We start from the raw sequence: 143,426 nt of genomic DNA on the forward strand, positions 1-143,426 counted from the left end.
CTCTCTATATATATATATATATATATATATATATATATATATATATATATAATATAGAGAGAGAGAGAGAGAGAACGGTTTCTACACACATGTGTAGATAAGTTATCTACACACTAGCTTAAAATACAGTGGAGGCCCACATTGTTTGGGTGATCCAAACCATTCATTTGATTGGCCCTCACATAGATAGGGTGTCCACAGAAAATCAGCTCCATAGGATCATCCTAACTCTTCGAACCGTTGGAGGCAAAAAATGGACAGATTTGTGAAGGTTTATACACGTCCATTTTACCTCCACAAATTGTAGCTTATATGAGCTTGAGGGCCCAAACACATGGGTCCCACATTTTTTGTGGTGATCCAAACCATTCATTTGCAAGGCCCCATCATAGATAGGGTGTGTACCAAAAATAAGCTCCATTGGATCATCTTAACCCCTCCAAAAGCAGAGGGCAAAAATGGGCAGATTTGTGGCAAACAGTGTCTGTCCATTTTGCCCTCCACTTTTGGGTGGGTTAGGATGATTCTATTGAGCTGATTTTTTGTACACACCCTATCTATGTAAGGGCCTTTCAAATGAATGCTTTTGATCATCCTAACAATGTGGGCCCACATGTGTTTGGGCCCTCAAGCTCACATAAGCTATATAAGCTTCAAGCTCACAATCATTTTCCTCATATATATATATATATATATATATATATATATATATATATATATATATATATATAGTAGAAAAGAAAATGAGAGAATTTTGTCCATTTAACACGTCAATGTGGATGATTTTTACCGTTTTTTGCTCTCCCCACATATCTGTACATACTATCTATGTGAGGGTAAAAAAGGCATGAAGGTTCGGAATTATTATCTTGATTTGCTAGCCACCTTCTCCAAACGCTATGTCTCCCCTATCCTTTGCAATTGTATGTATTCAGCGATTTGTCTTATTAGATGTGATGAAAAACTGAATGGAAATACTATTTCTTGAAAGGTTGCTAGCAATAATACGTAAAGAAAGAAGCTAGCAATAATAATCATTAAGTAGTAAAGTTTGCAAGGGAAATTACGGATAATGGGTAGATAGATATGACAATTACGGAAAAACTCCAAAGAAGAGGTATCAAAATATGACAATTACGCAAAAACTACTTTTCCTTATTATTTTTTTGAGGATATTACGAATTCTGCACACTTGTAAAAATATTTACAAATTCCGGACACCTTCAGACAAACAACAGATTATGGAAACCTCTATAGATTGGAGGGCTAGGATCAGCCTGTGGAAATGATTTTACGGGCACAACCTATGGATGTTGTGTTCCATCACATGGACGGTTTGGATCAACCTATGATGTGGTCCGTACAGTTCTTTGTCTGCCCGTGCATCGCACGGTATATATATATATATATAGGAAAAGGATTGTACGCTACGCTCGAGTGCCAAATCACATGGGTCCCACATTTTTTGTGGTCATCTAAACCATTCATTTCCAAGGCCCCATCATAGATATGGTGAGTACCAAAAATCAGCTCCATAGGATCATCCTAACCCATCCATTTGTGGAGGTCAAAATGGACAGACACTGTTTGTCCACAAATCTGCCCATTTTGCCCTCCAGTTTTGGAGGGGTTAGGATGATTCAATGGAGCTGATTTTTGGTACACACCCTATCTATGATGGGGCCTTGCAAATGAATGGTTTAGATGACCACAAAAAATGTGAGACCCATGTGATTTGGCACTCGAGTGTACCTAAGGTTAGGTACACTCGAGCGTACAATCCTTTTCCTCTGTGTGTGTGTGTATATATATATATATATATATATATATATATATGAGAAATTATATGATGCCCGACCGTCAAAATAAAAGGCGGAGAGAGACAAAACCCCTCCCCCTTGATTTTTAATCCAAGGGAAAGCACTGTTTTTTACTTTTCCTTGGTTCAAAAACCAAGGCAGCATGTTTTGTCTCCTTCCGCCCTTTACATTTTGACGGTCGGGCATCATATAATTTTTCTCTCTCTCTCTCTCTCTCTCTCTATATATATATATATATATATATATATATATTCACCCCCTTTCTCTTACTTGGGACAGCCCATCCAGTGTATTTATGACCAAGGTTTTAAATTTCGGCCGAAATTCGGTAAAGGCGCTCGAGATGTTGTTTTTTTGGGCCGAACTTACTGAAAAATTTCAGTAATTTTGGCTGAAGCTCTCTAAAGGAATAAAATTCGCTGAAATTTGGTAAATCTCAGCAATTTCAGTTTCATTCCTCACCGAAATCCGAAATTTAAAACCTTGTTTATGACTACTCTCTCTTTTACGCTAGAGTGAGCTGTCACAAAAAGAATTAGGAGCAGCCTACGGGTTACCGCTTTACAGGTTTTCGCAACCAGTTCTTATATTAGCATTGGTCGAAGGTAGGTCTCAATCTCATGGATTCAATTTAGAAGTCATTTAGGGCACGTTTGGCTACAACGATTTTTTTTTTCATGATAATTTGGTGTCTCCAAGTGGAGATGAGGGTGAAGTGGCTAAAATTAAGAAACCAAGTGATAAGAAGTGGCTAAAAATCAGGAAACAAAAAACTCTACTAAAAAAAGGATCGACTTTTTCCTTATTTTTAGCCAGTTCCTTCTCAAATCTCTCTCCTTCTCCTACTGCCCTACCCTTCACTCACCATTTTGAGACACCAATTTATCATGAAAAAAAGTCCTGCCTACCATGACCTAATAAAATCCAGTTACTTCTAGAAAAGAAAAGGTTAATATTCATATCCTAATAGGTAAAGGAAAATTTTAGGGGAATGATACCCCCCTGACGGATAAAATCCCCCCTCTAATGTTATTCGTTAAGTTTTAAAGTAAAAGAAAAATGTTATAGTGGGTGAATTTATCCTCAAGCAGTAAACCATTCTCACAGAAACCGTTAAAGGGGGGGATTTTATCCGTTTAAGGACGGGAAAATATCATTCCCCAAAATTTATCCTTTAATGGCCAGCTTGAGGCTTTTCAATGGCCGGTCATATTATCCCATTACATATATAGATATCGAAGATCCTGATCCATTTAAGTAAAAGGACTTAACCTCATATCAAGACAACTCCAGAAGAGAGCAAAAGGAGCATGTCAAAAACATACAATATTGTTTTAGACATAGAAAGGAAGGGAGTTTGAAATAATAGTAAAAAAAAAGATGAAACAGTTTGATATTTGAATGACTGCATGCCATGGGATTCAGTTTTGTAGCAAGCTGCTTCTCCTTTACTGCCACTACCCTTTTACCGAGCAATCGATTCTAAAAAATAGCAGGAAGACTGTTAGCCTTCTCCTAGGCCCCGTTTGTTTGAGATTATGACCACGGATTGTGAGCCCCAACCGATTATTGTAGTCAAAATTACATTAATTTTGAGTCCAACCATCGGCTGGGGGGCTTACAATTGGTTGTTACAATCTCAAACGAACAGGGTCCAAGAATAGAGAACCAGTTATTAATTCCCTGCAGTTGAAAAGCTCTCCGAAGACAATGCAGGCGGGCTTCCATTGGAACAACTTAAGCAGCTTTCAGTAGGAGGCTTCTCTTGCACGGTTTCATTGGCAAGCACTTCCTTTGCATGTTCCAACAGACGATTCAGGTACCATGTTTGTGCAGCAATGATTTCCTCCACATTCTTCTTAATCTGTCCAATCATCAACCAGTGAAACTTGACTTGTAACTAAAAACATAATAAAAATAGATTAGCAGATCAATGAGGCGAATAAAATCAAGAAAAAATAAGATTGCGAACAATTATATACAGGAAACATGGAATTTTTATTTATTTTTTGATATGTAAGCTGGGGTTTGGCGGGGACCCTGCTCGTTTATTAGATAAAGAGAGAGATATTACATTCATGGGCACAAGATGCCTTCCCTAACTCGAACACATGAGAGAAGAAGATCCAAAAGTCAGGATAGAACATTGGACCTAAGAGATCGAACTTCTCAATACTCGTGAGTGACATAATCGGCTAGTTTGATGGGAGTATGTTGGGATCTTTGGGAGAGTCATAGGCGATATTTCATTGAAACCTTCTGTCATGATTCATTTGAGTCCTGCAGATTTGGGCCCTCTTCCTCACTGTCCTCTTGCTCAATTGGGGTCAATTTGACAGGATGACGCTCATCTAACCATCTAACCATGATACTTCCTTTTTTCGTGCTTCTTGACTAGGCTCTTAAAAACATGGAACTTCTTTTTATATATTATATATCAGGTTTACATATTTTACTTCCATGGGACCTTGATATCATAATTTTTTGAAGAGCAACAATTCAGAATGGGAATATATCCAGAATGTGCAATTCACTATACAAAATTTTCAAAACTCCCAAACCCAAACAAAGAAACTTAGGTAGTTCATAATCTCAGCAGAGTACACCTGAAGAATATGGCAAGACATGCAGTCCAAGCAAGGTTAATCGCCACCCTCTGCACTGAATTGATGTTGCTTTTCCTTTATTAACCAAATTCAAATGGCTCCCCCCCCCCCCCCCCCAGCCAAATCAATTTTCAAATGCTCACGATTCAAGTCCACTTTACAATGAAATTAGATTTCCAAAAACCTTACTATCACGACTAAATGGAGAAACATGAATGCGGAAACAAAAGAGGACAAAAATAAATCAGATGAATAACATCAACAAGAAACAAGACACAATCACATATTACAAGAAAAACATTGAGCTTTGAAGTCCTGCATTAGCAATCATAGGAATCTAAACATCATGTTAGAAACTCACAGCAAGAGAAAAATTTTTATGAATCACAATGGTTCATATGTGAAAAGGCAAATGAATTTTTTATATCAAGTTAGAATTAGGATTTGACATATATCAAGTTAGAACTGTTTATATGGTATAAATGAATTTTTTTATTGCAATTAAAGAAGATTACTAAGCTGTCAGAATTGTTATAAATCCTAATAAAAATAAATAGTTGTGGGAGATCAGATCGAATATTTTTTTCTATAAATATAGATTGCTATAACTAAGAACAAGGGGCCTTACTTCGAGTTTTTTGTGCAGTTTCATCCGTCCTTCCATTTGCGCTCTTGATGCCTCTTTGATCTCACAGCCACTGAATATATAGCATCTCATGTCAGGTTAATAATAATTTTTGGCTTATACTTAAAAAGCTTCTATACAATAGAAATGTAGGCCTTTGTGCATTCAATTTATTAGTTTACAGACATGAAAATGGCTTGTTGGATGATATATCTTACTTGTTCCTATCAGGGGTCAACACCCATGCAGGTGAAGAAGTATTGTTTCCTTGGCCATCAGAAAGGTAGCAAGCTGCAGTCCAAAATTCCAATGCACATGCAAGCAAAGTCATTGTCTAGCATCTTGATCTCCATGGAAGTATGGAATAATCCAGCAAGAAAAAGTAGGAAAACATGCATACTAGGAACAAGCAAAAAATATGGGAAAAACCTACCATCTTTGAATTTTTCTGGTAGGTCTTTGCCTGATTTTTTTGCCAATCTGTATTTCTGGTAAGCAATAAGGAACATTATTACTAAAATTAAAAAAATTCACTTCTATAGTTCCACCATAGCATCTGATTAATTGTAGGACAAATATAGGTAACATAAGCTCATACGCCGGATGCTGATGAAATTTAAACTTAGAGAATCTTGTTAAGAAAATGAAAATCGAATAAGAGAACATTTTTTTGAATGGCAATATATAAATAACTCAACCAGCATATATACCTGAAGGTGACTTTTCAAGTGAAAAAGTGTAACTCCCTTCACACCCATAGTCCTCATGATACTCTTTGGCGTCGCTACTGCAATTAAAATCAAAACCATAATATGAACTGTGGAAATGCAGCAAGTGCATGCATAAGTTACGATAAAAAGGTAAAATCTATTGCCAATAGCAACATAAGATTAAATCAATCAACTGAAAATATCATTAATAATAATAATTTCAAGGTAAAAATTATGTTGTTGTAGTATATAGAATATGAAATTTTATAAACATTGATATAAGCCACGAAGAAATTCTATCCTGTTAGCATTTTTCATTGTCTTCCACTTGGTTACAACTTATAGGGAAGGTACTACATATAAGTAGTGTCATAAATTCATTTTAACATCCATGGGTACTAAACTACTACAGAGAAATACAATTTAAATAACAGAAAAGAGCTCTCAAAAGATTGAAAAATCCAATTCTTCAATAGTCGGATAAAGATATTAAGCGATGATCAAATGGACACTTAAAAATAGAAGGAAGAAAATAATGGAGAAAATATATTTATCATGTGAAGTTTTTTACAACACAATCAATGGTCACAGGAATAGACAAAAAATTGTGGGATGATCGAGATCACCACTTGCAAGTTGCAAAAGCAGCTCCTCTGTGAGTAAACAATTGTAAAATTGTCTCAAATGTACAGAGAAGAGAAAAAAGATAAAACCAAACAAGTCAGAATACCATATAGCAACCTAACCTACTTACACAAACACAAATAGTAGATAGCTAACCAAACCTATTTACACAAACACACATAGCTAACCTAACCCCAGCTTACCAATCAAAAAAAAGAAAGAAAGTATGTATGCCTTTACGTACGTAGAGCATAATAACTCCCGCCAATTATATCCAATCATACAGTGAAACTACGAAAGAGAAAAATACAATAAAGGCTATCTAAATAAGAAAAATAGAACAATGCGTTCTTCCAGAATTACGAGTCGAAATAAAAACGAGAAAAAGGAGTAGAAAAAACCTTCGTTCCTTGTAAACTACCATGAAATCTGAAATACCCCAAAATATCCTCCAGCGAAATTTGCCCCTCTTAAGTAGGGAAGGATGTTTTTGTCCTTTGAATTAAGAAGTGATTAGGGTTTCCTTAGAATTATTTCTATAGATGGTTCTGGTTATCTTTATTCAGTCTTGTATACTTGTAGAGATTTCTTTGCCGGTATAGGGCATTGTCATGTCCTAGGCCGTGTATATGGTCTGCACCACAAAATCTGTCATGCAACTTCTTATTTTGATTTCTTTGCTTTCTCATTGATTAAGCCACTCTTCAACACATTGTGTTAGAATTTTTAAACAAAATAATAAAAAGATTTGAAAAGTCAAAGATGTTTTTTCTTTTTGTTTAAAAAATTTGGAGGGAAGATTCAAATTATGTTTCCCTCTCTTGTTTTAAAGCAAAAGACTTTTGCATATGTGGGGACTTGAACCCAAGACCTTGGTGAGTGTGCTTGTGGTGTGTTTTCAAAACCAAAACCGTTTTTGTCTTTTAATGGTAATTAAGAGAGAAACGTTTATGTCTTTTAATGGTAATTAAGAGAGAAACGTTTTTGTCTTTTAATGGTGATTAAGAGAGAAACGTTTTTTGTCTTTTAATGGTGATTAAAAGAGAAACGTTTTTGTCTTTTAATGGTAATTAAGAGAGAAACATTTTTGTCTTTTAATGGTGATTAAAAGAGAAACGTTTTTTGTCTTTTAATGGTGATTAATTATCCTCCAACAGTCATATTCACATCTATAAAAAGAAGAGAACAACACCATTGGAGGATATAGTTTTTTACAGAAAAAAACATCAAAGTTTCTGCTTGTCTTCTTCCTTTCCTCCGTTCTGATCTGAGCACAGTTCTACGGTGATTCTGGGTGGACCAGTCAGCGAATGCACGTGGACTGGAGCCAACTTTGGCTGTTTTATCTTGGAGCATCGGTTCGCGGATCCCGGTTTGCACCGGTAGGGGGCGGATATGATTCTTAAGGAGAGTGACCAGTGGCACGACTCAGCCTTCTTCTTCTCGATCTGTTTTACAGAAACGTTTTCTACAAAAGCTAAGTACTGATTTATTTACATTTCTAATTTCTGGATTCAATCAAGCCATATATCAGACCCTACTGGACAACATCTAATTTGTCCAACACATTGTTACAGACTTACTACAGGCTTCTTTCTTTGTCTACTATAACAATTATTTTCCATACAAGTAACTCTTGATACCTATAAATAGAACTAAAGAATCCCATATATTACTAAGAAAATCCTAAAAAATCATATAAGATACCAAGGGCATATTACATATGCATGAACCTCCAACAAAAGCTATAAAATATAGACTAAAAGAAATAGCAAAATAACCCAAAGAAATTTCAACAGCTAATCAACAAACTCGGAGAGAGAGAGAGAGAGAGAGAGAGAGAGAGAGAGAGAGAGAGAGAGAGAGAGAGAGAGAGAGAGAGAGAGATCATGCTCATATTATTTTAAATCACGGTACACTTAAAATTTCTGAAGAAATTACATTAAGAAATAATCAAAATCGATGCAGGCTGCCAAAACACCATTAATAGATTCAAGAAAATAATTTTTTCTCCGAAGTAACAGTGAATCAGAAATATTGAAAAACAGGATAACAAAATATGATGCCAGCCAGTTGACTCACACCTACATAAAAGACTACCAAACTAGCCCAGACCAACCGAACAACAATATCATTTGAACATAACCCTAAAATAACCATCGAACAAATACTAGAACATAAGCACAGTGGGGAAAAAGAAAAACATTAAGATCACCATAATACCATGAAAATCCAAGACAAAGAAAAAAAAATACACAGTGAAGAAGCTAATGTCAGAGGAACAAAGTTAAAAAACGAATAGGAAACAACATATTATTAATAATACCATCAAAGTCTTGGTCTGAAATGCTAGAATATGTAGCTATAGAAATGCAAGAATGTTGCTTACTCATGGAGTAGGATCGAATATCCTTAAAAAATAGATTAGAGACTGTAGTTAGAACATGAGAACTCACCGCTGGGTCCTCCGAGCTGAGTCACGGCTCTAACGAATCGCTCGTGAAGGTCTGTTGTCCATCGAAGGCGAGGTTTTGAATCCACTATGAGAACATGAAATGGAAGATTTGATCTCTGGCTCTCTTCCCGTCTAATCATCGCTTCGTGGGGTTTACTAAAACGAGAGGACATTTTCTCACAAACAAAGAAAGAAAACTCAGAAGAAGGTGAAAATTGAAAAAGCACAACAAAACTCCACTTCAGTTAAAGATGAATGATTATTTTCAGTGAATTCAAAAACATGAAAAAAGCACCATGAATACACACTAAGAAGGTGGTTGGCCTTGCTGCAAGAACAATGGCTTTGTCCTCATATTCCTTCAGAGATTAATTAGGAGTCGAAATTAAATGGGTGCCTAAAGGGGAAAATAATGAGATTTTGTCTGACAATTTTCAAGGCTAGATGAACTGGTCCACGCTGGAACCTCTCTGCATATTTAGAAATATTGCAGTGGATACTGCCGCGCAATTAACATTCTGAGGCAAGGGCAATGCTAGAATAGTAAAGCAGGGCCCCACCTCATGAGTGCAAGTGTCAGGCCAATACATCTGGTTAAGACGGGATTTGCAAGGCAATTTAGTGGGAACAAAACTTGGCTAATAGCAAAGGGTGGGTGTGGGGGTGTGGAAATATCAATTCCATGCTCTTTTTATTTTTTAGAAGTAATTGATATTTCCACACCCCTTGCTATTAGACTCAACTCCCCCACGGGCCACAGGCTCACTTTTCAGCGTTTTTTTTTTATTTTTTTTAATAATTCATAGAGGTGGTTGTTCTCCCGTGCAAAAATCCGCCCCAGAATGGCTTTCCTACAAATTGCCTAGCAAATCCCGGTTAAGAGAGACAACTAATATTAATATTTTTCTCCGTTCCGACGTAAAACGGGGGCGTAAAACAAATTTTAGGGCCTTTGCAAATCAAGGCTCTGTTCCTTTCTACGTAGAAAAATTTTACGCCAAATTTCATTAAAGTAGGAGAGTAATTTTTGCAGCCGAAACATAGCGTTATATTTTACGGGCTCTTCTCTCTCTCCTCGCGACTCGCGACTCTCCACTCTCCACTCTCCACTCTTGCTCTTTCCAAAAGACCAAACCCTAACCCCATTATTTCTCTCTATCTCTCCCTTTGAAGCTATCTCTGTGATCGTTTCCCTCTCTTGATGGAGTTCTAGGGCAAAGAACGAAGGTAAGGTTTTTTTTTTTTCGTTTTTTAATAGATTTCCTTTGATTTTTTTTATTGATGAAGTTCTAGGGCTTTGATCTGTCTTCCCCTTGAATTGAATTTTGATTTTGCCTTTTGTTGCTCAATGGATTAGATTGTGACCAAACCCTAAAATTTTCTAGGGCTTTGATCTAGTTATTTCTATCAGGTGAATTCTGATTTCTATTCTCATGATTCTCTTCTTCTTTTTTTTCTTGATTTAATGTGAAACGGAATTAAGATTTGTGTTCTTCATGTTCAGTTTTTGTTAATTTTCTGCCATTTGAGAAAGAAATTGGAATTCTGGCTTTACTTCTTCATGTTCAGTTTTTATTCTTATGGGTGCATTTGGACCGCAGGAATCGGTATTGGTATCAAATTCTATTCCCACTCTAATTCTCTCCTTAAAGGTTCATTTGGATCGCCGAAATTGGAAATTGGTATCGGATTACTATATAGGTGATTCCGGCGTTTGGATTCATTTGCAAAATGGATTCAGAATCAGTATTTAACTCCCGTGGGGAATAAGGGAATATTGGGTGCGTATTGTTACCCGGGTGCGTTTGGATTGCCGGAATCAAGAATCGGTATGGACATCCCATTCCAATCCTATTCCAATTCCCCCTTCAAAGGGAATCTCAATTCCAATTCTAGTGTTTGGTTGAGCATAGGAAGTTAAGGACACTGAACACCATCATCTCTGTCACAAGGAACAATCCCTAATTCTCATGGATGTAAAAACTAAAATCAAATAAATCTTGTAGAAACAATATTATGCAAGATTTACCCCAAATGAAACAAATCTAATTGCTCCTAAAAATCAAAAGAATTTATTAATATTAGAAGAAATATTCACACCCAAATCAACTCACCCAGAAGAATAAAAGACTGAATTCCAAACACACATGATCAAACCCCTGATCAAACCCCTTTTTCCTCTTCCCAAACCAATGCTTCGGGGTTTCAACTTTGGGTAGGGTTTGAACTTCAATTGGGTTTCTCCTTCCATTGGGAGAGAAACTTTTGCTGAGAAAAAGTGAAAAAAAGGGTTTGAAGGTATGGAGTGCGACCCCGCTGCCGTTTGAAGGTATTTGAAGGTATGCATTATCTCTCTCTCTCTCTCTCTCTCTCTCTCTCTCTCTCTCTCTCTCTCTCTCCCCGTGTGTGTGTGTTTTTGGGCAGGAACCGATCTGCCCAGATTAGTTTCCCTCTTTCTCTCTCTGTTTTATTGTGTGTTCGGTCTCTCTCTCTCACTCTCCCTTCCTCTCTACAGATAACCAAAACCATGAATTTACAAATACCCTGTTTTTTGTATTGGCATATAAGGCTATAAGCATGAAATTTTTGATGGATAATCTTTGCTTTTTAATCGTTTTTTGGAGCAATTTTATGCCTAGATTTTTGGCATGATTTCAATGCTTGAAATATAAATTAATTGAATTTTGTTTTCAATGCTTTTAATCAATATACATTTAACATCCGCTTTAAAAAACTTGCTCTGTATTTGCTATGAGCTGCTTGCTTGTTTACGAATAAATATGCTTTGACATTCAGAAACATTAATTCTATAAATATCATATAAATTTTGGTGATTCTGCTTTTATAAATTAATTTCATTATCAGAACTAAGGATTCTTATGTTTGAATACTATTATATTATTGGAAGTAGTTGCTCTCAGTTTGTTTGTGTATGCTACATACGGCTTTGGAATTGACTGAGATTGAATACTTGATCGCTATCTAAAGTCACCAACACTTCTACTTGTTAAGTGTTTGATGAAAGTTGTGACTTAGCAATATCTTATGGAGCTCAACCACCTTCTATTCAAAGCTTGTGCTTGGAATTAGTAATTCAGAAGTCATGCTATTCCATTTTATCTTTGGTGTTGAATGTGAAAGTGCCTGCCAAAACAAGACGGACTTTAATTGTTGCTTATCAACAAGAAAAATGATATGGAGATCGAGAGTACCACCTGGTAGGGGACCTGCATGAGAAAATGCCATGTTCTTAAATAAAATTTTACTTTTTATGATTCCCTAAACTTAATTTAAATCTCACGTCACTTGTGATGATGTGGCGTCAATCAATTTGGTCGGTCCCCTTTTAGATCCTACTCTCGGTTTCTCTAGCATTACTCTATTAACAATTCTAGTAGACATTGTTTTTTCATTCATGGTAGACGTTTGGATACAAGGATTTTATAATCCAGGAATCGTAAAATCTATGCTTAAACTTGGATTTTTACGAGCTAAAACATGGACTGTACATTTCCAGGATTGTAAAATCCAGGTTTTAGCTTATAAAATCCAGGTCTTAGCTTGTAAATCCCAGGTTTTAGCTTGTAAAATTCATAAGCATCCCAAAATAAAGGGCATGTTTGGATCTAGTCATTTCGTTTTCTCAGAAAAAACTTTCCCCGAGAAACTAGTTTTCTTTGGTTTGGTTAATCCGAAATAATGTGGATTCCTCTTTTTTGGAAATAAACTTTCTTCAAAAACAAAGGATTTTAAAAAAACAAGGTAAGAGGTGTTATTTCTCTTTCCAAGGAAAGTAAAGCAAACACGATTAGACCTGGCAAACGGGCGGGTTGGGTTGGGTTACCCGCGGGTCATGCGGCTGCGGGTCAAACGGGTTGGGTAAAAAATGACCCGCATCCCTACGGGTCAGCATTTAGGTGACCCGCACCCACTGCGTGTGGGTTGGGTCAACCTGCGAGTAACTCGCAATTTTTTGCCAATGAGTATTTTTTTTTGGGTGGTGATAAATTCACCCCCTTCTATGTTTGAATTCACCTCCTAATTTTTAAAATGGAGAGTACAACCCATACCATAGGATGATCCTCCAAACCGTCCATTTGATGGGCCACAACGTAAATAAAAGTTTCCACAATGTGAGTCCCGCTTTAGATCGGAGGTTAGAATCATCCTCTGAAAATGTTTTTTGGGGCACAACCTATTTACATTGTGGCCCATCAAATGGACGGTTTGGATTATCCTATGGTTTGGGCTGTATCGTCCATTTTGAAAAATAGTGGGTGTATTCAATTTAATTCCACTATTCCAACCACTCAAAAAAGAAAGAAAGAAAGAAATAACGAATTGTACCAGCGGGTACACCCGATACAACCCTATTTTGGCTGGTTGGGTGACCTGCGGTTCAATTTTGACAGGTCACTCAAATGTCAACCAGTAATTTGCGGGTGAGTTGGGTCGACCTGCGGGCACGGGTCGATTTTGCCAGGTCTAGACACTATTTGCGTCGGCGTTATTTCGCTTCCAAGAGGGCCTTTGTTACTAACCTAAATCGGCTCGCAAAGGATTTGATCTTCTTGGAGGGAAGATCAACCTCTTGATCCACTTCTAGGGAAGGATCAATCCTCCTTTGTGCACATGACACACCTTTTGAAACTATTTCCTTCATTTCTCTAAGGAGGCTGCTTACAAGTTATTTAAAGAAAAAGCCATAATCTAAATAATCCTTATCTTTAAGACACCTAACCAAACTAAACAACCATAAAGCAAATCTAAAAATAAGAAATTTCTAAACTGATTTATTTCAGCTAAGTGGGGCCGGATAAGCACATAACAACCTTTCTTAATCAAAACTTAAAACGTCGGGAAACAAGTGTAGATCTCTCTCTCTCTCTCTCTTCCTCTCTCTTCCATGGCGACTGTGTTCTTTTTCAACACTAGCACCGAGATTTCTGATAGTGATCTGGGTTTTAGGATTTGGGCTTCGTCTCTGATGGGGGTTTTGTGTTAGGGCATCGAAGAAGACTGGTTGAATTTTAGGGTTTTGCTGTTGTATTTTGGGGGTTGAGAATAGATTGGTTTTAGAGATGCAGAGGTTTTTGATCTAGAGAAGGAAGATGAGACGTTTTAGATCTAATATTTTCTAACAAGGCATTTGAAGAAATCTGGAACTGATTTGAGTGCACCAACTGCTGCAACTACGCTAGAAAGAGAGCAGAAAAAAAGGTTTTGGTAGGGGTTCTTCATCTTATTCCTTATTCCTTATTTCTTCTTACGCTTCACTACCGCACCCACTATATTTTTTTTGTCGTCAAGTCAATGTCAATCTATATTGTTTTCATGTCCATGGAGCCCAACTCCATCTTCTTCAAGCAGCACATTGATTCCAGTTTAGTACTGTCCGAGCATGTTGGGTTGGACCGAACTGCCCCTTCTTCAAGCTCAGCATCTACTATCTTGCTCTGTTTTAAAGAAACGGGATGGGTGTAGGGCTGCAAATGAACTGACCCGGATCATTGGGGTCAGCTCATTTAAAGCTCGGCTCGGGCTCGTTCGTTTACTAAACGAGCCGAACCCGAGCCCAAAAATTAGGCTCATCAAATAAACGAGCTGAACTCAAGCTTTGTATAGTTCGGCTTGGACAAGCTCGTGAACTTTTTAGTCTCGGTTCATAAAGCCGAGCCGAGCCGAGCTTTAAAGCACAGATTATGTTAATAAAGTCGAGCCGAGCTTTAAAGCTATAATATGTTCGTTATAGCTTTAAAGCTCGGCTCGGCTTTATGAACATAATCCGAGCTCGGCTCGGCTTTATGAACCGAGACTAAAAAGTTCACGAGCTTGTCCAAGCCGAAGTATACAAAGCTTGAGTTCGGCTCGTTTATTTGACAAGCCTAATTTTTGGGCTCGGGTTCAGCTCGTTTAGTAAACAAACGAGCCCGAGCCGAGCTTTAAATGAGCTGAACCCAATGATCCGGCTCCGTTCATTTGCAGCCCTACACCCATCTCGTTTCTTTAAAACAAAGCAAGATAGTAGATGCTGAGCTTGAAGAAGGGCAGTTCGGTCCAACCCAACATGCTCGGACAATACCAAACTGGAATCAATGTGCTGCTTGAAGAAGATGGAGTTGGGCTCCATGGAGATGAAAACAATATAGATTGACATTGACTTAAAGACAAAAAAAAAGTGGGTGCGGTAGTGAGCGTAAGAAGAAATAAGGAATAAGATGAAGAACCCCTACCCAAACCTTTTTTTCTGCTCTCTTTCTAGTGTAGTTGCAGCAATTGGTGCACTCAAATCGGTTCCAGACTTCTTCAGACGCCTTGTTAGGAAATATTAGATCTAAAACATCTCATCTTCCTTCTTTAGATCAGAAATCTCTGCATCTCTAAAACCAATCTATTCTCAACCCCCAAAATACAACAGCAAAACCCTAAAATTCAATCAGTCTTCTTCGATGCCCTAACACAAAACCTCCATCAGAGACGAAACCCAAATCCTAAAACCTAGATCACTATCTGAAATCTCGGTGCTGGTGTTGAAAAAGAACACAGTCGCCATGGAAGAGAGAGGGAGAGATAGAGATCTACACTTGTTTCCCGATGTTTTCTAGGGTTTCTAAGTTTTGATTAAGAAAGGTTGTTACGTGCTTATCTGGCCCCACTTGGCTGAAATAAATCAGTTTAGATATTTCTTATTTTTAGATTTGCTTTATGGTTGTTTAGTTTGGTTAGGAGTCTTAGAGATAAGGATTATTTAGACTAGGGCTTTTTCTTTAAATAACTTGTACGTAGCCTCCTTAGAGAAATGAAGGAAATAGTTTCAGAAGGTGTGTCATGCACAGAGGAGGATTGATCCTTCCCTCGATGTGGATCAAGAGGTTGATCTTCCGTCCAAGAAGATCAAATCCTTTGCGAGCCGATTTGGGTTCGTAACAAAGGCCCTCTTGGAAGCGAAATAACATGACGCAAATCGTGTCTAGACCTGGCAAAATCGACCCGTGCTCACAGGTCGACCCAACCCACCCGCAAATATGGGTTGACATTTGAGCAACTTGTCAAAATTGACCCGCAGGTCACCCAACCCGCCAAAACAGGGGTTGTATTGGGTGTACCCGCTGGTACAATTCGTTATTATTATTTTTTGAGTGGCTGGAATAGTGGAATTAAATTGAATACACCCACTATTTTTCAAAATGGATGATACAGCCCACACCATAGGATAATCCAAACCGTCCATTTGACGGGCCACAATGTAAATATGTTGTGCCCCAAAAATCATTTTCATAGGATGATTCTAACCTCCGATCTAAAGCGGGACTCACATTATGGAAACTTTTATTTACGTTGTGGCCCATCAAATGGACGGTTTGGAGGATCATCCTATGGTATGGGTTGTACTCTCCATTTTAAAAATTAGGAGGTGAATTCAAACATAGAAGGGGGTGAATTTATCACCACCCAAAAAAAAATACTCATTGGCAAAAAATTGCGAGTTACTCGCAGGTTGACCCAACCCACACGCAGTGGGTGCGGGTCACCTAAATGCTGACCCGTAGGGATGCGGGTCATTTTTTACCCAACCCGTTTGACCCGCAGCCGCATGACCCGCGGGTAACCCAACCCAACCCGCCCGTTTGCCAGGTCTAATCGTGTTTGTTTTACTTTCCTTGGAAAGAGAAATAACACCTCTTACCTGGTTTTTTAAAGTCCTTGTTTTTTGAAGAAAGTTTATTTCCAGAAAAGAGGAATCCACATTATTTGGGATTAACCAAACCAAAGAAAACTAGTTTTTCGGGGAAAGTTTTTTTTTGAGAAAACGAAATGACTAGATCCAAACATGCCCTTTATTTTGGGATGCTCATGAATTTTACAAGCTAAAACCTGGGATTTACAAGCTAAGACCTGGATTTTATAAGCTAAAACCTGGATTTCACAATCCTGGAAATGTACAGTCCAGGTTTTAGCTCGTAAAAATCCAAGTTTAAGCTTGTAAAATCTAGGATTTTACGATTCCTGGATTATAAAATCCTTGTATCCAAACGTCTACCATGAATTAAAAAACAATGTTTACTAGAATTGTTAATAGAGTGATGCTAGAGAAACCGAGAGTAGGATCTAAAAGGGGACCGAACAAATTGATTGACGCCACATCATCACAATTCCCATATATATATATATATATATATATATATATATATATATATATATATATACGGGAATTGTTAGTGTCCAATTCAAAAGGGTTTTTGCGGCTGGTCTGTCACACATCAGACCAGCCACCTCGTTAATGAAGACAACAACTTTTGTCTCCATTCACGAGGTGGCTGGTCTGACGTGCAACAGACAGCCGCAAAAAGCCTTTCGCGATGGAGCTTAGCAAATCCCTATATGTGTGTGTGTGTGTATATATATATATATATATGAGGAAAGTGTTTCTAGTCCGGCCGACTAGAGATCATTCTCTAGTCCGCCACCCAAAAACACATGGGTCCCACATATTTGGGTGATGCAAAGCATTCATTTGATGGGCCCTGACATAGAGACGGTGTCCACAAGAAATTAGCTTCATAGGATCATCCCAACCCTATGATTTGTGGAGCTTAAAATGGACGGCTATAAACCGCCACAAATCTGTCCATTTTTTAACTCCACAAATCGAAGGGTTAAGAAGATCCTATGAAGCTGAATTTTTGTGGACATCCTATCTATGATGAGGCCTATCAAATGAATGCTTTAGATCACCCAAATATGTGGGACCCATGTGTTTTTGGGTGGCGGACTAGAGAATGATCTCTAGTCGGCCGGACTAGAAACACTTTTCTCTCTTTCTCTCTCTCTCTCTCTCTCTCTCTCTATATATATATATATATATATATATAAGAGAAAACGGTTTCTACACACGTGTAGACAAGTTATCTACACACTAGCTTAAAATACAGTGGAGGGCATATTGTTTGGGTGATCCAAACCATTCATTTGATTGGCCCTCAAATAGATAGGGTGTCCATAAAAAATCAGCTCCATAGGATCATCCCAACCCTACGATTTGTGGAGGTAAAATGGACGTGTATAAACCTTCACAAATTTGTCCATTTTTTGCCTCCACGGTTCGAAGGGTTAGGATGATCCTATGGAGCTGATTTTTTTGTGGACACCCTATCTATGTGAGGGCCAATCAAATGAATGGTTTGGATCACCCAAACAATGTGGGCCTCCACTGTATTTTAAGCTAGTGTGTAGATAACTTATCTACACATGTGTGTAGAAACCGTTCTCTCTCTCTCTCTCTCTCTCTCTCTCTCTCTATATATATATATATATATATATATATAAAGTAAACTGTTTGTGCGCTTAAGCGCATGAAAAATATGGTGCGCTGAAGGTTTGGTTTAAAGTGGGTACCACTAGCTAACGCAAGAAGAAAAACCCAAATCGCAGACGCGCTCGTTTTGTAAAAAGCAAGAAGAAAAACCCAAATCGCAGACTCTCGTGTTCATGCGCTCGTTTTGTTAAGAAATCCCAACCCTCTTACATTCCAAGATAGAATCTTCATCTGATTATTCATAGGTGACTACCCCCTCACGGGCCGAGGTTCTTCCTACCCCGCCCTTGCCTCTTGATTTATTGGTCGATGTCCTTTCATAGTTTACTGACGACTGAAATCGCACCATCTCCCTTGTCATTCTCTTTGAGGCCTCTAATCTCTACCCATCTGTGTATTTATCAAGAAAACTTGTGAAAACATATTTATCAAGTGTTCAACATAATTTTCGAGTTCAGTGTCAAAATATCACATCTAATACGGCTAAATATAGGAAACTAAAATTGGGTACATGAGGTATGTGCATGTTTTGTGATTACCGGGTCTCACTAAGGACATATGCATGGTAATCAAAGCATGTACATACGAAACAAAGAAGCAAGTAATCAAAGCAACCCATTGTTGATGAAACAAACAGAAATTTCAGCAACTAAGCAGAAATTCAGCTCCACGCACACAGAAAAAAAAACCGAAATTTAGCAAGCATTATGCTAGTATTCGACCATAAATCCATTCCCAATGAAACAAGCAGAGATTTCAACAAACAAGCAGAACTCACCAAACACATGAAAAAGGAGCAGAAATTCAACAAACAAAGAAAATAAAAGCAAAAATTTAGCAAACATTGTGATAGCCCAATAAGTAGGAATATTTTAATATCCGACGATTTCCAAACCCAAGCAAACTTAATATAATGGTTGGTATAGGAACAACATAGTTCCAAACAACATAAAACAACATAAAACTAAGTAAAACTATTTTCTCTCATACACAGAATCAGTAAACCTCTGATTTTTCCACAAAAAAACAGTAACCTCATATTATTTTTTACACACAAAACCCATACTTTTCCCTACATAGAAATCAGTAAACCCCTATATTTTCCCTCTTCTTCTAGGCATTTCATCAAACGGATTGTGGGCATTCCACAAATAAATTTCCTGAAACAAGAAAAAAACACAAAAAAACACAGTCAAGGAAGAAAATGAAACAAGACAGAAAACCGTGATTTTATCCCTCTTCTTCTAGGCATTTTATGAAACAGATTGTGGGCATTTCACAAATCATGATTGAGCTATTTTTTTCACACATTGAAAATCCCATTTTTTTCACAAATCAGAAAACCCCAATTTTTTCACAAAGAAAAGCCCAATTTTTTCACACAGGAAAACACCATAAACAATTAAACTGCCCACATAATAAACCAGAAACTATATTTAGAAGCCCTTATCTAGGGGTTTTCTGTGGGTAACGAACCCCAAAACAGTAAACCTCTGATTTTCCCACACAAAACAGAAACCTCCTATTTTTCAAACACACAAAACCCCTATTTTTTTCCCCTACAAAGAAATCAGCAAACCCCTAGTTTTTTCAAAACGAAACTTGGGTTTTTCTTCTTGCTGTGATTGCTAGAGAATAAAAAAAAAAAAAAAACTCACCTCGATCGATGCTCCGTAGCCGTGGGGGAGAAGAGAAGAGAAGAGAGGCGATTTGGGTTTTTTAGAAATCGGAGATTTCAAACCCGGAGATTACAAATCGGAGATGGTCCGTAGCCGCGTCGGAGATTTCTGTGGAAAACTCAAATTGATTTGGGTTTTCAAACCCTAGAAAGCAGAGAAGAGCTACTTAGAGAGAGAGAGAGAGATACTTAGAGAGTCTGCGATTTGGGTTTTTTACAGAACGAGCGCATGAACACGAGAGGCATCGATTTGGGTTTTTCTTCTTGCAAAATTGATCGTGTTTGCACTTCGGATATCAAAATTGATTTGGGTTTTCAAACCCTAGAAAGCAGAGAAGAGATACTTAGAGAGAGAGAGACAGAGAGTCTGCGATTTGGGTTTCTCTGTGCGATTTGGGTTTCTTACAAAACGAGCGCATGAGCACGAGAGGCATCGACCCTACAAAGCAGAGAAGAGATACATAGAGAGAGAGAGAGAGAGAGAGAGAGAGAGAGAGAGAGAGAGAGAGAGAGAGAGAGAGAGAGAGTCTGCGATTTGGGTTTCTTAACAAAACGAGCGCATGAACACGAGAGTCTGCGATTTGGGTTTTTCTTCTTGCTTTTTACAAAACGAGCGCGTCTGCGATTTGGGTTTTTCTTCTTGCGTTAGCTAGTGGGACCCACTTGAAACCAAACCTTCAGCGCACCATATTTTTCATGCGCTTAAGCGCACAAACAGTTTACTCACACACACACATATATATATATATATATATATATATATATATATTACTTAATGGTATTTATTTGATGTGTTTACTAAACGAGTTGAACCCGAACCCAACCAAGCTCTAGCCTGGCTCGGCTCGGCTCGTTAATAGCTTGGCTTGGGTTGTTCGTTTACTAAACGAGCCGAGCTCGAGCTTTATTGAATTTTGGCGAGCCGAACACGAGCCCGTAGTATAAAGCTCGTCACGAACACGAGCCGATGCTCAAACTAAGCGAGCCGAGCCTAAACACACCAATGTTCGGCTCGGCTTGGCTCATTTGCAGCCCTAGATGGGTGCTTATATAAGTTATATTTATGGGAAAGAAAGGGAAGGGGATCAAATGCTTTTTACTTTAGGTTATATATGATCAGACATGTTTAATTATCTTAAATAAATAAAATGCAGGATAGGACCTTGCTTCTATGGAAAATCAGTGAGTATTTGTGAGCAGAATCTCGAGCTCCTGTACTTGATCGGAAAATTAGCATTAATGGGAGATATAACCTTGCATGTGTGTGCTGTTTTTTAGTGTTCAGATCATGCAAGATGTTTTTGAGCCATTTTTTATTCCTATACCAACCATTATATTAAGTTTGCTTGGGTTTGGAAATCGTCGGATATTAAAATATTCCTACTTATTGGGCTATCACAATGTTTGCTAAATTTTTGCTTTTATTTTCTTTGTTTGTTGAATTTCTGCTCCTTTTTCATGTGTTTGGTGAGTTCTGCTTGTTTGTTGAAATCTCTGCTTGTTTCATTGGGAATGGATTTATGGTCGAATACTAGCATAATGCTTGCTAAATTTCGGTTTTTTTTTCTGTGTGCGTGGAGCTGAATTTCTGCTTGGTTGCTGAAATTTCTCTTTGTTTCATCAACAATGGGCTGCTTTGATTACTTGCTTCTTTGTTTCGTATGTACATGCTTTGATTACCATGCATATGTCCTTAGTGAGACCCGGTAATCACAAAACATGCACATACCTCATGTACCCAATTTTAGTTTCCTATATTTAGCCGTATTAGATGTGATATTTTGACATTGAACTCGAAAATTATGTTGAACACTTGATAAATATGTTTTCACAAGTTTTCTTGATAAATACACAGATGGGTAGAGATTGGAGGCCTCAAAGAGAATGACAAGGGAGATGGTGCGATTTCAGTCGTCAGTAAACTATGAAAGGACATCGACCAATAAATCAAGAGGCAAGGGCGGGGTAGGAAGAACCTCGGCCCGTGAGGGGGTAGTCACCTATGAATAATCAGATGAAGATTCTATCTTGGAATGTAAGAGGGTTGGGATTTCTTGAGAAAAAGGCACAAGTAAAGCAGCTCATGTTAAAACATAAACCGGATGTCCTATGTATTCAGGAAATGAAGATGGAGGGCAATGATAAAAGGGTGTGGGTGGGTATGGGTGTTGTGGTGTGTGTGTGGTGGGGGGGGGAGGGATTCGAGTTGGGAGTTTCTAACTATTGATGCAATAGGAGTGTCTGGAGGTGTTCTTGTCACTTGGGATTCGACGGCCTTTGAGATGATAGAAAATTTTAGCGGGAGGTTCACATTGTCCGTTATAGTCAAGAAGGTACCTGATCATTCTCTTTGGACTTTCATAGGTGTATATGTGCAATTTCTGAGCGCGGATCGTAGGTTTCTATGGGAATGAGTCAGTCGAAGTTAGAAGGAAGTGGTCTAACCCGTAGTGCATTGGAGGGGACTTGAATGAGATTAGATTGGTCGAGGAAAGAGGGTTGCAGTGGAATTTCTTGGTATATGCGGGCCTTCTCCAATTTCATTAGTAGCAATGAGCTCATTTAGCTTCCTTTATGAGTGGGTCTTGCATGGAACTCTAGCTGTAGTAGGATTAATTGATTCCTGTCATCGGTGGCTGGATCTCCTCCCCAATTTTCATCAATCAGCTTTGCCCCACTCGGTGTCTGATCACTGTCTGATTCTACTTGATCCCAGACTTGAGTCATGGGGTCATATCCCATTCTGGTTCAAATTGGCATGGTTGGAGGAACCCAAGATGGAGGAGAGGCTAGGTGGATGATGGAACGAATATTCATACTCGGGTCCAACAGATGTGGTGAGTAGGCATAAACTCTGATTCGTCAAGAAAACGCTGAAGGAGTGTAATCAAGAAAAGCATAGAAAGAGGGGGCGTGGGTGTGGGGGGGGGGGGGGGGGGGTGTTCAAAAGAAAGGGATGTTTGCTTGATAGAATCAAGGAAATCTTCGGGCAGACTAGGATGGCCTAGCCAACTTGGAGGAGGTAGAAGAAATAGGGTCCCTAGAGGAGAAGCAAAAGCGATTGGCATTACAAGAAGCGATGGTCTAGAGGCGAACTTGCATGGGATAGCTAGTGCGAGAAGGCGTGGGAATCACATAAGTGTTCTATAGGTCAACGGCGCTCTATCAGAGGATAAAGAAGAGATTGCGTCATTCCATAAGGACCTATATTCTTCTGAAAGGGTGATGCATCCCAAACTGGATGGCGTGTTGTTTAATTTGTTGGAGGAAAGGGAGAGTATATCCTTGGAAAAAAAACATTCGAGGAAGAAGAGGTAATGTAGGGGCTCTTTGCATTGGGTAGAGATTGAGCTCTAGGGTCGGATGGTTTATGTCTAACAGTTTTGCAAAGTTGTTGGGGCTACGTTAAAGAGGATGTCTACAACTTCTTCAAAGAGTTCTGTGCAGGAATGGTGCAATTTCCTATGCAGGAATGGAACTTGATTAGGGAACTGAGGCAACCTTCATAGTTTTGATTCCAAACGTGAAAGGAGCGCATAGTAGAGTTACCAAGGTCTTGGCAGAACGTTTGAAGGGGGTTCTTATGATTCTCTCAAGCAACCAGTCCACTTTTATTGGGGAGAGACAAATCCTTGTCCGTGTCTTGATAGCCACCGAGGTAGTTGATTATTATTTAAAGTTTGCAAGTTAGATATGGAAAGCGTATATGATTGGCGTGGAGGGATTCAAAGATGTGTATCCTCAGCTTGGTTCTCATACCTGGTGAACGTCTCTCCAAAAGGATTCTTCAAATCTTCTAGAGGCTCTAGGGAGGGAGACCTCTCACCATTCTTATTTGTGATTGTGGTGGGGACGATGAGTAAAATGATTGGCAAAGGAAGATCGTTGGCGGGCTAAATGAAGGTTTTAGTATTGGAAATCTAAGGTTGGAGTTTTCCCGTATGTAGTTTGTCGATGATACGTTGGTATTTAGCGTACCCAAGATAGAAAATGTGTTAGAGCTAAAGGCAATCCTCCGTTGCTACGAGGATTGCCTTTAACTAAAGGTCAAAGATCTAATACCCTGGGTATTAGAATCTTGGGTATTAAGGATTGCCTTTAAGAATCCTGGGTATTAATACCCCTAATGAAGAGTTTGAAGGGTTGGCAGGGATTTTGGGATGTAGCGTGGACAAGTTACCAACCTCATATCTGGTTTTGCCACTGGTCGTGGGAAGGCCGTAAAAGAGAGTGGAATCGTATGGTAGAGAGGGTGGAGAAGAGATTGGACACTTGGAAGAGAAATTTGGTTTCTCTGGGAGGAAGAATCACTCTTATTAAGGTGGTGGGAGGAAGAATCACTCTTATTAAGGTGGTGCTCGCCAACAATCCAATCTATCAAATCTTTGTTTTAGAAGGAATTTCTTTGATAGAGAGTTGGATAGGGTGCCGGTACAGATTCAAAAAAAAAGTGCCAAAAAGGAAAAAAGCATTGACTCCCCTCCCATATCTTGCATCTATAGTCTTTTTGCCCTGGTGGATCTCTCTCTCATTTAATAAAAGTCGGGAACCTTGGGTTACTCATTGGTGGAATACCAGGCAATCCAAAACTTTTTTGAATGATATTCAAGGAAGCAGGTGCAAAAGATCAACTGTATGGAGTTTCTACAATTGTTATTGTATGCATTACCATACCGGGAATCAATCAAAAATGAGTGGACGGTTAGGAACATCAAGGTACACAAAGGATTCGTCATGGAAATAATGTAAGGTATAAAAAACCAAAGGGATATTTTTGCATAAAAGGAATCATAATGAGCTGGAGTCCTCATGGGTCTTTAGCGTCAAGTCTTTCTATCATCAGATTGTATCTAGTCGTAATCTAGCCCTGCCCCTCATATCATCAGATCATTCCTCCACGACCTCGGGTATGTAGGGGTGCAACTTGGGTCGGGCTCAACCCGAACCCGACGTATTTGTTAGATATGGAGATTAGGATAATAGAGGAAGAAGAAGAGGAATGGAGAGGATGGAGAGTCTCCACTAGAGAGCTCCCATGTAATATGATGTATATGTAGGCCCAACTAGGGCAACATGATACAAAGACCATAATACCCCACACATACAGGTAATGACCAAACTACCCTACAACACTCCTCAACACTCCCCTCAAGCTGGAGTGTATATACTATAGAACTCCAGCTTGTTACGGAGAAAAATACAACAACAACAACCATAGAACTCCAGCTTGTTACAAAGAGGGTTGTGACAATTTTGCCTTGTTTATTTATTTATTTATTTATTTTTTGTCTGTTGCGGTTCTGCCTCGTTTAAGAAAGCCTTGTTTAAGAAAGAATTTCCTGTATACAGTTGTTTCAATTTCTGCCGCCTATTTATTTCCTGTATACAGTTGTTTCAATTTCTCCCTTCTGTATCCATGTAATGATATCTCTGAGATTTTTTTTAAGGAAAAGAGAAGGGGATTTCGAGTAGAAATGGAGATCACCCAATACATCTCCCAAGAATCAGACCTCCATGTCTCCTGCCCTAGAGGTGGACCCATTTACGATCCCGATCTGGTCGGTTTACTCACCAGCATTCGCGAATTTCGGCCCTCTGTAGTCAAGGAACTGCAGGTGTTTTTCTCTTAAATTCATTTTGCCCTCTTTTCATTTCTTTTGTCCTTAATCGCAATGATCATTCCTTCTATTCAACGAACATTACAGATTTCTAGTTTTACCTTATTATGCTTTGGAACATCTAATTCGATGATATGCTTATGGTTTTACTCTTTTCTTTTATTTTTCCCCTTGTTTTGACTCAGAGTTTGGAAGCAGAATTGTGTGTCAACTCAACGATAGCATTCGAAGGTGATATTTTGTAAGTTATTTATTTCCACTAATTTGTTATCTTCGTCTTGTTTTGTGTGTTTTGTTTTGATATTTTGATCTTTAATCATCGCTTGATAATGTTTGAATTAACTTTACTTTTTTATTTTTTCTCATAATTACTGTGGGGGTGAATAAATTTATGGTGGTCTTTACATTCTTTGTTTGGAATCTGCTTGTGTATGTTTGCAACTGAATTTTGACTTGTTCATAGGGTAGACGAGCTTAAAGTTTTTACCGAAGAGGAACTGGTAGACAAAGCTCTTAAAGAAGCATTTGAGGTATCATTATTTACACTTGCTATACGAAGATCGACTAGAGCTATATTTTGTTTCTGAGCATCTTTCATGACTGACTGCAGGATGCCGTGCCCATGGAAAGTTCATCACAGCTTTCAGAACATCACTGTAACGAAATGTGGGTAAATTGTGAAGATGTCATTATTATTATTTTTACCATGTATAATTATTGTATTCTCTGTCTGATGTTCGTTTATGTCGTAAATTTATCTTGTGTTTATTTATTGAGGAAATCTTAAGTTCCATTACAGGTTTGTCACAATATTCTATTCCGTTTCTTTTCAGTCCGATCGTCACATAGAAGTTAAAAAAACAAAAGGAACCGGTGTACACACAACCAGATAGCTATTGACCCTCATATATGTAGATACATTACTCGTTACTAGCCGTTCCTGATCCAAATTGGCTACTTATTCCACTCTATTAAATGAAAATTTCTGTATTTAATAATTTTTAAAGACTGGTTAGGGGTAAAACTCCATATGGGCTATCTAATCGGGAGAACTACTCACAGTCATCACCTCTCTGTTTAACTAATATTCAGTTCAGAATATGATCTGCAATGACTGTCAGTTGCAGTCAGTTTAGTTCTAAACTGACCTGTAACCGAGAATTGCAGTTAGATTTGTTCTAGCTCGAATAGGTTTTGAAACTAACTTTATTGATCTGGATTGAATAGAGACCAGTGACTTTCGTTAGTACATAGCTCAAACAGACAGCTGAAAAGTTCGATCAGTTCTGAGCCAATTTGGAACAGAATTATGACATAGCGACAGTCCTAATCCATTTTAAAAACTACTTGTTAAATCTTGTTTCTGATGTTTATTCCTGGAAATTCAGTTTTGATTGCAGTAAGTCAGAGAGTCTTGTTTCAAGTCAAGTATTATTAACGGTAATTTTCAGATTTGACTTCCAAGCTTTTGTTGTGAACTGGTTGGAATTCCTAGTTTTACAAATTGATGTTCATTACTGAAAATTAGCTCCTTTTTAGATCATATTTCTTTGAACCACGAGCTACCTACGTGTTTCTTGACCTCTATCTTGGCTTCTGAGGTACTTCTCGAGCATCCAATACCTCAAAACACCAGAGACATGACATAGAAGAGATCCATCTATGTTAGGAAACTAATAGGGTCCGGGGGTAAGAGAATATAAGGTAGAATGAGAAAGGTTCAAGGGGTAGAGAATATATGGTAGACACCTGAAAGTAAAGGAAATGAGATCCACATTTGGGGACTAACCTGGCAGGCTTAGTGCCTTGATCGTGCGCTACAAGTAACGGCAGAGAGATAAAAGAGAGAAAGCTAGAGTGAGGGAAAGAAGGGTTGATCTCAGCCAAGAAAATGAGAGATGAATGAATAAATGATCAAGATAAAGAAAAGATAAGATCAAGAAAAGAAAAGGATATTAAGATCTAAGAAAGATCATGATCAAGAAAAAAGTGAAAGAAGATCAAAGGAGGGAAAGAAAAGGTAGATAAGAGGCATGATTTATAAACCCAACTGGGAATGGTGAAGTGGAAAGGGGAGAAGAATGAATGATGTAAGGGAGGAAAATGGGGAGAAGTTGTAATAGAGGGGAGGTGAAAGGGAGAGAAGAGAAGGGATAAGAAGTCAACCTAAGGAAAGGTTGATTGGAGAGGGAGGGAGGGAGCAGAGAAGAGAAAGTAGGGAAGAGATGAGATGTAGTTTCTTTTTGTTTTCCAAAGTTAGCCAACTTTTAGGTGGCTGTTCAGGGTATTTTTATGAATGCATTGAGTTATATCAAGAAAGATCAAGATCAGGTGGAGAAAGGAAGATTATGATTAAGAAAAATAAAATTCAATAAAGATCAAGAAAAGAAAGGATATCTCCAAGAAAGATCTAGATCAAGATAAGGGGGAAAGGGGATCAATGGTGATAAAGAAAATGAGGAAAATTGGCATGGTTTATAAACTCAATCGGGAAGGGTGAAGTGGAATGGGGAGAAAAATGAATGTAGGATGTAAGAAGGGAGAAAAGGGTGAGGAGTAATAGAGGAGGGAGGTGAAAGGGAGAGAAGAGAAGGGGGGAGAAGTCGACCTAAGGGAAGATCAATTGGAGAGAGGGAGAGAAAAGAAAGGACGGAAGAAATGAGATGGAATTTCTTTACGTTTTCTGAAGTTAGCCCTTTTTAGGTGGGTGTTTAGGGTATTTATATGGAGGGATTGAGTTATTTAAGTGGTGGGACCCTATATTTGACCAACAGGTTAAAAGAAAAGGCATTAAAAGGTCTAAAATTATGTAAAAGATGAGTTTAAAAGGATAAGTGGGCCATGGAAAAAGGGGTTAGGTGGGTCATAGGCTGACATACTATTAAAAAAAGGCTAAGATGATGACTGGACGGGATCACATCCCAAAGTCGCAAGTTTTGGAGGAGTTTCACTCTTAGTTGGAAATTCTTAACCTTCCTTGTCATAGGAAGATTTTATTTTAATAATTACGAAGTCCTCAATCTAGTATTCCTTTTCCAAGTGTCGAGAGTTAGGCTAGTTTTTATTTTTTGATAGTCTAAATAAACTCCCAAAAGCACTAGACAACACCTAGTCGTTGGGATAAGATTGTATCCCTAATTAATAGGAAAAATCCCACAGAAGGTGAGTAGCCTCAATGTTTATGGAATTCTATATATTTATAGGCCTATGGCCTTATTTGGATGGTATGTTGAAATGGAAAAAAAGACTCTTGCTTGCTATTTGTAGTCATGTATCTGATGTCTATTGGTCTTAGTGTGATGCTGTGATCCCCTTTGGTGTGACGCTATTGGTAGCCTTATTTGCGATGCCTTTGGCGAGTTAGTAGTGTGATGCCCTAACATATTCGATTCTTGTTAATTGTTCAATCTTTCTTCCTCATCCTTCGCTTTCCCTGCACTTTGATCATTGTTTCTGCTTCTTAGTTTTAGTTCCTACGGCTTTTATTCTCGTGTGCAATTATATTGCGACCAATCCCATTCAAGAAATCCTAGTTGTTGATCTAACAGACAGATTTTGTTCAGACTTAGGGTTTTCCTCTGCTCCCTAATTGGCATCTCATACTGAAGTTTTGATGCAACCTAGCTCTGATACCAATTTGGTGCAAACCTCGTGATTGCATGTTGGCCTATTATTGCCTACAATTAGCTTTAAACCCTCAAGAAATCCTTATCAATTGGTTGTTCTACAACGGCTTCATATCAGAGGTACATATCCAAACCCTTCTATAGATCTGTCCTACACTAGAAATTATTTTACAAATTAAGGTTATATCATGCCAATTTTTTCTTAGGTTTGATCTTCCACTACATTAAATGCATATGCTAGTTGCCGTTATTACGTTTTATCAATATTTAAAGGTTTTTTTGCCTTATTTCTCCATGTTAACGACCTTTTCACTTATATTTTTTATGTTTCATTATTATGTTTTTTATAAAACATTTTGGGTTCATATTCAAGCTGATTATAAGAGGGCGAGCCTTGGCGCAATGGTAAGGTTGCTTCATTGTTGGTTGTCATGGGTTCGAGTAACGGAAACATCCTCTCTACAAAGCAGGGGTAAGGCTGTGTACATCTAGCCCTCCCTAGACCCCGCAATGGCAGGAGCCTCGTGCACTGGGCCGCCCCTTTTTTTATTCAAGCTGATTATACTATCTTAGACTTAATATTTTCATAGAAGAATTTTTCATACACGTATCTAGTGATTATATCCTAATATTCATTTGACTCTAAGTACCACTAATATTTCATGAGCAACTTGGCCTGAAATTAACTTATTGTATTGGATTTGTGTCATGATTTCTTTGCAGGAGGACGGATATTCGTAGAATCTCAAACAATGAGATTGCTTGTTTCGAAAGTTCAGGAAAAGAAACCAGCACTTTTGAGTCATGTGAATCCTCAAGCCCCTCTGTTGTTGAAGCGTGTAATGAAGACTGTTCGAGGAAAATGGGTAAGCGTGGTTCAAAAACGGGAAAGAAAAGGGGGAGAGTCTTTGACAGAGATATTCGTGCCACAGAACTTGAAGTATGCGTTTTTGTTGTTTTTTTTATTTGTCCCATTCCCTTTTTACCAATGCTGAAAATTCATATCAAAAGAGTAATAGGTTCATTAGTTGTTGTTGATCTCACTTTTTTTTAATAGGGATTTGCTAGCGTCCATTGCAGAAGGCATTTTGCGGATGGGTTGTTGCATGTGGAAGCAGCCACAAAGGCTCACTTTTCAACAGAATTTGTGTTTATGCATGATGTGGCTGCTCTCACATGCAAAGGCCCATCCTCGAAATGCCTTCTGCGATGGACACTAGCAAATCTCTTTTTAATAAGTTAAAGGCTATTACAACATTTAATTCACAGGCAATTTCTACTTTACTATGAGCTCATTCTATTGTTGTAGAATCTTTATGTTGATATTAGTTATTCTAATTTTAATGTAGAAATTGTCTGCTCACCTTTTTTATGGATAGTGGTACTCTACGCTTTATTGAAGTTGAGGATCTTTGGGAATTGTAACGAACATCATTGTTAAAACAAATTTAGATGTGAAAAAAATGTGGATTTTTTCCTCATCATTCTTAAATTACAAACATTTTTTGAATAGAACACGCTTACTTCATTTATTCATTAAAAGGCCATTTAAGAAAAATCTAAACACAAAGACCCCCTATAACCTGTTCATGCTCTCTAAAATTTCCATTTCACTTCCCCTCTTTAGTCGCTCTAGTTCCCCCTCTACCCCGAGCCTTACTAGCGGTCATCACTACTTGCCATCGTGGCCAAGCCATTGTAGAAGATGACAAGCCACTTGTCACGGGAAAACAGTTCAGGACACAACCGGTATTAAAATCCAAACTTACCTCGTCTCGTTGCGTCTTTAGAAGTCGTCATTTACAGCACCTTTGGTTGCCACTGGTGGTTGAGGGGGTTGGTTGGCCAAACTCTATAGGGAGAGTTGGCCCTGTGACCTGTTGACTCCTCCCCCGATAGGCCCAGCAGGTGTGGGCAGGAGCCTTGGCGGTTTGCTCATGGGTTGTAAGAGGACTTGCTTGTGCATCTGACGCACACAGCAGGAAATCATACTTCAACTCGTAGGCGTGCCCTAAGGGAGCTTTGGGTGCGGACTGCGAGCTATCCACAGGGATGCTCCAGTTTCTTTGGTCGAGGATGGAGGCCAAAGACAGTGCATGTTGGGTTGGGTTCCCACATGCATTGCGCGCACGGACCGGTGCAAGGGACTAGCTATACTGTTTGCCTCCTGCACCGCAGTACGTCTTGTGGGCAGGCCAATCTCTGGGCCTTCCATGAGTTCGTGCCGGGGCGACTTTGGTGGCCCTCACGAGGTGTACACTTTGCGGATTAGTCCACGGGGCATCTTGCTCCTTAGATGACCAAGCCCCAGCGCTTGGCAGATTGGTGCGTGGCATCGTCATGCCTTGTACTCGATGGACCGGGCCCCAAGGCCTTATGTTCGATGTGCTCGTGATGCAGGCTGATCATGAGTGTGGATATCTAGAAGCGCATGTCAAGATCTGAGCCAAGTAGCCTGTTGAACAACTTAGAGTTTGTGTGCACATTCGAAGCATCAAGGGGTGTTGGCGTGTATGGCCTTTAAAGCCTTGCACGATTGAAGGCTTGCCCTAGCATTTGTGCATGTTGGGGCGCCGCACGGGTTATTCCGCTGCTCAAACATTTGGCCCGTGACACACTGCTTGATGGGTCTCTTACTCTCTCATGTCTTTTCACTTGCCCTTGTCCCTCGGTTTCTCCAGATCAAAACCTTGTTGATATCCATCATTTGAGAATCATGGCTTACTTCAGAGTTGGTGGCAACGTTTAGCATATCGCTCAATGGGTCTATCCTTTCTTTTCCCTTTCCTGTCTTCCTCTGTACCTTTTTTCCTCCCTACCTTTGCCTCGTAGCCTTGTCGGCGTCCTCCCGGGTTTGCACCACTAAGGATGGGGCATTAAGAGTTGCTGACAAATGCATTCCCTATTCTCCTCTTGTACTTATGTTTTTTGTTTCTTTGCTATTTCTCCTATTGTACAATTTACCATTACCATGATGTAGAAACTTACTTTTATTCGTGTGTGTGTGTGTGTGTGTGTGTGTGTGTGTGTGTGTGTGTGTGTGTCTATTGGTAATTTGTGTATTGTTCGTTTCTTCAGAATCTCTACTTTTTCCTGCTATATATGCACAAGTGGATATATTGTGGATTGTTCATTTATTCAGAGTCTTTGAGATTTTCCTGCCATATCTGCTCAAGTGTAAGTGCATATATGAATGTGATATCATTGTATTCAGAATCATAATTCTTGGTTTACTAGGCCTTGTGCTTGAAGTAGTAGGATTTGAAGTAGTAGGATTTTTTATTTTTGTTTCTGTGTTTTAATATTTGTGCCGTGTACCCATGGTCAGAGTAGTTATATTACAAAAGTGAAAGAGCTTGCAGAAGTCAAGAAAAAACAAGACGAAGACAAAGCAGCTGCCAGATTACATTCATTCAAGTACGTAGTTTGACATCTTTATGCAAATCAGGCATGCCATATTCCTGTTGTTGTTCTTTTGTACATTGATGTGTCTCATTTTGATGCAGTGGTAGTGCCATGATCATTGAGCACCCAATTTCAGCCTCTGATAAAATTGAAAGGTTGAAATCCCTAAGGTTCATAACTTCTGCAATGAAGGTCTGTATGGCAACTTGCAGTTTCAAAATATTGTTTATACTATTATTTTCAAAATATGGCAACTTGATCATTGAGCACCCAATTTCAGCCTCTGATAAAATTGAAAGGTTGAAATCCCTAAGGTTCATAACTTCTGCAATGAAGGTCTCTATGGCAAGTTGCTGTTTCAAAATATTGTTTATACTATCATTTTCTCAAAATATATCATGTAATTCTGGTGCATGTTGTCCCTGATTTGGCTAATTTCTGTTAGCAATGGTCAGTTCGTTTTTTATTTCAGCTTATGGTGATTCCTATATCTTTTATTTTTTGATAGGTATGATTCCTATATTCAATGGGCCTATGATAATCTTAGTTTGATGTTACGTATTCATTCTGTGTTTTAGCTTTTTATTTCTAGTCAATGTGTTTTGATTTTGACACCATCCTCACTGTTAGAATTCATGAAGCTAATTCAATTGTATGCTGATGATAGATTGCCTCATATGATTGTGAGACCCTACTTTTGCCATCTGTTGTTCATATTGATTGGCTTTCATAGATAGGAGATAACTTTATTATGTTCTCTAAAGTTCGAAGAACAATTTTGTATGGGGTTCCTGATTGTGAACATACAAAATCACTTCCACAGATTCTGCATTTCCTGGAATGGTCTCGGAAACAGCATCACGTTTGCGAACTCATATATTTGAAGTTCTTCACATCTTTAAAGAATTTTTTTTGAATGGTAGCAAACTTTCATTCAAGAGAAAGGGAGGACCGAGATGGTCAACCCCAAGAAAATACAATAGCATTGTAAGTACAAATAAAGCAAATGACAGCAGAAACAATAAAAAAGATAGAGATCAAGGAGGGAGGAAGTCAAACATCTCAAGCCCTTATCAATCCCCGCTCTAGCTAGGCTATCCGCCGCGCTATTGGCTGATCTTCTAACATGATTGAAAACAATCGAAGACCCGACCACACGATCTTGGTTTTCATCGAAAAACTGCGCGAATCTCTAAGGAGGTACACATGAACCTCTAAGCCATCGGATGACATTGATGGAGTCTCCCTCCACTACCACCCTGTCCGTGCTCTCCTTGTCCAAGCAAACCTCCGCCTCGCTTGCATCTGCAAACTCCAATAGGCCCTACAAAAGCCCATAAGACTACTTCCCCATCATCTCTAAGAACTCCATCGATACCCGCATGACCCGGGTTTCCCATGCTAGACCCATCAGCGTTGAGCTTTAATAAGCCTTGGGAGGTGGGTTTCCCAATTTTGCACTATCACATGTCGCTGCGCCAAACTGAAGCAGATCTCCCTCCCTCCATTCCATAGGTCTAAGGCCGAAAAAAAACTTGAAAGAGTGGAGAGTTTTCACCCAAGCAACTGTGAGGGCAATAACTTTCACAAATAAGAAGGAAGATGATTTTGCAACACCTTCAAAGATTCTGTCATTACGTTCTTTCCAAAGCATCCACAAAGTGGCTAAGAGACAAACATTTCATAGAATCTTGCCTTTTTTCTTCCAAGGACCTAACGAGCAACCTTCTAAAAGACTAGGAATCATAGAGGGGAACACCCAACACATTTCAAATCTGCATAGCATGCTACTCCATACCTCCTCGGCATATCTGCAATGTAAAAAGATATTGTCGACCGATTCCCCGCCGTGATACATAGAGCAGAATGATCTACTATCAAGATCTCCTGCTTTTGCAGGAAGCCAATCGTTTGAATCCGTCTGAGCATCACGGCCATATCAAAGGTACAAACTCTGGGTGGCGCCTGGACCGTCCAAACTCTAGCTGCTTTGGAGAGCACATGACAAGGCACAAGTTGATTGTAAAAGGATTTGACAGTGAAGACCCCTGTAGAATCCCAGATCCAAACCCTTTTATCCGCTCCTGACTGCTTGATGTGAAATCGATCTAGCACCTATGGAGCTGATTTTTTGGGCACACCTATCTATATGAGGGCCTACCAAATGAATGCTGTGGATCATCCAAACAATGTGGCCCCCCCTCTGTTTGTGAGCTCTGCTCAGATAAGCTTATCTGAGCAGCTGCTCACAAACCATTTCCTCCATATATATATAACTGATAAGATATAACTTATTAAATATCATCGGAGTGATTACATAGATGAAGTAGTCGCTGGTCTCTGTAGCTAAGTCAGTAAGACATGTATTGATTCAGGACATCAGATTATGGGAAATCATGAAAATTAAGATGCTCTGTGCTGCGCATTTACTTTTAGTTTCCATCTAGACTAAGTGCAATTTAAAATTTTGAACTAAATATGTTATAAAAAAGATGTAAAAAAAAAAAAAAAAGTGCAATTTATTTTTGAATGCAATAATAGATGCAGCTGTTTTAAAGGTTGAAATTCCTACCTGCTGATGTTTTTATGGTCTACTTTTATGCCTTGCACAGGTGAAGTCATCAAGTACAAGTGAATATGTGCCAGTTAGTTATCCTGAAGTTGTTCTCACCATTGAGATTTACCATAACATAAAAGTCCATAAAAAGGTATGGATATATTTCCTGGAATTACATTTTTTTTAGTCAATAAAGATTTACATATTCTAAGTAACACAATCAATTCGTTCTGGTTGTTGCTTATCCATGTTACAAATAAAGATAAATTCTAAAGTGGTAGTTAATGATTTAGGCGTGCTACTATTTTTTTAGGTAGCCTAAATAGGCCCTTTAAGTTAACTATTTTTGTTATGAATGTTTGGTTTGATTTATCTATTCATCAGATTATTAGCAGTCCCCTATCTTAGCTCTGTTTATCTTTTTTTGTTCCCACTGATGGTTTATGCGATTGCTTGTAGACCCAAGAATTCCTAGTCTTAGGAAGGCAGCTCCTCACTGATTTGAGGGATAATATTTATTGCTTGACCGATCATCTGATGCAAAAAGCAGAGCAGCATGATCCTTCTGGATATTTCCTCATTGAAGTAAAGCCATTACTTATCTACTTATTCTTTATTTTTATATTGTTTTGACATCTATTCACAGAGCTAATAAAATGCATGTATACTTTTCGGCAGGATGTGTTCTACAATGATTTGAGGGATCCCTCTGCTATAGATTATAGTGAACCTATATTCGACTGGCTTAGAAATCACAAGGACGAGGCGCTTGACAGATGGGAGTGTGTTATATCTGGCGAATTACAAAAGATGCGAAAATCCTTATTAGGGGGCGAATCAATCTCCCACCTGCCTGACTTCAAAGCCATTGACATGCATAAAACTCGCTTCTGCGACTTGCGGTTTCGACTGGGTTCTGGGTACCTCTACTGTCACCAGGTACATGGTTTCTTGCAAGGACCAATTTTAATGTTCCGGGTCATCTCATACTTTTCATTTAGTATGCTACATGTTCACTTGTGTCGGTGCCGGCATGGTTGGTGCAAACTTCACTTCTTAAATTCAGTATCACTCAGCTCTCTTGCTGTGAACTCCAGAGCATGAATTTCTCTCCCGGGTTATCACTTTTTCCCCTCTGTTATCATGCTTGCCCATATTATTCTGAATTATGATGACCATGATAAGGTGGTGTCCCAACCTGCACTCACCTGAGATGCCAAAATTATCTTGATCGGTCGGTCAGTGGAGCTTGTTTTTGCCTCCACCCCGAAATTATTCTGATGGTAACTCCATCAATCTTTATCAAATCGTACTGCCAGACAGTAACAAAGATTCTAGTGCTAGTAATGTATCACTGGTTCACACCCTGTAATTCCTTTCATCTTGATCACATCCTGCTTGTCAGTACACAGCAACAAAGATTCATAGCCCATTGTTGAATATTATATACTAGTAAATTTCTCAGTTTCCTTGACCAGGCAATGGACCCATATTTCTTAGTTTCTCCTGAATTTTTGTATTGTTCTTACCTATCATGGGTTGACTGTGGTGCAGGGAGACTGCAAGCATATTATCGTGATACGGGACATGAGGTTGATTCACCCTGACGATGTACAGAACGGGGCGGCCTACCCTATCCGCACGTTTCAGCGTCGACCTCATTGTTGGAAATGTTCAATCTGCAAGATCTATAGAGCAACCAAGGTGACGGTCAATGATAAGTGGGCACAGGAGAATCCTTCATATTTCTGTGATAATTGCTACTTCCTTCTTCACTATGCAGAAGACGGCTCCCTGCTTTATAATGAATTCACGGTGTATGATTATCATCTTGACTAATATCCGGCGTTACCCCTTCCATTACATGGTATAAGAGAGAATGAAGATGAGAAATGGTATTCCGACCACCATTTCATAGGGAGAACACACTATTATTTTCCTTCAGTAAAGAGTGGTTTACACTGTTTCAAGGCAGTGAGACAGTAGAGAATAAACATACACAGAAGGGAGACCGAGGGATATATCTCAGGTGTAGCTGTGTTTACTTTTCCTTTGAGAAGAATTTCTGTCATGGAGATGAAGCATGTCCACCGATGACTTGCAACTGGTGAATGGTGACGAGAGACGGATGGATTTAGTCTTTGTTGATTTGATTCATTTATTTGATTTTTTTTTTGTTAGATGTTTCATATCAAAATACCGATGAAGGGTATTTTCATGCTATGGTAAAATATACTCAAGTATTGAACTATTTTGACAGATATTGGATTCCATTCAATTAATTAATGGCTGTCTGCCCCACTCAGTTCAAGCAAGCAAGCTCTCAAATGAGACACTACAATGAACTTGCACCATCTTCACATCATCACTCTATATTTCATCCATTTATATTCGGGTTGAAAGGATTTTGTCGGGCATTCTAGGTCTGTTGACAGGCCTATTTATGGGCGGCGAAAAAAATGCCTAACAAATAATCCTACGAAAGATTGTAACATATTAAGGGCAATCATTCTCCCCAGGGCTTTCTCATTTTTTGCCTCCAATGAGGAAGGATGAAAACTCTGGGAGATCCGTTCCACTTCCACAGGTAGACCTGTTTCTGCGCATTTTGAGTTTTGGGCTTGAATTCTTTAACGCTATGTGGCTTTTGATTCCAGTGATTCTAATTTTCTCGTTTGTACTGCTTTTATCCTGAGCACGCCCTTGTGGTTCATGGGAAGTCTTTGGACCTATGGAAAAGAAAATTATGGATGGTAAGGGCGTGTTCGGCAACTATTCTTTTACAGGATTTTACCCTTTTTTAGAGGTGGAGAATGACGAAACCCAAAAAAATCTCAAAAATATTGTTCGGCTGCGTGACCCGCTACTTTTTCAACTAAAAAATAGGATTCCTTGAAGCAATAAATAACTGATTCTAAAGTTTCTCATCACTTCGTTTCTGCCCGATTCTTTAGGCGACAATGAGAAGTGTTGCCGAACATGCCCTAAGGGTGCGTTCTTTAACCATTTTTCGGAACTAATTTTCGATTTTTTCGCTCCAGGGGAAGGGTATTTTTCTAGAACGATGTTCTTTACGCTTTAATAGCAAATCCAAAAGAACAATCCTGAGAGCTACCTTTTCTCGCTCCAAAAGATACGGATCGATTCATCGGGACACGTCTTCACGTCTCCCCAAACTATTCATGTTTTCCCTTCTTTGCCATCATCGTCGCCATCACCACTTGCCCGGAGAAGCAGCACAATCGGTTCTGTTTTGCCTCTGGTTCGCAGGCCTCGCACCATCAATTTAGCAGTTCTAGTTCACCGGCTCCAACCCTCTTTTCCCGCCTCCAACCCTCTTTTGAACTTTTACTCAGAATAAAAAAAAAGGAAAAATTACCAATGGGAGACAAAAATATGATGTAATTATCCACATGACCCATGCTTTTCTCAAATTATCAACGAGGGACAAAAAATGTCTTGTCAGTAAAAGCTGGATGAAAATGCCCTTTTCTTAAGCAACAAGTTTTTATTTTCCACTTTTCCCTCTTCTCTCTTCTTTCCCTCTTTTTTTTTACATTTCCATTTTCAACTTTGTTTTTTTACCCTACAGCCATTTTCCTCATCGTTCAGCCACCATTGTCACTCGGAAGTCTCGAAAACTTGAACATGAGTTCATTCCCTTCTATCTCTCTATATCTAGGTTTTGTTTTTCATTTGTTTTAGGGTTTTGCATTTCTCCTTCTCCTTTTCAATGGCGGATGAGGAAGATGAATCTTCGGGTAAAAAGAAAAAGACAGTGAAAATGAAAGAGTGAAAAAAATAGGATGTAAAAACGTGTTCGTAAGGGACTTGATAAGCCCATTCGGAAATTGGTAACCCCATTTTGATACTAGATAACCCCAATCCTAAAGGCTTGAAAACCCCCTTCCAAAACTCCAATATCCTTGTCCAATTTTTAGGGACTTGATAAGCCCATTCGTAAATTGGTAACCCTATTTTTATACTAGATAACCCCAATCCCAGATACTTGAAAACCCCCTTCCATAACTCCAGTACCCTCGACCAATTTTCAGGGACTTGATAAGCCCGTTCAAAAATTGATAACCCCATTTTTTATACTAGATAACCCTAATCCCATCGACTTGAAAACCCCCTTCCAAAACTCTAGTACCCTCAGCCAATATTCAGGGACTTGATAAGCCCATTTGGAAATTGGTAACCCTACTTTTGAGAGTTGCTAACTCCCTTCCAGAGAGTTGATAAACCCCTTCTGCTACAAAACCCCTGCTTATAGCAACTATTCTAGTTACATCAAAATTTTCGTATACAACCACTGGTCTTCCAAAAAGTGAGTGAAGTCATCCATGCATTATCTCCGGAACACACCCTAAAATAGAAACCCCTTAAACCTTACACAAGATAAATAAAAAACAGAGGCAGATGACTAGTAGGGTAAAAAAAAACTCAACTTTCAAGTTTTCGAGATGCAGAGAGATAGATGGTAAGAACTCAACTTTCAAGACTTGCCAGCAACAATGGAGGCTGAATGAGGAAGATGACTAGTAGGGTAAAAACTCAAAAAGGAGAAAATAGAGAAGTAAAAGAAGAGGGAAGAAGGAAAAACAAGGTGAAAACGTGTTCTAAATGCCAAATGGCATTTTCGTCCAGCTTTTACTGAGAAGACATCTTTTGTCCCTCGTTAATAATTTCAGAAAAGCATGGGGCATATTGATAATTACGTCATTTTTGCATTCCCCCATTGGTAATCGTTCCATAAAAAATACAGGTTTGCAGGCACGAGATCTTAGTATGAAAAAAAAAAAAAAAAAAAAGGCAAATTTTGCTGGAGAGAGAGTGAGACTGTGAGAGGTACTTGACTTTTATGGAAGGTGGTACGGTTGGGTAAAAAAGATGAAAGAGGAGAGAGTATACGGTGATGTTTTGTATGTTTTGTTTGGGAATTGATAAATTCCCAGCATTTTTTCCCCAGGACAACCCCCTTCATAGAGTTAAAAAATAGTCATATATACACTAGAAGGGGGTGGACATGGGAAGAAAAGAAGACGAATATATGCCTTCGTTTTCTTCAGTACATGAGAGAGTTAGACAATTCATGCTTTGACAAATAAAACCCAACTAAAATTTGAAAAATAACACCCCATATCTGCACCCAGGTTTAAAGGAGGGGATTTGCTAGAGTCCATCACAGAAGGCATTTCGCAGTTGGTCTGTCGCATGTCAGACCGGCCACTTCGTGAATGAGGACAACAACTTTTGTCTCCATTCACTAGGTGGGTGGTCTAAAATGCGACAGACCAACCATGAAATGCCTTTTGTGATGGACACTAGCAATTTCCTTAAGGGCCCATTTGGATGCCGAGAAGATTTTGATTTGGATTTCTCACATTTGCAGCCCTTTTTGCATTATAATTTGAATCGGATCAAATTCTTAGATTTCTAATTCAGCAGCTGACAGTGAAAAGATTCAAATTTCTAAATTTGCTGTGGACATAAGAAATTGGACATCCATAAATGTGACAGTTTCCTTCACCATCTTTGCTCTTCAATCTCTCCCCTTCACTAGGAAGTACCCCCGCTCCCTCTCTGTCTCCCTCGACATGAGGTGGTAGATCTATTAATTTTGTACTCAAAACTCAATTCCAAATCCAAATACAAAATCTGAGATATCCGAACGGGCCCTAAAGGAGAACACAAATTTATTCAAAAACATAAAAAAAGAAATAATTCTTTGAAATGAGATAAGAAACACCATTCTAATTTTGGAATTATTCCAAAGAATAAAAATGATTCTGATTTCTAAAGGGAAATGATATATGCACCAAGGTGTTTCGATAAACAAGCGCAGATATCATTTCCCTTTCTAAAATGAGAATCACGAGAATAGCTTAGTCGTTGAGTACTAATTGTGCGCATTTTAAAAATAATCGTTAGTGGCAAGTTTCGGTAAACTTAAACTCACGTCGTTTACGTAAAACACTCAACCCTAAAGTTCGCCGTAAACAGGTGAAATTTTAAATCCACCCTATCTCGACTTTTTCACTCATCCCATCCCGTAAGAAAGAGCATGGAGCCCTAATCTCGTATCCCTCTAGTCTGGTTTGTTTACTTCCCCACCATTACAAGGAGTTTCTGGTTTGTTTCCCTCCTCACCATCACAAGAAGGTTCCGATTTGTTTCCCTTCACTCCACACAAAAAATCTCCCCACCAAACCCACAAGAAAAGGTATTTTATGTACCCATTCTCCTATTTCCACTCCCTTTCAGAACCCCCCCTCCCCCCCCATCCCTTGCTCAAAACCGGATTGGGTTTATTGTGTTCTCTGTTGAGTTTATACTTTTTTCTTTTATGTTTTTGAAGTGGTTTAGGGTTTAAATTACACAGATTACAAGCTGATGTGGTATTGGATTTAGCCAAATGGTTTAAAGTTTAAATTTTTAGGGTTTAAAAAATATATGGCTTTATCAATCCAAAGCTACTGATATGAAAGGCTCTATTCATTTTCACACCAGTACTGTTAATTTATCAAGGCTCTGTTTATTTTGAAACTGGGTTTAATTTATGAAGTGTTCTATTAAACTTATATGAAAGGCCCTTCAAAAAATTTCTCATATAGCTCACGTTTAGAGCTTTGGATTGCTAAGGTCCAGTTCTTTTAGATTTTGACAGCGAATTGTGAGTCCAAAACGGATTGCTAAGGCCCTGTTCCATCTTAGATTTTGACAACCTGGGCATTAACCTGGTGTGAAGATCCTTGGATGCTAACCACTCAAAGGAGATAGAAATCATACCCTGTAATGCCTTGATACAAATATAACTTGTAGAATAGAACAATTGCCTGTATTTCTAATGCTCTTGCACATAACAGACAAAAGATTACCCTCAAGGTGAATGTCACATACAAGCCCCAAGGAAGTTACAATGGAAGGGGATTGTTTTGGATGTGTGGATAGTACATTGATCCATGGGATTATATAAAAAATTACATGACTAATTTTCAAATTCATGTATTAGTCATCAACAAATACATGAATTTGAACTCCTATAGTTCTAATAATCCCGAATCTGTGTGACTCTAAAAAGTTCCCGCCGGAGTACTAGAGTCCCAAGTGTCCACACATTAAAGTTAAGCCCCTAGAGAGTGGGTGACTAACCCCCCCCCCCCCCCCCCCCCTAAAGAACGCACCCTAATGTTTTCCTGAAAAGTTTTCCATTTTTGACTACGAATGAAAAAAATATGTAATTTGAACCACCACAGCTAGACGCTTTATTTGCTGGGACCTTCAATTTATAATGTTATCTCCCTAAATTTAGGGCAATGATAAATTCGCATCCCTGGAACGTGAATCTACTACAATATAGCGGGAGGAAAAAAATTTCTTTTCTTTTTATCTGAGATTTACACCTCAGCATTACTCTTTTACCATTAACGCCCTTTGCTGCTATCTAACATCTATATCTATGAGAAATTATTTGAGGGTAAAATCGTCAATATATTCCTGATATTTTACGTCTCTATTAGATGTCTATACTTTTCTCACAATTTCTTTGCCTTATTCATACGAAAAGTACCGACACGGGTACCTGTCTATGACAATTACAGAAAAAACTACCAAAATGAGGTTTAGACATATGACAATGACGACAAAACTACTTGATATTTCGCATTTTGGACAACTTGCAAAATATTGACAGATTCCGAGCACCTGAAGAGGAACAACAATTATGGAAACCTCTATCGATTGGAGGGCTAGGATCAGCCTATGGAAATGATTTTACGGGCACAACCGATTGATGTTGTGTTCCATCACATGGACGGTTTGGATCAACCTATAACCCTCTATAGATCGGAGGGTTATGATCAACCTATGAAAATTCTTTTTGGGGCACAACCTATTTAGGCAGTAGCCCATCTAATGGACGGTTTGGATCATCCTATGGTAAGGGCCATCCCGTACATTTTAATAAAGTGAGGAGTGCGATCATAAAAATACGGTGAGTAGTGCCATTATAAAATATAGTAGTGAGAACATTAGCACTATATATAATTTGAAACCATCGCTGTTACTTGGATGTTCCCACACTATTCAAAAAATACAAAATGATTTATGCCTTTGTTTGGATTGCCACAGTCAAGCAATGGACCAATGAAATTTTGAAATTTCGACTGAAATTTCAAAATTTTGGTTGAAATCTGGTACCATAATGAAAAGAATATTTTATTCGATAAAAATTTCGGCCAAAACTTTTTTTGACTTTTTTTAACAAAGGCGCCTATTCAACCTACATATTTTCAATCCTACCTCCTCCTTTAAGCTTTTTAACAAAGGCACCCATTAAAGTCACATAATTTCAATCCTACCCCCCTTCCTTTATGCTTTTTTAATTATGAAAACTCTAAATGATTTTACGGGCACAACATATTGATGTTGTGTTCCATCACATGGACGGTTTTGATCAACCTATGATGTGGTCCGTACAGTTCTTTGTTGGTTATGCACGTACCCTCATTTAAAGGGGTGTAATTATCCTACAGGGGGTGGGAATTTATCATAACCCTTTTCAGTTCAGCATGAATCTCATGCCAACATTATGTCCTTGGGTCCATCAGATCAACGGTTTAGATCATCCAAATTATGTACGGTTGTCCAAAAAATATCACGCGGCAGAGTTACAAGTTCTTTTCTCTTCTTCCATCTCAGCGACAGCCGAGGCTTCCCCCGCCGAACGAATTTCTCAGCACACCATCATCTTCACGCCTTCGAATCATCACCGTCCAATTTTATTTTCCGTTGATAGTTGAAGCTATTGATGAAATAAAGAATCAGACGCTTATCCGTCTTCAATCATATCCATGCTTCAGCTTTCGCCGGCGGTATCTCTGGTCTCATTGAATCTCTCTCAAAGAAGTAGGGTTTCTTCTCCCTCTTTCTCTACTTTTTTTTTTCCTGTAAGTTTTCCGAATATTCCTTTATTTTCTCTTTTGTAGATGATTGATGGGAACCCTAACATTTTTCAGGTTATTGCTTTGGTCCTCCAGAGTGTAAGAAGCCTCAAATAGCTGCTTTCACTCCCAGCATTCTTTCATCCAAGGTTTATCCCCTCTTTTCTTCTCTCACTGTCCACTGCATGTGTTATGCAGGATCTATGAAGTCGGTATTGCTACAATTTTTATTTTCTGTTTATAGAATGCTAAAAGAAGAGGGAAAAAAGAAAAGAAAAAAGAAAACAGAACTGTGATTGGGTTTTCTATCTAAACTGAAGAGAGAAAAGGAAAGGCTGAATAATTCGTACTAGTCTGAATTTCTACTTAAATCATTCTTAGTATTGACTTGGGTCTTTGGAGGTCTACTAACTCCGTCAACGAAATCAGAAATTGGGTCTTTGGAGGTCTACTAACTCAACCGGTTTCATAACTCGTTGGAATTTCATCATTCTTTGCATACTACTAATGACTTGGCTGATGGATAGTATGACCAGGAGGGATGTTTTTAGTGACCCTTTGTATGTGGGGCAATATCTGCCCCCATTTTAACCCTTGTTTTCATTTGTATTTTCAATGAAAGCTATCCTACTAAAAAAAGATTATATGAACTGGGAAGCATTGTTTTGAGCAACTGTTGTAGTGTTGTTGGCATCCTAGAATGTATCTAGTGTTGGTCACTGGTTTTAGTATTCTCTCATGGATAAAAATTAGAGGCATCATGTACACTTCTTTTTTGGCTGCGCAAAACAGCATATGCTGCATTCTTTGTGAGTACTGGCATATGTTTGTTCCCAGCACCCACTGACATGAACTTAAACCATCAAATGTCTTGAATAAAAAATTTGCTTCTATGCCACAATTTTCTTAAAATCGAACCGAATTGGGTAATTGTAACAGGATCAGATCAAATTGGATTATAATTTTAATTTAGAATCTCCTTTTTTAATGGTAGTAACTTCTATTAAATGAAAAAAAGGAGTACATGCTCACTGACTTAGCTGGTTACATGCATCAGATACAGGCCAACTGGGCCTATGAAACTTAATAACATCTATTACATGCGTAAATTTGTGGGAAAAAAATGTGCAAAAGCGAATCATTTTGACACAGTCCGACACTTAACTACATAGGACGTTCAAACACCAATCAAACACTTGTCTGTACTCTGTATGTTATTTGTGATTTCACTTCATCTCCCTTCAGACTAAGTTAATGTAACCTAAAAATTATTAACAACTAAGGTTTAAGATATAAATCCTAAACCTTAGTTGCTTCAATAAATTAGTTTTCTACTAGATTACGAGTCTCTTTTATCAGCATCAACGATTACAAGACGGAGAACATGGATTTATGTGACTAAGGCTATGCTATTGTTGGTATTGACAATCGAACAATAAGCTTAGGGTTAAGCCATTATCAGTCACTCTGAATTGGATATATAATCATAGAGGCACAAGCCTAGTTGATACAAATGCATTAGGAAGAGACATGCGTCTTTTTTCGAAAAGAAAAATAAGTAGCCGTTAATTTATTTTGTTATCCTTGTCTAGTTATGGTTTGTTGTCATATCTTCTTTATCTTGTGGTTTGGAATGTCACACCAGGATCTTATCTTCTAATAAGTTTTGTCACCAGTTGCCCCAGCCTGATGGAGCAACATCATCCATGACCGTCCTTTGTGCTGCTAGGGAGTCCAGTCGAGATCCAGCAGTTAGGAGACAGGAAAAAAATTTCCAAAACATGGATCTCCCACCCATACTCCCAAAGAACAAGAAGAAGCCTTATCCAATCCCAATAAAAAAGATACAAAGTGCTGCAAGGGCTGACAAAAAACTGGCAGAAATGGGAATAGAGAAGCCTCTTGAGCCTCCGAAGAATGGATTACTTGTTCCTGATCTCGTTCCTGTCGCATATGAGGTACTGGAAGCATGGAAAGTTCTGATTAAGGGTGTTGCACAACTCTTGCATGTTGTCCCCGTTTATGGTTGCAGGTAATTGTGTTGGAATGTTTTTTAAGATTTTCCTGATGCAACAACGATGTCCCCTGATTTGTAGCCGATGAGAATGCCTGCATTCTAGACTTCTTGAAAGTAGCTGACATGCGTATAATTGATGAACATGATGAAACCATCCATTTTATGGAGAATGTAAAGAGCCCACTCTAATCCTTTGCAGATGGTGCCCACATGGATCTCTATGCTTCCTGTATGCGCGATTGATGGGACCTTTGACATACGAATGGGGTGGCCCATTTCATGCCACAGAGGTCCCATCATTCCTACCAAGGATTTGGATAGAGGACCGATCATTTTGCAAAGCCCCCAACCCCACTTCCAGCCATTTAAAAAAAGGAAGCTGTATTCTTTGTAAAGTTTTGCAGAAGGCATGAATTGTGGTGTCTCATATTCAAATAAAAGTGTCTATCTTTGACTAATGTTTTGAAACGGCGATTGATATTGGCACTGCCATGTTTTGATAAAATTGCATTAAACTCATCTTGTCATTCATTATTTAAACACCTGTAAAAGGTTATTACACTTCCGAACAAGATCTCACGAGCCAATGAAAAAAGAAATGACAAAGGTGAGTTTGTGCAATTATTATAGCATGGTAGTGCCAAAATCAGTTGCACCTTTGTTCAATTATTAGAACATGTTGGTGCCAATATCAGTTACACCTTTGTTCAATTATTAGACCATGATGGTGCCAATATCAGTTACCTTTGAAAATATCTACTTAATTTCATTTTGATGTTTTTTACTGGAACAGTTTCCTTACTTTGGTTCAATTGCCTGGAACTTCTTGGTATTTTGATCAGTTCGTGGATTTTGATGTCTGATTTGCTTGCTACTTATAAATTGCACTTGAATCCTGTTGTTCTATTAGTCATGTAGTTACTTTTGCATACAAACCCTCAAACAAGTGCTAATAATTCTTTTGCAGCCACTGCCCGGAAGTCCATGTGGGTCAGACCGGTCATCAGATCCAGGATTGTCATGGCCCAGGCAATGCTGATCGCCGAGGCTTCCACTCATGGATCAAGGGTTGCATTAACGATGTCCTCATTCCTATTGAATCATATCACCTCTTTGACCCGTTTGGTCGACGTATCAAACACGTCACTAGGTTCAACTATGACAGAATTCCGGCCGTTGTTGAACTATGCATCCAAGCAGGCGTGGATTTACCAGAATATCCTTCACGCAGGAGGGCTGCCCCTGTTCGAATGCTTGGGAGAAAGGTGATCGACCGAGGTGGATATGTCGAGGAGCCCAAACCATATCGTTCTGGAGACCTGTTCTCTCTGCTTGCAGAGCTTGATACGTATGGGGTCCGCATTGGGCAGTCTCCTCCCCCAGCATCCAGTGTACGGCAGCTTGCAGAGGACACACTTGAAACATATGAAGCTGTTATGCGGGGTGTGAGGAAGTTGATGAAAAAGTACACTGTGAAGGCATGTGGGTATTGCTCAGAAGTTCATGTGGGGCCATGGGGGCACAATGCGAAGTTGTGTGGGGAGTTCAAGCATCAGTGGAGGGATGGGAAACATGGATGGCAGGATGCAACGGTGGAGGAGGTATTCCCACCCAACTATGTATGGCACGTGAGGGACCCAGGTGGGCTGCCTATGAAGGGCACACTCAAGAGATTCTATGGTAAGGCGCCGGCTGTTGTAGAGTTGTGTGTGCAAGCTGGTGCAGAGATCCCGGATAAGTACAAGCCCATGATGAGGCTTGACATTGTAATTCCTGATTGTGAGGAAGCCCGCTTAGTAGCATGATATCTAGTTAAGAATAGATTTAGTTAAGCATCTACTCTCTACTCATAAAATTGCACCCAATCTATTAGACAGCCTTACACGTGCAACAAAGGTATGTGTATTTTTCCATCCAAATTTTTAAATGAAAATGCATTATATTTAACTTGTAAAGCCATTGCCAATTAATTATTAACCTCATTGTTGTGGAACTTTCTTCTTGGCAGTCGGATTTAGTTCCTCCTGTAAGAGGGACAGCTTATTTCTTTCTGGCTGAGAATAATGAATCTAATAACTTTTAAAAAACAATGAATCTAGTAAACATCTTAAACCTACTACCTATGGACCATGTTACACCGATTCTTCTGAATGAGAGTACCCGTGTCGTATGTGTTTAGTTTTATCCATCCTACTATTAAGCTTTGTATATGATAATAAAATATAACCATTAAAAAAAATGAAAATAAAAAATATATTTGGTTGACTTGTTAAAAAAATTTACTATATTATTTATTAATACCACAGTATTATGTATAAAATTAAAATTTGAGAATTGATTAAAATTAGTTTTATCCATCTTATGGATAATAGCTCTGTTTTGAACCATAGATTTAAATGCTGGTTTAACCTGCACACCAGGTATTTCATTTAGCATCTGTGGCATATTGATAGGTGATATTGTCTTCCTTCTTTTTACTCTCCTTGTATACACTGCTTTACTACCTCCCTTTTAGACTGGCTTTCTTATCCTTTGAATGGTCATATACAATTTCTGATTTTTTTCCATTTATTCTACAGGTCCCCAAGCCAGCAGATTTTAAATTTGGATCTCTTGTTTTCTGACATGACCAACCAATGTATGTCTTTTGCATATGATACTTCATCCATAGTCATGCCTCTTGGATTTTGCTACCCAATTTATTTTCCACTTTCAAGAGAGCTTTTTATTTAGTTATTACTATTATTATTTGACGATACTTACTGACCATAAAGTTCCAGCTCTACTCTAAGCCCCACAAACTACTAACTGATTACGAACCTCTGGGCTGCCTTGTTGGTAAAATTCCTTGTTAGCACTACTGGAATTTAGCGAATCTTGAACATTCGAACAAATTATTGCTGAACCTGGTCGTTTGATCTAAACAAACATCACTTCTTCCTTAAGTCTCCAACCCAACTCGGCCATAGATACATCATTTTTATGCTTGATTGATGTGACCTGGGCATCTATGCCTTTTCAGAGGCAGACCTCTTCAATTTCACTAATTAAAGGGTTTCTTTTCTAATTTTCCTCTATCCTTCTTCAAATGAAAACCTTTTTTGAGCCTTTTTTGCGTTTAGTTTCTTTTTCACCCATGAATCAGTTTACTCAGGTTTCCAAGAAGTTAAAAGGCTGCTCAAATATTTATCGCGTACTTAGGTTGCCATATACCCTCGGAATCTTATCAGATGTTTTATACACCTAACTGGGTTTCCTCTTCCCTTTTCTTGTTTTGTTTTTTCAGTAGGTAATCTGGGATTGAACCCATGGCCTCAAAGTTGTGGCTAAGAGTGACTTGCAGTTGAACCAGGGGCACAACCCGAAAGGGGCTCTGTGTTTAACACTGGGCTTCAATATGCTCAGCTTTATTTGGCGTGGACATTTCTGAGGATATTGATTATGAAGTTGTTTACTAAGTCATTTTGCGTGCAGTTAAAGAACCAGCTGGTCTTTCCATTCAATGAAAATGATGAAAGTAGGGCTCTAGACTCTCTGCATTACAGAACTTTTATCTTCGGATTTGGATTCAGTCATGTTGATCTATAACCACCTACATAACACAACCCTGTCTTAGATTCTGCCAATCAGAGAATTGATGCAGACATTCCACTCGAAGAATCCACAGGATCTAGAACCTGTAATCTGAGTACTCCTCCATGATTGGGGTTAGTAATTTTCTTTGCGTAGTGTTTTTTTTTTTTTCTTTGAAAGTTGACTTTTTTTAGTAGCAAAACTCACAACCGGGTGGGGACAAGATGTCCCCATAAAAAAGAAAAATTACACAGATCTCACAAGAGGGCATCAACACCCGATTCGTCTAGGAGTACGAATCAGGTTTCAGGTAGATTGGCCCCATCTTTCGCCAGAGCGTCCGCTGCGGAATTTGCCGTTATCTGACGATGCTTCAAAGAGGGGTGGATTATCCGCACTAAATCCTGAATTTCATCAAGGATTTGATGAATATGCCATGGACCACACCCCAAGTTCTTTGCCCACCCGATTGCGTTAGACGAATCCCCTAAAATGATCAGCGGTTCCAAGTTATGACTCGCATACCACTGCAATCCAGCTAAGAGAGCCTTCGCCTCGGCCTCGTTAGCATCACAGATCCCAGCCGGACCCGAGAATGTCATGATAGATTGGCCCTCTGAATTTCGAATGATTCCGCTTATATCTGCCTTGCCGGGAGTCCCGAGGGCGCTGCCATCAAAGTTTAACTTGAACCAGCCCTCCGGCGGTGGTTTCCATGTTGGTGAAATTTGAGAGGGTTTTTTCTTCTCCATTACCACAGTTTGCCATTGTCTGAGAATCGCACCAACCGGGTGAGGGATTCCACCTGATCGGCGAGCCCAAGCTAATAATTGCTAGCTTTATGTCCAGTAGGATGTACCTCCAAGATTTTCCTTTCCATTAAATATCCGGCAGTTGCGTTCATTCCAAATATGCCACAAGATAGCGTATGGGATAGCCGACCACATAAGATTTCCAAGGCATCCGTTGAACATGCCACGCCACCCCAGTGGGAGATAACCAATGATATGCGATTGAACATTACCCATGATACGCCAAAAGCACGGAAAGTAGCCATTCATGGCCGGAAAGCATATGGGCAGGTAATGAATAAATGATCGAGCAATTCTTCCTCCTGTCGACGCAATGCACCAATTCACATATTGAAATCCGCGGTGTTTTAGGCGGTCGATTGTGTTGATGCATTCATGCGCAACAGTCCACGCAAATGCTGAGATGCGTGGGGGAGCTACATTCCGCCAAACACAAGCCCGAACTGAGTCAGGGTCGGTCCCTTCGTTCAATTTACGGAAGAAGGATCGAACCGAATACACTCCCTGAGAATCAGGGCACCAAAGCCTTTCATCTTCCACGTTCGGAGATAGGTAGTGATTGGATAGGAGCTGCATGAGGGACCAAAAGCTACGAATCTTCATATCCTTCATATTTCTTCTAAATTTGATATACCGGAATGCACGCTCGTAGGCACCCCCGCATTTCAAGACATCCGCAATTCACACCTCTTTGTCGGTCGTTATTTGGAATAGATCCGGAAAACGATGCTGCAACTTTTGATCTCCAATCCAAAGGTCATTCCATAATCGAATGATCGTACCTTTACCTGCTTTGAATCGTAGGTGCGGTAGAAATGATGATTGGGCCGAGCTTATAGACTTCGATGCACACAACCCCTTTGCGTAGTGTTATTGCAACTTTTTTTCATATGAAAATTATAGTTTTTCTTTACCTAAAAGGGGGGAAAACCATGATTGGGATACCAAGAGCAAAATAACACCTTTCAAAAAAAACCAAGAGCGAAAACATGTGCAGTGGTTCACATTCAGAAGGCAAACACGTTGCTTTCTATATGGCTAGTCATCCAACCCTTCTTGTTTTTTGGCTAGGTCTCTATCACCATACACGTGCCACATTCAAGGTGGAGAGGGCGACCCTTGGTTTTACGTAAAATGTCAAGATGCATGACAGAGGAAAAAATGCATAAAAGGAGAGATGGTTGGTCGAGCTCCTCCCACCTTCCAGTCAATGTGTAATACAAAGAGCGTACCAAACGTTCTCGGCAGCACAAAAAACCAACTTATAAACGTCCAGTTTCAGACCCCACAGCATAAATAAAACCTCTGTTGGTTCATAAACCATTGATTCCACCCCCCAATAGAAGAACGAAACAAAGAAATAATTTCATTAATTCATTCTCTCTTTCTTTCTTTCTCGGAATTCTTCTTTCTCGGAATTGCCTCCGTGAATTAAAACAGCAATGAGAGAAGGAGAAGATCAACAGACGCCATTGCTCGGAGGTTCCCCACCATCGTCTAGTGTAGCAGATGGGTACAACAAAAGATCTGGTGAATTAAATTGTTTAATTCATCTGTTAATTTTATCTCCTTTGATTCATAGATTAGGAATTAGTGGCTTTTGGGTATGCGATATTTTTATTATTTCCTGATATAATTTTGATTTCTTTGCTTTAATTTCCTTTAATTTGTGGACCTTTATTGCGCAGATGATTACAGTAGAACCCAACTGTATAGTTTTATTGATTTAAATTTATCTTGTTTGATTAATTTTTCAATTAAAACGTTTTGAGTGGGCAATTAATTGCCTGCTCTTTCCTCATTTATTTTCTTGGTTTAGAGGCAGGGAATTCTCCCTCATACTCAACAAATAAGAACAGGAGGAAAAGAAAAGTACACCCAATTTCTTATGAATTCCATTGCTTTATTAAAGAGGGAGCTTTAACATTTTTTTTTTTAAAAAATTTTCTGAAGGGACTTTTTGGACTTCAATTGCCCATATAATTACAGCAGTTATAGGGTCTGGTGTTCTATCACTTGCATGGTGTGTAGCTCAGATGGGTTGGATTGGAGGACCTTTAGCAATGCTGATGTTTGCAGGAATCACTGTAATTTCTTCAAATTTGCTTTGTGACTGCTACAGATCCCCTGATTCTGAAACTGGCCTCATCAGGAATGCTACATACATGGATGCTGTCAGGTTGAATTTAGGTAAGAAATTTGGGCACCTTTTCCTGGGTTCTTTTTTTTTTCTTTATTTAAGCCAGGCCCTGTTTGGATTCAAACAGGAAATACATTTCTTGTGGAAATTTTTTTCCATCTCCACGGTTTGAAGGAAAAAGATATAGGTATAGCAAGGATGTCATTGTAAATTGAAGGGGAAAGACGAATTAATTATTAAGTTCAGCCTCAGAGACATATATTGGCTGTTTTAAATCAAATCTTACACCCAACGACTGTTTTACCTTTTTCATCTTTGTTTTACATTTTTCATTACCTTTCTCAACAATTCGTTCCTTTTCCTGCATTTTCTTCTCAACAACACCAAAGTGTTTTTCCCAGTTAGCTAAGAGCTGTCATGTTCCAACTTAATAAAAGATTCTTAATGGAGTCCGACGCTACCCTCTGAATGTCAAACCACAAACCAATCACCTCTCAGCATTTGATGAATATGTGGTTACTGGTTGATAGATTTTTTTTATGGGTGAGGTGGGGTTTGGCGTGGCCCCTACCGGTTTATTAAATTAAGAAAAAGATACAAAAATTAAGATCACAAAACCACCCAATCTTAGAAACATGAGCTCTGTTTGGTTGCCGGGTTTTTTTTGGTTCCTGGGATTTATGTGGGAGAAAAAAAATCCCAGGAGATTGGTGCGAAAAAAAAAGTCATAGAAGTATCCCGGTAAAATAAAAATCCCATGTTTGGTTGACCAGACTATGGTGGGAAAAAAAAAAACTTTATTTGGTTGCTTGAACTGTTGGGAAGAAAAAAAAAAAAAAAATTCTTCTCAAGCTTATTTTTGGTTCCTGGGTTTATTTTTGTTCCTGGGATTATTTTGGGATGGGATGAAAAGGCAATCATTACAAAAGTGGGATTAAAAAATTCACCGCACAAGCAATCATTACAATAGTGGGATTAAAAAAAACCTAGTGCTAATAGGCAACCAAAAATGGGATGGGACCAAAATTTTACTAAAACTTCCTGGGACAAAAATTTAACTGATAACCAAAGAGAGGGGGAACAAGATACTCAGATGGAACTAAGGGCCCGTTTGGATACCCCTTGGATTTGGATTTCTAGGTGAATTTGGATTTTTAAATCCAAATTCGGCGTTTGGCAAGCCTTTTATGACATCTTGATTTGGATTTGAATGAAATCCACATGATTTACAAATTCCTCGTGTTAGTGTAATTTTTTGGATTTATAAGTCCTTGCTGTGAGAGGTTATTTATAAATCTAAATCTGACCCGTAAGGGGATAAAATGACCACAATATACCAAAAAAATGTTAAATGACTTAAAAATACCCACATGACATAAAAACTGATCAAAATACATCGTATTAGGTAAAATGATTAGAAAACCCGAGTCAGGCAAAATGACCGAAATACCCCTGTACCAGGTAAAAATGACAAAATACCCCCGAGTCGTGCAAAATGACTAAAATACTCTTATGACATAAAAATGATCAAAATAACCTCATACAGGGTAAAATAACTAGAATACCCCCAATATCTTAGAAAATTACTAAAATGCCCCTAGATCAAGTAAAAATGACCTATGGCTCATAAAAAATGACTAAAATGACTAAAAATACCATCATGAGATAAAAATGATAAAAATACGCTATATTAGGTAAAATGACTAGAAATACCCCTATACCAGGTAAGAATTACAAAATACCTCGAGTCGTGCAAAATAACTAAAATACCCCTATGACATAAAAACGATCAAAATAATTTCATATAGGGTAAAATGACTAAAATAGCCCAAGATCATGGAAAATTATCGAAATACCCCTATATCAAGTAAAAAAGACCTATGGCTCATGAAAAATGACTAAAATGACTAAAAATACCCTCATGAGATAAAACTGATAAAAATACGCCATATTAGGTAAAATGACTAGAATACCCCCGGGTTATGAAAAATGACCGGAATACACCTATACCAGGTGAAAATGACCAAATAACCTGAGTCATGGAAAATGACTAAAACACCCTTATGACATAAAAATGATTAAAATACCCACATATAGGGTAAAATGACTAGAATACCACTGGATCAGGGAAAATGGCTGAAATGCCCCTATATCAACTATTTTAGGGCTTTTTGGTTTTGTTAGATTTCAAATTCAAATCCAAAGAGCATCCAAACAAAAAAAAAAAAATTTATATTTGAAATCCAAATCTATACGTGGTCATCAAAACGGCATATTTATAAATTTGTGAATTTTAAAATTCTTGATTTCAAATCCATGGATTTTGGAAATCCAAATTCACCTCCAAATTCAAATCCAAATCCAATGGGTATCCAAATGGGCTGTAAGGGAAATTAGAGTTAAGAGGAAGTCATGACTCATGACTTCCTTCATAGAGCAAAGGATGCACATGTTCACCAGCGGGATATTGCTCTTCTTGAGCATGTCCACCGTATTCAATACTACCGTTCAGCAGAAAGCTTGGATCATAGTTAACACTAGGAAATTCGAAACCTTAAGCCAAGGGAAGAATAACTATGTGTGGCTGATAAACCTAAAAAAGCGACTTGACCCAGAGGAGGCCTCTTGGATAAGGGTTCAAATCTACGAGATGAAATCAAGTTAACAAAGCAATGTGATCGCGCCGGGGCGTGGGTGGGGGGTGGGCTGGCGCTAAGATCACGATAATGGGTGCCATTCAAAAGTTAAAAAAAAAAAAAAGGGATCATGATAATGGGTCCTAGGCAAGGTGCCCGGCTAATTTGTCACGAGGTAAATTTTAATGCTAACGAACATATAATATATTTTTCAGGCAGAAATAGCAGATGGGTGTGTGGCGTTTTTCAGCAAGTAAGCCTATATGGGACAGGAATTGCATATACAATCACTTCTTCCCTCAGCATGAGGTATGTTTTCTTAGAGCCCGCTCAAGTTATAATATAATGTTAATAGAGATTGATCAGTTTCACTGTTCAGGAAATTTAAAAATATCATAGGTTTGGAATTGAAAAAGAAAACAAAATTCAAAAATTGAACGAAGAGAGACCAGAAGGATAGTCCTCTATAAGATCAAACTAATAAAAAATTTAAAAGGAGGTTGAGCAGTCCATTTTAGGTATAATATCTAGGGAAATGATATATTGACCCCATTTTCTTCCCTGGGCCACCCCCTCGTAGTGTAAAAAAGTGGAGCCATAAACACACTATAGGGGGTTGAGCAGAGGAAAAAAGGGGGAGAATATATCACTTCTCTAATACCAATTGCATTTTGTGAAACTTTTTCTTTCCTTTTCATCATCGATTCTATTCAATGACAGTTAGGTAGGGGTGTCAATGGATCCACTTCGGATGGGATCTACATATGTTACATCGATCAAATGCTCCTAACTGTCCATTTGGATCTAGCCAGACAGTTAGGAGTTGTCCTTCACACACGCTCCCACCCCTAGCCAGACAGTTGTCCCTGTTCTGCCCACGTTTCTAGTGCAACAGACCATCTAGCAAATCCCTTATATATAATATACACTTTTAATAGCATTAATATTCACATATATGCAGTTTGAACATTTCCTATATTACTAGATTTTTGTATCTAGTATTAGAAATAAGAGTATAAATTATGGAAACAATGTTTGGTAGAAATCAGTTATTCTTAGTATAAATTTATTGAACACTAATTATTAGAGCTCCAAATAGGAAATCGATATTTCCATGCCTAAAATGCAATCAAGGCACCCCCTTCTCATCTAACTCATGTTCTCTTTAGATATTTATAAAGAAAGAACCCAAAAATAACAACATAAATTTGGAGAAATTCCCTCTCTTCTTTAAGAATTCTACGACTTTATAATACGGCCGTCTGATGACAAGGCAAGATTTAATTTCATCAAAAGGAAGCAGGATATGAACAACCCCACATCTTCCGCATCATCACTGCCATCTCAAGTTTCTAAGCCAAGTCACCATGTTTTCTCTTTTATTAGGGCTTTATCTACTTTTCCCGGGGGTGTCAATGGACCCAGATTCGACCATCTGAATCCGACCTTAAATGGAATGGTACTAAATCCAAATTAATTATACTATTTTATGAAAATACCCTCCAAATTTTTACAACTTTAAGTACTATTTCCATCGGTATTTTAGTAAAAATAAGCCATTTACATTTTTGAACAACTCCTACTTCTAGTATTTTGTCAGTCGTCTCTCCCAAGTGTTGACTCACCCTCTTCTCTTCCTTCTATAACCATTGATCCTAAGTAACTAACCCATTGTGCCACCGCCGCTATGGCTCGCCCTCGCTTCTTAGTGTTCTTAGTGTGTCGCTCAAAAAACCGGCCTTTCACCTTTGTGCAAAGGGCTGAGATGAATCTCTCCAAAAAGCATGTCTTTTAATCATGACCTTTCACAATAAAGGGAAAGGTTGGTTTTTTGGGCAACATACTTAGTCACAACTGAGCCGACACGATCTTTGTAAGTAGGACCTGCTATGACACTTCAATAGATGATCCAATTTGAAATGGATTATGACCTACATGCGAAGTAGGATCCGAAGAACACTCGGAATTCTATCCAACCAATGAGGGATTTGAATGGATCGTGACTAAGACATGTGGATCTGATCTAAAGTGGATCCGTTGACACCCATAATTTTTCTATTATGACAAATGTTACATCAGTTGAGTATCTTCAGCACTGCCATCTCAAGTTTTTAAGTCACCATGCTTTCTCTTTTATTTGAACTCTATCCGAGGTTTTAAATTTCGGTTTCGGTCATTAGTGAAACCAAATCATTTCGGTTGTTTTTGGTACATAATTTTGGCCGAAATCTTGTAAAATCACTTAAACATTTCAGTACAAAATCACGACCGAAATCCAAGCAAGATACTTCACCAATGGTTTTTCTTTTTATTTTTGTACTTTTGTAGAAATATTTGAAAGGAATCTCGTGGTTCATCTCTTTACGCAAGTAGTCAGGTTTAGGTCGAAATGTCATTATTTTTTATTTGAAAAGTTGCATGTTTCGCATATTTCGACTGAAACATCTATGAAATCATGAAATTTCGGACAAAATACACTATTTTTCGGAATCCAAATTGATTTTGTTTTGAGCTGAAATCTAAATATTTCGGCTAAAGAATGTTTCGGCTGAAATTTAAAATCACGACTCTATCGACCTTTCATATTGGTAGATGTGGCATTGCCTAATCATTTTCATTGGTGGATGCAATGAGACCCTACACAATAACCTTGAAGTGTATTTAACGGGTGTTATCGCGAGACTGGTTATCTCTCCCGTCTTTCAGTAAGGCTCTAAAAGCTCTGAACCTAGATCTCTCTTGCTCGTATTGGGAGAAATCACTTGTTGCCGACAATGGATACAACAATGTGAACGACCATCTTAATCGTACCCACCAAGACTGTAACCCATCAGCTACTACCGGTCGCATACCAAACAATGGTTGGCCATGTACAATGTAGTTTTTAGTTGGTGTTCGTGCATAGCTGCGCATAATTAGGGTGTCGCCCTCGAGGCTGTCGTTGGATCAAACATCAAGTAGGGCACGCGTTATGTGTAGCCTTGCAATTTGAGACGGGTCCGTTTGAGCTTTTGCTAAAAAATGAATTGGAATAAATCCGAACCCAACCTACGGAAAATCAACCCGAGTTAGCTTCCGTAGCTACTCTCATACCCCGCATGAATTTATGTATAATGCAAATTTCCACAATGGTCCTCGATTATTGTAGCTGTGAATGGATAAAAAATGTAGAGAAAACTAAAGCTGGGTCAGGGGATCTCACATCAGCTGCCATGCAGTGGAAGGAGAGAGACAAAAGAGTTTCAAAAGCCTCCAATGCCGTGGGGGATCCAGAGGGGTTCAAAAATGTGAATGTCAAATCCGAAGTTGCACATTTGTTGACGACTAACATGCAACTTTAATTCCTAAGTTTGAAGTTTTCCTCGGAGATCGCGCAAATCCGAGTCTAGATGTCCCTATATTCAGAGTCCAAGTCCCTGAGTTTCATGGACAGTTTGTGGAAGTTCCCTAATTTTCTTTTATCTAAACCGTTCATCAGATTTGCCTTATATTAGATCTCTATTAACCCAAAGATCATGCCAATTGTACAATCCAACGGTCCGCATTCAACAACCAAACTAGTGAAATGATATCCCTCCCCCCCCTCCTAACGTATTCGTTAAGTTTTATAGACAAAGAAAAACCTTACAGGAGGTGAATTTATCCTCAAGCAGTATGGGTTAGGATTGGGTTAAGTTTTATAGACAAAGATAAACCTTACAGGAGGTGAATTTATCCTCAAGCAGCATGGGTTAGGATTGGGTTTGTTTTATTGTTTTATGTGAGAAATTGTATGATGGACGACCGTGAATGCACGTGCAGCCCAAAAGTACAGTGGACCACACATTGTTTGGGTGATCCAACAATGGAACAGAGGGTTAGGATCATCCTATGGAGAGGATCTTCTGGGTGCGCCCTATCTACTTTAAGGCCCAACAAATGAATGGTTTGGATCACCCAAAACTCTGCTCCTTGATTTTTTTATCTTAGTGTGAAGTCAAAAAGGGGGTTTGACCAGAATAAAAAAATCAAGGGACAGAGTTTTGACACTCTGCCCCTTGTTGTTTTCACGGTCGGCCACTATATAATTTCTCCTAAAAGACACTTATTAGGACCCACTTCTACGTCTTTTTATGTGATCCAATCCGCTTATTCATACGATAGCCATTAGTCTGGCTAAATGCCAATGAAAACACCTTGATCGGATTATCCTAAACCCTTGATTCATAAAGCCTTTACATACGTTGATAAGCTAAAATAAAGGCTACTGATATTTGTAACACCTCATTTTTATAACGAGGCAAATTCACTTGTCTTTTGAACTGTAACAACTTTTAACAGGTTGTTAAATAATAAAAGACAAGGTAAGTTTGTCACGTTATAAAATCACGGCAGTGGGAATATCAGTAGCGTAGATTCAACTACGGCTTCTTTAACTTTCTTCACCTACCCTTCGTCCTATTATTGGAAGGTATGGGCTCCTATCATGTTGTTTTTCCAATAAAAGAGGATTGAGAGTAACATGCACAACTTACTACTTGCCGCTACTTGCTTTTTCTTTGATACTTTTTTTTTTCTTTTTTTCAAGCTTATTTGTTAATTCTATTTTTATGATAATTTCTTCATTTTTTATAGCGAAATGGTTTGGTGATCCCTTCTTAGAAAAGATGCTATAAAATTTGAGATAAATTTTGAAAAAAACTAATATAAAATTTGGAAAATGAATAATATTTTAATTTTTGTTAGAAACTATCACATATACCAAATTTAACAAATAGATATGCATTTACTACTTCAAAAAAACAATTATTGTAGCATTTTGGGACATCTAAAAATATTTTTCAAAATGTTAAACCTTTTGGTTATTTCATAATCTTTGATGACTAATTAGAATTGCATATTTAAGGATTTATAGGTGAAAAGAGAAGAAGTAGAGTGTGAGGAGCTAATGAGGATAAAAATGTGACATAACATGTGCCCACTTGCTTTCCTTTCTTTTACTTGTCACACTTTTTGGTCTTAGTGAAAAAAATAGCATTGAAAGGTGTAGAGAAAGACGGATTTCACAACACCGGAAAATCAATCCTCTTCTCTAATAGTGAAACCAAAGTTTACACTAGCCCAAGAACAACAACCAAAGTAGAAGAAGAACAATGCCCAAAAGAGATGTGCTTCAATATGTGAGAGAAGAACAAAACATACAAGACACAAGAACAAAAAGAGGGAAGAAAGCTTCAATAAGAAAGCTTTAAAACTATGGAGAAAATATGAGAAAGCTTCAAACACTAGCTTGCACGCAAACTCTTCAATGGAGTTTCAATGGAGGTCTAGGATAGTGGAGAATCTCTACAAAAGTAGTTAAATGAGAATAGTGGATGTGGGAAAGTGGAGTCTTTAATGCTTAGGGAAGTGGTGGGTTTGGAGTTCCAAGTAAGGGTTTGAATTTGAAATACGTAGGTAGTGGGAAAAGTTGTAGCAAACATGTGTGGCCACACATGTGCAAGCTAGGGAAAATGACCACCATGCCCATGGACACAAAATACAATTTTTGTCCTCACTACATCTCTCAAAATAAAAATAAAATAAAGCAACCCAAAAAATACACTTTAAAGATTAACAAAAGGTACAGGTCTAAGGAAGCAATGCAAGTAGAAAACATTTTATATATTATATATAAATGTGGAAAGATATCTTGCTTTACCTTCTATTTGCTATAGACTACAAACTTTCTTATATTTGGAAATCCTATAAACACAATTATGTTATTGCTCTCATTGCTTTCTAGAAATAAATGTTATTTGTTGTATTTGTGTCCCAAATTTATATTACCATCTTCATTTGAAGAAAGAAGTCATCGAATGTTGTTTGACTTTCTAGAGCGTTTAGCTGCAGTGGTTGCTGTTGAAACTGACATTCGAACGGTTTACTTCCATAACTTCTCACGATTCGATGGTATTCTATTAATGAAATATTATGCTACTCATGGGGACAAGTACTCGATAAAACCGCTTATGAGGAACCATAGGCTTTACGAGATAGAACCCCCTACTTCAATGGAAAGGGGGGAATCGCCCATCTAATAGCCCGTTGGCAACGGTCTTTCCAAGCAAGATGCACTTCTTACCGGCTTTCATCTTAATTAAGTACCAGATAGAATAAACTGTTCGTTTAGTAACGAGTTCATGGATGCTTTTTTATCATCGTGTAGCCGGATAATTCGAATACCGCTACATCCTTCCATTCCTCAGGAAAGATGATCTACTAGTTCGCTGGCTCAATGGAGGTGAATTGGAATGGGTGAAAGTGGTTATCGGAAATCGATATCCTTTATTGGGTCCTATTGCTCACCTTTTTAACTTCTGCCTTACCCTGTGCTTAACTACCCATATTCTCAGGAATAAAAACCTGCTATCTTGAGTATTGAAACTTGCCTTAAAGGGTTCATCCTTCGCCTCTCTGAAATTTGCTTTAGCCTTAACTACTGGGCATGGCCTTTGTTACTGACCTTAGAATATACTCCTTGTTAGCAAGTCTTACGGTATATTAATATAGCATTCTGCGTTAGCCTTATGGACACCGGAAGCTTCAGCCCGTTCAGCCTCCGTTCCTGAAATGAGAGTCAAGCTAAGAACAAGGAAAAAAATATATACATTCATACGGGCGCCGGGACCTAACCTCGTCGACTCTGGTCCCCCAACCTCCTCCCTTGGCTTGGCAGCTATTCGGTGGGCTGTCCTACATACCCGGAGCCGAGAGTACGTTGCTTTCCTTGCTTTTTGGTCGGTCTTCCAAGCGTACTAAAACGGAGTTTCTTTATCTTTTTTATTGGCCTTATTTACCCTATAACTTGCCCCTTAGGCGCTATGGTGAATAAGGGGACCCGCTGAGTAAATCAGTGAGTTGGACAAGATGGGACGAATGAGTGAACTCAAGAAAGTGTAGAAAGGCCAATGTAGCTAAGGTAGCTTTTCTGTAATCTTCCCTCTCATCTCACAGCTTAGCTACCCTCTCGAACTGTAAGTTAATTAGGGCAGCTTGCTGTTGAGTTGAGTTACAGTAAGCGAGCTAGGGAAGTGAGTTGGCTGTTGAGTTCTAGCTAAAAAGCCTTTCTCGCATGATACAACTTTGTAGAGAGTTAAACGCAGGCACGAGAACAAAGGAAAGAAACAAAGAAGCGCTTTGTTATGGCTAGCTGTCAACAAGGAAATAGACTTCTAAACAAAAGATAGGCTAGGTTGGTCTGTCCACAAATCAATGTCAGTAGCTACTGCGCACAGCGACAAAGTTCAGGTCATCCTTGTCGATCCTTCCATTGCCCTCTTTCTCTTAGCTTACGATCATGCCGCGGATAAGTAGATCGGTCGATGTCTCGTTCCCCGGATCGTCCGCTCAGTAGACCAATAACCTTCACTCCAGAGTTGGGGAATAACAATTCTATACCATATATACTCCTATACTCCCTTGCAGGGTCCAATATGAGCCTATAGGGTCCACATTTGTGAAGGTATTGAGAGGATTGAGGCATCACCCCCAAGCAAAGAATATGTGCATTTTTTGCAATGTAAAATATTACATATTTTTGTATTTAGGTGGAACTTTTTTTTATTGAGATCTTTTTCTCCCGTGGACGTAAGCAACATTGAAAAACCATGTAAATCTCATGTTCTTGTGCATTTGTTTGTTTTTCTCCGTTTATTTCGCAGGACTGTTACAAACCCTTTAAAGCTAGAAATAGCCAATCACAAACATCTTTAATAAAGTGATGTGTGCCATTATCAAAACAATGCGGAAGTTATGATGTAATTTAGTTTAACTAATTTTATGGCTGCCATTGTTATTGTTGCTGTTAGATGTTAGGACTTAGGACTGCCATCATCGTTTGATTTTTATAATTTCGAGCTATTAGTAGTATCAGATTGAAAAAAGAAGAAGAAAAAGAGAATAAGTAAAAAGTGGATCAGTGAAGGAGATTGAGTTGCTATGCCTAAAAAGTGGGTGGACAAGGAAATACAAAATGTCAATTGCTAGAATCTAATTTTTTGATAAAGAAAAACTTAGCTGGTCCAAAGGTCTAAAAAGACAAATATCATATTGTTTTGATCCATGCTTCTTTATGTGGAAACCACACCCTACCTGCTGACCCTGACATCCATGCTCTTGGGTCCAACTCAATCACAATAATGAAGCACTGCTACATCTGCTTTTATTGACTCAAACCATTAAAGGGATTGAATATTTGAGAGAAATGTAATGTGAGGAAACAAACCATACATGTGAAATCTATGTAAACCAAGTTAAATAATGTAATTTACTAAATGAATGAAACTTAATCTTCAAGCTTGGGTAAGTGACTAATGCAGGGGCGGATAGTGGAAGCGGATTGCTCTGATTAACCAAAAAGATGTTCTAGCGGAAGCTTAGGGTTAAGGGTCTTTAGAGAAAGGAAGTTGTGGCTGCTAAACAAAGTGGTGTTAATCTACTGTTTATGGCTGGCTACACAAGGGTTGTGTTTTAGTTGATGAAAACGTGGACAGAGTTGGCATGTTTAAGTCTTGTTTGGGTGTAACAAGGGAGGCTGAATAGGGAAATTTTAGGTGATTCTAATTAGGTGTAATGGGCTGAAAATCAGGGCTGTTGGTGAGGTGTTTAGATGGGCTCAGCTTTATGAAAGAAAAGGTGAGGAGATTGGCTGCATGACAAAAGGGAAAAGGTGGCTAAAATATAGGAATAATGAGAGGGTTAAAATTGGCTAAAAGAAAGGGAATAGGTGGGTTGAAAAAAAGGTGGAAAACAGCAATAATTCAGGATATTGTGGCTGATTTTTAGGGTGGAAAGAAAAAGGTAGGCTATTAGTACAAAATTCGTGTAACTAACAGATAGTATTGAAACTCCTATAACTTGGGGGATTTTGGGAAAGACGGTGGGACGGCTAATAAGAGGCTAAAATTCATGGGTTTTTGAGCTGAGATGGAGAGGAAAAAAATTAACTTAATTGATGTAAAACTCTTGAAAGTCTAAAAGTTTTGATCAATGTGGGCCATTGATCTTGGGATACGGCGAGATGCACCTGCATCAGTGGACTTGGCACCCCAAAAAGGTTCTTGGGTCCAAATTTTCAATGTAAACCAAGTTAAATCATGTAATTTACTGTATAAAAATTGAGGCCGAACCTTTATCTTCAAGCTTGGGGAAGTGACTTGGCACCCAAAAGAGGCTGTTGGGTCCAAATTGTCATTTTGAGTTGGGTGAAATCATATATTTTCTCAAAGGAGAGAGTTAAGATCCAATCACCTTGACAGTGAGAGTTTGAGAAACCACTTTCTATCGTATATTTTCATGTAACTCTTCCTATTAGCATGATTTAGACCCTATATATCTGGGAATGGAGGAACATATTCAATACTGTGAATTGGGGAAATGGCAGTTCAACACTCCCTTCAGCAAGAGAAGGGTTCTTCTGATCATGACGAGCATCTGTTAAAAACAGGTAACCCAAAATCAAGACTAGTTTCTTGATCTTCTCTTGATACCGAACATTTACTTGTTTATTTACTTATTCCAATGAGGGACTTGTTCTAAAGCCTTCGGGCAAGGAACTTGAACCAGGAACCATATGGACATGCTTAGCACATATAATTACTGCGGTCATTGGCTCCGGTCTTGTCCCTTGCATGGAGCACAGCGCAATTGGGTTGGGTTTCTGGGCCTGTTTCCATGCTTATCTTTGCCGTCGTCACCTACATTTCTTCGTCTCTCCTCTCGGACTGTTACAGATCTCCTGATCCATTAACTGGAACAAGAAACCACACTCACATGGATGCTGTTAGAATGAACCTAGGTAGTATGAATAGACCCATATTTTTTGTTTCGTTCCAATTTAATCTTTCCGTAGAAGTTCTCTTCACAATCAATCATATAGATGCTACTAGGGTGATTTCATTCAAGATGTCCATCTCCTTGAATTCTTTCAGAGAGGCAATTTCCTTTTTTTTTTCTAGCCCATATAATTTGGTTTATGGTAGTTCAGGTAAGACGCAGACATAGGTCTGTGGGTTGCGTCAATATCTGAGCATGTATGGGACTGGTATTGCTCATACAATCACTACTTCAACCAGTATGAGGTACATTTATTTCTTAAAAATGAATTATGGTTGTCAGGTAAACCATCTTTATTATATTGATTACATGAAAAACTCACTTTTGCTATGTTAAAATATCTTAAAAAAATTACCAGAGTGCCTCTTAAATCACAAGAATTAAATTCTCATAAGCTATGGTGAGAGCTTTTAAAATTTGTTTCTTTTATTTGCTGGGTGATTTCTCATTGATTTCAACTTGACATGATTACATTCTGTTTTTATTCTTTTAAATGCAGAGCTATTCAGAGATCCAATTGCTTTCACAAAGAAGGGCATCAAGCTCCATGTGCATATGGAGACAACTTTTACATGCTGCTCTTCGGAGGTATTCAGATCGTCTGCTCTCAGATACCAAATTTTCATGACATGGAGTGGCTCTCCATTGTTGCAGCAATCATGTCTTTCTCCTACTCTTCCATTGGATTGGCACTCGGCCTCGCCAAAGTAATAGGTATCTGTTCCCCTAACCATGTATATATACTCATCAATACCAAAATGTAGATTAGGATATATTAGTTAGAGGACAGATTAAGGAATGGGTCATTTGGCCCTTAAGATTTCATATTAGGAAGACGGAGATTGTGAAACAACCAATTATTCCAAAACCTTAATCTGTTAAGAGTTTGTTGAAGTATAAATGATTAGATAACACCAACTCTAATAGCTTAAACTTTTGGAGTAATTGGTTGTTTTACATGGTATCAGAGCTATTGCCTCACCGCAGATCCTGGGTTCACGTGAGGGAGAGTGTTGAAGTATAAATGATGGGCTTTGCTAGCGTCCAACGCAGAAGGCATTTCACGGATGGTCTGTTGCATGTGAGAGCAGCCACCTCGTGAATGGAGACAAAATTTGCTGTAAAGTGAGCCAGTGTGGCTGCTCTCACATGCAACAGACCATCAGTGAAATGCCTTTCGCGATGAATGCTAGCAAATCCCATAAATGATTAACTAACACCGACTCTAACAGCTCAAGCTTTTGGAGTAATTGGTTGTTTCGCAGAGTTTGTGTTATTTAATCATTTAGACTTCAACACTCGCCCTCAAGGTTGGCCCATTTTTTTGGGCTGGCTGCACATGTGGATTTTTAATGTCAAGGAGTTGTTGGGATTTGAACCTAGGACCTCCGTAAGGCAATAGCTCTGATACCATGTGAAACAACCAATTACTCTAAAAGCTTAAGCTGTTAGGGGCCGTTTGGATCGCAGATTTTAAAATCTTGGATTTCCTCAAAATCGTAGATGGGAGACGGGAGAAGAAGGAGACCAGCTGTCGTTTTCTGATTTATCGCCCTTCTTTCCGTCAGCAAGAGAGCAGGAGATCATCCCATGTTTCCAGGTTTTAGAAATCTCGCCATTCTTCTCCCGTCTCCCAACTACGATTTTGAGGAAATCCAAGATTCTAAAATCCGCGTATCCAAACGGCCCCTTAGAGTTAGTGTTCTTTAATCATTTATATACGTCAACACTTTTTTCAGTAGAAAGAGAAGTGATCACTGTCAATTTCCTCTTCTTTGGGATTGCAGGAAGTGGAAGGATTAAAGGGAGTATTAGTGGAGTTTCGGAGGCTACAGCCATCCAGAAAGTGTGGAAGGTTTCTCAAGCACTGGGGGACATAGCATTTGCCTATCCTTACTCTATAGTTCTTCTTGAGATACAGGTGAGCAGTCTTACTGGTTTTGATCGGTGGAAAGTAGTTTCTAAACAATCATATCCATTAAGTCAGACATTGAGGTCTTTGGTTTATAATTACATGGATGATGAAGCTGAAATATGAATGACAAAACTTGTGAAAACGAAGGATACTCTGAAATCGCCGCCGCCAGAAAACCAGACCATGAAGAAGGCGTCAAGGTCTGCCATTATCATCACCACATTCTTCTACCTCTGTTGTGGATGCTTTGGCTATGCAGCCTTTGGGAGCGACACTCCGGGGAACCTCTTGACAGGATTTGGATTCTACGAGCCGTTTTGGCTCATCGATTTTGCAAATGCATGCATTGTTCTTCATTTAGTGGGAGGATATCAAGTGAGTACTACAAGATTACAATGATAAAATAAGTCACTTTTGTATTGGGCCCTTTTTATTAGTTTAGAAGTCTAGGTATTCAAACACTTATTTTTTCTTTTGTAGGTCTACAGTCAGCCAGTGTTTGCATTTGTAGAGAAATGGTTATCTGAGAAGTTCCCCAACAGTGGGTTTGTGAATACTTCCTATACAATCAAAATCCCATCTTTACCAGCTCATAGAATGAATCTTCTTAGGCTGTGCTTTAGAACAGCTTATGTTGTATCAACTACAGGGATTGCAATGGTCTTCCCTTACTTCAACCAGGTCTTGGGAATATTGGGTGCCCTCTTTTGGCCCTTGTCTATTTATTTCCCTGTGGAGATGTACTTTGTGCAGAAGAAGATACCAGCTTGGACAAGGCAATGGGTTATTCTTCAGTTTTTCAGCTTTGCTTGCTTTATTGTGACTCTGGTGGCCTTAGTTGGATCAGTTGAAGGACTTATTAGTGAGAAGTTAAGCTAGAAAGTACTCCGACCTTTTCCACAAATGAGACAAAGGAAGTGCTTTAGTATACAAATTTAATGATAATAGATGGAGCTAGAAAGAATGGTGGCTTGTTAATGGGTAAAATAATAGGTTTTATTGATTAATTACTAGTTTTCGTATAAATGCATACCATTCGTGGCCTCTTTGTAAGATTTCAATTTCCATCACCGGTTTTACAGGAAATACAACGACGCATTGTATACCTTGTGACACAATTGCATCAATATCTTCTTTGTCTCCTTCCACATCCTTCTAACACAAACCATTCTGGTCAAAATAAAAACAGTAGTGTTTATTGAATTCTTTTATTAGGGTTTGTAACTGGTTTTACAGATTTTATATGAAAGTTAGGGTTTTTGTTCCTATTCTATTGATTTGGTTGAATCTATCTCCACTCAGCCAAATCTACTTTTTTGTGTGTGTGTTTATGCTCATGTTCTTGCTGAACAGGCATGTTAGCCAAATCTCCATTCAACAGGTGATCCAACTAGTTGCAGACCCCAACTGATTTGGGACAAAGGCTTTGTGAGTTGTTGAGTTGAGAGGTGCTCTTGATTTGCTAGGTTCTCTTCCTTTTTGGTGTTTTATAGTTACATAGGCTTTCATTCCACTAATTTGAAAGGCTAAGCAGCTACGGTATCATGATGACAAACTGACAACGGAATTCATTCTCTGGAGAGATGGGCTGCTGTTGTGTAGATGAGATGGGTGCATATCCTTGTGATTGTGATTGTCATGTTTTGCCTTGCTTCATTTGCAGTTATTTAATTTGTGCATGTGTTCTATTAGTGTTTTTTTCCTTTGGTTTTGAACTTGGATGCCATTTCCCTTACTAAATATCTCATCTGAAATGTCTAATCCCAACCCGATCCAACCCAACTTGGGAATTCGGGTTGGGTTGGGTTGGGTTGGGTTGGGTTCGGGTTCGGGTTAGGGAAAAACCAATTTGGGTTGGGTTGGGTTAGCCATGCCGGGTTGAGAGCCGGGTTGGATTGGGTTAGGGTCGGAGGTTGAGCTCCTCGGATTGGGTCGGGTTGGTCTCAACCCGACCCAACCCGACCCGAGTTGCAACCCTACATTGTATACCTTGTGACACAATTGCATCAATATCATCTTTGTCTACTTCCACATCCTTCTAACACAAACCTTGCTGGTCAAAATAAAAACAATAGTGTTTATTGAATTCTTTTGAATGATATTTCCATAACAAATTAAATGATCAGATCTGAAACTCCAGTTAAAATTGGTCCAATCCAACCTATTTGTTGGGCATCTAGATGGACCTCAAATAGAATTACCCATCTATAAATCAGGATGCAAATATGAAAGATTTAATGATTAGGTTTGAAACTCCAGGCAAAATTGGCCCAACCTATCTGTTGGGCTACTAGATGGAGCTCAAACAGAAAAACCCATCTATAAAAATGAGGATGCAAGGCAGCCCATCTTAGCCCATGGGTATTTGGGCTGGACCTCAGAGTCCAAGCATATCCGTGATGGTTATTAATAGAATCCATCCCCCTGTTCACGGGCATCATGACCTGTTTTGGTACCGGATATAATCATTTCACATTTTTGTTCTTAAGAATTCATCCCATCCCAAGTGGTGGCCTGATTTGGGAGACTATTGCTATCCGGGATTAGATATCTATATGACATAGCAGGGGCGGTTCATTGATAGACAAAAGACAAGTGATACAATGATTTATGGAAAGACTCGTACGAGACAAAATTCGTGAAGTTAAACCCCCCAAAGAAGAAGAAAGGCAGGGAATTTTCCTCGTATGCTTCTCCTTTTTATTTTAGACAAGGTGGGCTTTTCCTTCTCTACTGTATGGTAGAATTATTAGCAAATAGAGAGAGGAAGGAGAGTCAGGGAAATATGGGTAGGATTCGATGCTGTGAGAAGGATAATGTGAAAAGGGGAGCGTGGACCCCTCAAGAAGACGCCAAGCACGGAGTCCGAAATTGGAGCCTCGTCCCTAGGGGTGTCAATGGATCTAGACAGTCCGATGCATCATCCAAATCCGAACGTTAATGAACGGGATCTAAACATATGAATAGGATCCATGGGCATATTTCAGATCATCAAATCTGGGATCCGAAAAATTTTTGATTGTATATGGGTATGCCACAGATGCCCATTGGATAGTCATGATCCGAAATTGTTTACAAAATTACCCTCCAAATTTTGTTAATGCTAACCGTTCTATGAAGGGTATTTTGGTCAAAACATCTCTTATCACTATAATGAATTGGATGGGAATGCGATTTCACTCATTTCAGTCGTTTCATTTCAAACTTTCACAAAGGAAAAGAGAAAGGGGTTTTGTCCTTGATCCATCATATTCTTTGATAATAGTTATACATTATATTTGTGTATGTAATTTTGATTAGTTTTATTGTTTACAAGCATTATTATACACATAGATTAGACATAGATAAAATTTTAATTTACTTGAAGAAAATGCATAGACACACACTAATAATGGACTGTCATTCTATCTCTTTTTTAAAAAATTAGTTGTTTACTTCGCTTAGTGGGACATAATAGGACACTCCGATGGACGTTCCGAATTAAAATGGATTGTGATCATGACGTGAAAAGTAGGATCCGAAGAACAATCTGAGTCCGACCCAACTGATAAGGAATTTGAATGAATCGTGATTGTGACATAGGTGGATCCGACCCGAAGTGGATCCGTTGACACGCCTAATCCCAAAGAATGCCGGTACTCTCTCTCTCTCTCTCTCTCTCTCTCTCTGGGCGTGTGAATCGGCCCAAACACATCTCATGGTGGGCATCTAGACTAGGCTTGTGATGGTCTTTTAACTTGGGTCAAGCTGTATCAGACCATCTAGACAAGACGTCAAAAGCCATTTCTCTACGGAGAGTTTCCTTGCAGAGGTGTCATCAATCACGCATTATGTCAAGTTTGCACTGAGGCCATCTTTGGCAACCCTGAACAATTATTCCATGGAATATTTTTTGGCTCAATTGTGAGATAGTAGCTGAGAAGGAGGGAGGGAGGGAGACTTGTGATTTATTTTTATTTTTCTGTTTTTGAGGGGCTTTTTATGCTCCCCTCTCTCTCACCACTGATGAGCATGGGAAAGGTAAGGTAAATGAGGTGGCACAAAAGAAAGTGCACCCAAAAGAGTCGTAGCAAATGGAAAATTAAATATTTCTGGTCATTTTGTTGTCAAGATGTTTTCTTTACCCAAGCCCAAAATCCACTGCTCACATCAAACATTTTGAAAGTGCACCCAACTCACCTCAACCAACTTTTCCTCCACGTCATTTAGCCTAAAAACACTACTTTCCAGTGGAATCCATTACAAGGTGCAGCAAGCAAAAACACACACACACTCTCTCTCTCTCTCTCAAGCCTCTTCTTCTCCGCTCATCCCTCGCAACTGGTCACACTAATATTCTATGGAATATTTTTGTCACGGTTGGTTGCCAAACATATCCTTAGTCTAGTATGTTTTTTGAGTAGAGGACAATCTCAAGGACCAAAACCGTCGAATTCATAGGCCAAAAATCTACACTACTGTAGCTGGGTGTCCCGAGTGATGAAAAGGGGGCGCATTTAATTTTATCATATATTTCCCAAAGAAGCTCCTGATCTTTTCTATTTTTCATGCTTGCTGAGATGCAGCAACAGTTGCAGGCTACGATGTACGAACTACCTCCATCCAGATCTAAAACATTGCAAGTTTTCGGACGCAGAAGAAGATGTCATCGTTGAACTCCACTCCATCGTCGGAAACAGGCAAACAATTTCTCTACCCATGCGGTTTACTTGCAATTATTTGGGCATGTGGTGGGACCCATATCATTAGGTCTAGTCCCACCACACGGCCAATGGATCCAGCCTAATTCTAATTGTTTCCACTTTATCTTTGCTATATTATGATCATTTTTCTCATATATAGATTTGTCACAGGTGGTCGTTGATTGCTGCTCAACTGCCCAGCCGCACCGATAAAAAGGTGAACTACCATTGGAACAATAGGCTAAAGAAGAAGCTGTATGGAATGGGAATTGATCCTATTACCCACAGGCCTCTCTCCCACTTCTTGGCCGAGTCTGCAACGACCCCACCTCAAGTGGCCCATCTCGCTGGCCCCACAATTGGTCGTTTTAAATATTATGGCGGGTCATCGTATGGCAACAATGAAAGAAACTTGGCTCAGGTCGGAGTCTGAGGAACTTTCCTCAGACCCCTTGGCAATCAAAGTTATGTCAATTTATGTTGTTTAACTCCATTATTCCATAAAGTGAATGACTGTTTAGTCCATTATTTTGTATACAAGTCTCATCTCTTTTATGTACCGAAAGCAGAATCTTAAAAGTATGTTTTCCGAGGCTACCCGAAAGTAGTTACACTCCTGCCTGTCCAATCAAGAAAGGATCAACAGGGGCATGGACAGCCTCCAGTTATGGGGGTTGTTGCTGGTACAGCTCAAATACCATATGGTGCAGCCTCATATCAAGCCAACCCAATGATGGGCCCCACTCCCCCAGGCTCAGTTGTGACACCAGTTGGATCCATTCAATCACCCGGTCAGCCAACAGCTTTCGTAGCCTCCCCGGCTCAGCTCGCCCAACACCAACTTGCTTATCAGCACATCCACCCACAGCAGCAACAGCAACTTCAGCAAGCCAAAAATACTAATTACTTTTGTAATGGCAATTGGAATGATATTAACTCCTATTTATTCATTATCTATGTTACGCCAGATGTTCTATGGATACAAACTATTCAATGTCACGAACTCCTACTTTGTGGATTCTGGACCGCGAATGTTCTGTGGAAATCAGTACCAAGAAATCGAGCAAACAACCGACTTCAAAAACCACAGCTTGCCATTGGCAAGGATCAAGAAGATCATGAAGGCAGATGAAGACGTAAGGATGATATCAGCAGAAGCTCCGGTCTTATTTGCCAAGGCGTGCGAAATGTTCATTTTGGAGTTGACACTACGTTCATGGAATCACACGGAGGAGAACAAGCGGAGGACACTGCAGAAGAATGACATTGCGGCAGCAATCACAAGGGGCCATTGTTATTGTTCCTGCGAGATATGGATTTAGCCAAATGGTTTAAAGTTTAAATTTTTAGGGTTTAAAAAATACATGGCTTTATCAATCCAAAGCTACTGATATGAAAGGCTCTGTTCATTTTCACACCATTAGTTGTAGCTGTTAATTTATCAAGGCTCTGTTCGTTTTGAAACTGGGTTTGATTTATGAAGAGTTCTAATAGACTTGTATGAAAGGCCCTTCAAACGATTTCTCATATAGCTCATGTTTAGAGCTTTGGATTACTAAGGCCCTGTTCTTTTAGATTTTGACAGCGGTTTGTGAGTCCAAAACAGATTGCTAAGGCCCTGTTCCATCTTAGATTTTGACAGCCTGGGCATTAACCTGGTGTGAAGATCCTTGGATCCTAACCACTCAAAGAAGATAGAAATCATACCCTGTAATGCCTTTATCCACAACTCCTTTTCGAGCTCCGTAGCAAGAAATGAGATATTCCGTTAAAGAAAGTCCTTCGCATAAATTGCTTTGAATGGGTAAATCAATCATTTGTCCTTGGGGATCCGACATTAATCCTCTCATACCGACTAATTGGTGTACCTGAGATGCATTTCCCCGATACAAATATAACTTGTAGAATAGAAACAATTGCATGTATTTCTAATACTCTTGCACATAACAGACAAAAGATTACCCTCAAGGTGTATTTCACATACAAGCCCCAAAGAAGTTACAATGGAAGGGGATCTATGCCTTTTCAGAGGCAGACCTGGTAGTTTGATCTAAACAAACATCACTTCTTCCTTAAGTCTCCAACCCAACTCGGCCATAGATACATCATTTTTATGCTTCATTGATTTGACCTGGACATCTATGCCTTTTCAGAGGCAGACCTCTTCAATTTCACTAATTAAAGGGTTTCTTTTCTAATTTTCATCTATCCTTCTTCAAATGAAAACCTTTTTTGAGCCTTTTTTGCGTTTACTTTCTTTTTCACCCATGAATCAGTTTACTCAAATATTTATCGCGTACTTAGCTTGCCATATATCCTTGGAATCTTATCAGATCTTTTATACACCTAACTGGTTTTCCTCTTCCCTTTTCTTGTTTTGTTTTTTCAGTAGGTAATCTGGGATTGAACCCATGGCCTCAAAGTTGTGGCTAAGAGTGACTTGCAGTTGACCCAGGGGCACAACCCAAAAGGGGTTCTGTGTTTAACACTGGGCTTCAATATGCTCAGCTTTATTTGGCGTGGACATTTCTGAGGATATTGATTATGAAGTTGTTTACTAAGTCATTTTGTGTGCAGTTAAAGAACCAGCTGGTCTTTCCATTCAATGAAAATGATGAAAGTAGGGCTCTAGACTCTCTGCATTACAGAACTTTTATCTTCGGATTTGGATTCAGTCATGTTGATCTATAACCACCTACATAACACAACCCTGTCTTAGATTCTGCCAATCAGAGAATTGATGCAGACATTCCTCTCGAAGAATCCACAGGATCTAGAACCTGTAATCTGAGTACTCCTCCATGATTGGGGTTAGTAATTTTCTTTGCGTAGTGTTATTTTTTTTTCTTTTAGTAGCAAAACTTACAACCGGGTAGGGACAAAATGTCCCCATAAAAAAGAAAAATTACACAGAACTCGAAACCCGATTCGTCTAGGAGTACGAATCAGGTTTCAGGTAGATTGCCCCATCTTTCGCCAGAGCGTCCACTGCAGAATTTGCCGTTCTCCGACGATGTTTCAAAGAGGGGTGGCTTTTCCGCGCTAAATCCTGAATTTCATCAAGGATTTGATGAATATGCCATGGACCACCCCCCAAGTTCTTTGCCCACCCGATTGCTTTAGACGAATCCCCTAAAATGATCAGCGGTCCCAAGTTATGACTCGCATACCATTTCAATCCAGCTAAGAGAGCCTTCGCCTCTGCCTCGTTAGCATCACAGATCCCAGCCGGACCCGAGAATGTCATGATAGATTGGCCCTCAGAATTTCCAATGATTCCGCCTGTACCTGCCTTGACGGGATTCCCGAGGGCACTGCCATCAAAGTTTAACTTGAACCAGCCCGCCGGCGGTGGTTCCCATCTTGGTGAAATTTGAGAGGGTTTTTTCTTCTCCATTACCACAATTTGCCATTGTCTTAGAATCGCACCAACCGGGTAAGGGATTCCACCTGATCGACGAGCCCAAGCTATAATTGCTAGCTTTATGTCCAGTAGGATGTACCTCCAAGATTTTTCCTTTCCATTAAATATCCGGCAGTTGCGTTCATTCCAAATATGCCACAAGATAGCGTATGGGATAGCCGACCACATAAGATTTCCAAGGCATCCGTTGAACATGCCACGCCACCCCAGTTGGAGATAACCAATTACATGCGATTGAACATTATCCATGATATGCCAAAAGCACGGAAAGTAGCCATCCATAGCCGGAAAGCATATGGGCAGGTAATGAATAAATGATCGAGCGATTCTTCCTCCTGTCAACGCATAATGCACCAATTCACATATTGAAATCCGGGTGTTTTAGGCAGTCGATTGTGTTGATGCATTCATGCGCAATAGTCCACGCAAATGCTGAGAAGCGTGGGGGAGCTACATTCTGCCAAACACGAGCCCGAACTGAGTCAAGGTCGGTCCCTTCGTTCAATTTACGGAAGAAGGATCGAACCGAAAACACTCCATGAGAATCAGGCACCAAATCCATTCATCTTCCACATTCGGAGACAGGTAATGATTGGATAGGAGCTGCATGAGGGACAAAAAGCTACGAATCTCCATGTCCTTCATATTTCTTCTAAATTTGATATCCCGGAATGCACGCTCGTAGGCACCCCCTCATTTCAAGACATCCGCAATTCGCCCCTCTTTGTCGGTCGTTATTTGGAATAGATCCGGAAAATGATGCTGCAACTTTTGATCTCCAATCCAAAGGTCATTCCATAATCGAATGAATGTACCTTTACCTGTTTTGAATTGTAGGTGTGGTAGAAATGATGATTGGGCCGAGCTTATAGACTTCCATGCACCCGACCCCTTTGCGTAGTGCTATTGCAACTTTTTTTCTTACGAAATTATAGTTTTTCTTTACCTGAAAGGGGGGAAAACCATGATTGGGAAACCAAGAGCAAAATAACACCTTTCCAAAAAAACCAAGAGCGAAAAACCTGTCCAGTGGTTCACATTCAAAAGGCAAACACGTTGCTTTTCTATATGGCTAGTCATCCAAGCATTCTGGTTTTTTGGCTAGGTCTCTATCATCATACACGTGCCACATTCAAGGTGGAGAGGGCGACCCTTGGTTTTACGTAACTTGCACGGTAGTATTTCTCGTCTAATAATAATCTTGGCACAGAACAAATTTTCAAATTTGAACGAAGACCTGCCCACGGATTTTACTTGTGAGGTGGCTAAATGCAATTGTGTCTGTGAATTTCGTAGAAGCATTCACTACTATCAATCAAACTATCCATGGTCCTTCGCTTTATCAAAAATTGTGGGCCCCGCTCGATCAGAAGTCTAATATTGACCTCATCTCTGAGGAGTGAGCAAGATCAGTACTCCTCCGAGAAAAGCTTAAAATGTTGAAAAATGCATAAAAGGAAAGATGGTTGGTCGAGCTCCTCCTACCTTCCGGTCAACGTGTAATACAAAGAGCGAACCAAACGTTCTCGGCAGCACAAAAAACCAACTCACAAACGTCCAGTTTCAGACCCCACAGCATAAATAAAACCTCTGTTGGTTCATAAACCATTGGTTCCACCCCCCCAATAGAAGAACGAAACAAAGAAATAATTTCATTCATTCTCTCTTTCTTTCTTTCTTTCTCGGAATTGCCTCCATGAATTAAAACAGCAATGGGAGAAGGAGAAGATCAACAGACGCCATTGCTCGGAGGTTCCCCATCATCTTCTAGTGTATCAGATGGGTACAACAAAAGATCTGGTGAATTAAATTGTTTAATTTCATTTGTTAATTTTATCTCCATTGATTCATAGATTAAGTATTGGTGGCTTTTTGGTATGCGGTATTTTTATTATTTCCTGATATAATTTTGATTTCGTTGCCTTAATTTCCTTCAATTTGTGGACCTTTATTGCGCAGATGATTACAGTAGAACCCAACTTTATATTTTATTAATTTAAATTTATCTTGTTTCATTGATTTTTCAATTAAAACGTTTTGAGTGGGCAATTAATTGCCTGCTCTTTCCTCATTTATTTTCTTGGTTTAGAGGCAGGGAATTCTCCCTCATACTCAACAAATAAGAACAGGAGGAAAAGAAAAGTACACCCAATTTCTTATGAATTTCCATTGCTTTATTAAAGAGGGAGCTTTAACAATTTTTGTTTTTCTAAATTTTCTGAAGGGACTGTTTGGACTTCAATTGCCCATATAATTACAGCAGTTATAGGGTCTGGTGTTCTGTCACTTGCATGGTGTGTAGCTCAGATGGGTTGGATTGGAGGACCTTTAGCAATGCTGATGTTTGCAGGAATCACTGTAATTTCTTCAAATTTGCTTTGTGACTGCTACAGATCCCCTGATCCTGAAACTGGCCTCATCAGGAATCCTACATACATGGATGCTGTCAGGTTGAATTTAGGTAAGAAATTTGGGCACCTGTTCCTGGGTTCTTTTTTTTTTCTTTATTTAAGCCAGGCCCTGTTTGGATTCAAACAGGAAATACATTTCTTGTGGAAATTTTTGTCCATCTCCACGGTTTGAAGGAAAAAAATATAGGTATAGCAGGGATGTCATTGTAAATTGAAGGGGAAAGACGAATTAATTATTAAGTGCAGCCCCAGTGACATATATTAGATGTTTTAAATCAAATCACACCCAACGACTGTTGTACCTTTTTTAATCTTTGTTTTACGTTTTTCATTACCTTTCTCAACAATTCCTTCCTTTTCCTTCATTTTCTTCTCAACAACACCAAAGTGTTTTTCCTAGTGAGCTAAGAGCTGTCATGTTCCAACTTAATAAAAGATTCTTAATGGAGTCCGACGCTACCCTCTGAATGTCAAACCAATCACCTCTTAGCAATTGATGAATATGTGGTTGATAGATTTTTTTTTTTATGGGTGAGGTGGGGTTTGCCGCGTGCGCGGGGGGAGGGGGGGCGCTACCGGTTTATTAAATTAAGAAAAAGATACAACAATTAGGATCACAAAACCACCCAATCTTAGAAACATAAGAGAGGGGAAACAAGGAGAACATATATGATGCCCGACCGTGAGATTCTAAAGGGCGGAGAGAGAAAATCATCTCTCCTTTGATTTTTAATCCAAGAGAAAGCCCTTTTTCTGACTTTTCTTTGGTTCAAAAACTAAGACTGCAGGTTTTGTCTCTACCCGCCCTTTACATTCTCACGGTCGGGCATCATGGGCATCATATAATTTCTCGGGAAACAAGATACTCAGATGGAACTACGGGAAATTAGAGTTAAGAAGAAGTCATGACTCATGTCCTTCATAGAGCAAAGGATGCACATGTTCACCAGCGGGATATTGCTCCTCTTGAGCATGTCCACCGTATTAATTTTATTCAGTAATACCGTTCAGCAGAAAGCTTGGATCATAGTTAACACTAGGAAATTCGAAAACTTAAGCCATGGGAAGAATAACTATGGGTGGCTCAGAAACCTAAAAAAGTGACTTGACCCAGAAGAGGCCTCTTGGATAAGGGTTCAAATCTACGAGATGAAATCAAGTTAACAAAGCAATGTGATCGCGTGGGGGGGGGGGGGGGGGGGGGAGGTTGGGCCCTAGGCAAGGGGCCCGGCTAATTTTTCATGAGGTAAATTTTAATGCTAACAAACATATAATATATTTTTCAGGCAGAAATAGCATATGGGTGTGTGGCCTTTTTCAGCAAGTAGGCCTATATGGGACAGGAATTGCATATACAATCACTTCTTCCATCAGCATGAGGTATGTTTTCTTAGAGCCCGCTCAAGTTATAATATAATGTTAATAGAGATTGATCAGTTTCACAGTTCAGGAAATTGAAAAATATCATAGGTTTGGAATTTAAAAAGAAAACAAAATCAAAATTGAACGAAAAGAGACCAGAAGGATAGTCCTCTATAAGATCACACTAATAAAAAATTCAAAAGGAGGTTGAGCAGTCCATGTTAGGTATAATACCTAGGGAAATGATATATTGACCCCATTTTCTTCCCTGGGCAAGAGGAAATGGATTAGAGAGTTGAGTGGACTTGCAGACAAATTTCAAACAAGGCATTGTAGGCCACATTGGATAATCAATCAATAAAATGGGTGATGATGAATCAGCCTCCTTTTTTCAATGATCTAAATTTTAGAATTTTATTAGGGTGAGAGGGGTTGGTCAATCCACCCCAAATTTGTGAAATTTATTGAGAAGTAAAGCGAAGACTTTAATATTTAGATTTTATAATTTTACGAAGGTGTGGGGTCTCCACCACAAACTTGGGAAATTGATTTTAATTGCCTCATCTTCACTTTGTATATACAACTGGGTTATGATAATTAATATTGTTGGTGGCCACATTTTATATAAGATGCTAAAGAATCTTAATTATCATGTAGGAGTTATCCTTCACACATGCTCCCTACCCGTAGACATGTGGTACTAATTCATCAAACTTTGTGTCCATCTTCTACTCACATATATGGAACACAAGTTTTTATACAAGTCTAACCGGCAAGAAAAAAAAAAAAACCGCCCAATGGCCTCCTACTGCCATTGTTAGGCGGGAGTCTCTTAGCATGCATCTGCCACTACTGTCATTGCCCTTGTCACACTAGATTCCATGACTACTTTCAAAATGGATTCCGCTAAAACAACTAAAGAACGTTTCCCATATATGCAGTTTGAACATTTCCTTATATTACTAGATTTTTGTATTTAGTATTAGAAGTAAGAGTATAAATTATCAACATAGAAACAATGTTTGTTAGAAATCAGTTATTCTTAGTATAAATTTATGGAACATTAATTATTAGAGCTCCATATGGGAAATCGATATTTCCAAAAAATAACAACATAAATTTGGCCTGGCAAAAAAGAGAAGTGGTTTAACTCTCCAATCTCACAATGAATCTCCTTCAAATCGGCACCAGATCCTTTCCAATCCTCGCAAAATGCTCTCGCCTTGGGTTTTTAGAAATTCCCTCTCTTCTTTTATGAATTCTAGGACATGATAATACGGCCGTCTGATGCCTAAAAGGCAGGATTTAATTTCATCAAAAGGAAACAGGATCTGAAACATCTTCCGTATCATCACTGCCATCTAAAGTTTCTAAGCCAAGTCTCCATGTTTTCTCTTTGATTTGGACTCTTATCTACTTTTCCCAGGGCTGTCTGAATCCGAACTTAAACAGATAGGATATAGACACATTAACAGGATCCATGGACACATTTGGGATCCTTGGACACATTTGGAATCCTTATCATAGGATCTGAAATGATTTTCAATCGAATCTATTCAACTAACAAAAGCCCGTGAAATGGTCCTAAATCCAAATCAATTGTACTATTTTATGAATGGTCTCTCCCAAGTGTCGAGTCACCCTCTTCTATTCTATAACCATTGATCCTAAGTACCTAACCCATTGTGCCACCACCGCTATGGCTCGCCCTCGCCCTCGCCTTCTTCTAACAATTTTAACTGTGAACAATATTAGTAGGTTTTTTCTCCTCTGTCGCGACTCAGTGTGTCGCCCAAAAACATTTCAGTACAAAATCACGACCGAAATCCAAGCAGGATTCTTCACCAATGGTTTTTCTTTTTATTTTTTGTACTGTTTTAGAAATATTTTAAAGGAATTTCGTGGTTCTTCTATGCAAGTAGAGTTGATTTTTGTTAGGTTTAGGTCGAAATGTCATTATTTTTTATTTGAAAAGTTGCATGTTTCGCATATTTTGACTGAAACATCTATGACATCATGAAATACAGATGAAACACTATTTTTCCGAATCCAAGTAGATTTTGTTTAGAGCTGAAATCGAAATATTTCGGCTAAAGAATGTTTTGGCTGAAATTTAAAATCATGACTCTATCTACCTTTCCTATTGGTAGATGTTGCGTTGCCTAAGCATTTTCATTGGTGGATGCAATGAGACCCTACACGATAACCTTGAAGTGTATTTAACAGGTGTTATTGTTACGTGCCTAATCAGCCGTTACACAAGCAAACAAACGGAAAATAGAAAAAGAGGGGGAGAGAGGTTGATTCGAGGCAATCGGACCTCCTAACGGCTCGATTCGAGAGGAACCGTGACTCTCCAAAACAATGTCTCATTTGCTGTTGTAAAGTTTTTCTCTTCCATTTTCATTAACATAAACTTCTTAAATACAAGAATGAAGGTAGTGCCACATAACAACCCCATTAACCCACTTACATAACACATAACAAGTACCCAACACCTACTAACAAGACACATCTTTAACAACTAACTCCCACTATCCTAAACACATACACCATAACTAACACCCGTAACTCTAAAACACATTCCCACAACCTCTGAAGCACGGGTACCCCTAAAAAGCCCTCGTACCCATGTCAGGTGCGTATCCGGTACGGGTATGCTCAGGTACGTCCCGGGTACGCACCCTAGAAAATGAAAAAAAGAAGAAGAAGAAACTTTTGTGATTCGGGTGCGTGTCGGGTGCGTTGGGGGTGCGCACCTGACATGTTTAAGTTTTTTTTTTAAAAAACAAAACTTAAGTTAGGGGGTGTGTGTGGAGTAAAGGGGGGGGGGTTTAAAAACTTTAATAAAAGTATAAAACCACGATTTGGGTTTTTTTTTAAACCCTAACATCTCTCTCTCTCTCTCTCTCTCTCTCTCTCTCTCTCTCTCTCTCTCTCTCTCCCGCTTCCTCTCCCTCTCGCTCCGGCTCCCTCTCCCTCCGGCTCCCTCTCCCTCCGGCTCTCCCTTCCACTCTCTTAAAGGTATTTCTCTCTCCTCTCTCTCTCTCTCTCTCTCTCTCTCTCTCTCTCTCTCTCTCTCTCTCTATTCCTCCCTTTTTTTTTCTTTTTCCTTCCTCAGATTATGGCAACTGATTTTGTTCCCCAAACCCATTTCCTCAGATTAATAGGTTTAGGGCTGACAATCAGTTGTCATAATCTCCAAACTTAGGCCCTTTTTCGTTTGAGATTTTGGCAACTGATTATTGCCTCAAACCTATTTAGGGCTGACAATCAGTTGTCATAATCTCCAAATAGGTTTTGGGCTTTTTCCCTTTTGGGAGCACAATCGGTTGTCAAAATCTGAAACGAACAGGGCCTTAAATCTGTGTATCTCTGTCTCTCTCTCTCTTTTTGGGGATTTTGTGAATCTGTTTTTTTTTGGGATTTTGTGAATCGATTTTGAGTCCAAAAACAGATTATTGGGCCCTCTTTCTTTTGGATTTTGAGGACAGATTGTGAGTCCAAAGCAGATTTTTGGACTCACAATCTGTTGAGTCTAATTTTGAGTCCAAGAATCAGCTTCGGACTCACAATCTGTTCTCAAAATCCGAAACAAACAGGGCGTAAATGCTATTTTTGGTGCAATAATCTATTGGATTCAAAACTAATTGTTTGTCTATTTGTTTTTTTGGTGCAATAATCTGTTTTTGGGGTGTAATACCTGTTGAGAGTCCAAAACTGATTATTGGATTCAAAATTTTGTTTAATTTTGAGTCCAATAATCTGTTTGGAGCTCAGAATTACATTTACGTCATGTTCATTCGATATGGATTCAAGGCATAGTCTGTTCATTGTTCATTGAATAGATATTTTATTATATATCTATTCAATAATTTCTTGTATATTTTATTCCAATAATCTGTTCATTGTTCTTTTAATAGATTTAAGAATGTCTTCATCCGGTGTTAGTGTGACACCTCCTACCGATGAAGATGTCTCGAAGCCTTTGTGGAAGCATGTGTCGAGATTTGATAAAGATCCTAAAGGTGGAGGGAATGTGAAGTGGCAGTGCAATTATTGTCAGAAGAATTTTAGTAGCTCGTACACAAGGGTTAGGGCACACTTGTTAAAGATAGCCGGACAAGGAATCGGAGCATGTCCTAAAGTGAAGACGAGTGATCTAGTTGCTATGCAAAGGATGGAGGAAGAGGCCAAGGAGATTATGAAGCAAAATGCTCCCAAGAAAGTGCCATTGCCGCCATCGTCGAGTACTGGATCATTGGGTTGCACAAGTATGTTTGTGGCTCCAAGTTATGATTTGAAGAAGAGAAAGACAAGTGGAAATGTGAGTGCACTTGAAAAAGCTTTCAACATGGCGGCCCATGATCAACTACATGCCGAGATTGATAGGATGTTTTACTCCGGTGGCTTGCCCTTTCACCTAGCAAGAAACCCATACTATGCTAGTTCCTACACTTTTGCTGCCAACAATGCACTTTCGGGTTATTTGCCTCCGGGGTACAACTTGCTTAGGACAACTCTACTTCAAAGAGAGAGAGCTAATATTGATAGGTTGTTGCAACCTATTAGAGACACGTGGAGGGAGAAATGCGTGAGCATTGTTAGTGATGGATGGAGTGACTCACAGAAGATGCCTCTCATTAACTTCATGGCGGTATCAGAAGGTAGAGCTATGTTTCTTAAGGCGATAGATTGTTCGGGGGAGACAAAAGATAAGCATTTCATTGCTAACTTATTGAAGGAAGTCATTAATGAGGTTGGACATGATAAGGTTATCCAGGTAGTTACCGATAATGCTCCAAATTGCAAGGCGGCCGGATAACTTGTTGAAGCTCAATTTCCTTCCATATTTTGGACCCCGTGTGTGGTGCACACACTCAATCTTGCTTTGAAGAACATTTGTACGGCAAAGAATGTGGAAGTAAATCAAATTGCCTATGGAGAATGTAGTTGGATCTCGGATATTGCGGGAGATGTCATGCTAGTGAAGAATTTCATCATGAATCATTCGATGAGATTGACCATATTCAACGACTTCAATAGTTTGAAGTTGCTTTCCGTTGCCGAGACTCGCTTTGCGAGTGTTATTGTGATGCTTAAGAGATTTAAACTCTTAAAGCAAGGTCTACAATCGATGGTGATTAGTGACAAATGGAATTGCTATCGAGATGATGATGTAGGAAAAGCAAAGTTTGTGAAAGAGAAGGTGTTGGATGACATTTGGTGGGATTCTATCGATTACATACTCTCTTTTACATCTCCTATGTATGACATGCTAAGAGAGTGTGACACGAATAAGCCTTGTCTTCATTTGGTTTATGATATGTGGGACACGATGATTGAGAAAGTGAAGACGGCAATCTATAGGAAGGAAGCAAAGAGAAAAGAAGAAGAGTCTAGCTTTTATGAAGTGGTGCAAGAAATTCTTTTTGATCGTTGGAACAAGAGCAACACTTCGCTTCATTGCTTGGCTCATTCATTGAATCCAAGGTTAGGTGACTTCAAATTTTATTTAGATTAATAGTTATGTTAATTGTGAACTTTATTTCCTACTTTTAACATGAAACTAAATTATTTTTTCTATTCTTGAAGGTATTACAGCGAAGAATGGCTTAGTACCGGTTCAAATCGTGTTCCTCCACATAAGGATACAGAGATTTATGCAGAGAGGGTAAAGTGCCTCAAAAGGTACTTTTCCAATTCAGCAGATCGCACGAAGGCTAATGTGGAGTTTGCCCACTTCTCTATGAAGTCTGGATTATTCAATGACGTTGATTCCATCAATGACCGAGCTACTTTAGAGCCTCATGATTGGTTGGCTGTCCACGGTACGTGTGCTCCTATGCTTCAAAGCTTAGCTTTGAAGCTTCTTATGCAGCCTTCGTCTTCATCTTGTGCCGAGAGGAATTGGAGCACTTACTCCTTTGTGCATTCTTTGAGAAGGAACAAGATAACTCCACAACGGGCTCAAGACTTGGTTTTTGTTCATAGTAATCTTCGTCTTCTATCAAGACGATCTCTACAGTATGCACAGGGAGAGACGAGGATGTGGGACATAGGTGGAGATTCATTTGACTCTTTTGAGGATGTTGGGGTGCTTGAAGTTGCTAGCCTTTCACTCGATGAGCCGGATTTGGAAGCCGTTGTTTTTACCGATGATGTAGATGATGATATTGGAGATGAAGCGACGGACATTGTATCTAATGAATGATGTGAATCATGCGATCGTAACATCTTGTACTTAAAGTTGGAACTTATGAAATATGGAGTAATATTAGATTTTGCTATTTTGGTGATGTTAATTGTAATTTGATTGTTTTTAATTTATATATATATATATATAATAAAATAATAAAAAATATTATTATATTTAACGTACCTGAACGTACCCGCACCCGGGTTTTTTGGAAAATCACGTACCCGCGTACCCGTGTCGTGTCGTACCCGTACCCGTGCTTCTTAGCCCACAACTAGACAATAATTAGATTATAAAACCCGTAACTCTAAAACACATTCCTAAACACATGCACATAACAGTTATCATTGGACTGTTTATCTCTCCCGTCTTTCACTCTTTCCATAAGGCTCAAAAGTTCTGAACCTAGACTCTTATGTCATATTGGGATTGCCGACAATGGATACAACAATGTGAACGACCATCGTAATCGTACCCACCAAGACTGGAACCCATCAGCTACTACAGGTCGCATACCAAAAAATGGCTGGCCATGTATAATGTAGTTTTTATATGGTGTTGGTGCATAGCTGCGTGCAATTAGGCTGCCGCCCTTGAGGCTGTCGTTGGATCAAACATCAACGGCGGCGGCACCCATTATGTGTAGGGTTGCAATTTGGGACGGGTCGGCTTGAGCTTTTGCTTAAAAATGAATTACAATAAGGCCGAACCCAACCTACTAAAATCAACCCGAGTTAGCATCCGTATCTACGCTCATACCCGCTCATACCCCGTATAAATTTATGTATAATGCAAATTTCCACAATGGTCCAAGATTATTTTAGGTGTGGATGGATAAAAAATATAGGGAAGGAGTGCCACATAAGAGACAAAAGAGATTCAAAAGCCTCCAATGGCGTGAGGGAACCAGAGAGTTCAAAAAAGTGAATGTCAAAACTTTTTTAGTCCAAAGTTGCACATTTGTTGATGACTAACATGCAACTTTAATTCCCAAGTTTGAAGTTTTCTTTGAAGATTGCACTCTTCCATAAGGTCTGGCAATTTCACCCATTAAAACGGGGATCCACCCCACCAGCTCCGAACGGGGTGGGGATTCCCCAACTTGAATCGGGGACGGGGGCTTTAAAAAATTCCCCGAAGCGGGGACGGGGTGGGGATGGGGATGGACCCGCCCCCGACCCGTTTTAATATACAAGCCATTATTAATATCCTCTTATTTTAGTCCTTTTTAGGTTAATAGTAATTATTTTTTTATGCTAGTGATATTGGCACTATCAGATTTTTATAAGTGCACAAACACGGCTTGTTTTTTTCTTTTTTGGGTGTAAAAAACTTTTTTGAAGTGAGAATTTTTGTGTGAGGCGGGGATGGGGATTAGGTATTCCCCGCGGGGACGGGGAATGGTCCTTCCGGACTGGGCAGGGACGGGGAATTCAACATCCGGCCCCACCCCGTTGCCAGCCCTGCTCTTCCAGAGAGTCTAGATGTCCCTACATTCAAAGTCCAAGTCAGTTTGTGGGAGTTCCCTAATTATCTTTTATCTAAACCGTTCATCAGATAGGCCTTATATTAGATCTCTATTAACCCAAAGATCATGCCAATTGTACAATCCATGGGTCCGCACTCAACAATCAAACTACATATTATTGGATATTAATACTGGGCGTGCCTCACTCTATTACCGTGTGGTTGTGCCATGCCAAATCACCTCGTCGAACAACTAGTTACCAAGAAAGGAACCATTTGGAGAAAAGGAAAAAGGGGGCATGACCCATTCTCCTTTTTAAGATTGGGTTGATTTTATGCGAGAGATTGTATGATAGACGGCCGTGAATGCACGTGCAACCCAAAAGTACAGTGGACCACACATTTTTTAGGTGATCCAACAATGGAACAGGGGGTTAGGATCATCCTATGAAGTGGATATTTTGGGCACACCCTATCTACTTTAAGGTCCAACAAATGAATGGTTTGGATCACCTAAACAGTGTGGGGTCTACTGTATTTTTGGGCCGCACGTGAATGCACGGCTGTCCACCATATAAAATCTTGGTTGTATGTTCCGTACTATTGGGACCCACTTCTATACCCTTTTATGCGATCCAATCCTTGATCGGATTATCCTAAACCCTTGATTCATGAAGCCTTGTTCACGCTTCCACATACGTTTATAAGCTAAAATAAAGGCTACTGATATTTGCAACACCAAATTTTTATAATGATACAAACTCACTTGTCTTTTCCTTTTTTATTGGCTGCTTGAGAGCTTACTGTAATAACTTTTAACAGGTTCTTAAATAATAAAAGAAGGGAAATGTTTTCTATTTTGATGATCGCACTCCTCACTTTATTAAAAGTACGGTATGGGCCGCGCCTTAGGATGATCCAAACTGTCCATTAGATGGGGCACAGCCTGAATAGGTTGTGCCTCAAAAATTGTTTCCATAGGTTGATCCTAACCCTCCGATCTGTAGAGGGACTGTTTGATCCTAACCCTCTACAGATTGGAGGGCTAGGACAAACCTATGGAAACGATTTTTGGGGCACAACCTATTCAGGCTGTGGCCCATCTAATGGACGGTTTGGATCATTCTATGGGCCAGCCATACCGTTCTTTTAATAAAGTGAGGAGTGAGACATCAAAATACAGTAGTGCCGATAACATTTTCATAAAAGAAGGGTGATTTTCTCTCATTATAAAATCATGGCAGTGGGAATATCAATAGCCTAAAATCAACCACGGCTTCTTTAACTTTCTTCACCTACCCTTAGTCGTATTATTGGAAGGTATGGGCTCCTATCATATTGGTTTTTCAATAAAAGAGGATTGAGAGTAACATGCACTGCTTACTACTTGCCCACACTTGCTTTTTCTTTGATACTCTTTTTATATTCTTTTTTTTTTCGAGTTTATTTGTTAATTCTATTTTTACGATAATTTCTTTTTTTTTTTTAGAGCGAAATGATTTGCTGATCCCTTCTTAGAAAAGATGCTAATATAAAATTTAAAAATGAATAATATTTAAAATTTTTTAAGAAACTATCGCAGCTACCAAATTTAACAAATAGATATGCATTTACTTCTTCAGAAAAAAAAAATTATTGTAGCATTTTGGGACATCTAAAAATATTTTTCAAAAAGTTAAACCTTTAGGTTATTTCATAATCTTTGATGACTAATTAGAATTGTATATTTAAGGATTTATAGGCGAAAAGAGAAGAAGTAGAGTGTGGGGAGCTAATGAGGATAAGCTGATGAGGGAAATGTGACATTACATGTGCCCACTTGCTTTCCTTTCCTTTGCTTGTCACACTTTTTGGTCTTGGTGAAAAAATAGCATTGAAAGGTACAGATCTAAGAAAGCAATGCAAGTAGAAAAAGTTTTATTACTTAGGTATATATAAATAGAAAAAAGTTTATGTGCTCGAGCTCAGCCTGAGCTAGATCTCAGAAAATACACCATCTCTATGTTGTTTGATTCATTCAACCCATTCATTTTATAGGTTATGATTAGGATTATGATTTCTGTTTATGGTTAGGGTTATGATTTGTGGAGGTTTAAAATGGATGGCTAGAAAATGGGCTTCTATAGATCGAATGGTTAGGATTATAGTATGGAGATAGTTTGTTAGGAGCACGCTATCTATGTGAGGTCCTATAGAATGACTGGGTTGGATGAGTCAAACAAAATGGAGATGATGTATTTATAGTGGCTAGCTCAGAAATCTCGCCCCCATATATAAATGTGGAAAGATATCTCGTCTTTACCTTCTATTTGTTATAGACTACAAACTTTCTTATATTTGGAAAGCCTATAAATAACATACTTATGTTATTGCTCTCATTGCTTTCTAGAAAGCATATATACTCCTATACTCCCTTGTGATTACAATATGAGCCTAAAGGTTCCACATCTGTGAAGGTATTGAGGGGATTGGGACAGCACCCCCCAAGCAAAGAATATGGGTATTTTTTATTGAGATGTTTTTCTCTCGTGGACGTGAGCACCATTGCAAAACCATGTAAATCTCACGTTCTTGTACTATTGTTTGTTTTTCTTCGTTTATTTCGCAGGACTGTTACAAACCCTAAAAAGCTAGAAATAGCCAATCACAAACATCTTTAATAAAGTTCATCTGTGCCATTATCAAAACAATACGGAATTTATGATGTTATTTAGTTTAACTAATTTTACAGCTGCCATTGTTATTGTTGCTGTTTGATTTTTATAATCTCGAGCTATTAGTAGTATCAGATTGAAAAAAAAGAAAAAAAAAAAAGAGAATAAGTAAAAAGTGGATCAGTGAAGGAGATTGAGTTGCTATGCCTTAAAGGTGGGTGGACAAGGAAAGAGAAAATGTCAATTGCTGGAATATAACTTTCTGATAAAGGAAAACTTAGCTGGTCCAAAGGTCTAAAAAGACAAATATCCTATTGTTTTGATCCATGCTTCTTTATATGGAAACCACACCCTACTTGCTGACCCTGACATCCATGCTCTTAGCTATCCATGCTCTTACATCTGCTTATATTGAATCAAACCGTTAAAAGGGGTTGAACGTTTGAAAGAAATGTAATGTGAGGAAACAAACCATACATGTGAAATCAATGTAATCTAAGTTAAATCATGTAATTTACTAAATGACTGAGACTTAATCTTCAAGCTTGGGTAAGTGACTAATGCAGGGGCGGATAGTGGAAGCGGATTGCTCTGATACTAACCAAAAAGATGTTTTAGCGGAAGCTTAGGGTTAAGGGTCTCTAGAGAAAGTGGTATTAAACTACTGTTTATGGCTGGCTACACAAGGGTTGTATTTTAGTTGATGGAAACGCGGACAGAGTTGACATGTTTAAGTCTTGTTTGGGTGTAACAAGGGAGGCTGAATAGGGAGATTTTAGGTGATTGTAAATAGGTGTAATGGGCTGAAAATCAGGGCTGTTGGTGAGGTGTTTAGATGGGCTCAGATTTATGAAAGAAAAGGTGAGGAGATTGGCTGCATGACAAAAGGGAAAAGGTGGCTAAAATATAGGAATAATGAGATAGTTAAAATTGGCTAAAAGAAAGGGAATACGTGGGTTGAAAAAAAGGTGGAAAACAGCAATAATTTAGGATATTGTGGCTGATTTTTAGGGTGGAAAGAAAAAGGCAGGCTATTAGGAATAAAACTTGGCTCCAGACCGGTCTGGAGGAACTTTCTCCAAACTACTTGCTAATAGTGTAATAGTAAGGGGTGTGGAAATATCAATTCCTTTTGAAAATAACAAGTAGGCGTGGATTTGATATTTCCACACCCCCTGCTATTAGAGGGGCTGGAGGAACTTCCTCTAGACCGGTCTGGAGCCAAGTTTTGTTTAGCTTAGAGATTGTGTGCACACGTTAAGCATCAAGAGGTGTTGGTGTATAGCGTCGTTAGAGCCTTGCACGATTGAAGGCTTGCCCTAGCATTCGCGCATGTTGGGGCACCGCACGTGCTATTCGGCTGCTCAAACAATTGGGCTGAGAACTAAATTCATGTAACTAACAGAAGTTGGTAAGTTAATAGAAACTCCTATAACTTAGGGGATTTTAGGAAAGAAGGTGGGACGGCTAATAAGAGGCTAAAATTCATGAGTTTTTGGGCTGAGATGGAGATGAAAAAAATTAACTTAATTGATCTAAAACTCTTGAAAGTCTAGAAGTTTTGATCAATGTGGACCATTGATCTTGGGATATGGCGACATGCACCTGCATCAGTGACTTGGCACCCCAAAGAGGCTCTTGAGTCCAAATTTTCAATGTAAACCAAGTTAAATCATGTAATCTACTGTATGAAAAATCAAGACCGAACCTTTATCTTCAAGCTTGGGGAAGTGACTTGGCACCCAAAAGAGGCTGTTGGGTCCAAATTGTCATTTTTGAGTTGGGTGAAATCATATATTTTCTCAAACTAGGGAGTTAAGATCCAATCACCTTGACAGTGAGAGTTTGAGAAACCACTTTCTATCGTATATTCTCATGTAACTCTTCCTATTAGCATGATTTAGACCCTATATATCTGGGCATGGAGGAACATATTCAATACTGTGAATTGGGGAAATGGCAGTGCAACACTCCCTTCAGCAAGAGAAGGGTTCTTCTGATCACGACGAGCATCTGATAAGAACAGGTAACCCAAAATCAAGGCTAGTTTCTTGATCTTCTCTTGATACCGAACATTTACTTGTTTATTTACTTATTCCAATGAGGGACTTGTTCTAAAGCCTTTGGGCAAGGAAATTGAACCAGGAACCATATGGACATGCTTAGCACATATTATAACTGCGGTCATTGGATCCGGGGTCTTGTCCCTTGCATGGAGCATAGCACAATTGGGTTGGGTTGCAGGGCCTGTTTCCATGCTTATCTTTGCCGTCGTCACCTACATTTCTTCGTCTCTCCTCTCGGACTGTTACAGATCTCCTGATCCATTAACTGGAACAAGAAACCACACTTACATGGATGCTGTTAGAGTGAACCTAGGTAGTCTGAATGGACCCATATTTTTTGTTTCGTTCCAATTTAATCTTTCAGTAAAAGTTCTCTGCTCAATCAATCATATAGATGCTACTAGGGTGATTTCATTCAAGATGTCCATCTCCTTGAATTCTTCAGAGAGGCAATTTCCTTTTTTTTTCTAGCCCATATAATTTGGTTTATGGTAGTTCAGGTAAGACACAGACATGGGTCTGTGGGTTGCTTCAATATCTGAGCATGTATGGGACTGGTATTGCTTATACAATCACTACTTCAACCAGTATGAGGTACATTTATTTCTTAAAAATGAATTATGCTTGTCAGGTAAACCATCTTTATTATATTGATTACATGAAAAAACCCACTTCTGCTATGTTAAAATATCTAAAAATAATTACCAGAGTGCCTCTTAAATCACAAGAATTAAATACTCATAAGCTATAGTGAGAGCTTTTAACAGCTGTTTCTTTATTTGCTAGGTAATTTCTCATTGATTTCAACTTGACATGATTCCATGCTGTTTTCATTCTTTTAAATGCAGAGCTATTCAAAGATCCAATTGCTTTCACAAAGAAGGGCATCAAGCTCCATGTGAATATGGTGACAGCTTTTACATGCTGCTCTTCGGAGGTATTCAGATCGTCTGCTCTCAGATACCAAATTTTCATGACATGGAGTGGCTCTCCATTGTTGCAGCAATCATGTCTTTCTCCTACTCTTCCATTGGATTGGCACTCGGCCTCGCCAAAGTAATAGGTATCTGTTCCCCTAACCATGTATATATACTTATCAATACCAAAACATAGATTAGGATATATTAGTTAGAGGACAGATTAAGGAAATGGGTCATTTGGCCCTTTAGATTTCATATTAGGAAGACAGAGATTGTGAAACAACCAATTATTCCAAAATCTTAATCTGTTAAGAATTTGTTGAAGCATAAATGATTAAATATCACCAACTCTAATAGCTTAAACTTTTGGAGTAATTGGTTGTTTTACATGATATCAGAGCTATTGCCTCACGGCAGGTCCTGGGTTCACGTGAGGGAGAGTGTTGAAGTATAAATGATGGGATTTGCTAGCGTCCATCGCAGAAGGCATTTCACAGATAGTCTGTTTCATGTGAGAGCAGCTACTTGTGAATGGAGAAATCTGCTGAAAAGTGAGCCAGTGTGGCTGCTCTCACATGCAACAGACCATCCGTGAAATGCCTTTTGCGATGAACGCTAGCAAATCCCATAAATGATTATATAACACCGACTTTCTTTAACAGCTCAAGCTTTTGGAGTAATTGGTTGTTTCGCAGAGTTTGTGTTGTTTAATCATTTAGACTTCAACACCCCCCTCAAGGGTGGCCCCTTTTTTTGGGTTGGCTGTACATGTGGATTTTTAATATCAAGGAGTTGTTGGGTTTTCAACCTAGGACCTCTGTAGGCAATAGCTCTGATACCATGTGAAACAACCAATTACTCTAAGAGCTTAAGCTGTTAGGGGCCGTTTGGATACGCAGATTTTAGAATCTTGGATTTCCTCAAAATCGTAGATGGGAGATGGGAGAAGAAGGAGACCAGCTGTCGTTTTCTGATTTCTCACCCTTCTTTCCGTCAGCAAGAGAGCAGAAGATCATCTCATGTTTCCAGGTTTTAGAAATCTCGCCCTTCTCCTCCCATCTCCCAACTACGATTTTGAGTAAATCTAAGATTCTAAACTCTGCGTATCCAAACGGCCCCTTAGAGTTGGTGCTCTTTAATCATTTATATACTTCAACACTGTTTCACTAGAAAGAGCAGTGATCACAGTCAATTTCTTGTTCTCTGGGATTGCAGGAAGTGGAAGGATTAAAGGGAGTATTAGTGGAGTTTCGGAGGCTACGGCGATCCAGAAAGTGTGGAAGGTTTCTCAAGCACTGGGGGACATAGCATTTGCCTATCCTTATGCTATAATTCTTCTTGAGATACAGGTGAGCAGTCTTACTGGTTTTGATCAGTGGAAAGTAGTTTCTAAACAACCATATCTATTAAGTCAGACATTGAGGTCTTTGATTTATAATTACATGGATGATGAAGCTGAAATATGAATGAAAAAACTTGTGAAAACGAAGGATACTCTGAAATCGCCGCCGCCAGAAAACCAGACCATGAAGAAGGCATCAAGGTCTGCTATTATCATCACCACATTCTTCTACCTCTGTTGTGGATGCTTTGGCTATGCAGCCTTTGGGAGTGACACCCCGGGGAACCTCTTGACAGGATTTGGATTCTACGAGCCGTTTTGGCTCATCGATTTTGCAAATGCATGCATTGTTCTTCATTTAGTGGGAGGATATCAAGTAAGTACTACAAGATTACACTGATTTAATAAGTCACTTTTGTATTGGGCCCTTTTTATTAGTTTAGAATTCTAGGAATTCAAACACTTATTTTTTCTTTTGTAGGTATACAGTCAGCCAGTGTTTGCATTTGTAGAGAAATGGTTATCAGAGAAGTTCCCGAACAGTGGGTTTGTGAATACTTCCTATACAATCCAAATCCCATCTTTACCAGCTTATAGAATGAATCTTCTTAGGCTGTGCTTTAGAACAGCTTATGTTGTATCAACTACAGGGATTGCAATGGTCTTCCCTTACTTCAACCAGGTCTTGGGAGTATTGGGTGCCCTGAACTTTTGGCCCTTGGCTATTTATTTCCCTGTGGAGATGTACTTTGTGCAGAAGAAGATACCAGTTTGGACAAGGCAATGGGTTATTCTTCAGTTTTTCAGCTTTGTTTGCTTTATTGTTACTCTGGTGGCCTTAGTCGGATCAGTTGAAGGACTTATTAGTAAGAAGTTAAGCTAGAAAGTACTCCGACCTTTCCACAAATGGGACAAAGGAAGTGCTTTAGTATACAAATTTAATGATAATAGATGGAGCTAGAAAGAATGGTGGCTTGTTAATGGGTAAAATAAAAGGTTTTATTGATTAATTACTAGTTTTCATATTAAATGTATATCATTTGAGGCCTCTTTGTAAGATTTCAATTTTCATCACTGGTTTTACAGGAAATACAATGACGCACATTGTATACCTTGTGACACAATTGCATCAATATCATCTTTGTCTCCTTCCACATCCTTGTAACACAAACCATGCTGGTCAAAATAAAAACAATAGTGTTTATTGAATTCTTTTGAATGATATTTCCATAACAAATTAAATGATCAGATCTGAAACTCCAGTTAAAATTGGTCCAATCCAACCTATTTGTTGGGCATCTAGATGGACCTCAAATAGAATTACCCATCTATAAATGAGGATGCAAGTCAGGCCCATTTTGGCCCATGTGTATTTGGGCTGTGCGTCAGAGACCAATCATCTTTGTGAAGCTTATTAATGAATTTTTTTGAATGATATTTCCATGAAAAATTTAATGATTAGGTCTGAAACTCCAGGCAAAATTGGTCCAACAAATCTGTTGGGCTACTAGATGGAGCTCAAACAGAAAAACCCATCTATATAAATGAGGATGCAAGGCAGCCCATCTTGGCCCATTGGTATTTAGGCTGGACCTCAGAGTCCAAGCATACGGTGATGGTTATTAATTGAATCCATCCCCCTTTTCATGGGCATCAAGACATGTTTTGGTACCGGATATGATCATTGCACATTTTTGTTCTTAACAATCTACTCGTCCCATCCCAAGTGGTGGCCTGATTTGGCCTGGCTGGCCAGGAAGAGCTTCCAATAGAGACTATTGCTATCGGGGAGTAGATATCTATATTACCCAGCAGGGGCGGTTTGATAGACGAAATTCGTGAAGTTACAGTCATTTTGCTGAGTTCATTGATCGAACAATTGGTATCATCAGTCCACAAGTGTGAGTTTTTGCTCATGTCATACTCAAGATAGGACAACCGAACTACCATGATAAGGGTTTGAATCATACTAATGCCATGATGGTTGGCCCATATTATGCCTCTCGAGCTTTTCATTTTCATGGTATCGTACTATCGTTCCCCTAAAGCCAAGATAAATGATCCAGCTAGTAATAAAACTTGTCGAGTCAACTTAAAACTCAATGAGTCTACTCAAATCACTACTACAACGAGTTTACTCGCCAATAAAATGAACCAAACCACTAAAACTTGGGTCATTTTTTTTAAGATCATTTATGTGTTAATTTTGTGTGAGCTACCTGTCCTCATGCACCTTCAATGGGCATCCACGTGAATATCCCTTTTTAACAACAACCCCTCACCCATTTCCTCACAACTACTCGAACGAGAAAGAACCCAAAAAGAAGAAGAAAGGTAGAGGATTTTCCTCGTATGCTTCTCCTTTTTATTTTAGACAATGTGGGCTTTTCCTTCTCTACTGTGTAGTAGAATTATTAGCAAATAGAGAGAAGAAAAGGAGAGTCCAGGAAAGATGGGCAGGATTCCATGTTGTGAGAAGGATAATGTGAAAAGGGGACTGTGGACCCTTGAAGAAGACACAAGCTCTCTGCTTACATCGCCCAACACGGAGTCCGAAATTGGAGCCTCATCCCAAAGAACGCCGGTACTCTCTCTGATGTGGGATCAAGCACTGAGAGATCACAAATCACAACCCAAAACAACAAGTAAACTCAAATTCACTGGAATTATACCCTTCTACACAACTGATAAGCTTCTGGTAATCCAATACAAAGAAGATTTTCATAAAAGGAAAGAAAAGATAGACTACTTCGAGGGTAGTAGCCTCCTAGAAGAAGAAGAAAGAAAGAAAAACAGAGTATAAAGTTTTTTTCCTTCCTCCTGTCCATTCCACCTTTTAAGAGCGGCCCTAACTAATTCTGTTTTGCCTTTTGGGCTCACATGTAATCCTCTAATGCGATGGGTCGTTTCCTTGGCCTCATGCTCTTTCGTATGGTTGTTATGCCAGGAGATTCTCTTGCCAGCTCATCTGTCCCAGTGGTCCCATCCTCACCCTTGCAGTGATACCTATCACTCTCTCTCTCTCTCTCTCTCTCTCTCTCTCTCTCAGACTCTCAGCGTGTGAATTGGGTCAAACACATCTCATGGGGATCTAGACTAGGCTTGTGATGGGCTTTTAACTTGGGTCAAGCCGTATCAGACCATCTAGACAAGACGTCAAAAGCCCATTTCTCTACAGAGAGTTTCCTTGCAATAAATCAATAATCATGGTTTTAAATTTTGGTTTCGGCTAAAATTTCGGACTTATCGAAACCAAAATTTCAGCCGAAATCCCGAAATTTGGTATTGCATATCGAAATCCCCTTTTTTTAGGAGATCGAAATTACATGCGAAATTTGGGTAATTTTGTTAGAAAATCTTTAACGCAATAAAAAGTATTATTTTCTTGAAATTGCCGAAATTTGAACAAAATTTGGTAAATTTCAGGAATTTCGGTTTCGGTACCGTTTCGTTTCGTTCCTCACCAAAATCTCAAATTTCGGCGAAATTTAAAACCATTGCAATAATAGAGGTGTCATCATCAATCACGCATTATGTCAACTTTGCACTTAGGCCATGTTTGGTAACCATGAAAAATTATTCCATGGAATATTTGTTGACTCAATTGTGAAATACTAGCTGAGGAGACGGGAGGGAGAGAGACTTGGGATGGAAGGTGTGGAGAAAACATGAAGAGAGCATGAAAAACCCGAAAAAAACACTACTTCAAATTGTGTTTTTTTTTTCCTGCTTTTAAGGGGCTTTTTATGCTCTCCTCTCTTACCACCATGGTTTTAAATTTCGACCAAAATTTCTGATTTCAGTGAGGATCGAAACGAAAAGATACCAAAACCGAAATTCCCGAATGTCGAAATTTTTAATAAAATAACAATTTTTACTCCGTTAATGAATTTCGTCCATAACTCCGAAATTTTAGTCTAAACCGAAATTTAAAACCATGCATACCACTAGGGCTGCAACAGGGTTGGGTTTTTCAAAACCCTAGCCCAACCCTGGATCTCATTATCTTGGCCCTGACCCGCCCTGACCCTAGTCAGGGCCACAGAAACCTCAACCCAATGCCCGCCCTGCAGGGCTTAGCGCAGCCCTGGCCCGCCCTGATTGAGCCAAGCCAGGCAGGGTTGCCCTAATTGACCCTAGTGCAAATACCTGTTAAGAGTGCCAAAAATAAAACAACCGCATATCATATAGAACAAAATGATCAATAAACAGCGAAAGGGAACAAAATAAAACAATATGAATTCAATAACATGACGGGCAACAGAGACAATAATAATAATCTAAAGAAACATCAATACAAGATAATAGAAAACATTAACAAAAGAAACATGCACAGCTGGTTCAATTCTTTAATAGAAAACTTAGGGTTGGGCTGGGTCGGGCTGACCCAAGGTATCAACCTTAAACTCGACCCGACCCTGAGTCAGGGCCTAAAAAATGAACCCCGGCCCGCCCTTAGGGTTGAAAAATCCAGCCCAAATCCTGTTCAGGCTCAGGTCGGGTCAGGGTGGGTTAGGGCTCACAGGGCCAAACTTGCACCCCTACTTACCACTAATGAGCTTGGGAAAGGTAAGGAAAATGAGGTAGCAAAAAAGGAAAGAAAATGAGAATAGAAAATGAAATATTTTCGGTCATTTGGTTGTCAAGAAAAAGAAAAGAATCCAAGCCTCAAAAAATTGTTGCAAATGGGAAATTAAATCTTTCTTGTCGTTTTGTTGTCAAGAAAATAAAGGAATCGAAACCCCAAAAGTCGTTTTCCTTTCCCCAAGCCCAAAATCCACTCCTCCCAAGCAAAGATTTTCAAAGTGAGAAAGTGCACCCAACTCACCTCAACCAACTTTTCCTCCACATCATTTAGCCTAAAAGCAGTACTTTGCACTGGAATCCATTATAAAGTGTAGCAAGCAAAAACACCCTTACTCTCTCAAGTCTCTTCTTCTGCGCTCATCCCTGGTCCCACTAATATTCTATGGAATATTTTTTTTCATGCGAAACATATCCTTAATCTGCCATTTCAAAAAAAAAAAAAAAAAAAAACATATCCTTAGTCTAGTATGTTTTTGAGAAGACGACAATCTCAAGGACCAAAACCGTCGAATTCATAGGCCAAAGATCTTGATGCGTCATAGCCTGAAAATTGCGTCAATTCAATTATCTTAGCAATCCGCTTCTTTTGTATGGTACAAAGGAAAATGGAGAAGAATGTGACTCACTGGATAATTAAGACTACAGACAAAATGTGATTTTGATGCTATGGGCCCATCTGAAAGGTTGCCTTTGGATCAGACAATTCGGACTTTGGAGGAAATGATGCACAAGTAAAATATGACACTAAGGGCACCTTTGGCCACTAAGAATATTTTTTTCACAAAAAATTCTATTCAAATCGACTTTTTCCCTGATTTTTACGACTTCTGACCCTCATCTCAGTCGTGCCCTCTCAATTCTCTTTCCTTCTCCCACCCTCCCTACGCTTCTCATCACTAGGAGAAACTAATTTATCATAGTTTTGTCACAGGTGGTGGTTGATTGAGGCTCAACTGCCCAGCCGCACCGATAAAGAGGTGAAGTACCATTGGAACAATAGGCTAAAGAAGCAGCTGTATGGAATGGGAATTGATCCTATTACCCACAGGCCTCTCTCCCACCTCTTGGCAGAATCTGCAACGACCCCACCTCAAGTGGCCCCTCTCGCTGGCCCCACAATCGGTCGATTTAAATATGGCGGGACGTGTCATCGTATGGCAACAATGGGGATGAGTTACCACGGAGACAACAGAGCATGTTCATAGGGAGCACGTCCACCAGTGGGGACCAACAGCATGCGACAGGTGAAGATGAGGACGGAGAAGAGGCTGGGGGTGGAAAAACTATGAACCTTGTTTGGTAATATAGGAAGGAGTAGTGAGGGTGGAAAAACTATGAATCTTCTTTGGTAATCTAGGAAGAAGAATAAACTATTGAGAGCTAACAAGAGACGTCTTAGTTTGCAAAAATGTACGAAACACAAAAGGGTTTCATAAAAGTGAATGCACTTTCAAAATTATACGTGGAAGCTCACTGGTTGTTTCTCACGTCCACTATTTATACATCAAGGAAGTTAATTTTGATTTGCTAACTACAACCAAATTTAAGATAAAATCCAACTCTTCTAACCTATCTAGAAGTCCTCATTAGCAGAAACTCTGTCTAATAGCTATCTCACAAATGTTTTGATTTCCCTTCAACCAAGGTTTAGTATAACTAAGATTAAGTATAAAGCCTGCATAACTGTATATAACGAATTATTTTTCGTATGCCTATTGCTTCTCCATCATCAACTCTTCAACTAGTTTGCATCTTCCAAATGTATCAATTAAAAACAGTCGGATCAACTCCACCAACTACGCAGGAGAAAATTTAAGATACAATTATTCTTAGAATTTTGCAACTATGATTTTGATCATGTTAATTGATGAATTAATAGATTCTAGAGAAAATGAAACCTACATATATGTCATTTGAACAAAACTACTTTAATAGGAAAAACAAAAATGACAAAGCGATTGATGGATATATCATTCAAATACTTCGCTTGATCATCACATCCTCTGGGGCATGTTTGGTTGAAGGGCAGGCTCATCTCAGATCGTACTTCTGGTTTGAGAGCCTATATATTTTTTGACTTCCTGGGTGCCCCCTTTTCGTATTAAATTGGTATCACCGTATTAGCGAGTGTTCAAAACTAAACTCACAAGCCCTCTATAGGATCATCCAATGGAGATAATTTTCATGGGATGGTGTATTTACGTTGGGGCCTAACAACTGAACGGTTTAGATCTTTGAAGTATGCGCTCTATTTAAAAAATAAAAACAAAAAAAATACGCGCAACTGAATCTAACTGGAGTTCGCGTGGTGGAGGAACTAGATCGTTAAAAGATCTAAACCATTCATTGTTAGGCCCCACTAAGGATTGGGTTCACAGGGAGGAGAGAGAGACTACCGCTTGCTAGAATAAGTATAGGTGAAACCAAACAGTATGTTTTTAGGAGTGTTTTCCTTTTTAGCTTTTTAGAAAAGGGAATTTTGCTAATTAGTCCCTACATGGCAAAATAACTGCTTATTAGTCCCTAAAGAAAGCATATATATCCGAGCAGTCATATTGTTAGAAAATATTTGCTAAAAGGTCCCTAAAACTCACCTACTTCAGTTTTTTCTGTTAAAAATTCTAAAATGGCAAATTTACCCCCAACCCCTTTAATTCGTTTTAGCATATTTTGATTTCCCGTCCAATATTTTCCGTCATGGGCACCATAAAAAGTGTATTTAAAAATTTTTAAAAAATCACTTGAGTTCACTTTGTTCGAAGATTCATCAAAGTTGTTAACATTTTAGCCCATTTTGACTTTCCCTTTAACATTCTACCATCTAAAATTTCTTATTTCTTACACGTAAAAAAATACAAGGTAAACCAAACCCTATTCAAATTTTCAGTTAGTGACTTTCGGCTCAATTATGATGTTATCCCTCTCAATTAATCAGACATAATTCCCTTCTTAAATCATTGGATGACAAAAACTTCCTTAGAATTATATTTCCATCAGAGATATTTTCTTGCAATCCAAGTATCCAACCAAGATAGGAATTTCTTGGAATTGACGTTAAATTTCTTACTTTATTTATCCATGAGGAAAAGATAACTCAAACCGACCCTATTTAATTTATTTTAGAGTGATTTTCAATTTATTTAATACCTAAAATGATTTTGTTGAAGAATTTTTTACGAGAATATTGGAAGAGATAATATATTTGCTTATTTCCTAGTTTTTTCCGAAAATATTAGAAGGGAAATCAAAATACGCTAAAACGGATTAAATAGGTTGGGGGGGGGGGGCATTTAAAATTTTTTAATAGAGAAAATTGATGTAGGTGAGTTTTAGGGACCTTTTAGCAAATATTTTCTAAAAGTATGACTGCTCCGATAATATGCTTTTCTTAGGGACTAATAAGCAATTATTTTGCTATGTAAGGACTAAGCCGCAAAAATCCCTTTAGAAAATGCAAGAAGGGGCCTTGAGTACTTAGGGAAAACTACTAAAAACCCCCTAGATAAAAATGTATCTACAAGAATCCCCTCAAAATTTTCTTAATTATTACCAATAGCACCTCAACGGCTTTTAAATTTTTTTCTTTTTTCCATTTTACCCTTAGAACATAACGTAGAAATCCCTAAGGGTTTGTTCAGTTGCATATTAGAAATGGAAAAGAAACGGAAATGGGTGCCTTTTCCATGGAAACCCGCTTAAAAGGACGTTTTGTTGTCCGGATAAGGAAAGCGTGCGGAAAAAGCAAATCATACGTGGATTCCGTGAAATCCTGTGTGTCAACACATTTTCCACATCCCAAAATCCGTCAAAAAGACTCGGATTTGAGTTATTTTCCCCGATATCCGTCAAAAAGACTCCCACAAAGTAAAGATGCCTCCAAAAACACGTGTAGAGCTTTCTCTCTCTTACCTTTCAACATTAGAGCCTCAAACGATGAATGGTCTCGGACGCTATAAACGTGGCAACACTCACATCATGTTTTCAAAGTTCGTTTGAAAGTTAGACTGACCGACTACTATTAGCCCCACACGTGGCAACACAGTGGCCATGTATAGCACAATTCAAGGCGATTTTCTTACCCCACAGACTTAAGTGGGCCACCACAAAAGGAATGTTCTGTTTTCCATCTTAAAATATCCCCTCTCTCTCTCTATAGTGGAGATGTGTGGGGCCCACCATTGAATTAGTTCTATACCTTGTGTGGGTCATGGACCCCTCACGTAACCATTATCGGGTTGCAGTTTTTAGAAATAGGCAGAGAGAGATATATTACAACCTATTCTTCCACTTCCACTAAAACTAAATTCTGGCATCCAGCTCCGTTTGGATGCCAGAATTTTTTTGGTTCTTGGGACTTTTGTGGAATTTCTGCAGGAAACCCACATTTAGTTGCTGGTTAAATAGTGGGCTCAAAAAAATCCCACGAACTAAAATAACCCCGCACGAAACCCAAAGCTGGAAAAAAATCCAAGGAACCAAAATAATCCCGCACGAAATCCGAGGAACCAAAATAACCAAAAGAAGAACTTTTTTCTTTCCAACAGTTCAAGCAACCAAACAAAGCATGGGATTTTTATTTTACCAGGATTTTTTTTCCCACCATAGTCTGGTCAACCAAACATGGGATTTTTATTTTACCGGAATACTTCCAGGGAGTTTTTTTTCCCACCAATCTCCCAGGAAGTTTTTTGTTCCACAAAAGTCCCAAGAACCAAAATAATTCTGGCATCCAAACGGAGCATATGCTAGGCAGTTTTGTGGAAAGCCATTTTGCGGCTCACTTTTGCAGGAGAGAATAGCCACACGGACTTACTTTTTAACAGATTTTGTCTTATTCATTTACTTCAATTGAGGTTGTTGTTCTCTCCTGCAAATGTGAGCCGGCAAATGACTTACCAAAAAATTGCCTAGAAAATCCCACTGAACATTCCCTTGTAATATTGAATATGAATTGCCATAAAAGTGTTCTTTTCCATGGCTTAGGGGCTGGAATTTAGGTTTTTTTGTTTTCGTTGCTACAAAAATTCACATATGATTTAGACCCGTGCCCTTCTAGAGGAAGGTTCACTCGTTCAATCATTAGGGTCAATTTGCAAGTACTTACCTCCATGGTTTCAAATTTTTGTTTTGGAATGCGTTTCAGTTCTCGCCGACATTTTGAAATTTCGGACAAAATCCAACGAAATCAAATAAAGTAATAATTTATCTCGTACAAAATTTCAACAGAAATTTTGGGAAAATATTAAATAATGAATATCTTTGGATGTGATATGTTGTCTTTTTGTTAGGTGAGTATGGGGAAGCAAAAGTACTATGTTGTCTTTAATGGCAACATATTTTGTGCTGTTTTTTTTTAGTTTTTTGACAACAGAATGCACATTCATGTTGTTTCTTTACTGTTTCTAATCCGTTTCCTGGCAACTGAATGCTCACTCCTACTGCTTTTTTAGCAGTTTTTTTTCCTTTCCATTTCCTTCTGCCACGTCATTTTCTTTTCCTTTCCATTTCCTGCGCGCAACTGAACAGGCCCTAAAATCTCTCACTTCACAGCCTAAAAAATCTCTCTTACGAAGGCAACATCTCTCTTGTAAGATTTTATATGATGTAAGCCGGTATAGTCCATTATTTTTCAAAAAGTATTATACGTGCCACACTGTGGGATGATGCAAACCGTCCTTTTGATGGACACACCATAGTATGATCCAACCATTCATTTGATGGGCACACAGTAGTATGATCCAACCATCCATTTGATGGGCCACAATGTAAATAGGATGTGGCCCAAAAATCATTTCCATAAGATAATCCCAACCCTCTGATCTATTGAGGAACTGCATATTATGGAAACTGCTATAGATCTGACGGTTGGGATCATCCTATGGAAGTGATTTTTGGGCCACAATCTATTTACGTTGTGGCTCATCAAATGGATGGTTTGGATCATACAATGGTGTGCCCATCAAATGGATGGTTTGGATCATCCTGCGGTTACTTTTTGAATAATAATGGTCTGTTCGAGCTTACATCATCTTGCCTTTATGAGAGAGAGAGAGAGAGAGAGAGAGAGAGAGAGAGAGAGATTTAGTGTTGCTTTTAGTGATGAGGATTTTAGGGATTCCTAAGGGTAATATAATGAAGGGTATAATGGGTAAAAGAAAAAAATAGAAAACTAATTTAGGCACAAAATTGTATCATTGGTAATTATGAAAACTTTGAGGGGATTCAGGTAGATATGTTTTAATCTAGGGGGTTTCTAAAACAAGTAGCGGTATATTTTCTTCTGGAAAATGATATGATGATTGATATCGATGCCATCGTGAAAATTCTAGTAGCCATGAAAACAATTTTGAGTCCAATAATCTGTTTTGACTCGGAACCGATTTTCAAAATCCAAAACAAACATGGCCATTAGAAAAGTGCAAAACAAAGTGAGCAGTGCAAGTGTCAAACTAACTATGGTAGTGCTGATATCAATCCTCTATACATTTACATATATGGAATTGGTAGTGACACCCATTAGTCCAGGCATTTTCACCATTTTAATTTCTATTATTTGATTTGCCTTTTCTCTTCTGAATTATTAGACAAATTGACATGGGTGTCATACCTAATTTAAGGTTATCTATGTGCCTCCTACAATCTGTATTATAATAGAGTAGTTAAGATAAAGTAGAGCAATATCTTTACGAAATACACCTAGATTGAGTGGTAGCACCCTCTTTCTGGCGTGTTTTAGCGGATCCCATATAATATGTGATGGGCCAATAGAAAACCACCCAGCCACTGAAATCCCTACTTTTAGGGTTAAGAGAAGAAAAGATCCTGTTTTTCAGAACTACTTTTTTATATTTCTTCCCAATATTTCTACTTTTCCTTCTTTATTCTTTCCAGTTCAGTTCTCACGCCACAGGCGGGAAGATCCCAAGTTTTGGAAGAAAACCCTAATCATTATTAGGTTCCTTCATTTTCCAACATCCATCCATCTATTCCTTCATACACAGGTAATTTTCTATTTACTTTTTTATTTATTTTCCTTCATTTGATCTGCCATATATCTTCCTTCTTTAACAGACTTCTTTTGTTTCCCTTATTTTTATGGAGACCGTTTATTTTCTCAAGCTTATAGACTGAATTTTTATGGTTTTTTTTTTTTTTTTTCCTTTTTGATATTTTTTAACTGCAAGCGGAAATAGTGTCTGTTATTTGGTGCTTAATGCAAATTTAATGTAAAAAACTTTATTGTGTGCTTGTGCCTGGTTGTTAGATTTAGGCTTTCATGTTTGGATTGATTTATTTTTTTTTAAATGATGGGATTTTATTAGAAAAAAGCATACAAATAGTAGAACAACAATAGTGAAGGAGGCAAGTAATCAAAGATCTTTAGAGCAGTTGATCTGCCTCTCCATTCAGCTGAGAACGTGATGGAAGCGGACTGGATCACCTTCCAAAATCTCGTCAATGAGTTCTGAGAATCTCCAGAGGTGAGGGGACCTCTCATCCACCCATTTGATAACATTGAGGGAATCTCCCTCACCGCCATCAGTCTAATGCCCTAAAGAAATCACCCTCACTTCTGCCTCATTAGACTCCTTGATTCTAATAGGCCTTCTAATAGGCCCAGAAAAGATCCATTTGGTCAAGCAACACCCATCTCTAAGAAGGCCTCCAATACCCGTCAGACTATGATTACACAAGCTAGATGTGTCAAAGTTAAGCCGGACCCATCCTGGATTAGGGGGAATCCATCGGGTAGCCAAGATCTCCCCACATTCTCTTACTGAAGCAAATCGTCCGATGTCTGTAGTAGAGTATAACGGGAAACTAGGGAGAACTCTGACCCTAGAGGTGACTAAAGTAATGATCCTCGAGAATGAAAAAGAAGCACTTTTGACTACATTCTTAAAAGTGAGGGTGTTCCTTTCTTTCCAAAAAAAAAACCCAGATAGTAGCCAACAAAACGAGCTTCCATGATATCATACCCTTGGTGACGATGCAAAGAGACAGCTAAAAAAACGGTATTTTGTTAGCCGTATGGAATTTCGCCCGAAATGTCGGGATTTCGGCTAAAATTTCGGTTTCGGATATTACCATGGTGTAAACCTCACAGCTAGAACATGTTTTGGTTAGAAAATAAAACAGAGTCCTCACAGCAAGAACATGTCCTGGTTAGAACATTAAACAGAGCACTCTAAATAACACTTATCTAGGAAGGAGCCAACAAGACCTTGAAGGAGAAACACACTCCTCCCTTTGCTTCTGAAATGTTTGAAAAGGAAAATGTATGGAAAAATTTGTCATGGGATTCTACATCTCTCATACTTCTGTTGAAATACATTACCCTACAATATCACTTACTCCTTGAGGAAAATACAGCTAACAATAACGCTGCTTCTCCTGATTTGAGATATATGCTTTTGTTGAGTGGCGTGTGTCTCACAAGTTATCTATTGTGATGATGTTTAGCCACTTAAGTCAGTTCAATTCTGGGTGTACCGGGAACACATTATTATGGTCATGCAAGTACTCTTTAGTTTCTGAGCAAATTGGTCAACCAGGTACACCTAATAGCTTTCAAAGCAAGGAAAAGAAGAGTGTACCTGAAGGCCAAATCAGAGCTTTGTTAGCAAAGAAAAGAAGAAGTAGATTGGAGCCTCAAATGACCCCAATTTCATGAGTGATAATCAATTTTATCAAGAACCGGAAAGTCCCAAAAACTGACGTGGTGAAAGAACCCCAACATCAAGAGATATATTATTCCTTTGTTTGAATGGCTATATTAAGCGTATTGTTCATAATGGACACCCTTAAACCTACCAGCTTAGGATTTGCTTTTTTCCCGGGAAAATTGAGTTTCTGCAAGCCATTAGTGGGGTTTGTGGTTGTGAAGGTTCTTTTTTAGGCCTTCATAGTCTTCGAACGCATAGCGGTCCGTTTGTTCTACCCTTGAAAAGTTCGACAAAGGTATTAGGTTTAAAGTGGAGAGGAGGCCATTGGGTTTTGGGGAGGATCTTTGTTTAGGAAAGGTGTCTCTCTGCCATGCATCTTTAAATCCATATTGGTTAGAAGTCAATAAAGACAAAAGTGTTAAGAATATTACGATTGGGTGGGGGTAGGCCGCTAAGCTAATTGACCTTTAGGAGTGTGTGCTTTTCTTTGTTAAGAGATTTAGTATGAGAGTGGCTAAGGAGTTTCGGCTTGGGAGTCTAGTGCTAGTTTTTGGTGAAATCCTTTTGGTCGTATCTTATGAATGATTTATTTTTTGAATGGCAATGATTTTACCAATCAAAAGGTGACCAAGAGGGCTAATGATCTTAACTAATCCGCCTCAATGTTACTCACTCTCCAGGCATGATTAAAAGTGGCGGTATAACCTGCCAAACGATCCATTATCTCTTCTATCAAACCTACAAACCTCCATAGGAAACACTCTCCTGACCAAACCATTGGGTCACATTGAAAGAGTTTCTTCAACAATTAAGCGATCGAGATTTGCCTTTGTTACTTGGCATGTGCCGGCGAGAATATTTTGCACACCTACATTCGTAGCATCCTTGGTTCCTTCAGCTGATTTGGCAACGCCTCCCTTCCCTGCTCCAAACAATGTCCAACTTCTCTCCATCTCCACTGTCTTCTTCCTCATCAAGATCATCCCTTCTTCCTTTCCCATTGTCATCTTGACCAGTCGCCATCCTCTCTCTCTCTCTCTCTCTCTCTCTCTCTCTCTCTCTCTCTCTCATGTATGAATTAATGTCGCCTTCTAAGTCTTTCTTTCTCGGGTACACTGGTCCCATCTAGAGTTTAAACTTTTTGTTTGATGGCAGTTGAGGAATGTAGAGGTCAATTGTATATGGGGCATTCTCTCCTCCCAGAAGTGCATTCGTAATCTTCTTTGATTTAATTAATGAATCAATGGTATCTTTATCAAAAAATAATAATGATAAATGTATAAGATGTGAGGAAAAAAGGAATTTAGATTGGCAAATGTGTGCTTTGGAGTCGGCTAACCATCCCTTCATCCATTATAAAGTGGTTGGTAAAGGTGGGTCCTTTGTTCTCAAATGTTACAATATTTAATGGATTTTTGTCGCATCAACCTTGGATCTTTTAATAGGTCCGTCAAAGGAATCCTTGGTGGCAAAGGTAAAGTCCTCCCATGTGCGATTGTTGGCATATGGAAGGGGTTGGGGGTGCACTGGTCCCACCTTAAAGTCAAAACATTTTGTAGGACAGTTGAGGAAAAGTACAGATGTTAATGAAGTATGAGAAAACAAAAGCAATTTAGATTGGTTAATGCATGCTTTCTATGCATGAAAGTGGGAGAGTCATCTAACCACCTCTTCATCCACTGTAAAGTGGCTGGTAAAGTTGGGTCCTTTCCTCAAATGTTTCAGTATTTGTGGTTGTGTGGGGTATGTGGAAGAAGCTGAATGAGGACTTTTGAGGGGAAAATCTCTTGTGGCTAGCAGGGGATATCAAGCACTCCGCTATTCATTGGACTCTTGAAGGAGTTTGGGAGTTGTTGTTGGGAGATCTTTCATCACAAGAGGAAATGGATTGGAGATATCCTAATAATTTTTTGAAAGATAATTGGAGATATCCTAATAATTTTTTGAAAGATAATTGGAGATATCCTAATAAAGAGAAGATTCTAAGTATGTGGTCCTCTTGTACCAAATTGTCGGACATTGATAGTAGCTCCAAGGTAATCTATGTCTCATTGGAATTGGGGAAGTATTTAGGGTCAGTTCAGACTTCCAGTTATGAATCTTTGACAGCCATTGGCTTTTTGTAGTCTATTTTATCATAGCTGAGCTCAGTGCCCTAAAAATTGAACAGGATCATAAAATCGTGATGTGGCAGGCAATCTAATTGTAAAATCAGCTTATTAGCTATAGAGTTTCGAAGAAATTAAGAAAAAAACAGGAAAATGTATCAAAAAAGTTGAAATAAATACGGCCAAATCATCCATATTCAACATTGCACATCAAAGTTATGTCAATTTATGTTGTTTAACTCCATTATTCCATAAAGTGAATGACCGTTTAGTCCATTTTGTATGCAAGTCTCATCTCTTTTATGTACCGAAAGCAGAATCTTAAAAGTTTGTTTTCCGAGGCTACCCGAAAGTAGTTACACTCCTGTCTGTCCAATCAAGAATGGATCAACAGGGACATGGACAGCCTCCAGTTATGGGGGTTGTTGCTGGTACAGCTCAAATACCATATGGTGCAGCCTCATATCAAGCCAACCCAATGATGGGGCCCAGTCCCCCAGGCTCAGTTGTGACACCAGTTGGATCCATTCAATCACCCAGTCAGCCAACAGCTTTCGTAGCCTCCCCGGCTCAGCTCGCCCAACACCAACTTGCTTATCAGCACATCCACCAACAGCAGCAACAGCAACTTCAGCAACAACTCCAGCTGTTCTGGGGAAATCAGTACCAAGAAATCGAGCAAACAACCGACTTCAAAAACCACAGCTTGCCATTGGCAAGGATCAAGAAAATCATGAAGGCAGATGAGGATGTAAGGATGATATCAGCAGAAGCTCCGGTCATATTTGCCAAGGCGTGCGAAATGTTCATTTTGGAGTTGACACTGCGTTCATGGAATCACACGGAGGAGAACAAGCGGAGGACACTGCAGAAGAATGACATTGCGGCAGCAATCACAAGGACAGATATCTTTGACTTTCTTGTTGACATTGTGCCTAGGGAGGAGCTGAAAGATGAGGTGCTTAGTTCGATCCCAAGGACTACTGGGACCATGCCAGTTGGAGGTCCCGCCGACCCAATTTCTTACTACTATTTATCTCCCCAGAATCCCCAGCAGGTTGGATCTCCAGGGATGATCATGGGTAAACCTGTTGTGGATCCATCTTTGTATGCGCAGCAGCCTCATGTGTACATGTCTCAGCCAATGTGGCAGCAGCCACAGCCGCAGCCGCAACAAACAGTTCAGCAGCAGCAACCAAAATCAGACTCTTGAGCAGCTAAGAGAGTGTAGCTATAGCAGATGAATTTGATAAAACGATGTGCAAGTACACAATTTATGTTAGCAACTAGTATCCGTCTGTTGAGGATGAAATTTACATGCCCCTCTTTCAATTGCGTGTCCAAGGGAACTACTATTGTAATAGATTTGCTTTGCTTTCTCTACAGTTTCTTTCTTCCATTCGTGGTTTTTTATTTGATCACCTCGAATTTCACTTTGGTTTGTTTTACTGATGAAATATGCCCAGTGAAATTCGATGGGTGTCCCTGCCGCTCAAATACTCTCTCAGTTGTAGTTTCTGATGACAAGCTTTGCTTGTTTTCACATCTTATTTTCTGCTTTCTGATTCTTTAGAACCACTGTGTTTCTCTAGATTGTAAGTAGGATAATGCATCACAAGGGCACTTTAAGAGGACTAGTATTTTGTGATTTTATGGCTATATGTTTGACACACACAGCTGTTATGGAATTGGATAGGGTCATATAGGTTGAACTGGGTGTTTATGTGGTGGAATATTTTCCTGAAAAATTAAATAAATATATTTAAGAATCCTTGAAATAGAAAATAAAATGAGTTCTTGTGCATGATCATCATGCTCGATCATGGGCATAGAATCATTAGCCGGATGTTTTGAGGGTCAACAACACTCATGGATCTGATCACCTTACATGTGGTAGTGGGGTCTATCCAATATATTCTCTCTTAAACAATAAGGGCCCGTTTGGATGCCGAGAAGATTTTGATTTCGAATTCTCACATTTGCAGCCCTTTTTGCGTTGACATTTGAATCCCGATCAAATCCTTGAATTTCCAATTCAGCGACTGACAGTCAAAATAATCAGATTTCCAAATAAGCTGTGGAAATAAGAAATTGGAAATCTATAAATCTGGCAGTTTTCTTCACCCTCTTAGCTCCTCAACCTCTCCCCTGCAGTAGGAATTACCCCCTTCCCTCTCTGCCTCCCTCTCAACATGAGCCGCAGATCTATTCATTTTGTACTGAAAACTCAATTCCAAATTCAAATACAAAATTTGAGGTATCCAAACGAGACCTAATTGTTCTAAAGATTCTCTTCTAAAAATATCATAGCCAAATTGATGCATACGTTTCCATCAATTTATATAAATGCTGAGACAGGGTAAAAACACCATTTCGCATAATTAAAGGCCTTCTCCAAGGAAGCTATTGATACTTGCAACCCTTCTTTCATCTGGAACACATTTTATTGGCCATAGCACACATCGGAATACGCCATGACCCACGTCGGAATAGGCCATAGCTGCAAAACTTGACTCAAAAGTGAACAGAATTGAGCCGATTGGACCCAGTAAGAAACCTCGACAAGGTTTTTCGTCGAGTAGACTTGGGTCAGCTTTTTCGTCAAGTAGAATTTTATTACTTTGGGTTAAAATCAATTTTATTACCACCTTTTCCGGCAGGAAACAGATTCCAGCATTTTTCACCCCTTTAATTCCACCCCGGTATCATTTCCACCCCTAGATTCTGTTCCTTTTTTTGAACCAAACAACCAATTCCAAATAGGATACCGATTCCAGCACTTAATTCGGACAATCCAAATGCCCCCTTGCGTGTTTGGCTGGGCTCCCAGAGGACAGAAAGGTGGTCAAGGAACCCCAGCTTATGTGGGAAGCCCGGGAGCTGCATTTTCGAAGGCCCAAACCTCAGCAGGAAGCTGGTTCAAATAAATGGCATAGCAAAACGAGAATCTTCAGGAAGCTTGAAGCCCAGAAGCCAAGGCTTCACAAAGGCGGCACTCGCCCATAAGATCCAAACCACAGCAGACTTCAATGTGCTAGCTGCAATGTATTAGAATATTTACCTATAAGCATACCCGGAGAAACACTTCCTGCACCTGATATCATAAGGAGTGCCAACCTCTGACCTCTGGATTGCACCAAACTCAAAAAACAGTGCCCAGTAGCCGAGCTACAGGTTTTCACATGTACAGCTGGTAGTCTGATCCCTGCCTGCGCAACAGAGCGTATCATACCCACCAAGTAGATTGCTTCAGGAAATCCCTTTAGGCTAACCAACTGAAACTGGAAGATCCGTGCAGGAAGAAATGACAGCAAATATAGAGACAACAGAAGCAGCAAGAATCATATCAGAAGATCCACATAAATAAAGAATACAATTGGCAAAACTTAATACAATCTACACTTAGAACAAACCATTCCTAACAAGGCCTGCTTTTGGGGGACTATTGTCTCACTTTTTTTGTACACAACCAAATCTATCTCTTCTTTACAACACCCCCCCCCCCCCCCCCCCCCCCCACCCACCCCTATAACATCAAAATTGTCACCACAAGCATAATATTAATAATAATAATAATACAATATAAAGAAACGATTGGAGATTTTCTGTCCCACCAAACTTGCTAAACACGTAGATAGGCAAACCCCACAACCACCCAAAATGAACCTAAAACATCATAACAACCCCCAACAGAAGATACACACACTTACATGGAGACACGCTACAGCCCTGCAGCCCCACCCACAATTGAAGCATAGGCCCCAGGGGAACACCTGGCAAACGGGAATAGGCAACATTTAATCCCTTGCCTTGTTAGTTACCCAGTTGTCTTTGCTCTCTTCATACCAAGGCTGTTGTGGAATGGAGACACAGAGCCAGCCATATGTGAACCTTCCTCACGGAGAGTGCCATTGAGAATCGCCAGCTCCCGGAGCTGTTGCTTCTTGAAGAAATCCTGTGATTCATCCTGGACAAGCAGACAAACAAGGACAGAAACATGAGCTAGAGAAATATTATTCAATTAAATGTTTAAAAAAATGTTTAAGATTGATGACAGAGTAAATCAAGGGATTAGAGAAAAAAACTACCACGGGCTTGAGCAAGTCTTCAAGGATCTCACGTGCTTGCATCAGGCGCGCATCAACTAGTTCTACTGGCAACTCTGCCTCCACAAGTATGTGAAGGGGCTCATTCAAATGTTCATATCCCGGTTTTCCCCTCATCATTTCTTCCTACCAAGGTATGAAGACATGATAAGAACAAAGAAGTAGAAATCAATGGCTCCTATTTTATATTAAGCAGGATAAAAACCTCCTCACAGTTTATCACCACTACGAGTCCGAGGGGAATGAAACTCAATAAAGCAGTTGATTGTGCCCATCAAGTTTAAATGAACTTTTGCTATAGATAGGGTTTGAGTTTTGAGTAATCAGGCAAGAGTTCTTTGAGTACTTGATGGATTTTCTATTTCTCGATTGAGTTGTTCAAGCATTGATCTATCTTTTTCAGATTTAAAAAATTGAATTACCCATTAACCTCACCCAATTCTTAATCCAGTCTACTGAGTTTCAGTTACTTGATTGGGAGTTTAAGCACTATTTTAATTGTAATTCTATAAGATAGAAAATAGTATGATAGGTCTTCTGGAACACATCATATACGTGATACATATCTTTTGAAAACTTTTGCATAACCGCATAGATAAACTCATAAACATATGTGAACAAGCAACTCTAATCTTCTTTTCTTCTTCTTTTGTTGATTATAAATGACAGAGAACGACCTCTTCTCACAACAATGACAGAGAACCATCAAACCAATACACCAAGAAATCCCAATCAATAATGTCAATCTTAAACTCTTCAGCAAGGAATCCACTGCCTTTGTCTTCATGCAACATATTACTAAAAAAGCAATTATAGATCTCCCACCACATCCACAATCTCACCAACCATGCTAACTAATCTCCATGCCCACGTGATGATAGTCACCTTCAATTACTAGATTTCCCTAGATTTCAACAAAAAATTCTTAAACCGTTAACACAATGCTCAGGCTTTGACTTCATTTGAGCATTTGACACCCAAGAAACAACAAAATTTCAACTTAAATAGACTTCTATGGTTTCTAATCACACTCCCACTAAAACCTGCTCCAAAGGCAAAGCCTACATTTTTGGCTGAGAACTCAATATATTGCAATTCATCGAACAACACTTCGTCCAAATTTAGTTCATTTGACACAAAACAACAATGGACACCCTTCCACAGGGAATCCACTGCCTTCTTTTACTTCATGCAATACTTCATTAAAAAAAATGTACAGATCACTAAACACATCCACAACCTCATCAATCATGCCAGCTAATGTCCATGACCACGTGATGATAGTCACCTTCAACTACTAGCTTTCCCTAGATTTCTACAAATGGAAAAAGAAAAAAAAATGGATTAACCCTAAACACAGTGCTCAGGCTTTGACTTCATTCGAGCATTTGAACCCGAAGGAACCATAATGCATGATTTAAATTTCCTCCTAAACTGACACGAAATAACCGAAATGTTTACATTCTCATCCCCAACGAAATGCATATCGAAACTGAAATGCATATAGAAAGGGTTGTATACTATACCAATATGTTACATAATTATATTCATATTAATTACATGTGAAATGTGATGCATGTATTATGTATAAATATGCAAATGAAATTATGAATTACATGTGAAATGTGGTATGTACTGAATTATCAGACATGTTCCTCATTGTGTTTGATGTTGTTAAATCTTTATGGGTGTTTTTTTATTTATATGATGGATTTTTAGTGTGCATTTGTGCTTAATCAGCACTATTTGAGTTTCATCGTAAATGTCTATTATTTGCATATGTTTCTATACATTTCTGTAATTTAATGGGACTTTCACTGAAATTTCCACCCAAAACCGACACGTTTCCATTTGAATCACGATCAAAACATACACAAAAACAGAAACCTAAAACATTGCCAGAAAATGCTCCATCATTTTTACAGGGCTTTCACTGAAATTTCCACCCAAAATTAACATGTTTCCGTCTCCGTCATGATCAAGACATATACCAAAATAAAAACCTAAAACAATGCAAAAAAATGCTAACTTAAATACACTTTTGTGGTCCTTAAGCACCCACTCTTACTCGAGCCTGCCCTGAAGGCAAGCCTACATTTTTGGCAGAAAACGCAATATCTTGCAATCTATCTAACAACACTTACTTTCTACAAATGTGGCCCCGTTTGGCAAAATGGCAGACACCCATTTACCTGGGTAAGAGAAGAAAAGGTTACATTATGCATTTTTTATCTTTTAGCATTATATCTAATATTGTCTGACATAATTATATTTATCAGGTGCATTTTCCAATATATTATGCATATGATTTGCCTGATAATTATATCTTCCACTATTATCAAACAGAACTCATCCCATCAACCTAGAGACCAATTAAAAGTATGCAGGACTGGGTAGCAAAGAAAGATCATGATCTATTATCACCATGGATGAATTATGTGGGGAATCTGTGTAACAAGCTAGTAATGCAGCAGATGATAGAGAGTTAGTGGAGTTGCGGTGGATCTAGTGGCGACGAAAATGATGATGAGAACAAGCAGGAGCGGCCTAAAAGTTGAGGATGAAGACTAGGAGAAGAGATGAGAGATTTGAGAATATTTATGAGATTTGAGAATATTTATGAAAAATATGGCTTGAATTTGTTTATTTTTCGTAATATGTTCTTAATGGTGTTTATGTTTTGTAATATTTATATTTAGAATTTGGTTATTTATAATTATTTGCTATAAATATTTCATAATTTATGATAGCGAGTGTGACAAAACTAAATCCAGATATTTGGATTATGAAGAGCCAATTTCAAGGGTACATATATTTGGTAGATGTTTCTAGTAGAACATGCCTATTTGTTAAATTTGATTGATGTGATGGTTCCTTATATATTTTTAAATATTTTTTATTTGAAAATAAAAATTTAATGAACTTTCTGATGATTGTAGGCCCAATAAGAGGCATATTTGTCGATTAGGATTTATTTTCATATTATTTAGATTTCCATGTTATTTAGTTTCTAGGATTTTACTTTCATGTTTTAGTTTTAGGGCTTTCATTTTCCACAGAATTTTATTTCCATTACCTATATATAGGCCTCATGTATGAAAGTTAAATTAGTTTTGGACGATTAATTGATTGATTGAGATTTCTCCCCTCTAATTATTTTCTTCTTCTAGTTCTCTTTTCCTCTCTTTCTCTTCTTCCCCTATTCTTCTTCTCTTTTCTCCTCTTTCTTCTATTTCTCTCTCCCAGTCCTATATGAATTTGGTATCAGAGCAACAGATCCAAGATTTATTCCGACGATCTCAACTCAACTAAGCCTTTGTCCCAAACTAGTTCGGGTTAACTAATGAATCCTTTAGAAAATTTTCATGAAGAAGGTGAAAGGATCCACCCGGCTCAAATTTGACTAAGTCTAATCCTGACACTAGTTGGTTCGTCTACATGGATCATTTTCTTCCATTCTCTCCTATTCAATGTCATGTTCTCTATTATGTTCCTCGCCCTCAAGTCTTTCCTCACTGTTTCTACCCAAGTTGTTTTCGGACTGCCCCTACCTCTTTTTACTCCATCAACTTGGCACGAGTCACTTCTTCTCACTGGAGAATCCAAAGGCCTACGTTGGATATGCCCAAACCATCTTAAGCGGTGCTCTCTCATCTTCTCCTCAATTGGTGCCACGCCCACCTTTTTACGGATGTTTTCATTTTTAATTCTATCTAACCTTGTGTTCCCAACCCGGTTCGTCTACATGGATCATTTTCTTCCATTCTCTCATATTCAAGGTCATGTTCTCTATTATGTTCCTAGCCCTCAAGTCTTTCCTCATTGTTTCTACCCAAGTTGTTTTCGGTCTGCCCTACCTCTTTTTACTCCATCAACTTGGCACGAGTCACTTATTCTCACTAGAGCATTCAAAGGCCTATGTTGGATATGCCCAAACCATCTTAAGTGGTGCTCTCTCATCTTCTCCTCAGTTGGTGCCACCCCCACCTTTTTACGAATGTCTTCATTTTTAATTCGATCTAACCTTGTGTGGGCGCACATCCATCTAAGCATTCGCATCTCGGCTACACTCATCTTATGCACATGCTGCTTCTTTGTGGCTCAACATTCTGAGCCGTACAGCATGGCCGGCCTCACTGCTAGCTGTCTTAAAAAACTCTCTTCAACTTGGTAGGTGTTCTACGGTCACATAGAACTTTTGAAGCATGCTTCCACTTCAACCAACCTGCTCTTATTCTGTGGTTAACATCCTCTTCAATCTCTCCTTCCTTATATAGGATTGAACCACGATAGCAAAAGATGTCCCTCTTAGGTACCTCCTGTCCAGTCATATTTACTACATCCTCGCCCCGCTTCTGACGATATAAGCCAAAAAATTCAAGTCTTCGTAGATCCTCAAATTGTTCCCCTTAATTCCTCAAGTTTTACACCAAATCAGCCCCCAAAACAGCCCCTTTCAACCCATCTTCTTCCCAACCAGCCACCCACCCCTTCTCAGTCCGTCCTTATCAACACTTTAAAATCCAATCCCTAACCCAACTGAAATAATAATAATAATAAAAGCCCTAAAACTAAAATATGAAAATAAAATTCTTGAAACTAAATAACATGGAAATCTAAATAACATGAAAATAAATCCTAATGGGCAAATATGCCTCTTATCGGGCCTACAATCTGCATCACTTTCTAAACAGAACGCTTGAACATTCCACTCTAGGAAGAAAAAAAATCACCAGAACAAAAGTGACAACTCTACTTCCAAACTTTGTCTTCCTCTCAATGAGAAATCTAGAAGTGTTTTGATTGTTGGGAAAGGATTTGGAGTCTACAATCCAGGGTTACCTTTACAAACATGCACTAAACCCAAGTTTATGACAGAAACATTGAAGCTTTGTTTTTCCACAATAGCAAGGGCATTAGTAGGTCGTTTTCAGAATCCATAGTATTATATCACCTTGTCTTCATGTGACATGCCAGACACATCTTTATGCATGCAGACAGATTCAAATAATTGCTAAAGCAGCATGATCTTACCCGAGTTGGATCCTTGATGCTGCCACGCCCTCTGATTAAGACACGACATTCAGTACTTGCCTCCACTCGCTTCAGAGAGTTTCCTCGAGGACCAAGGAGCCGCCCCACAAAGTTGTACTTCAAAGACAATTTAATGGAGAACGATCAGTGTCAAAGACAAAAGAGAGAATTACATGTAAATATATCAGCACGGAGCAAGAAGTTTTTTTTTCCTTTTTTAAATTTTTTTTTCTTTTGGTGGATAAGCAAGAAGTTTTTACTGCATACAGTAGGGTATGTATCAACAGGAATATCCACCCGCATCGTTTTCTTGACAATAAGGCCCGATGAGCTACCTTGTGATCCAAGCCAACCATGAGCTGATGATGGCTGTAGTAACCCCAACCTCTGCATATTAGAACTCAAGGCGTGGTTAAACAGGAAAAAGAAAAAGAGAGCTCAAAAAGTGCTTGGGAAGACACACATAGCAATAACAGACTACATCTATTTGAGCAATGAGCAATTTATGATCTCATACAATTAAAATTGCACAGTAGCATCAGGATGATAACATAAAATCCTCTCAACAAATAGCAGACTTCAATAATTGAGCAGGCAGTATTTCTCAGAGTAAAATAATTGAGCAGCATTAAGCAAATGCATCAAGGTTCTTGAGGAAATAAGTTGATATTAGTGACATTTTATCAAGATTGTAAAGAAGCTCAAAAGCCACAGACTACAAATTTGAACTTCATTACTAAAATGCATTTCACACAACCTAAAACATTCCCTGACTACCATTCAAAAAAGAAAAATAAAAAACATTCCCTGATTATAAAGAAAGAGTTTAGTGTCCTGGCATTGATTCTGATCAGATGCGTTAGGGATGTTGTAAAATAACAAATGCTTTGCAACGTAAGGAACATCATTCCACTATTCAAATATCACATAAACAAAAACAGTGAAGATATTTTATTGATAAGAACACATTGTTTAGTAGGCCATAAGGTCATCGGAAGCCAAACAATTAACATCTCTGCCTGATTAGAATTTAACATAAGAAACATAAATTTATCCAGCTGTGCGTGCTGAAAAGGGTGCTAATCAGCTAAGCATCATTTATTGCATCGCAATACTTGTTAATGCTTGCCACCTCTGAGTTTGGAGGTCTGATTCAAACAACCTTCGTGTTTTAGCACCTGAAGAGAGGTTTACAGATGCACAAAAAACCCTATTTTCCTGCGATTCCCACCATCTAACAAAAACTAATGCTACACAAAGTTTAACGTTCAGAAACCACATAAGCAGAAATGGTGAAGATATTTTATGGATAAGAACACATTGTTTAGCAGGCCACGGGGTCATCGGAAACCAAACAATTAACAGCTGTGCCTAATAAGAATTTAACATCAATAATCATAAATTTATCCAGCTGTGAGTGCTGAAAAGGTCACTAATCTGCTAAGCACCATTTACTGCATCACAATACTTGTTAATGCTACCTTTTAAAAAAAATACTTGTTAATGCTTGCCACCTCTGTGTTTGGAGGTCTGATTCAAACAACCTTCATGTTTTAGCGCCTGAAAAGTGGACTGTGGATGCAACAAAGAACCTATTTTTCCCCGCATTTCTCACCATCTAACAAAAACTAATGCTAAGCAAAGCTTAAAACCTCAACAAGAACGAATTAATTAATGAATTGTTCCTTAAAGAATGTTAGTTATACTGCCACTGATAGCAATAGTTGAAATTCTAAATGCAAGCACTCAAACAGGGAATTTATTTCAAGTTAGCACTAGCTGTAAGAAACTATGTCAGGAATGCTTCTGAAGAGCAGTAAAATTAGATGGAAAGAGGAGTTATGTTAATGGTTAGTATCCGTACTTCTGATTGAAATGCTGATGCCCATCCATTCATATCTGCTCCTCCATTTGAAAACAATCCTCCAGAATTCAGAGGGCTAGCATGTTCAGACCCACTGTGATCTAAAAGTGATGCATTCCCCAACAGTGTGGTTACACGCAATATTTCTGCTTCACAATTTCAATTTCAAGAATAAGATGTACCAGTTAGCATTTGTTAAGAAATTAGTCAGCACAAAATGGACAGACAACATGGACTGATTAAAAGAGTCAAATCAAAATTAGCATCCTGTCAATGCAAGCTGTTTTTTTTCCTGTTTGTAAACATAACCTATAATGATAAAAAAAAAAAAACAAGTAAATTAGTTCTAAGTGAATTAGCGGACGACTTCTCCACAAGAAATGAGGTGCGCGTGTGTGTGTGTGTGCATAGCATTATACCTACTTTTGCTAATGCAAAAATACAAAGCACCCAGGACTAGATAATATGTAATTCGAGGTAATAGAAGTACTATAAATAGATAAATACTACATAAACATTCATAAAAATAAGGACTTGCTGTGTCTAGAACAAGTAGATATATAAAGTTCACCTAAATTTGTCAACAATTCCAGTACATAGGACAGCCATGGTCATTAAGGTCCGTCTTCCTTTATTATAAAGCAAACCAAAAATTCCAGTAGCTGTCAATGATATTTTGATCAGCATTGTTTTCTTTAGAATGGTATTTTGATCAGCATTGTAACTGAAATTCCAATGAATATACATCCTTATTTCTAACCAGGTCTTCTATCAGAATCTAAAACAATCTCACATTTCAAATGATGCTTCTTAGTGCATGAGAGATTTAGTCATTGATTGTACTCACTCAGGAAAATTTCTGTCCAGACCTTAGTGTATGAGAGAACTATCTGCATTCACTTGATAGAGGTGTTTACCAATCATTACGCTTTATTCAGTAGGAACGATTAATTCAAGAATGGAATAACATTTCCTCGTAGTAGCATTTCATAAACTCTACCTAATTATGCCAGAAATTTCTGTAGATACAAGAATAGGGCTACCGTGGACGATCAGGTGATCCATCTTGAATAGTACAGCAAACCAAAATTTATAATAGCTGTAAATGATATTTTGAACAATATTGTGAATGAAATTCCAATTGATGCACATCCATACTTCTAATCAGGTATTCTATCAGAAACTACAGCAATTTTTCTACAGTTCGGCATGGAGGGTTGTTTAAGTATGTCTCAGGCAATTAAAATCATGCAAATAATGTAAATTTCTGTCCAAATCTAGTGCATGAGATACATGTAGTCTTTCATTGTATCCAGTTAATCGAAGTTTCTGTGTTGACCTGTGTGTTGACCTGTGCCTGACAATATGAAGAAAAAAAAATTAAAGACCAAATTATGGAATTTTTTACGGGACTTTTGTGATTTAATAATGTTTGGGCATGATAGAGTTTATGAATTTTTAAAATTGGAAAAATACCTGATAGTTTGGAAGTTAAGAATTTAACCCGGTCTGATTACTTTTTATCCTTTTAGAATTGGGTCTTGAAACTATTTTTACTGAATCCAAATGGGGGTATTCCCTTATTTACTTATAAATCTTAAGTAAATGGACATTTACTTAAATGACTTTATATGTAAATACTAAGAAGAGGAAAGAAGAAGAAGGGAGAACCAAGAAGAAACAGGGGGGAGTAGAAGAAAAACATGAAAATTTTGTCAATTTCGCCCATCTCGTCCGAAATTCCGGATTTCGGACGAAATTGACCGAAATCCAAGATTTAGGTCCGGAACGAAAAGTTTCGCTCATTTCAGGCGAAACGAAATGAAGTTTACAACTAAGGTTAGCTTACTGTACTGCTTTAATTCCTTTCCTACCATGTACTTTAGAATTGAAGTCTCTGTTACTATTCAACATCATCTTAGACCTCACTACAATACTCATGTGTTCGATCCTTGCTTGAGAAAGTTACTGTACAGAAGCCAATTATATCAACTTCTGTGCAGCCACTAAATAGAGTAGGGTCATTAATGCTCTGATGTTTATCTTTCTGCCTTTGTTTCAATTAAATTTCTTTAAATCAAGTAGCCATCCTAATGAATATCTGCTTCCTTAGAGTGATATTCAACGAATTTCTTCAAAGCACAGCTACCATCTCCGTAAAAGTATATGATCTAATGTGTTTAGGATTGGTTCCAATTTGTTCCTCTCCTTAAACAAGTCTTTTCAGAAAATAGTTTCATGTCTTGCTGTAATATTTTCTAATTCTATCTGCTTTAATATTCAAGCTAAAGATTTAACTTAGAACCTTTGATCTAACCAGTCAGTCACTAAAATTCATCGTCTCCACAGCCGATCTACACGTGTTCATTGAATTCCTATCCTTTTTCCTTGCCTCCTTTACCTCTGACTTACATAGGGTTTGTTATGTCTTACCTTAAATCTTGAAGGAAAGAACCTCTCTCTATGTCATCTTCCAATGCCTAGAGTACTGCAAGTATTTTCATAACGTAAAAATCACTGAGCTTCGGAGCTTGTTGTGAGCTTTGATGTCTTGAACAACATCAGAAACGAAGTAGCATAATGAGTTCAGTACATCATCAGAGCAATTTGCAAATAAAACTGTCTTCAGAACCTCTGGTTCATACTCTCAGTTCTCTACACCCCTCGCATAATTAAGTTCAGTTACTTTTACCACAGCTAAGCGAACCAACCCTAACCCAACCAAAAGCCCCACTCTCACAGATCTAGCCAGAATGAGCTTCTCAACCACAAAACCTTTCTGAAACACAGCGGCAACCCAAAACTTTTCAGTATGTCCAAATTTAGAATTAATTACCAAAAAGCAATCTCAATGAGAAAACTGGCCTGGAGACGCCTTGATGAAGGATGATTATTTCACAGCACACCAGAGTGATAACCGTTTTACATCATTGAATAAGTTTTACAGTATTTCCATTATCTGTCAGCTGATTCACTGGCTTACAAACATATCAATCACAGGGACGAACCAACTTCACCAGCAGAGTCCCTTCTAATCAACACTATCTCCGTCAACCTGTATTCCTAATACAGTCCATCAAAAAATCGTACCTGACAGATATGAATCACAGAGAGTAAAATGCAATCCAATATTAAAAAACTGCACAAATGTACATTTGAGTAAAACAGCAGCAGACTAGAAGGTCAAAACTGCAAGAAAATGCACATTCCACCTACATCGGCGACAAATATGTCAACAAGCATGCAACAAAAATAAACTTTCTCCAATGCCCATTTCTGGAATTTGGATTGATATTCGTTGTGTAACTTAAATCAAGGATCAAGCATCGGTTCAGAACTTCATATTCCCGCGTACTAACAAGCAGACAGATTTGTCTGTCTTCCACGATATGAATCACACTCAATTAACTAAATGCCAGCAAATTATGCAATGTTATTACGTCAAGAATTTTACATAAGAGATCAGTAGAGCATCATTTGCATGTACAAATGTCATTTGAAGAGATTGCTTCCAGGAAACTTGAAAAATGAAATACCCTCATCTGCTTCAGGTCACAAAAAGTGTGGATCCCCATGATACAAGTCCATCAAATCCCATCAAATGTTAGTTTTGATGGAATGGATCCCCATGATACAAGTCCATCAAATGTTACATTTGATGACAATCAGATTTTTTCCTTTCTATAGAACTTTGAGTACCCTAAGTAATGTTGCAGACCATGATCCATAAAGTGAAATAAACATAGGAGCAACTTCACGATGGAATCAACAATTTCCATCCATGCATATATCCAATTGAACCCTTAGATCAGCACAAACAGCACCATTCAAAGAAAAATCAGCACAGACAAATGATATCAAAAATAATAATGGTAATAAACTTGAGTAGAAAATACAAACAAATGACACCCTTGTACTTCAATGGTTTGACATGGCAACCACGGAATTTCAAGATGGAATGCAACCTATTTATAGATTTTGGGACTCACCTTGGTTCAACAGTCGGTAGCAGTGTGGAAGCACCGGCATAAAGGGACCGATTTTGTGTCGTTCTGACAGCAACTCCGAAAGATACCTGTCAAGCAAATTTCTATATTCAGTTAGCCATACCCAATCATGCAGATACAGAAAGTTGACAATAATGTCCCTCTCTTCACTCAAAACATCATAACCATGGTATCAAGATACAGATGTGACAACCAATTGCAACGAGAGCCATTTTGCAAGGAAACGGAAGTGGACGTGCAATTTCAATGGTAAGGCATCTCTGAAGTATGAAATAGGAATGCCTTGTATTTCATAGATGGATTCTTTCTCACACACGCCTTCAAAAAGTAATCAGCAGATGGACGCTGAGAAAAATGGCCTTTTTTATGCTACGCTACAAGCTAGAAGGCGTGTTGAAAAAACAAAGTATGAATACAGTCAATTATTTCTTCAATCTTTCATTCAATGGCTCCTAGGGAATATCAATGCCGGACATTCATAGATACCAGAATTGAGTTTTAAAATGTTACAATCATGGTAGAAGTGTAGAACTAATGAACATGACCAAAAAAAAAGAACATGAGAACAAGAGAATTGGAAGAAATCACAAAAACAATAAAAGTAATAATAAAGCTTGGGGAAATCTATAAGAGGAGTATCAAGAATTTGGACTTTCCAAGTACAAGTCATTGAGAAGTTCCTAAATGCACCCAAATAAATCACAGACAAAATCAGAGTAGTGTGTCCAAGGAAGCATTAAGAAAGTACCAATCAAGTTTTCTTCTTCCATAGAGACGGCGTTTTACGACAATGGCATAAGCAAAAAAACAACAGAAGAAGAAAATTAACCCAATAAAATCTAAAATTGTCAATCCTGATATTAATATTTCATATTTCAAAATTTAAACAATCAAAATTCACTAAAAAAACATGTACACCACCTCGAAACAATTGCAAAGAAACTACTTTTTCATTTTTAAAAAAAACATAAATACATAGAAAATCATCCGAAGACTATAGTTTTCGGGAAAATCATCTGAAGAACTGGATAAAAGCAACCGAAGTAAACATAGGACGAACCAAATACATTATAAACCTCGCCTTTTCCAAACACATCAGGTTAATCAAGATGACCTAATACAAATTCCTCAGAAAGGTAAGGTTATAGATCAAATCAAACCAAATAACAGAATAAACATAGGGAAAATAATCCTACATTTTCATAGGATAGAATCCAGAAAAGAAACCGCATCTGATACAAATTAAAAAGAAAAATATAAGAAGAAACATAGGAGAATTGATAGATAAAATCCGTAGAACCTAACAATGAAAAGAAAAAAAAAAGGATTGGCTTTGGATTTTGCGAAAAAACTAGGGTTTGGGGGGGAGAAAAAAGAAGAAGCTTACTTCTCTTGTTCAACGAAAGCGTTGGTAGCGGAGCGTATGCCGGAGATATGAGGAGAGTGAGGGGCAGTGGAGGGAGAGGGGGAGTAGGCCATATATCTGCCGGAAGACATCTTCTCCGTCGGTCAGATGGCGTGGAATCCCGGCCAGATTCGAGCTTAGGGTCGGTGGCAGAGAGGAGGTTATATACTTCTATTTATAAAAGGTAATAGAAAAGCCAAGGCAGCTTTTTCTTAGCACATTTTTCACGTATCTAGGGTTAGGGCATCGAAAATACTCACTTTTTCTTTTTCTTTTTCCCTAATTGATAGATAAAATACTGGCTTTTTTTTTTTGGAAAAGTTAGGAAAATACATGTGACGAAAAGGGGCTCATTTATCATTTCCCCATTATAAATTGTAGAAATGAAAAAAAGTCCTAGTAAAAAGTTTTCCTCAATAATTTTTCCCCTACAACCCAAACAAGGCCTAAAAAGGAAAACTAAAAAAAGTAAAGGAATATGTAGTTAGAGAGAGAGAGATTTTATATGGTGTGGGGCCATATAGTCCAGTATTTTTAAAAAACTACAGTACGGGCCACTTCACAGGATGATCCAAACGTTCATTTGCTGGGCCGCAACTTATATACGTTGAGTCCTAATTATCATTTCCATTGTATGATCCTAAACCTCGGATCTAGAGGGACTGCACGTTATGAAAATCCCTATATATCTTGTTAGGATCATCCAATGGAAATGATTTTGGGGGTACAACCGATTAAAGTTGTGGCCCAACAAATGAATGGTTTGGATCATCCGGTCTAGTGGGTCGTACAATAATTTTTGAATAATACCGGACTATACTGGCACACACCATATAAAAATTTGCACACAATATAAAAACTCATAAAGAGAAAAAAGAGTGTATTTAGGGACAATCACGCAAGGTATTTTGCAGTTCGGCGGTTGCATGAGAGAGCAGCCACATAGGCTCACTTTTCAACAAATTTTGTCTTATTCATTTAATTCATCTGAGGTGGCTGCTCTCTCGTGCAACAACAGCAGGCCAGCGAAATGACTTCTACGATGGTCCCTAGCAAAGCCTGAGAAATAAATCTCTGAAGTCAAGTTATCAAGTTATCGGGCTTTTGTAAAAAGTGGAATTGTTAGTGTTTCGCTCAATGAAGCAAAAGGCCAAGACTAGAGCAAGGGGTTTGGCCTCTCTCTATACACATTGAAAAGGAACTGTTTTCTTTTCATATTATGTATGTATATGGGAATGTTATGTCACGTTTTAGGCAAAAAAACGTAGCATTAATAAAGCTAAATAAGTGGAAGATTGAGGTTGCTCAGTCACAATCGGACAGGGTGTATGAGAGAGAGAGGGCCCACCTATATAGTTGGCAAGTGTGAAAGCAGAAACATCGTTTTGTAAAGGCTAAGCATAATTCCTTCATTAATCATTTATTTTAAAAGCTCAGGGTAACACTACCTTCCGATCATCAAGTCATACATTGGGATATAAGGATTGACCCAAATATCTTTCCCTTACGCGTAGACTTTCTATTAAAAATGAAGTTCATTTGCCCGTGATGTAATCAATCACATCTTAGTTAATCAATTTGCGATTTATTCTTGTAAACCTTGATGAGCCATTGGAACAAAATATAATATAAAACAGACCCTTCTAATACACATGGATTTGTGTTTCATTCAAAAATAATGTGCATGGATGATCCACGTGAACTTCTATATATTGATTTTTGGTAAGTTGGATTAAGTAAATGAGATGTATTCGCTTTGGAAGAATTTTTCAGTATAAAATTATGTTGCTATGGGCATATTTGGCACCATGAAAAAATATTTCATTGAATATCTATGGTGCCAGAGGTGAGAGGGAGATGGAGAGGGAGAGACTTGATTGGGCAGGAATGAGGAGGAGGTGGGGGCATAGGAAGTCCCTATTCCCTAAGAAACACAGGCAAAAAACTATACTTTGAGGGCATGTCTGGCAGCCATGAAAAAACTGTTTACTTATGATTGCAACCATGGAAAAAATATTCATGGAATATTTGTTTACCATAGCTGAGAGAAGGCGCAGATAGGGCTGGTGAGAGAGATATTTGAGAGGGCGGTTAGTCAGGAGAGCATGCGATGGGATAGTAAGCAGCGGAAAAAAATTCCTGTTTAAAATCGGAATTTTGTTTTCCCTTCCTTTCCAAAAAAAAAATGTTTTCCCTACTTTCCAAACCCGCCCCATGCTGTCCTCACTATAGGCAAACAAATATTCAATGAGGATTTTTTTTCATGATAAATTAGTGTCTCCAAGTGGATAAAGAGGGTAGGGCGGGTGGGAGGAGAGAGTTTTGAGGGGCACGATTGAGATGGGGATAAGAAGTGGCTAAAAATAAGGAAAAAGTTAATGCTATTTTGATTAGAGTTTTTTGTTTCCGATTTTAGCCCCTCTTCACTACTTCGCGACACTAGTTTCCTGATTTTTAACCCCTTCATTCACCTTACCCTGTCTCATCACTTGGACAACTAGATTGTCATGAAAAAAATTCACCGTAATCAGATGTGTGCTAAAATTCTTTTTCATGGTTAATTCTCATTTGGTTGCTAGTAAATAAAGATATTTCATTGGATTTTTGTAGAAAAAGGGAGGTGACATCAGCTTTATCTTGGAAGTCTCTCATGTGATTTTCTAGGGAATGGTGCTCTCTTTCTCTTTCTGTCTTTTCCCTCTCTCTCCACTCATAATGACACTCTTGTCTAATAAATGCTTATCCCCTCTCTTTCTCCACAAGAATCCAATTGAACTCTTTTTTACTAGCAACCAAACGAAGCAACAAGAGGAACAAAGGCAAAAGAAAAGGAGGGATTCGACGTGGGTTGCCTGTTTCACATGCATGTCTCCCCGTGGAACTGAAAAATTGTTAGTTACCAACTTACCATTCATCCCAATACTAACTTTATGCATTAAAGATAACGCTATAAATTCTACTACACATTTATCCATGTCTTATGGCGTCCTTGATATCTGATGCAAGTCCGACTTTTTAAGAGGCTGTCGTTGGATCACATATCAAGGCTACCACCCATGTCCTACAGAAACCCAGTTTCCCGCAGCCCAACGCACGGGCACCATATAATTGCTATTCTACATATACACCCAGAAATAAAACATCCTGTCTACTTTTCAAATACAGGTGTAGACCTGACAAACAGGTGGGTCACACCGTCAAGGTGGCAAACGGGCCATGCCGTGCCGGCACTGCACGAAAATTAACGGCCCACACAGCCCGCGGGCCAGGCACGGCACTGCACGATTTGGCCTCGGGCCGTGCCATGCCGGCATGAATAAGCACGAGGTTAGGCACGACACGACCCGCGGCCCGTGTCGTATGTACCAGCACGAGAAAACAGCCAAATAAAACTCCCTTTTACACTGATTTTTGTTGTACCGGGCGTGCCGTACCGCTTCTCATGCCGTGCTGGTTCGTGCTGCGTGCCTAAACCCTCAGCCGGGCACGGCCCACGTCTTCGTGCCGTGCTGGCACCGCCGATGGCGTGCTGTGCCGTGGGCCGTCACAGCCCAATTGCCACCTTGAGTCACGCGGGTTGCGGGTCAAAATGACCCGCATTCCTACGGGTCAGCAACCGGTGAACCGTACCCAGTGCGGGTGGGTCGGGTCGACCCGCGGGTTGACCCGCAATGTTTTCCAAAAAAGTGTTTTTATTTGGCCGTGATAAATTCACCCCCTTCTATGTATGAATTCACCCCCTAATTTTCAAAATGGATGGTACAGCCTACACTGTAGGATGATCCAAACCGTCCATTTGATGGGCCACAACGTAAATAGATCGTGCCCCAAAAATCATTGCCATAGGATGATCTCAACCGTTCGATCTATAGAAGTTTCCATATTGTGAGTCCCTCTCTAAATCGGAGGGTTAGAATCATCTATGCTAATGATTTTTTGGGCACAACCTATTTACATTATGGCCCATCAAATGCACGGTTTGGATCATCCAAAGCATATATAACATTGGGGTCAGAGTTTCAGACTTTCAGTTCATGCTTTAATTTCCTATGTTATGCATAATAATAAAGGGTTGTCATATTTTCAATGTGATGTGAATTGGATTTCCCTGTGTTGAAGGAAAGAGTAAGCCGTCTTCAAGCTTCAGCAGTTCCATTCGTTTCTTCTCTAGTCTACTCGTCTCAAAGACTCAAACCCTATCTAAACAGTGTAAACGAAAGAGAGAAAAATGAGAAATGGTCTCTCTTTTAAGTTTTAAAACCCTAGCTCTGATCTTAGCCCTTGATCTCATTATCTCTTTTAAAATAAAAAAAATTTAAAAAAATCCAAAAACCCTCGGGTGCCTGCAGGTTGACCTAACCCGACCCATGTTTTTGCGGGTTGGGTCACCCACGGATCAGTTTTGACGGGTCACTAATAACCCGACCCGTACCCGCAAATTTGCGTGTGGGTTGGGTCGACCCGCTGGCACGGGTCGCATTTGTCAGGTCTATACAGGTGTGGTTTCTATAGTCTCACTTTTGGGTGACTGAATTTAGGGAAGGGATATATTCGTCCCCATTTTTTCTCCCGGCCACCTTGCTTCTGGTGTATTTATGACTACTCTTTTTACACTAAAGGGGGTTCTCCTGGGTAGAAGCGTTCAACCGAATAGTGGTTAGGTTGGGTGCGTCTTCCAGCTATCTTTCAATTCCACGAATTTCACACGCTCGCTGTTGCAGGCTTTTGGTCCCGGGTTCGACGCCAACATACCTTTTCCTAATAATGAAGGGTCAAATCCTTAAAATAACAGAGCTTTTGAATATGGGAAATGTTATTAGCACTACTCTATTTTTCTGATTTATTCAAGATTTTATTATTGAAGTAGCGTAGGTAGGGGTAGGATTTGGGTCGGTTCAGGTTGAGTCTTTGCTTAAAAATGAATTGGAATCAACCCGAAGTTCATAAAAAATCGACCCGATTTGCACATGGATACCCAATCACAAAGTAACCTATCCATGGATTTCTATCCCCATGAAGAATAGCTCCAATGCAATGGCGGAGCCAGGATTTATACGTTTTTTTTTGGGGTGGGTGGGGGGGAGGATTATACATAAGGGGCAAGGTTATACATAAGGCCGGGCCCAATTGAGTTTGGGCCTATTAAGGAGTTTGGCCCAACTCTCTCTCTCTCTCTCTCTCTCTCTCTCTCACACACACACACACACACACACGAGGATGTCCAACTAATTAATTACTTTTAACCATGGTTTTAAATTTCGACTGAAATCTGAAATTTCGGATTTCGGTGGAGACCAACACCGAAACCACCAAAAACCGTAACGGCCATTTATTTCGGCCGAAATTTCGGTTTTTCCGAAATTTGACCCCAAAAATCTATTTTTTTAAAAATTAATTTAATATTTCACTGAAATTTAGACCGAAATTTAATATTGAATAAAATATTGGATTCGATTTTTGTACCAGATTTCGACCGAAATATCAAAATTTCAGGGTCCGAAACTGGTACTGCAACCGAAATTTTAAACCTTGCTTCTAACAACTACTATAACAATGTTTTTTATGGCATATTGCCAATTTTATCCCCAGTAAATGCCCAGAATAAGCTGCAACAATAAAATATTTTGGAAATATCATCCACGACCTCATTTTTTATTGGCATAATACTTGGGCCATGTTTGGATTGCATGAATTTTTGTGGAAGCGAAAAACTTTTCTTAAATATTTTACTTTTCCATTGTTTGATTACAAATGAAAAATGCAACTTGTAGGCAAGGTTTTAAATTTCGGTTTTGGTACTGATTTCGGACCCCACCGAAATCCGAAATTTCGGGCCTAAATCTCGTAATAATTAAAAATTATTATGTAATTAATTTCGAAATTTCGGACCGAAATTCAGAAATTTAGGCCCATAATCTTTCTTTAAAAAAAAAACATTTTCTAGAGAATTTCGGCCTAAATTCTCGAAATTTGGGATTTCGCCAAAAACCATGCTTGTAGGACAGCAGTTCAAGCTTTAGTTAGATGGACCTTCAATTTATAATTGTATCCATTTGGAGACATTGGAGACACTAGTTTATCATGAAAAAAAATTATGGTAGCCACACAGGCCAGTAGTGTTTACTATTTTCGGTTGCACTGTGTCGATCGTCAAATTAATTTTTCAACAATTATCTTTCAAAAAATAAAAAACAAACTTATAGGCATGACACATGGTATCTTCTAGATCCATATTTAAGTACGCAGCAACACAAACCGCACTGATGCCCGCCGCCAGCATGATGTCCGACATGGAGCCCACCCGGAGGATGATGTCTGCCATGGTGCCCGCCCCCATGGTGTTCGCCGTCTCCACCGCCACCACCATCACCACTGACTCTACCGTCTCCACCTTCTCCACCATGACCGCCATCCCTCGAGCGTCGTCGCTTCTTAGATTTATTTGGTTTATCAATACAAGCAAATATGATCACGGATATCATCAACAGTGATGAGACCATCATGCAAAGCGAGAACAAGGCCCCAGACATATGAAACCCTCCACCATCACCCCCACTGCTGCCGCCCAAAGCATGCAACACCCTAGTCATCTTGCTCTCTCTTGTAATTCGGAGAATGCGCCATACAAGAAAGAATGATACCTTTAATAACTTCATTTTATTTCTTTTCATTTGGACTATAATAATTTCAAACGCCTAGTTCCCACAAAAATATCATTTCAACATCATCCTATTTGACATTTCAACAGGATGGCTAGGTTTTGGGTCGTCAACCACCTTCCCAAGTTTTTTTTTTTTTTTCAGCAACTCATTTGAAAAGTCAGATGAAGTACAAAAAATACAATGTTTAGCTTCCCTTGGAAGAATGGATCAAAGGTTTAGGGTCATATTTTTAGGGAAATGATTTCTGCGCCCATAAATATGCACTCCACTTGTTTGTTGTGTAGTATTTAAAGGGATGCCAGAGGATATTACGGTTCTCAAAAAGGTCTTAAAGGCCTTTAAATACTACAAGACAAACAAGTGAGCGCAAGTTTATCAAAACATTGGAGCGCTGAAATCATTTCCCTCTTTTATTGATAAAAGGCCGCCGAGGGACATTTGACCAAGGTATTATCAGATCAACAAATCCGATCGTATACATGTAGGCCCGCTAGACTTCTAGTCATTCGTGAAAAAGGCTTCTTAAGTACAACGTTTACTCAGTCACATGTCTAAAAGGTCGATTATAAGGGGATGTAGAATTGCAATTAGTTATTTATTTATTCTTTGCTACTTATGCTTCGCATCAAGAGAATAAAACAAAAGAACCCATACGGGTGTGGCTCTTTGGTCTAAAGTAACTGGTATGCTCCCCTTAGACGCTGAGTTCGAATCTCCTGCTTACCCGATCCCCGTGCACGAGAATAGTACCGTCCTAAAATTTGTGGTGGGGATAACCCTATGTTACCAAAAAAGGAAAAAAGAAGAAGAAAACAATAGTAAATACAACAAAAGTAGGGAGCCCTGGAGAGCGCTCTCCAACTACAAAACATAAGAAATAAAGACACCAAAGTGGGGAAGGAGAGTTAAGAGAGATCAACTAAAGGAATCCAGAGACACCATTATTCAAGAAGTAGGAGATTTTCAATGGGCCAAGGAGAAGAAAAATGAGAGCATGGTTCCCAAGCAGGTTAGCCAATTGACACTCCAGTGTACAAGCTTTAAGGAGGGGCCTGATTCTTCTAACTATAGCCCATCCCAAAAATATAGGAAATAATCCGAAATTTTAGTTTTAGTTTTTACGCGTTTTGTCAAAGATTTTATCTGTAAGATTTTAGGAACATATTTGGAGAGTGCCATGTCATCCATCTGTCTCATATGACTTCCAGGAAAGAGCACTGCTAGGAAAACGGGATTCCGTTTTCGAAAAAGAAACGTGCTTCAACCGTTTGAGCCACGTCCACTAAAAGACAAATGGAGGAGCTCAAATCCCCCACAATGGCAATAAATGCACATTTAAAAGGGTTAAATCAAGGGTCATTTCAGTCCCCTTTTTATTTTACAAACAATATCCCGTTCTCGACGTGTTTTCCTCCATGGAAAGAGTTTGGGGAGAGTTCCCTATATTTTCTCCGCACCCTCGAAGTTTTCAGCTCACGTTTGTGAGAGAGAAACAGAATCCCAAACTTTTAGTCGTAATAGGAAACATACCAATACCGTCAACGTGAACATTGAAACCCCTATCTTGCAGTATTATATATAAAAGATTTATACTTCAAAATCACTAATGTTCCGTTGAGCTTCTTGCTTACTTCTTCCAAACGTAACACTAACAACTATTCTAATTTTTATGTGTTAAGTATTAGACGAAATAGGTACAAAAATCAACCGTTTACCTTTTCATGGTGGAGCCCGGCCGATCGAAATGATCAACCAAACCAAGGGCCTGTTAGAATATGTGAGATCTCACCAATAGGTTAGATTAGGCAACTATGGTTTGATTAGGTAGAATAAAATCACATCTTCCAAGATTTGATTTGGATTAATTGGGGAAGATTATGCAAGGAGGCTAGATTAGGTATTTAGATTATCTTCTCATATCTTGTCAAATCTCTTTCCATAAATCTTGTGATATTAGTTTTTATGTTTATCCTCTTGAGTGTGCTATATAAACAGTCATTAGGCTTGATTGTAAGATAAGCAAAGATTAGTGGAAATCTTCAATATTTTACATGGTATTAGAGCCACCGATCTTGGAGTGACCACAAGACAAATAGCTGCTCTCTCCGGCGGACGGCCGATCTAGCCGTCCGCCTGGCCACCATTGCTCCCACATTTCTTTCTCAAATTAACATCACCAGTAGTGCCTTCCTTACCAGCTTCATTAGTTTCAATCTCCTTGCATCCTTAGCATAATTCGTTAGCATTCTTGTTCAATCTCCTTGCATTCTTTTCCCATCTAATTTTCAAGACTTTCTTGGTTGCCTTCAATAACCCCTCATCTTCTTGAATGCGCCCCTCTCATCATCTTGTGCCAATTACACGGTCTCCTTATTTTGCTGTCAACACCTTCACCAAAAAAAAAAAAAAAGGGATTTGCATTTTCAAAACACATATTTGATATTTGCACACTTTTTTCCAGTGTCCAATTTTTCGTCGATAATTGTTGCCACCATTCCTAGCTGCTATTTGTTGCTTTCTTTTATATTTCTTTCATCTCTTTTTTTATATTTTTGTCTTTCGCCTATCTCGGTTGAGGTACCTCTTTGTGGTGCGTGCCTGAAATAGGAGCTCTACTCAGTTGAGGGGCCTCTCTCCTTGAGGTTCGTGCCTGAGGGAGCAATTTCTCTCTTTCATAAGGATCGGTATCTCAAGCTGACCTGTGAAGCCTGCCCATTAAGGCTTTCTTTTGCCCATAGAGGCCATTTCTTGCCCATAAAGGCATTCGTCCATTGGTCCATTGTGACCCATTTTCAGAAGGTTCGATATTCTAATCGGCCTAATGACTCGCCCATTCAGGCTTGAGTCCAGTCCAGTTCATTGAAGCTATTTGCAGCTCACCTTTTTAATGCGACACATTCTTCAACAACAGGCGGCCATCATCCATCATCTTCAACAATATTGGCAACATACATCAAGCAGACATCAATCATGCCAATGTGCAACAAAATTGGCAAATTTTTACATTTTTTTGGGGATATTCATTGTAATCAAACGTATATTGAGTTTCAATCCATATACGTTTGAGGGGGCATGTTAGAATATGTGAGATCTCACCAATAGGTTAGATTAGGCAACTATGGTTTGATTACGTAGAATAAAATCACATCTTCCAAGATTTGATTTGGATTAATTGGGAAAGATTATGCAGGGAGTCTAGATTAGGTATGAGATTATATTCTCATATCTTGTCAAATCTCTTTCCATAAATCTTGTGATACCAGTTTCTATGTTTATCCTCTTGAGTGTTCTATATAAACAGTCATTAGGCTTGATTGTAAGATAAGCAAAGATTAGTGGAAATCTTCAATAGTTTACAGAGCCATGGGTCATCCATTCAAGGTACTCCTCTGTAGACACCCCATTTTGACCTGACCCAAAATTCTCCAAAAATTGAATATGTGGGACCCATTTGTGTGGGGCCCGCTGATGTGGGACCCGTTTGTGTGGGACCCGCTTGTGTGGGGCCCGTTGATGTGGGACCCATTTGTGTGGGGCCCGCTGATGTGGGGTCCGTTGGTGTGGGGCCCGCTGATGTGGGGTCCGCTGGTGTGGGGCCCGCTGATGTGGGATCCGCTATATTCACGGAGAGAATAAGGAATGTCATCATTTTCTTTTTTTTAAAATAGCATAATGAGTTTTGGTTTTCGTATGGCATCCAATGCCATGTGATGATTGTTTTTTTTATTTTATTTTATTTTTTTATTTTTGCAAAAATCAAGGGAATTGGGGGGACAAGAGGGGGACAACCACTCTCATTTTTCTCTCCCCCTCATGATGACTCATGATGAGTCTCCCACTGAGATTTCTCTCTCGCATGAGGAGGAGAAAAACAGCAGAAAAGAAAAACGGAAAAAGGAAAAGAAAAGAAGAGACGACAGTGGAAAACCAGAGGAGAGGAAAAAAAAAACCAGAGGGAGAACTTGCAGAGCTTGAGCCCCACCCATCCAAGCCACCGTCGCCCCATCTTCTCAGGCCAACCACCATCTTTGCCGAGCACTTCATCTTCCTCAGCTACCCTGCCGGAATCCGACCACCTTGAACCCCATCTTCTCCGGCCGTCCTTGCCGGAATCCGGCCTCAAACCCATCTCCAAAACCCGACCAAGCCTCCATCTCCTTTCCACCTCACCTCCAGCTTCTTCTCCTTGGTTTAATTTTAAAAAGAAAAGCAAAGAGAGGTAGAGGGGAAGAGGGAGCCGCCGGCCGGTCACTCTTCCACCACCATCATCGGCACCGCCACCACCACTTCCACCGTTTTCCTCTATTTTAGAACCCTAAGCCTCTGCAGCCACCTCCATCAGCCAACACAACCCCTTTTGCTAGCAGCCACCTCCATTGATTCCGGCGGGAATCTCACCGGAATCCGACTGTGGGTACCCGACTGTGGGTACCTTCACCACCAAACCCTCCTCTCATTTTTCAGAACCCATATCCACTATTCTTACCCTCTTTCCCATTTAACCCATCTTTTAAACTCATCATCAAGATCCGTCCATCTCCACCTAGATCCGACCGGCCATCCATTGACCACCGGAATCCGAGCCATCGCCATCTTCTCCGGGCCTCCGGTCATCTTCCCCGAACTCATCTTCCCACCACCGGACACCATTAAATCCGGCCAGCCACCAATCCCACCCTCATTTCCACTTCTCAAAATCCCCTAAACCCATTTTAAAACCCATCCCCTGTTTTGTTCAAAACCCTCATCATCTTCTTCCTCTTCTCCTTCTTCTCCCCCCACTAAATCCAATTTCATCTTCTCCGGCAAGGCATTGCCGGATTCCGGCCGACCCCATTTTCAACCTTCCTTAGCCACCATTTCTTCACAGCCATTTTTCTTCTTCTTTATCTCCACCATCAACCCCCCCTCTCTCAGTCCTCCATTGAAACCCACCTCCATACCCATTTTCCTTATATCTTAAACCCATCTCCGACATCATCATCTCCCGCCACTCCGCCGGAACCCGTTTTCTCTGCAAATTGCCAAGATCGTTCACCACCAAGCTCCTTTCAATCTCTTCAATTGCTAGGCCTCGGAGTCACCATCATATTTGATATTCTCTGGACCCGGTTGCTGTCATTTGCCACTTTGGTGAACCCATCAATCCGCAATCGTTTTCCTTCAGCACAGTGTGGGATCGAATAAAGAAATGGTGTGCTGCTGTTAGGATAGCTTCCTGATTTAAAAAAAAAAGGGAATAAGAGAAATCTGATCCAGGTAATCATTTACTATTCTAAGCTACTGGAATTTGATTAATAGAGTTTGAATGGCCACCTAAAATTAGCTCGCCATATGTCTCGGTAATTGATTCGATTGAGATTTGAGATTATAATCTAGACTCCTTAGCAAGTGAACAAAGTCAGTTCATTCTCCTCTCTTCTAATTAGTAAGTGTCTAGGCTATAAGAGGTGAATTGGTATAGCTATCAAATTTTGGTAGTGTTGATGTCATTTCGCTAAACTATACAATGATTTTGTCCTTGCATGACTTTATGCTGTTCTTCCTCAATGAACTTGTGAACTATTTATTTCTTCTATTTATCTTTATTTTCTTTTATTCTTAAAAATGAAATGCCATTTGATAGTGCAGTACTGTGAAATGTCTTGGTATTAATTTCAAAACCTGTTGGTATTGCTATCATTTCTTCAATCTGCCCGGTCAGGCCTAGATGATTGTATAACCTTCATATGCTGGTACAAACAGGCCCAGTTTAGTTTCATTTATTCTAACACCTGCTATGATTTTGTTTGTCCTATATGGTTGGATGTGTTTTGTCTGTTCATTGTATTGGTTTCTATTGTATTTTTTATTTTATTTATTTATTTATTTTTATTATTATTTTTCCATAAAGTAATGTTGCTGGTAAAATAGTACATGCTCCAAAAGAGAAGGTTCCATAAAAGGGAAATAATATAAAGGAGTTAGCATCAAGGAAGTAATGGTTAGCGATTTAAAGTTACATCGGTTTTTATGTGCTCAATCTTGAAGAGTCTTAGTTAGATGCTTATAGTAATCAAGGTCATTTTATATTTCTTCTCTTGTATAGTAATACAAATTTTATAGTAATACAAATTATCTTTTTGATATTATTTTTTTTATATTCTTCTCTTGTACTAATCTTTGAGTTAGGTTTTGAAGATGATAATAAATGGACTGCTCAGGTGAGACTCTCTTGAGGTTCATAAACTTGTCTTTTATTTAAATAAATTGTTTTAGGAAAGAAGGAGATCAGATGACTACTCTATTCGATATTATCGACATGAGTACTGTCTGATCTCAAGGCGGGCTTAGAAATATTATCCTGTGTATTTGTGATATCAGATGATTACTTTAGCATCATCTGATTTCACCCCCATATTGGGGCAGTGGTACTTGTGGTTGGGCATAGAAGTGTTTAATGTTGTTTCTTGCTTTATTAGGCTATCCAGCGGCTGGTCTGGACTAATTAATGTTGTTTACCATTTTATGGTTGATATTCTTGCAGATTGTGCACTCTTTAGTTGTAAATCATACTTTGCGGATATTTGTTTTGTTTTTATAATAATTGATTGAAAATTTGAGATTATCTGGTAGCCTTTTCTTCTCTCTTTGATAGACTAACACAGTCTTATAGATTTCTGTTAATTTTCTTTAGATACTAGAATCCCCTCTCATTGCGAGGGCGATGAAGGCGCTAGCCCAAGCCCATCCTTAGGGGACTTGCTCAGTCCAAGTAGCATACCCCTCATTTGTATATAGGAGACTTGCCCAGTCTTGCTAGCATTTTTCTCTATCCTACCTCTGTGTCTAAGAGACTTACCCAGTCTCATTCTCTTGCTAAACCTCCTCTTTGTGCGTCGTTTGGTTTTGGGAGAACACCTTACTCGGCTTGGCAGCATACCCCTACCCTTACGGGTATTGGGTTGCACATTTGTTGCACCCTAGGGCTAGGTAGCTGTCCGGCCCGGCTGGGTGTTTCACCTTTGCCAACTATGCACAGGGTCTTTTATTCCTTTTTACTTGTGAGCTTCTCCTTATTCGATAGTCCATTCGCATAGGAGTCAGCCCTGATTAGAGAGTCTTTGACTCATTCATCCTTTGTAGTGTTATTAGAGTCTCTGACTCATTTGTACTTCCTCCCTAGTGTTATTAGTTAGGAGTTTTTCCATTAGAGACTAACTCAGTCATATAGAGCCTTCCCTGCTTAGGATCTTAGATTATTTTCTCTGTTCTTGGGGCACTATCTTTCTTGTTGTGGTTTGTCTCTTTGAGACGCCAGTTTCTTGTTGTGGATCGTCTCTTTGAGACCTTTGTTGCTTGTTTGGGGTTTCCCCTTTTTGCTTTAAGGCTTTGCCTTAGTTTATGGTATTACTTGTGTGTCCCCTTTAAGATTGAAAACCTTTAAAGGTTTAGAGCATTGGAAAAGCTTTAAAATCCAAAAAACATTAGAAATTTAAAACTCAAAAACATTTAAAAACTTTAAAAATATCAAAAATATTTGAAAAACATAAAAAACCTTAAAAGAAATATAAAGTGTTGAGTGTTTCTTTTAGAAGCGTAGTTTGAGAGTTCGTTTCGAACTACGTTGGCTTGATCCTCTTCCACGAGGTACGTAGTGCAGCTTGAGATTCTTATCTCAGGTCCAGCCAAACTTTGTAAATAAATGCTTTAACCCTTTTTTTTTCTTCAAAGCCTTGTTTTCAACAAGATCTTCCTCTAGAGTTAGGAGTTTGTCCTAGATAGAGAGTTTTATAGTTAGGGAGTTTGTCTTGGATTTGTTGTGTGCTTGTTTGTGTTTGTTTTAGAGTTAGGGGTTTGTCCTAGAGTTATAGGAGCGCCTCCGTCCGGTCAGTTGGCGATTCACATCGCCGACTGATGACTAGGTCTAGGATGCGTTAGTTGATCCCATTGTTTTCCTTAGGACACACAGCCTAATTACTCATAGGTTGTAGGAACTACCTGCATTAGCTTAGGGCTAACTTGCATTTAGTTAGGGCATATAGGGTGTCCTAAAATATACAATCCATTTGGAATTTAAATAATCGCGCAATAAACTTTAATAAATAGTCCGGTCTTTTAGATCGAGTCTAGGATAGAGGTCTAGGTGTCTTAGGCATCCTAGCTTAGAATAGGTGCGAAGAACTACGTTGCCTTGATTCTCGTGGAGGCGGGGATACGTAGGCTTCTTTGAATGAATACCAGACCATCCGAGGACTCGGGCTAATAATTTAGAGTCTTAGGATTTGTTGTTTTGTTATATTGTATATTTTGCTGTGTTTTCTTACTTTCTTGTGCAGAACTATACCTTTAGCTGTAGCATGCATGTGTTCGTCCACCAGAACTTAGACACCAGTTAGGTATGTCACTCATAACCTAACAATCATTAGGCGACACATCTTTTATTTTATTTTGTGTGCTTATTATTTGTATTCTCAGGAAATGCATGCTTAGGTAGACGACTCCTGAGGATTGTTCCCATTTCACATGATTTTCGCCTAAAACTCTTCAAGGTTAATAATAAATGGCATAAGAGACCAAGTGTTCGCACTCGGGCGAATTGGGGGCGCTCTTCGGACCTTCTCCATTCGTCATCAGGCACGGACCTTTTGTATCTCTGGTTATCCATTGCAAACAGAGCATTTGTTTTGGTTCCATGGCGTGTCCATGGATGGCGACTCTGAGTTTATTTCAGATATGTCTTGGTTTCGAGCCGTGGCTCCGGATCGAGACATATCTCTTTCTTTTATATCGCCACTCATGCTATGCTGTGAGGGTGGCATCCGTTTCGAGAGTTCCCTGGCAGAGCTCTCCTTCACATTGTGGAGATCTTAGAGGATCGCAGGAGGGGTCTCGCGTCCCTCGCCGCACACGTCCTCTCGGATCGGGTTCCACATCCTCACATTCGGATGCAACCTAACCACCATTATCTTCCTCAATTTTGTTTCAACCATGCTGACGGGAATACGATGTTGGTTATAAGCTTAAGATGTTCCAATAGTGTATGCCTCACGGCTTACGCCATCATCTCAATATCAATTTTATTTCAAGCGTGTTGACATAAGGTGTTGGGCTTAAAGCTTTAGATATTTCAAGACAATATTCGGTGATGAGATGGTAGATGGTTGTTATCCTAGGACAATGCTTTTGGCCAAAATGGTCTGGGTTTATTCATCGCAGAATCATTTACAAAAGGATCTTGCTAACGGGTGCATTGGAAATGTGATTATACACAGTGACTGATAAAACAATCTCGAAACTTGTGTAATAGTATGAAAACATGTATAAAATGAGTTTGCTGCAACCGGAATGAGAAAATTGCTACTAATTTTGGGCTTGCTTGTGTAGACACCCCATTTTGCTCTACCTTAATCGATAAAGAAATTAGGGTTTGTTTTCCGTCGGTTTTCCAATGTCTTTCTTTCCCGCATCCGTTTGTTACATTTCTAAATATTTTTGGTCGTTTCCGTCGTGTTTCGTATTTTCCCGCTAAATGTTGAGAAGGATTATTCAGAAAAATCTAAACCAGAGAGAATTGGGACCCATTTGGTGGGGCCGCATGATGCATTTTGATTAAATTTGGACTTGTTTGGTGGGCCCGCATTGAACATTTATTTAAAATCGAATCAACCGAGGGCCCACATTGTGGGGCCCGCGTTGTGGGGCCTCAGTGGGGCCTCTTGTGAGGCCTCTTATGAAGAGCAATGATGGTAGCTCTCCACTAAGACAACATGATGGGCCCTCCACTAAGAGCAATAATGATGGACTCTCCACTAAGAAACATGATGGGCCCTCCACTAAGAGCAATAATGATGGACTCTCCACTAAGAAACATGATGGGCCCTCCACTAAGAACAATAATGATGGATTCTCAACTAAGAAACATGATGGGCCCTCCACTAAGAGCAATAATGATGGACTCTCCACTAAGAAACATGATGGGCCCTCCACTAAGAACAATAATGATGGATTCTCCACTAAGAGGGACAACATGATGAGCTCTCCACCAACATATCTCTCTCTCTCTTTCTCTCCCTATATATATCTCCCTTCCCATCCATAAGAAAGGGAAAAAAAAAAGAAATTTATCTTCCATTATCTCTTTCTCTTCCATTATCTCTTCTAATCACTCCCTCCAATCCCTTTCCTCAATATATTCTTCCATCCCTCTCCCTAATATTCTTCTTCCATTATCTCTTCACTCCCTCAATCACTCCCTCTAAACACTCCAGAGAAAGCGAAAGACGGCGGAGCGGATCGGCGGCGGCAGGATTTTTTATATTTTTTTGGATTGGGCGGAGATCTTCACCACAGGTAGGTGCATTGTTCTCAAAATATTTCTATATTTTTCCGAATTTTTCTGATTTTTTCCGCAAATTGTGTTTTAAAAATGGAAAACTCTTCAAAAAACATCTTTTGACGAAGAAAAATTAAATTATATACCAAACAGATTCTAAAATTAATGAAATTTCGTGGGAAAATAATATGTTACTGATTCATTTTACCATGAATTTGTAAAAATTTTTGGAGTTTATTTGGTATATTATTTAATATTTTCTTTGAAACTTATCAGATTTTAGGAGAATTTTTACTAATATCAGATCATCATTAAAATTCATAAAATTTTTACAGTAGTCTTATATTCCATATTACTTGTTACTGTAAAATTGTCGTGTGATTTGGATCTGTTTTAATATGGGATGTAGTGTTAATTTATAATCTGGTCTGGAAATTGTAAAATCCGAAATTGGTAGTAAATAATTTCTAAAATTCATGAAAATCTCACTGCATGCTATTTTGATTCATATAGTATTTCTGTAGAAATTTCATAGAATTTAGAGTTATATTTCTACTAGTTTATGTGTTAATTGTGCAATCTGGACATTTAATGGTTTAATCAAGATTAAATGTGAATTTAATGTAAAAATATGCAAAACTCATCCTGTAAGCTACATACATTTTCATCTTGCTGCTGTAGAAATTTCAAATCATTTCGAATTTATTTGCAACAATTTCACTTGTAAAACCGCTCATATGCTTAAAATTGATAAAATCCATGGAAAATTCGAAATTAATTGAAAATCATATAAAAATTCCTAAAGAACTTTAAAATTCTGTCACATGTTCACTCCTTAATCCATTGAAACAGAAATTTTAGGATCTTTAGATTTTCCTGGAAAAATGGCCCGTGCATCCATAATCGTATCCCAATTGCAACTTGATCTTTGACAATTTGAATATTTAAGTTATAGCATGTTGTTGGCTCCGAGGTTAGTGTCCACGGAAATCCTGAGATTCTGCCAGGCAATAAGATGCTATAACCTAAGTATTAAATTGCACAAGGAAAGAGCGCACGATTCCCTCCTTTGGATGCCATTCAAGGCCGAAATTGGTGAACCCTAGAACCATTGGTAATCCTTAAATGTCTAGAAACTGAAAATCTTCGAAATCTGAAACTCATTAACCTCGAGAACTTAAATCGATTTATCTTGTGTCTTTCGGAACCATT

The 143,426-nt window shown here is 38.9% G+C and overlaps 9 protein-coding genes across 21 annotated transcripts; 6 read left to right on the forward strand and 3 right to left on the reverse strand.

The window, feature by feature from the left end:
- Positions 1–3,078: 3,078 nt before the first annotated feature.
- On the reverse strand, positions 3,079–9,123 carry LOC143878178 (protein PHR1-LIKE 2-like). The gene is made up of 6 exons (XM_077380483.1): positions 8,842–9,123; positions 5,762–5,838; positions 5,485–5,539; positions 5,270–5,342; positions 5,055–5,124; positions 3,079–3,684 (listed from the first exon to the last, which is right to left on the reverse strand). Exons 1-6 carry the CDS (start codon positions 9,011–9,013, stop codon positions 3,496–3,498), a joined length of 636 nt encoding a protein of 211 aa, XP_077236598.1. The 5' UTR covers positions 9,014–9,123; the 3' UTR covers positions 3,079–3,495.
- Positions 9,124–9,843: 720 nt separating this feature from the next.
- On the forward strand, positions 9,844–37,355 carry SRD2 (snRNA activating complex family protein). Of its 5 annotated transcripts, none has more exons than XM_077381373.1 (12): positions 9,844–10,067; positions 25,282–25,449; positions 25,638–25,683; positions 25,921–25,982; positions 26,063–26,118; positions 29,802–30,018; positions 32,407–32,495; positions 32,585–32,675; positions 35,096–35,191; positions 35,500–35,625; positions 35,719–35,979; positions 36,595–37,355. In XM_077381373.1, exons 2-12 carry the CDS (start codon positions 25,309–25,311, stop codon positions 36,877–36,879), a joined length of 1,470 nt encoding a protein of 489 aa, XP_077237488.1. In that variant the 5' UTR covers positions 9,844–10,067; positions 25,282–25,308; the 3' UTR covers positions 36,880–37,355. The 5 variants fall into 5 exon arrangements, with proteins under 5 accessions (XP_077237488.1, XP_077237487.1, XP_077237485.1 ...); XM_077381372.1 differs by having other exon boundaries at positions 9,849–10,072; positions 25,638–25,693; positions 25,916–25,982; XM_077381370.1 differs by having other exon boundaries at positions 9,851–10,067; positions 25,638–25,693; positions 25,916–25,982.
- Positions 37,356–43,710: 6,355 nt separating this feature from the next.
- APO1 (APO RNA-binding protein (DUF794)) lies at positions 43,711–52,356 on the forward strand. 2 transcript variants are annotated; one of them, XM_077381384.1, is made up of 5 exons: positions 43,711–43,950; positions 44,061–44,134; positions 45,662–46,017; positions 46,970–47,813; positions 52,341–52,356. In XM_077381384.1, the coding sequence occupies exons 1-4, from the start codon at positions 43,896–43,898 to the stop codon at positions 47,805–47,807; spliced, it is 1,323 nt and encodes a 440-aa protein (XP_077237499.1). In that variant the 5' UTR covers positions 43,711–43,895; the 3' UTR covers positions 47,808–47,813; positions 52,341–52,356. The 2 variants fall into 2 exon arrangements, with proteins under 2 accessions (XP_077237499.1, XP_077237497.1); XM_077381382.1 differs by lacking the exon at positions 52,341–52,356 and having other exon boundaries at positions 46,970–47,957.
- LOC143879166 (putative amino acid permease 7) lies at positions 47,706–68,201 on the forward strand. Of its 5 annotated transcripts, none has more exons than XM_077381379.1 (8): positions 47,734–47,813; positions 48,582–48,640; positions 52,341–52,577; positions 55,379–55,472; positions 65,518–65,732; positions 66,806–66,939; positions 67,081–67,308; positions 67,414–68,201. In XM_077381379.1, exons 2-8 carry the CDS (start codon positions 48,628–48,630, stop codon positions 67,810–67,812), a joined length of 1,320 nt encoding a protein of 439 aa, XP_077237494.1. In that variant the 5' UTR covers positions 47,734–47,813; positions 48,582–48,627; the 3' UTR covers positions 67,813–68,201. The 5 variants fall into 5 exon arrangements, with proteins under 5 accessions (XP_077237495.1, XP_077237494.1, XP_077237493.1 ...); XM_077381378.1 differs by lacking the exon at positions 47,734–47,813 and adding an exon at positions 47,820–47,898; XM_077381380.1 differs by lacking the exon at positions 48,582–48,640 and having other exon boundaries at positions 47,706–47,813.
- Positions 68,202–70,944: 2,743 nt separating this feature from the next.
- Positions 70,945–73,083, forward strand: LOC143878102 (uncharacterized). The gene is made up of 5 exons (XM_077380424.1): positions 70,945–70,958; positions 71,499–71,636; positions 71,787–72,036; positions 72,193–72,511; positions 72,642–73,083. Exons 1-5 carry the CDS (start codon positions 70,945–70,947, stop codon positions 72,935–72,937), a joined length of 1,017 nt encoding a protein of 338 aa, XP_077236539.1. The 3' UTR covers positions 72,938–73,083.
- Positions 73,084–74,547: 1,464 nt separating this feature from the next.
- On the reverse strand, positions 74,548–75,288 carry LOC143878104 (uncharacterized). Its single transcript, XM_077380425.1, has one exon. It carries the CDS (start codon positions 75,286–75,288, stop codon positions 74,548–74,550), a length of 741 nt encoding a protein of 246 aa, XP_077236540.1.
- A 1,268-nt stretch (positions 75,289–76,556) lies between these two features.
- LOC143879165 (putative amino acid permease 7) lies at positions 76,557–94,571 on the forward strand. Of its 2 annotated transcripts, none has more exons than XM_077381375.1 (7): positions 76,557–76,839; positions 77,264–77,500; positions 78,737–78,830; positions 92,047–92,261; positions 93,334–93,467; positions 93,609–93,836; positions 93,942–94,571. In XM_077381375.1, exons 1-7 carry the CDS (start codon positions 76,752–76,754, stop codon positions 94,341–94,343), a joined length of 1,398 nt encoding a protein of 465 aa, XP_077237490.1. In that variant the 5' UTR covers positions 76,557–76,751; the 3' UTR covers positions 94,344–94,571. The 2 variants fall into 2 exon arrangements, with proteins under 2 accessions (XP_077237490.1, XP_077237491.1); XM_077381376.1 differs by lacking the exons at positions 76,557–76,839; positions 77,264–77,500; positions 78,737–78,830 and adding exons at positions 88,756–91,158; positions 91,278–91,511; positions 91,699–91,792.
- Positions 94,572–104,704: 10,133 nt separating this feature from the next.
- On the forward strand, positions 104,705–110,458 carry LOC143879170 (nuclear transcription factor Y subunit C-3-like). The gene is made up of 2 exons (XM_077381385.1): positions 104,705–105,048; positions 109,139–110,458. Exon 2 carries the CDS (start codon positions 109,204–109,206, stop codon positions 110,032–110,034), a length of 831 nt encoding a protein of 276 aa, XP_077237500.1. The 5' UTR covers positions 104,705–105,048; positions 109,139–109,203; the 3' UTR covers positions 110,035–110,458.
- Positions 110,459–112,350: 1,892 nt separating this feature from the next.
- Positions 112,351–125,409, reverse strand: LOC143879171 (KH domain-containing protein At5g56140-like). Of its 3 annotated transcripts, none has more exons than XM_077381388.1 (7): positions 125,220–125,409; positions 123,815–123,900; positions 119,826–119,974; positions 118,229–118,348; positions 117,962–118,078; positions 112,913–113,053; positions 112,351–112,788 (listed from the first exon to the last, which is right to left on the reverse strand). In XM_077381388.1, exons 1-7 carry the CDS (start codon positions 125,327–125,329, stop codon positions 112,639–112,641), a joined length of 873 nt encoding a protein of 290 aa, XP_077237503.1. In that variant the 5' UTR covers positions 125,330–125,409; the 3' UTR covers positions 112,351–112,638. The 3 variants fall into 3 exon arrangements, with proteins under 3 accessions (XP_077237503.1, XP_077237501.1, XP_077237502.1); XM_077381386.1 differs by having other exon boundaries at positions 112,910–113,053; positions 125,220–125,404; XM_077381387.1 differs by having other exon boundaries at positions 112,910–113,053; positions 119,826–119,971; positions 125,220–125,402.
- Between the last annotated feature and the right edge of the window lie 18,017 nt (positions 125,410–143,426).

This window comes from Tasmannia lanceolata, unplaced genomic scaffold, assembly GCF_043159265.1.
Source record: "Tasmannia lanceolata isolate RefF3 unplaced genomic scaffold, GAP_Taslan_0.1 ptg000006l, whole genome shotgun sequence".
NCBI lineage: Eukaryota > Viridiplantae > Streptophyta > Magnoliopsida > Canellales > Winteraceae > Tasmannia > Tasmannia lanceolata.

Coding starts and splice junctions, on each gene's coding strand:
- LOC143878104 (XM_077380425.1), bottom strand. CDS start 75,288: ATGGATAATGTTCAATCGCATGTAATTGGTTATCTCCAACTGGGGTGG.
- LOC143878102 (XM_077380424.1), top strand. Junction 71,637..71,786: donor ACAATTTCTCTACCCATGCG/GTTTACTTGCAA, acceptor GATTTGTCACAG/GTGGTCGTTGATTGCTGCTC. Junction 72,037..72,192: donor ATGAAAGAAACTTGGCTCAG/GTCGGAGTCTGA, acceptor GCAGAATCTTAA/AAGTATGTTTTCCGAGGCTA.
- APO1 (XM_077381384.1), top strand. CDS start 43,896: ATGCTTCAGCTTTCGCCGGCGGTATCTCTGGTCTCATTGAATCTCTCT. Junction 44,135..45,661: donor CCAGCATTCTTTCATCCAAG/GTTTATCCCCTC, acceptor TTTTGTCACCAG/TTGCCCCAGCCTGATGGAGC. Junction 46,018..46,969: donor GTCCCCGTTTATGGTTGCAG/GTAATTGTGTTG, acceptor ATTCTTTTGCAG/CCACTGCCCGGAAGTCCATG.
- LOC143879166 (XM_077381377.1), top strand. CDS start 51,830: ATGAGAGAAGGAGAAGATCAACAGACGCCATTGCTCGGAGGTTCCCCA. Junction 52,578..55,378: donor TGCTGTCAGGTTGAATTTAG/GTAAGAAATTTG, acceptor TATATTTTTCAG/GCAGAAATAGCAGATGGGTG. Junction 55,473..65,517: donor ACTTCTTCCCTCAGCATGAG/GTATGTTTTCTT, acceptor TTTTAAATGCAG/AGCTATTCAGAGATCCAATT.
- LOC143878178 (XM_077380483.1), bottom strand. CDS start 9,013: ATGTCCTCTCGTTTTAGTAAACCCCACGAAGCGATGATTAGACGGGAA. Junction 5,540..5,761: donor ACTTGAAAAGTCACCTTCAG/GTATATATGCTG, acceptor ATTGCTTACCAG/AAATACAGATTGGCAAAAAA. Junction 5,125..5,269: donor TTGACCCCTGATAGGAACAA/GTAAGATATATC, acceptor CTATATATTCAG/TGGCTGTGAGATCAAAGAGG.
- LOC143879165 (XM_077381375.1), top strand. CDS start 76,752: ATGGGAGAAGGAGAAGATCAACAGACGCCATTGCTCGGAGGTTCCCCA. Junction 77,501..78,736: donor TGCTGTCAGGTTGAATTTAG/GTAAGAAATTTG, acceptor TATATTTTTCAG/GCAGAAATAGCATATGGGTG. Junction 93,468..93,608: donor TAATTCTTCTTGAGATACAG/GTGAGCAGTCTT, acceptor GTGAAAACGAAG/GATACTCTGAAATCGCCGCC.
- LOC143879171 (XM_077381386.1), bottom strand. CDS start 125,329: ATGTCTTCCGGCAGATATATGGCCTACTCCCCCTCTCCCTCCACTGCC. Junction 113,054..117,961: donor GCATCAAGGATCCAACTCGG/GTAAGATCATGC, acceptor ATACCTTGGTAG/GAAGAAATGATGAGGGGAAA. Junction 112,789..112,909: donor AAGACTTGCTCAAGCCCGTG/GTAGTTTTTTTC, acceptor CTGCTTGTCCAG/GATGAATCACAGGATTTCTT.
- SRD2 (XM_077381372.1), top strand. CDS start 25,309: ATGGAGATCACCCAATACATCTCCCAAGAATCAGACCTCCATGTCTCC. Junction 25,450..25,637: donor CTGTAGTCAAGGAACTGCAG/GTGTTTTTCTCT, acceptor GTTTTGACTCAG/AGTTTGGAAGCAGAATTGTG. Junction 25,694..25,915: donor GCATTCGAAGGTGATATTTT/GTAAGTTATTTA, acceptor ACTTGTTCATAG/GGTAGACGAGCTTAAAGTTT.
- LOC143879170 (XM_077381385.1), top strand. CDS start 109,204: ATGGATCAACAGGGACATGGACAGCCTCCAGTTATGGGGGTTGTTGCT.